The 132,257-nt window shown below is 43.6% G+C and overlaps 4 protein-coding genes across 4 annotated transcripts; 3 read left to right on the forward strand and 1 right to left on the reverse strand.

Moving 5' to 3' along the window:
• Positions 1–26,227: 26,227 nt before the first annotated feature.
• On the forward strand, positions 26,228–49,198 carry LOC117735231 (protein tweety homolog 2-like). The gene is made up of 15 exons (XM_034539739.1): positions 26,228–26,260; positions 26,350–26,531; positions 30,011–30,183; positions 33,141–33,252; positions 36,730–36,950; positions 39,633–39,728; positions 41,215–41,287; positions 43,485–43,554; positions 43,637–43,692; positions 46,074–46,166; positions 46,254–46,346; positions 47,225–47,367; positions 47,486–47,671; positions 47,777–47,855; positions 49,085–49,198. The coding sequence occupies exons 1-15, from the start codon at positions 26,251–26,253 to the stop codon at positions 49,163–49,165; spliced, it is 1,668 nt and encodes a 555-aa protein (XP_034395630.1). The 5' UTR covers positions 26,228–26,250; the 3' UTR covers positions 49,166–49,198.
• Positions 49,199–50,967: 1,769 nt separating this feature from the next.
• Positions 50,968–54,601, forward strand: LOC117735066 (charged multivesicular body protein 6-like). The gene is made up of 8 exons (XM_034539484.1): positions 50,968–51,180; positions 51,446–51,555; positions 51,790–51,877; positions 52,318–52,404; positions 52,774–52,839; positions 53,168–53,248; positions 54,112–54,187; positions 54,303–54,601. Exons 1-8 carry the CDS (start codon positions 51,115–51,117, stop codon positions 54,350–54,352), a joined length of 624 nt encoding a protein of 207 aa, XP_034395375.1. The 5' UTR covers positions 50,968–51,114; the 3' UTR covers positions 54,353–54,601.
• Positions 54,602–55,893: 1,292 nt separating this feature from the next.
• On the forward strand, positions 55,894–105,002 carry baiap2a (BAR/IMD domain containing adaptor protein 2a). The gene is made up of 15 exons (XM_034540131.1): positions 55,894–56,137; positions 68,398–68,473; positions 71,396–71,482; positions 84,390–84,451; positions 85,594–85,665; positions 88,063–88,200; positions 93,483–93,635; positions 96,504–96,746; positions 97,162–97,393; positions 97,687–97,888; positions 97,999–98,067; positions 98,189–98,342; positions 98,575–98,612; positions 102,884–102,926; positions 103,462–105,002. The coding sequence occupies exons 1-14, from the start codon at positions 56,066–56,068 to the stop codon at positions 102,909–102,911; spliced, it is 1,626 nt and encodes a 541-aa protein (XP_034396022.1). The 5' UTR covers positions 55,894–56,065; the 3' UTR covers positions 102,912–102,926; positions 103,462–105,002.
• Positions 105,003–106,465: 1,463 nt separating this feature from the next.
• Positions 106,466–123,638, reverse strand: aatka (apoptosis-associated tyrosine kinase a). Its single transcript, XM_034539080.1, has 14 exons — positions 123,575–123,638; positions 121,396–121,529; positions 117,022–117,163; positions 113,945–114,024; positions 113,446–113,564; positions 113,203–113,290; positions 112,956–113,089; positions 112,196–112,280; positions 111,987–112,108; positions 111,530–111,679; positions 107,535–110,874; positions 107,289–107,469; positions 107,001–107,204; positions 106,466–106,491 (listed from the first exon to the last, which is right to left on the reverse strand). The coding sequence occupies exons 1-14, from the start codon at positions 123,636–123,638 to the stop codon at positions 106,466–106,468; spliced, it is 4,869 nt and encodes a 1,622-aa protein (XP_034394971.1).
• Between the last annotated feature and the right edge of the window lie 8,619 nt (positions 123,639–132,257).

Raw genomic sequence — 132,257 nt, forward strand, 5'->3', positions numbered from 1 at the left:
CACATGAATAATGTAATAAAATATCTGGTGATGTATTCAGTAAACACAAGCTTTTGACAGAACGTCTTTAGATGGCGAGTGTTTGTAGGTGGTCGGGTGTCTTGACACCGTACGCTGCTCGCATGCTTGTGTCTGAGTACATTACATGCCCGATGTATGTTAAAGTGTGAACCCTGTGTGAGGAGCTGGCTGAGCTCATTACAGGTGAGGGCCGTGTGTGGGCTGCTGTCACCCCATCCTCCATCATTCCTCCTCCCCTTCTCGTCCAAGGGTCTCACGGCTGTTTCATGTCATTCATTAATAGATGCCCGAGGGCCACCACTATAGCTCACCACCACCTTTTATTACTGTCAATCCACTCTCAGAGTCTTCAAGGTCAAATCCGCTGCCCTGTCGTTCACCTGTCACAGTCAGCATGCTGACATTTGTGTTTATGGGGAGCAAAAAGAAGCGTGTGTGTGTCTAAAAAAGAGGGAGAGGAAGAGAGAGAAAGAGAGGAAGAGACAGAATGACAGAGGGGAGAAGGAATTGGTACATAATAAAAATGCAAACAGAGCTGCCGTGTGAACAGATGTCTGTTCCATGTCCTTGATTCATCGCAATGAGCATATCTCCTGTGAGAATACAGTATGTAAGAAAAAATATAAAGTCAAGAGATTTTTTTTTAATCACAGGGTCTTTGGTTTTTGGAAAGAAGTGATCCGTTTTCAGTTTAAGACTAGAATTAAATGTCACATCTGACAGAAAATGAAGGACTTCAATTCAATTTAGCGAATAATGTGAATAAATACAAATGCTTAATATGTGTAAAATAGTAAAATACGTATATATGTAACACATTTAATGCAAATATATATATATATCTACATCTCGTGAGCTTTGTGTTCTGACGCAAATGTGATTGCTTCAGACTGATTGTTGGAATGATGATCACAGCTTTGATCAATGTGGCACTGAGGCATCTGTTTTACATGCTCCGGGACATTCAGGATTTCTTACTAAACTTCAGTGTGCAAAGTAAGTGGGCTTTGTTTTCTCCTTAAAACATGTTTTTGAGTAAAAAGGAAAAGCTATTTACTGCTCAGAACATCTGGTGAACTCTTGGTATCTTTATTTTGTTCAGAAACCCGGGTAGGTAGTGCTGCCGTCATAATTAAATCAGTGTTTACTCATCCATGCTGCATTGCTCATTATCCTTGCTTACCACAATCTCTATCTTGAAGGCCCCATGACAAGTAGGCCTGAGAAAGAGTTTCTTTGTTGAATTTTATGCTCGCAACAAAAAAAAAGAAGCTCTTTTGGTGTTAACAGAGAAAAACTCTGTTGGCATTGACATTTGAGGTTGAGCTTTTTACTTGAATTGTTGTTAAGGCTGACTTCCTTGTTTGCCTCGTGAATGTGGGAGATGGGGAGGCAGGCTTGAAAGGGGCCTCAGGGGGCAAAGTATGACATCAAGCATTTGGTCAAACCGTTCGCAGAGATAATCAGTAAATACTGCAAGAACTTTGGACCTAACTCGAGCTAGGAGGAAGCTTGTGCAACGTCCAGGACAAGCTGACAGTCAATTACATCTCCACAGAGTTCCTTCTTGTATATACATCCACAATTCCAATTCTGGACTTGAAAAGGGGACCATTTTTCCAGACAGTGATTTCCTCGTATATCTCGTCTCCTGTATTTTTTTTATTTATTTTTTTTAACAGGCTGACTCATGGGTTTAACGTCTTGCAAGTTTTGCAACTCCTGCCCGCGAAGTAAGGAGGAATGCCGACCGGCTGGTGGCTGCTCGTGTGTGTGTGACGGCTGGCTATATGGATCTGAACGCTGCTGTGACATCTGCTGCCAGATGTGCATGGACGTTTGCTGTGGCTTGTGTTCGGGAGACTGCAGCTACACCTTCTGTAGCATTTGCCTCGGCCTGGCACAGAACTGTGTCGCATTTTTTACCACCCAACAAACCGAAACGCCAGAGGTACAACGTACGTCTTCTCCTCCTGATGCAGCTGTTATACTGATTACCAGTGCATTTACTTCAGCTAACCTAGATCTAACATGAATGATTTTTACCTGGTTTAGAAGCTATGATGCACCCAGTACAGCATGCCTAAGGAACATGTTACCGAAGCCACAAGATGCATTGATTCAAGAACACCAGGTAAACTACATTTAGCTACACAGTATTTTTATTTTGTTCTTGACATATGCTGTGGGATTTCAATGCAACTGGGTCCTTTGTGTCATCAAATACAATATTTCAACTAAAATGAGAAGCTTTTTCATTTGAGCTATTTAATCCGCATTGACCTCTACAATTCCTGCCAAGTTAACTATGGAATAGATCCAGCCATTTGTATTGTTTGCTTCCAAGTGTATTTCAGTGATAGTATAAGTGCATTTCAGTGGTAAATAGCTCTTTGATCCCAAGACATGTTGACAATAACCAAAGTCTCAATGCATTTGACACAAAAACAATAATCCCCCTCTATGTTACAAGGGTGAGCGTATGTGTGAGTGTAGCATTGTGGAAGAGAATATTATATATAATATAACTTTTATTTTAGGAAGAAGAGAGGCAGTCATGACATTGAGAAGCCGACTGAATGTCTCCAGATTTCTTATTTTGGGGTAAAGTTTACGTTAATTGATAACAATTTTCCAAGTGAAAAGGAATGTTGTGGTCTGAGATGCGGACCTCTCTTGTAACATAGAACATTAGACATCCATGTCATGTTAAGATTCGTAGGCCAGCTGTTTTAGAAGTGTGCCTCTGTTGGTGTATCTATTGGTGTATTACTAGGGGCGGTGCACATTGATATATGCTCTACAGACGGGACAACATTCAGTAGCATTAGCAACCATAAATTAAAGCAGACTATGTATGAATCAAGCAAGTCATACAATGAAAACCAAGACCTACATTTAACAGAATGAATGTGACAATAAAACAAAGTCTAGTGGGCGACACGTGCAAGTAATGTAGTAATTGAAAATAAAGTAAGCATCAACAGATCATTGAGAAATTATGAGCATAGTTTAGAAAGATGGCAGAGTAATTAAATTGAGATTGCAGAGTGGAGCCACAAGGCAATTTAACAAGATTTGTTAGAATAACTGAGGATGGTGTTGGTTGACAGGATGCTGATCAAAAAGATTGATGCAATGGACAGGAATCGAACGCATCCGCAAGAGTACAAATCATATTGCCCGAGTTATAACATAACGATGCAGCAGTTAAACGTAGGTTAACATCACCGTAGTAATGGAGTTAGCTTGAGATATGTTTACAGTAAATTCCGTTTAAATAAGAATACTGGAGGAAGTAGGGTACAAATATAATAAATACATGTTTTTCTCATTATAAGTCAAGTTAAGGATGCATTTAAGATTAAATAATACATAACGTTTTTTAAGTATTTAACTGTGGTAGTATTTAACTGTTTTTTAAGTATCAAACTGCAGTACATTAATTTGCAGGATGTAAACAAAAAAAGGTCTTTGAAGTCGGGAAACAACATTGAGCCTTTAAAGGCAAGCGGGAGTAAGCATTGACGTTACATTTCATTGAGCTGACGCTTTTATCCAAAGTGACTTACAGTCCTACACCGTAGACGACACAGCTACGGGGAGCAATTCAGGTTTAAGTATCTTGCTCAAGGACACATCGACTAGGGCTAGCACAGCTGGGGATTGAACAGGCGATCCTCTGATTGAAAGACGTAACCTGCTAACCACTGACCCACAGTCGCCCCATTGAGCCCATAAAAGCAAGCGGGAGCAAGCGTCAGGCCTGTAAAGGCAAGTGGGAGCAAACGTTGGGCCTGTAAAGGCAAGCAGGAGCAAGCGTTGGGCCTGTAAAGGGAAGCGGAGCAAACGTTGGTCCTGTAAAGGCAAGCAGGAGCAAACGTTTGGCCTGTAAAGGGAAGCGGAGCAAACGTTGGTCCTGTAAAGGCAAGCAGGAGCAAACGTTGGGCCTGTAAAGGCAAGTGGGAGCAAACGTTGGGCCTGTAAAGGTAAGCGGAGCAAACGTTGGTCCTGTAAAGGCAAGCAGGAGCAAGCGTTGGGCCTGTAAAGGCAAGTGGGAGCAAATGTTGGGCCTGTAAAGGGAAGCGGGAGCAAACAATGGGCCTGTAAAGGCAAGCGGGAGCAAGCGCTGGTCCTCTAAAGGGAAGCGGAGCAAACGTTGGTCCTGTAAAGGCAAGCGGGAGCAAACAATGGGCCTGTAAAGGCAAGCGGGAGCAAGCGTTGGTCCTGTAAAGGCAAGCGGGAGCAAACAATGGGCCTGTAAAGGCAAGCGGGAGCAAGCGTTGGTCCTGTAAAGGCAAGCGGAGCAAACGTTGGTCCTCTAAAGGGAAGCGGGAGCAAACGTTGGTCCTGTAAAGGCAAGCGGGAGCAAACAATGGGCCTGTAAAGGCAAGCGGGAGCAAGCGTTGGTCCTGTAAAGGCAAGCGGAGCAAACGTTGGTCCTGTAAAGGCAAGCGGGAGCAAACAATGGGCCTGTAAAGGCAAGCGGGAGCAAGCGCTGGTCCTCTAAAGGGAAGCGGAGCAAACGTTGGTCCTGTAAAGGCAAGCGGGAGCAAACAATGGTCCTGTAAAGGCAAGCGGGAGCAAGCGCTGGTCCTCTAAAGGGAAGCGGAGCAAGCGTTGGGCCTGTAAAGGCAAGCGGGAGCAAGCGTTGGGCCTGTAAAGGCAGCGGGAGTAAACGTCGGGCCTGTAAAGGCAAGCAACAAAATCATCCCAATACACAACCAGCTTGCTGCCCCCTCCACTGCCACCCCCCGGCCCTCAACATGATCCTCCCTTACTTCCAACCCACTCACTCTCATCCTCTCCTCCATAGTCTCCAGCATGAAGATCTCCACCTGTGCCCTTGATCCCCTCCCCTCTTCCTTAATAAAGGCCTGTCTCCCCTCACTCTCCCCTCTCATCACAAACATCATCAACTCCTCAATGTCCTCGGGTCTCATACCCCCCCACTCAAGCTTGCTGCTGTCACCCCGTGCTGAAAAAACCTGGTCTTGACCCTGACATCCCCAACAACTACCGGCCCATCTCCAACCTCCCCTTCCTGTCCAAAGTCCTTGAGAGAGCTGTTGCATCACAACTAAAGTCCCACCTCAATCTTCATAATTTCCATTCAAAATGCAGAAACCGCCCTACTGAAAATCACAAATGACATACTTCTCTCTGCTGACTATGGCTTCCTCACCATCCTCATCCTCCTTGACCTCAGCGCCGCCTTCGACACTATCAACCACTACATCCTCCTCTCACGTCTCCAGTACTCCCTTGGCATAACTGTCATTGCCCTTTCCTGGTTCACCTCATATCTCTCAGACCGAGATCAATTCATTGCTATAAACGACTGTAAATCCTCCACATTCCCCAGTCACCCACGTTGTCCCCTTGGACAAATCATCCGTTGGCATGGTCTCGACTTCCACTGCTACGCTGACGACAGACAACGCTACTTCTCCTCCAAGACCATCACCTCAGTCACCCACTCCACTCTCACCACCTGTCTTACTGATATAAAATCATGGATGCAACAGAACTTTCTCAAACTCAACTGCAATAAATCTGAAATACTCCACCCAGGTCCACAACCTCGGTATCTTCCTCGACCCCACCCTCTCTTTCCTACCCCACGCGAACCACATCACCAAAACTTCCTTTGTCTTCTTTACCCGGTCTAGAGTGATGCAGTGGTCCCCGACTATGCGACTCTACACAGGACCCCAACCTATTCTTGTCTGCGGTCTGACTTGACCCCAAACTATCCGTTCCTTGGGTACGACAAGATCCCCCGCTATCAATTCCAGGATCTTAAAATCCCCCTATACTTTACAGTGGTAGTTCTGATCCACGTTATCTTTTTCTGCGGTCTACACGGGACCCCAAGCTGTCCTTGTTAGCGGTCTACCCTGACCCCAAGCCTATCTTTCTGTTGTCAGTCCGTACCCCGTTATCATTTTCGGGATCCGTCCGAATCCTGCTATACTGACGATCTAGATATACAGCCCTATTAGCTTCTATGGTCGATAGAGACCCCCGTATCCTTGTCTGCAGTCAATCGAGACCTTCCTCTCTTTTCTCTTTTGCTTTGTTAACTAGAACCGCTTAACTCTGGGTTAATATTTACTTGCACATGCTCACCCTAACCCATTCTAAGATAGCAATTTCTCTTATGAAATGTTTCTATGGGTACCTAGGAAACCTCTGCGGCTATAGGTAAGGTATGAATTTATTTTATCCATATAAAATCATTCCTTTTAGGGGATTCTGCCTTTGTATCACTACCCCTTGCTTATCCTAATTCAAGATGGAGTCCAATCGCCAAAGACTTTACACTATTCAAATATATGCAACTGTAATAAATTATTAAACTCAAAAAACAAGTCTCTTCTGATTGAAATGTCCTGTGAGAAATCCCTAAATGTAATACAAACCATATTTATAGAAGCATTTACTTTTTTATATTCATTTGGCGATTCTTTGTGTGTGTGGTTGAGAAAGCTTTGGTTTTGAATGGGTGAACACTGGTTGTTTTGACCTAAATTAGTCTAATGTTAAGTGTATATTGTGACTGAAAAGACAGTTGGAGTGTATGCACCCCCTTGAGGCCTGTGGGAATAGTGGGACACTGCACATGTTTTCGCCATACAGCTTATAGTTTTCACTGACTTATACCCGGAACATCTATACAATATGCAGCAGTTCAGTGCAACAGCCACATCCACACCAACTTCAACCTTAACAAGGACCATAGAGTCATTCGTAATGTCTATTGACGAAGATAATTATTATTAATTATTGCAGGACTCTGTTGGAATTCATTCGACTGGGCAGGTGTACCAAATTGGTAACTCAATGTGTAAATTGGTGCTTTGAATCTAACAAAGTCAACTAAAGCAGATTATCAATTTACGGTGCTGTATGTGCCACACAAATGATATTCATTATCCAAGCACTATGCACTACTTTACCACATTCAGGCAAAATCACCGTAAGTGTAGTAAATCTCAACTTGCAAGCAATGACAGCGGCATCATGAAATTCCATAGCGCTTGTATGACCCATAATCTTGATATCCCTCTTTCGAAAGTGAGTATATGAGGAGAGTGTGCCTGCTTCCTTCCACAGTGGCTGTGGAGCTATCTGCTGCTGTATAACGAGGGTGGAGATGAGATGCACAATGAGGGGAAAGAGCTGTCTACAGAGTGGTGCGTGCACATGTAGATCTGTCAGTTTAAAGTTCATGAAATCTTTTATGTGTGAAGAGAAATCATGTATAATTGCCAATGGAAGTCTTAGATAATGTAAAACATATGCTACCGCCAGGGGTATTACAAATGTGCATGTTTTCTATTTTCAGAACAATAGCCATCGCAATAAGCTCAAGCTTATCGCCGCTGCCATGGCTGAACAAAAGCTCTGTGAACAAAACCAGCGTTCCAGGGTCCCACCCCGTGCGAAGGCAGAGACTACACCCTAACAATCGTGTGACCATCTTTCCAGCCCCTATGCTGCACCTCATTTCACGTGGATGGATTTATTTCTTGTATATCCTGATGTTTGGTTACAAAGGGTCAACTACTTTACTTTACCCGTGTTTTTCAGTACAGGAGACGAACAGGATTCCTTAACATCAACCGTGAGAGTGTTGCCTTTCTCCCATCTGGTAGATTCAACTGCAGTGTAGAAATGGCCTTATCCTGCCACACAAACAGTACTTCAAAGCACACATTAGATGTCTGCAAGATTGTTTTGCACTTTGAGGCAAACAAAAACATAATTTGGTTGCACACGGTGTGCAATCTCAAATCTCTTTTGTGAGATGATGGCGCCTGAGGACACAAGGTGCGATTTGCATCCACTGAATTAGACCTTTTTATTATCCTCTCTGAAATTGCAAGTTTAAGGAAATGTTAATGATTGAGCGAGTCATGCTGCTGCATCAAAAGAAGCTTAGAGTGAGGTCTTACGGGGAAAATCTAACAACGCGAGAGAGTATGATGGACTGCTTTTTGTCCCCGACTGTATACTGACTCTGGTCCTGTTTGCTCTCCTCCTCGTCCCTCTGGACTCTGCAGTGCATTCAGACTCAAATGTGTATCTCTCAAACTCACAGGATATGCTGGGTTGCCTAGTTTACTCCTTGAACTGACCTTATCCTCCTGAACTCTTGTCTATTTACAATATATACAGTATTATGTATAGATATATAGATATGTCTCCAACATCTCAGCATACTGGTCCAACAAACTGGTAGAACATCTCCAACATCTCAGAGCACTGGTCCAACAGACTGGTAGAACATCTCCAACATCTCAGAGCACTGGTCCAACAGACTGGTAGAACATCTCCAACATCTCAGAGCACTGGTCCAACAGACTGGTAGAACATCTCCAACATCTCAGAGCACTGGTCCAACAGACTGGTAGAACATCTCCAACATCTCAGAGCACTGGTCCAACAGACTGGTAGAACATCTCCAACATCTCAGAGCACTGGTCCAACAGACTGGTAGAACATCTCCAACATCTTGCTGCACACATCGAAGGATCGAAATTTCCTCAAGAAAAAGAGTCGACTCCTCCCCTTCTTGGACACAGCGTTGATGTTGGCCTTCGAGTTCAGTCTGCTGTCGATGGAGACACCCAGGAACTTGTACTCCTCCTCCATGTCCCAGAACCCTCAGCGGTCGTGGTGCCGTCGTCTTCCTCTTGAATTCCACCACCACAATGCGATCCAAAGGAACCACAAAGTCACATTCAACCAGATAGAAGATTCCCAGAGGAGAACGTTGAATCTCCCATCCGACCCATCAGAACTGTCGAGTGCATACGATACATGTTCAGATGTGAATGAGATCGATGTTACTAAACCTAAATAAATGTAATCTCAGTTAAAAACGTTCATACATGGCCATTGTATTCCTCATTTATTCATTTGTCTGTTTAGTAGTATCATGTGTAGTTAACAGATCAATAAATATGATTTTTTTTTTTTAAGAACTTGATCATTTGATATGTGTGAATATATGACGTGATAAATCACTGTCCACTGTATAGATCCGTAGCAACTGGAGATTGAGATTTAATTGATTAATATAAAATATTTAAGTTTTTTCCAAGAATTGGTTGGCGTCCTCAAATCAATTTTAAATTCTGTTGCTTAAACCAATGTGTCTTATAGCTGAAGCTGTGTGCCATCACTCCCATTCACTTTATGATACATCATTTAATTAATATCGTTGCATATCTTGATAATGATGTATTATTAAATATGAAATCTGCTGCAATAACTAAATATAAATAAATAATTAAATAACTGGGTAATTAATTGCCTCAGAGAAGAGTCTTTTATGAATGTGTGTGTACTGTATTCATCCTTTTTTGTCAACACTGGGCTGAGTTATTTTTCTTATATTGTGTGGACATTAAAAAGAATTATTGACACCATATCTTGAAATAATGTTGTCTCATGGGGCTTGTTTTGAAAGATGTGTTTATTTACAATGAGCAGAATATGGGCACACATTATAGTAACGCTAATAGAAAGTCAGGGCCCCAAATGACTTGCAGATCTACCTCGAAAAATGTGTAGTCGGAAGAACCAAATTGAAGATCTTGTGAGGATTATTTTCACAACTTGCTGTCTTTCATCTTTTTTTCTCTTTCTTATCTCTTTGTGGCTGAGTGCATTTCTCTCACCTCGCTCGATGCCTCTGTTCTCTTCTCATGAAATGCATTGCTTTTACCGAATGTCTTCTGGTAGGGTGTGGAGAAAGCCATTGTGTGCTGCTGTCAGTCAACTAGATTACAGCTCTGGGGGATCCTTATTGCTCAGCCTCCAAAAATAAGTAGATGCCTCCTAACTTTGCTGGCCAAAAATATCTGAAGATGTCTGGGTTTTTTTTACCCCGTTTTGGGAGGTTGTGGTACAAAAAAAAAAAAACTCAACGTGACAGACAGAATTGGAAGACTAAATCGGAATTTGATTTAACAAAGCTTCTATCAACAAATACTTGCACACTTTGTAACCCCGCCGATGCAACGATCTTAAAAAGCAAAAGATAACCAAACAGACACTCGTTCAAACCGTTGATCCCTTTTCAATTTTGATTTGTGTTTTTCAGGTACGTTTTCTTCACGTCAGTTCTCTGTTCACCTGTCAAGCTTCCCACTGAGCTGTCAGCTTACCTAGCCGTCTTTTGAGGTTTATAGGGTTTTGATAGCTAAAACAGGCCTAACTGCTTTGCTCCATCATTAGCACTGTGGACACAATGCCTACAGCATGGAGCGTGATCTCAACAGAGAAGAGCTTGTTCGCTCCTTATCTGGCCAAGTCAAAGCTGCTGGTCATCACAACGCTCAGTCTGAAAAAACAATATGCCTTTTTTTTCACTCTTAAAAAGTATGGTCTTGCAACCTTGAAAATTAGAACTTCTTTGGAGCCCAGCTTCACCTGGTACACTCGCAAGTAGTAGTTTTAAAAGGGCAAAGAAGAGCGATGGTGTGTGTCCAATCTCCGTTGTGAGTGTGGAGGTGGGTTGGTGCATGGTCTGTTTCTTTGCCCTCCTGCTGTGTGCCAGGTTGTGAGATTCTAGAGATGCGCAGGTGAGAACGGCTGAAGATTTGGGCATGTGAGGGGCAATTAGTTTTTTTTAGGGCTAAAATTGGATTTTATTTGTGTCCACTCTGAGACCTTCATCTTATCCTGCAACCCAGTCCTCCCACCCTATTTCCATCTCACCGTGCAGAAATTGGAGTGATATAAAGATGTGTGCTGTAGATGGAGAAGACAGTCAGAGATGGTAAAAAAAAAAAAGAAAAAAGGAGGGCAAGGGAATGGCAAAAAAAGATGCAGACAGTGAGATAGAGGGGAAAGAGTGAGATGGAAGGCGGACAAGGTGACAGCACACAGATTTCAGCGTATCCAGTGCAGACAAGCAAATGTCTTAACCAGATTTCTTATAATAGATTTTACTCATGTGGAGAAAAAAACTATGTAGCTACCACACTCCCGTAAGTTATTTACTTTAAACTGTTTCCTTCTAGTTTCAAAAATATAAAATACTGAAAAGAATCAACAGTTTGGCCACTAAGTATTCAAAATGTGGGTGAAATGAAACAAAGCCAGCTCTGCCCACTCTCGTCCCAGTGGAAAGACAGACACTCATACATCCATATAAATAGTGACAAGAGAAATTGCTCATCTTGGATAACAGGGCGGTCAAACAGAATCTCTTTGCTTCCGATGCATTGCAAATCCTCTTTTTTGTAGAGTCTCCAATGGAAATTATGACAGATGCACCAGCATGCGTGAATGGAGCGAGAGAAAATCATTAGCTAAATGTAAAGAGAGAAATCAATGAATAGAAAAAAAGGCCTTAATAGCGAAGGTGCGACGGGCTGTATTCAGTTGGTTTGCATTCATAATAAATTGGTCAACAGCCCATTAAACATCATTAAAAGGAAATCAGATTATGGCCCTCCTCCAAAGAACATTAGGTGTTGGGTTTAGATTGAAAATAAACTGGTAATCGACCAATAGATTCAGCGAAATTGCAGCTAGATTGTTAGGGAGGAAGAACAATTTTGTTCACAACATCTGTAACAGTTGGTGAGGGCAATTTGGATTGCAGGTGTATTAAAGCAATGGCAGTATGATGAGCCCAGCAATCCGCTCTGTAAAACACATGTCCTGCAGAATAATAGTGCATTCTGGGATGTTGCATTGGAAGAAATTGACAGCCTAGAAGAATGTAAATGAAAACTTAGATGTTAGTTTGCACATGATTTGGACGATAGGGAATGGCTGGTTATATGTTCTGCATGAATGAAGGGTCAGAGTGAGGTCAGCTACTGAAAAAACCTGCAGGAGCCACCTGTCAATCACATTAATGGACACTAACAATAGTTTGTTTCTTTCGATACGTTTTTCTTGTCTTTCATATCAATTGTGTCTGCTACCAGCCTGCTAGGAGTGAATTGCTAAACAAGCTGGGCCATGATGCGTCCAAGTTTCTGGCAATATATGTGTTGATCAAGTGTCAGTGATCATGTTCAATCTGTTAATGCAGGCACATGGTTGAGTAATATTCTTAACTACCATGTATGTTTAAACAAGTTGTCTCTGTGGGTGCAGTGATTCATTCAAGATAACATGCTTTACTTATTATTACTGGTCGTTATCTAGTTATTCCTGGATTTATGAAATGAAAAACTGTAGCTTTCTTTCAGCCTGTGAAGGTCAGTACGCTGCAAACAGCGACAGACGATGTAGTTCACTAAACGGTCCGGTCGCGTCGCAAAGACTGAGTGAATTCCAGACTCGGTGCCCGAGGACCGAGTAGTAACTTGATCTCACAGCAACACGCAGGTTTGAATTTGATCATGATGAAAGTGCCCAGGCTATTACCGTGGGGAAATCCGACTCGCGCCGTACGGGGCCTGACTCCACCTCCCTGACCCTTTGTCGACAGACTCTGCTGGACAAACATGGGAAAGCAGCCTGGTTGATGGGGAGGAGGAGTCGGAGGATGTGGATGTTGACCCAGCACGGCAGATGTGACTTTCGACAGTGGAAAAGACCCGCTGCTCAGTTACAGTGATGAACGACTTTGCCTACCCTCTGATAATTGCTCACTCAGGGGCAGAGAGAGGTCCATTAATCAAAATGAGCTGAGGGACTGCAGGACTCCTCCACCTATGGACTCCAGCATGCCCTCAACAACCCTGGGGCAGACCTGAAGGCATCGGCTTCACAAGAATCCGGCTCGTCAGGACACTGTCGTTCTGCGATGACAGTCAGTGCATGCGCCTGATTGTCTGCAAATCCAACTTGAGGCACGGGGTAGACACAGGTGGAAGAGGGGGAGGGGTCTCCGTTAAGTGGCTGACAAATGGAACAGCCTGTCAACCGAAACTTGGAGCAAACTGCACAACGCCTGGATTGTCACACGGACGTTGTTGACACGAGAGTGAGTGACGGGAATAGAGGGTGAAATAATAACATTGATGGGAAATAGCAGTCAAGGTCACAGTCCTCACTGCTTTGTAGTGTTTGCTCACACTTTAGTGCTGTGTTTTCTAAAAAGGTCATTCAAATTTCACGAATGACTTGTCAGCGCGTATGCACATACATTTAGGTTATCAGGAGCAACTCCCAAAAACACAAACTGTGACATAAGACAACCAAGTCACATTGGTGGTGGGTTGCCTCTAAAAAAAAAAACATGTGATTCCACAGGCCATTCAGATCCGGCACCCCTTTCTACGTCACATGGCTCAGACATGTTTTTTTCAGGAGGGAGCTATATTTCAGAATTCTCGCTACAAGGCAAACCGCAGGGATCAATCCTGGGTCCTGTCTTATTTATACTAATAACATTGTCTCACTTTCAAGTTGCTTTGTGAGAATGACACTATTCTCTATTGTATTGCTGACTCTTTGTAACTAGCCATAAAAAAACGTATTTTAATGCTTTGCAAGTTGCGCTCATAATCTTAAATTGGTACTAAAAAAAATAGATCAATATTCACGCTGTTCTCAAGAGCCAGATATTTTGCTTCCATTAATTTGCATGTATCCTTTGGTAATGGCTCTGACATTTAGAGAGATACACTATGCAAATATCTCGGCATCTGGCTTGAAGATAAATGTGCGTTTGAATTCCATTTAGACGATCTTGCCAGTAAACTTTGGAAAGAAAATTGGCTTCTTGTACAGGAACAGAATTTATCTACCAGTCTTGGATAATGGAGACATGGTCGAGACCCTTAAACCCTTAGATTCTGTATATCACTCCGCCCTCAGATTTATCACTCTTATAGTTCTCACACTGTACCCTGATCAACAAGGTTGGGTGGTCCTCTCTGGCAGAGAGGAGTGATATACACTGGCATGTCTTTCTTAATAAAACCATTGTTGGAGATCTGCCACCTTATATTCTCTCATTATTGGTCTGGACCTCTGAACTGCATCATACTCATACCAATGATTATACGCCAAAAATAAAATTAACACAGGGAGAAGCTCAATCGATTTTGCGACAGGTTTCTCAACATGGAAATACTTTTTTTTTACTCAAAAACTGCCCGAACAGAAACAAAAGCAGCTGTATATCTGATTCTCTTCTGTCAGATGCAACAGCATGTAAATAGAAGGAGGCTCTCCGCTGACGCTGGTAACAAAGACTCTCTCTCCCTCAGTGTGTGTGTGTGTGTGTGTGTGCATTATGCGTGAGAGGGATGAATATTGGCCCACAGTGAGCCGGCCTGCACCTCATTTCTGAATCATATTTCTATGCCTCACCAGCTTATAAATATTACATGACTTTTATTTGGTGCAACAATAGTCATTCAATTAACTGCAGACTGTTGATGCATTGATAAGATAAGATAGGATAGGATAAGAAAAGATGAGACGAGATGAGACAAGACAACTACTTGAATATTCCCAGAGAAAATTATTGTGTCAGAGATTGCAGGCACAAGAATACGATTAAATAAAATAGAAATATAATGTTGCAAATTATACTAAAAGGTGAAATTACACAATGTAATAAATTATAGATAATATAGTATACGAATTAAGTGTGGCTGATGTGCATGTAGGTTTGACCGGGTATTGAGTCATGCTGGTGCTGCAGGTGCTGCAGTGGTAGGGCTTCAAAAAGCCTTGAGAAGTCAGAGCCCAGAGGCCTGTGATTAATGTGTTAATAACCAACCAAGACGGGATAATAAATATACAGGTATGTCTTTTCACACTAATTAATGTCATTAAGCTCAAGATGATGAAAGTAAAAATGCATTTTTTTAATGTGAGGTTTAAAGTGAGCTTTGTTTTGACCCTGTTCCTGGAAGCTCTCAGATACAGTATGTGAGTGTGTACATAAAAAGCTTAAAAGAACTATTCTTAAGAAAATAAATTAGGTAAATTATTGGTGTGGCAGGAACACACCTGTGCACCAGCATGTGGCCACTAGCGTGAGATATCTAACTTTTGTAGTTTTTTATAGCAATGATGTATCAAATATAGTAAAAACAATGTGACAATAAAAAGAGTTGCTCATTTCAGCGCCTCAGCGCTGTACGGTTTTGGTTTACTTTCACCACACTCACAGCGTCGTCTTTGGTTGCCATGGCAGCTATTTCAGTGTATAAGCTTGAAAACAGTACCAGCTCAGCAGCAAACAGACACCGTTAGCAACCAGCTGGTGAACATCGTGGAGCTAAAGAGAGAGATATGCGCTTCTTGTGGAGACCATAAACTAGCTAAAATAAAAATGTATTAGCCTGGTGCCCAGAAACATGAATATTAATAAAGTGATAATAATAATAATAATAATAATAATAATTAAAAAAAAATGCAGGAATAAATGCAGGGTATGTGAGTACGCAAATTTACACGTAAAAGATCGGGGTGAGTGTATTTTTGTTGTTGTTGTTGTTGTTGCTTTGTTTTTTTGGGGTGTTTTGCTTCTGTTTGGTTTGTTTGTCTGCTGTTTTGTTTTTATGGATTTCTTTGTTGTTGTCGTTGTTGTGTTTTTGTTTTGTCTTTCTATACTTTATCATTGTCTGACAAGTCTAATTTTGGTATTTATGTTTAATGTTAATATATTTAAATGAACATAATAAAAAAACTTAAGTGATAATAATAATAATAATAATAATAATAATAATAATAATAATAATAATAATAATGGTAATAATAATATAATTATTTACAAAGCGCTTCTCTAGACCCAAAGCGCCAGAGATACAAAAAACATTAGATAAAGATGGTTTGTGTAATCCGTTGAAAAACAAAAAGACCAACACTGTTTACTGATATTGTTTAAAAGTATATGTTCTAGTCCTTTTAATTTGATTAGGACTCATCGATTGTGAATACATAGGGAGGTTGACGGGATCTGCCGATTGCAGGCCCCTCTCTCAGTGGAGTGGGATCACTCCTTCACCTTAAAGGCAGCAAATCATACCATTCATGTCTGCGAGAGCCAAAACTATTATTACCCCCCCCCCCCCCCCCCCCCCCTCCCCACCACCACCAGTGCGTGGATGACCATGTTGCTGGATGGGTCGGGAAGGAGTCCACATCGCACAGCTGGCCATTAAATGAAAATCAGTTCCTCCCATCTCATCCTCACACATTCACACACAATAAACCTCTGCCGTTCCTAGCCAATCTGCAGGCACCCCGTCTATTTCACGGTCCAGTTTATATGCTGTGTGTGTCACTCCTGTCGTGTCCTGTCCCTGTATACACCACACATCGGCTATAATTAGGGCCAGGGGTGGAGAGCCTTGGCTTCAGGGGCTCACACAGGGAGCCCACATTTCTGTCATTGCCTTATGGGCCTATAGTCTGTAGTGGTTTATCCCTGTATTAGCTCTGCCCATCAGATTAGACTGGCCATTAGGGTGACTGAGACCTACAGAGTAAATGAGCAGTAATGGTCACAACGAAGGTGAACACTGTGATGCATGTATAGTGCTGGTGTCACACTGCTATGGAGACGGATCACACACATTGTTGCCTACTTTCACGAGAAGCATTCATTCTCCAGCTGTACTTTCAGTCCCATCAATTTGAAACACAGCTGTAAAGATTGAAGAACTGTGCTCTCTCTTGCTCTCGCTCACATCACAAGCTCATTTTCCAGACAGTTGAATGAATTAATAGCAGGCCGGGTGCTCACAGCGCCACCTGCTCTTCACTCAGTCTGGAGATGTGCACCGTGGGGCTGCCAGCGCTCCAGTCATATAGCTGTCCGACTCCACCGGACGTCTTCCAGGAAACCTCCACCGAGCATGTCCCATCCAGCCTCTCCTGTGTTTGTAGTAATTACATGAAGCATACACTTATTCACTCAAAGAGGAATCATATCAGCGCCACGTCAGCTGTTCCGTAGAAGAGAAGATCTTCCTTTTAACTCTCCGTTTCAATTTCTTTTTTTTGGGGGGGGGGGGGGGGGGATATTTAGATTTTGCCATGGACACAAGGATAATTCCTCCCAAGGACGCGCAGCCCTGCTTGACGTACTGTTTGATTCTCTGTGTGATTGTAGAATCCAATTTAGTGATGGATCTTTTAGGTCGCCGTGCCCACGCACGCGCGCGCGTCCATATTCAGCGTGAACCTGCGAATTAGTCAAGATGAGTGATGGCGTGTTCAAGGTGAAAACTAACTGTTTAGCTCACGCTCATCTATCTTCCTTCTCTCATTCACAGGATCATGGCGCTCGGGTGAAAACATATTCCGCTCTAACAGTGCCCGCCAAATAAACCTGTGTTGTTTAAAACTAATGAAGAACCAGCTGGTGCAACTGTCCTCAAGCTGTAATGAAGTGCTCAGGGAAACTGGGTAACCTCCTCTGTGCTGGCCAAAGGGCAAACGTTCAGGCTAACAAACTGCCCAGACCTAGCATCACTCTCGGTGACTCGTGGAATCCATTCTGCAAACACCAATCAATGTGGCTTTTGTTCGCTTTTTCTGGGAAAAAAAAATACATAAAAGAAGAATTGCCTTCCAAGAAGAAGTGTGAAGAAAAGTAGAAAAATAATCTGGAGCATGTGATCAAAGTGAGGCCGTGTAATGAAGAGCGTGATGTCAGCAAGAGGAAATGTTTATCTTTACAGACTCCTCTCATTTTTTCCCACTGGTCATGGATCTGTTCTCTGCAGCTGCGTGCGCAAGCACAACACACACACACACACACACACACACACACACACACATTACATTGACTTATATTAATTTCCTGGAGTTTTATATTAACTCTAACCATAACATCGTTCAGCCTAATCCTAACCCTATAACCTCAACCCTAAACCTTACCTTCCTTCACCTTGACCCTAAAATGCATTGATTCACATTATGGGGGCGTGTCCTCACAACAATGGGAAAACACGCCCACACACATACACGACTTTGTCAGGAGGACGCTCATTGACATCATTAATTCCTTTTAGCTCCTTACCCTGACCGTAACCATGAGAACTGAAGCCAAACCTTAACCCTTACCCTAAACCTAAACCCAACATGAACCTAAAAAAACAAGTCTGAACAGTCAAACAGTCAAACACACACACACACACACACACAATCAAGAACAATTGATTACCACCTCCTCCTGATTGCCCCCCCTCTGTCTTCTACACCTACATTTACAACTCCAGATACAAAAGCATTCCCTGTAGCTGAAGCACACTAAATCAATCTCGCCCACTCCCCCGGCTACTTCATTGCAAAATAAAAAATACACGCTTTTGAGAGACAATTAAAAAGCCACAGAATGCAAAAAATATGCCATGTTGGACAACGCGGCCTGCCCTTCACGACCTCGCACTTCATTTCGAGGGCAATATCTTGAAAAGTCTTCAAGATGCACAACGAGATCGATATCAAAAGCATCCACCAAACGTTATTTTGTTTATTCTCCTGGAATGTGACTGGAATGTATGATCAAAACACAGTGTTTCATTTCCTCCACTGTGGCTTCATATATTCCCTCCGCATCCTTGAAACAATTGGGCGTTATTCCTCCGGGGAACCCTATCTGTCTAATTACCCGCTGACTTTACACTCCATTGATTTGAATTTTTAGCTATTCAAATTTTACAATACGTTGCATTTTAAACACTGACAAAACTACTTAAAATTCAGTGATTAAACTCATTGAAGTATATCAGCAGTTTTGAGAGTACATTATCTACTATGGAATACTTTACATGTATCTGTAATGATGTCATATTTTCTATCTCACACACCCACCTTCACTTCCCGACGGCATTCGTCACACTTGGTCCCCGGTATTGTTTATCTCATGTACCACAAGCCAGTCTTTAATGAGTCCCTATCCATCACTCGGACGAGGCGATTGAGAATGAATCTGAGACCTTGTCCTTAGCAGGGGCCATTATGTGTAATGGTTGTCAGCTGTTTGGAATCCATTACCCATGTGCTCATTTGTACCCTTGTCTACAGCGTTTCGAGTGCGCATGAGCATTTCGTATTCAACAGTGGATATTGGAAAAGTTGCCCACCTGAATGGATCTCTGTGAAATGAGTGAGGCTGAAAGGTGTGATTGACAGAGAGATGAATTAATTATCTGCGATACAACCCTCTCCGGTTAGCCTTGTGTGACGTTGGCTGACTTGCTTCTTGGATGAGGACTCATCCTCAGTGTCAACCATCACCGTGCTTCTTCCTGGAATCCAACAGTTCCTTTCCGCACTTCGACCGAGTGGCAATTTCGCTCTGTTTTTTTTCTATTAGCATACAACCTTCTGAAATACAGCTGAACAAGCTGCACTGAAAATGTGTTTCTTGGAAACCAGTTAAATTAACCACGTGCATAAGAGCCTTTCGTAAGTACGTATGCGAGAGTCCCGTATGCGAGTATCAATGTGGTGTGAGGTCCGTTTAGGTCATACTGTACAACCGGATACGCAGACTGAGTGTTTAACTAACGAGCAAAAAGCTACGTGTAACGAAATAAGATGCACGCATAAATCTAAACGCCGCTACCCACTTTGCTATGCAGCATCAAGCAGAGACACATCAGCTATGCAGCGGATAATTATGAACTTAAGCATATTAAACTCACACAAACGTGAAGCTTGAAAGAGAGAGTCTATTATGTGTAGCATTGATAAGCAGAAGATGAAGCACACACCATGCCAGTTTGTAATGTTTCCAGTCGGGATGCTTTCTATTGCTCCTCTGTAAAAGTCAAACAAGAACTTAGCACAATTCCTTGAGTAATTAGAGCCGGTTTGGAGCTTTCTTCCTCCAGTGTGGAGATGTGGATCTGCTAGCCCTGCCCCTGTGTGTGTTTTCTCCTCCCCTTTGCAGGTCGTCAGTGTGCTGGCCCACATGGGCTAATGAGTCTGCAAGTCTGGTGCTCGGTGGTAGTATCGGGTGGGTTCACAACGACTTTTTGGCCTTAAGTTTATCTTCTGGTTTGGAGTCTCTTCCCCAGGGTAAGTCTATTCCACAGGTTCTACTCGGGGAATTAAAGGTGTCTACTTTTTTCCGTGGAGCAACATGGCCGTGGGTTTTTGGTGGTATAGCTGCACAGCAGTTGCTTTTAAGTGCCACTGTTTTTTTTAAATAATTGAATACCTCTTGCTGTTAAGTGACTACGGTTGAGTTAAGGTAGGTAACGTTTGTTTCCTTAGAGTCAGTCTCCTTCTGAGGAGTTATTTGAAAGTATAACTATTAATCACGGCTGAGCACAATGCTATTGAAGCATGAAACGCGGTCACAAAACGGAAGTTGGAATACTGGTAACTGAGGATATAAATAAGCCACCCGTAGTATTCCAGCAGTCAACCTGGGCCCTCTAACATTTGAACAACAAAGGGAACTGCTAATTTTTACAGTTTGAACGTGAAACAATTAAGCAACGAAGTGAATTTCGACAGGAAGGTAAAAAACAAAACCCAGGGCAGGTTGAGCAGACACACAGGAGGGGGTCGTCACTCATGCCATGTAACCAATCGGCTGTCAAGGTGATTTTCATGCCTATTGTCTTTTGTGACACTTTAAAAATATTATCCAAAGATTTTTCTGTGCCCAGGGAGCATGCTGGAGGCCAGCTGAGGAAACAATATTTGGCGTATTGGGTGAAGGTTGGAGGGCCTGGGTTTGGGCTGTTCAATTACCTCAACTTTAGAGGGTAACCTCTCCTTTTCCACTCCATGGATCCACTGTCAATACAATTTTGTTGCAATTATTACCATCAGCAACCATTTGGAATGATTGGATTTGCTCCAAAGGCATAAAAAAATAGACTAAGGCTGTATCAGATGGTCGACTTCGCACGGCTGTGAATCCGTAATTGGATAAATTGCATGCTAAGAAAGCCATTTTCCTGCAAGGGAATACAACAACAACAAAAAAAGGACAAATGTGCCAATGTAGTTTAGTTTTTTCTCCCCACAAAAATAATTATAGCTCTCATAGCACTGGGCAGCTGTATAAAATAGTCTAAGCATGTCATAGAAACTGCCGTCTCACGGTAGCTCTGGTGGCTGAGATTTTCATTTTAAATGCCTAACCTCACACAGATTTTGAAAAGCAAAGCCCAGTAGAATAGTCAATATGTGTACGCCAGTGGAGGGATAGATCTCGGGGGGAAGGGGGGGGCAAAGGTTCAAGGCAATCTTCTAGTCAGTTAATAATAAAATGTATATGCCATAGACTGGCAAAGACCACCTTGTAGCACTTTGCAAAGAATTTACGTAATCTCTTTGCGCTCCGTTTCCTAACGTTCTGAGGGTAAAGATGGTTAAGATGTGCTTAAATTCAGCTTCAGTAGAGCACCTTCACACAAAGTGCTTACTCAGCCTCCGTCCTTCTGTCACTGTTTAGAGATAGTGCCTCATGTCGGCAATCAATCGCTGCGATTTTGCATGCTTTGTTTTCTAAAGAAAACCTATTAGGTTGAGACATACAATTCAATGAATGTACTTTCTTTTGCTATGAGGACACGCTTTAGGAAATATATTCCAGGGACTCAATTTAATTTACTGTACGAACCGAGACAGATTGTAATCTGGTTATTCCTCTTGCTTTTATTTGTTTATTTTCAGGTCGACCTGCACTGGTTTGACATTTCATTTCTCTCCATCCAATCATTGATAAAATAAATGAAACATGGTAGGCAACTTTTGATTAATTTATCAAAGAAATCTCCCCCATGAAACATTACCTAAATAGACAAATCCCCCTGATCATAGCATGCGGCTATAGCGGAGGGACACTGGGTGTGTTCAAAGTGGCAATATCCCGCGGATTGCTGCATTGATATTACACTTTAATGCAATCTCAGGAGCCACTGAGCAGCCCAGTTTGATTGGATAATACCGGCACATTGAGCTCTCAGGCATAAATCTTCAATCCTATGTATAAATCACTCAAAATAGAGCAAGGGGATTTGAGTCACAAATCCAAAAAAGCAATAACCATGAAGGAGGAAAAGTCCAATACAACACATTTCCACATTCCACTGAAGCAGTAACTGGTTATGGCTTGGAAGGAGCCCAGTGGTATAGGATGTAGACACGAGGCTCTTCAAAACACCTTTAAATTAACCAATCATCCCTGTAATTGTTATGGAGACAGTCAATCAGGAGGTAAAGCGCTTGTTGAGGACACTTGAGCACATGATGAGGAAGAAGCAACGACTACAGTCTTTAGCGAGGACTGTGAAGAGTGTTGTTTTTCACCTGTTCTCATGAAAAGAGCATCTGCAAACCACTGCACATAACCAAGATGTGTCTGTGTCAAGGCTGCGAATACATTTCTTATTCAACACATTGAGAAAAAATAGCCGGTGTATATATATATATATTGGAAAAGTCCACTTTTCAGTAATTCCAGTCAGGGATGTGACATTATTCTCAAGGCAGTTATACCGTCAGCGCTGGGCGAAATGTGGCTGCCCACAGAAATCAAGGTCAGAGTATCACTTGGTCCGAAAGGAATATTTTGGTCTACGATTTTATATTCCGCCGATTTTTTCTTACCTTCTGTAAAACATTACAATAGAGCTGTTGGAGCAGTACTGACCTTGAGACCTGTCACTCACGACTGTATTTCCTCACCGCCCGCTTTGAGGTTCACGGTGAGGTCTAAGTTACTGGACTTCAAAGTCCTCTTTGATATGTCTTTCCTGTAGCATCAATGCCCAAACTACTGACCCCTGGGATTATTTCAAGAGAGTAGTGGATCTGATTTATAAATCAGAGTTCATTAAGATTATATCTCACTTTATGGGCGGTATTATGCACAAAGCAGCTCTCTGCAATGATGGGTTGAAACCGTGTTCTTCACAGAGATGCCCAACCAGAGACAGTAAAGATCTCGCATTACAGAAAAGTGCTGGGCTGCCACCTAATGGTCCAGCTTCACTGTCTGTGTGGTTAAGTGGTGCATGATCATTTTAACCGTATACCCAATTCGCGATGGCTTTTTATCCAAAAGCTCTTTAAGCCACCACGACTATGCACATTTAGAGCGAATCCTCCACCAAACCCCAGCAGTGTTATATCATATTTTAAACATGGGATTTACAAGCTGAGTTTAATTAGAATCCGAACGTGAATTGGACTGGCAAACAAGTATTAAGAAATAAGGCTATAGTGGGGTTAATGGCTTAACAACATACATCGTTAGGGTACAAGCTCACACTGGCATCAACGTGATTTGTGGGTCTGACAATTTTTTTTTCTCGTCTGCACCGAGATAACAAGAATAAATGAACAGCGGGCAAGAGGGCTTGATACATGTGGCTTGAATTAAAGAGACACAGACAGAGGTGCTTGTATTCATGTCGTTCCCCCTTTTCACATTGGTCCCCGGAGTGATTGGCACTGCAATCACCGGAGAGTTTCCTGCCACCACATCCAACTGTTTGTGAAGCAGAGCATAGTCGAGAATTCATATTCATACAGTGTCTTTTCAAGTATCACCTTCTCAGAGTATTCAGACTCAGGGCACACTCTCTTGGTACTCTGGCCGTGTAGGTGCATCAAAGCATCCAAATAATTGCAGCGGTAGCCGATGCCCTATGATATGGAGACGGTTTAGCTTGCAGGGGAACCACTCTGTATACTCCGTGTGGATAAAACTACTCTTTCTTAGGGCAGAAATGTAATTATCTTTCCTTTTATCTGTCATTGGACGGAACCTTTTTCTGCAAATGGACTTTTATTTTTATTTTATTCGGTTGATCACCCGAGGGTTTATATCTACATTAGGCTTTCTGAGTAATGGTAACACAAAGGTCTGTTCAGTCTGTAACTATATATTGAATCTTCTGTATTTGTCGTGGGTTTCCATTGTAAATAAGATTTGAATTCTCAATGTGTGGCCCATTTAATTCAGATGTGCTGCGGGCACTCCACGAGCTATCAAACACTTTCTTCTAAATAAATGAGCAGAAGAATAAACAGAGATGCAGCGTGAGTCAGAGGCAGATGTCATCACACAGAGGCCGATACAGACAAATGTTTTATCAGTCGCCAGAGTCCTGATAACGAATATTACTATTCATTCCCGATCACTAGAAATGGGAACAATACTGTATTTATTAACACAAAACACCCACTCATACACGCATGCCACTTATTGCTCTTTCATGAAAAACCTTGGTATCCAGTGCCAGTTAAATGTCCATATGACCCTATATGGCATACGCCAATGCATTTTCCATATGTTCCATTCTTACCAGTGCCACTCTCTTACAGCACTGTTAGTCTCTACAGCTGTGACCATGGGTACGCCTTGCTGCATGAATTCACATAGTGACATAATCGTTTACTTTTGAGCACACACATCCCCCCCCCCCTTCATGCCTTTGCACCAATACAAACAACAAGTTTGGGGTGACAGAGCCTTCTCTGCCCCCTCCCTCTGGAACTCTCTCCCCAAACTCATGCGAGACTGCACTGATCTTTCCATATTCAAATCGCAAATCAAAACCCACCTGTTCAGAACTGCTTTTAATGTGTGATCGTTTGCTCCATGTTCTTATTATTTTTTATTTATTAGGGTCTGAGCAGGCCCGTAGAGATCACCCCCGCTGCCCCCGCACTGCAGGGGGGGGGGGCCTCGCATGGCAATTTTATTTTATTTTTTTAATCCAACACTAGCTGGTGAAGGACGTAGCTAACGTTATACTTTGACAGCTGTACTGCTCTGTCTATGTGTTGTGCTTGAAAATACATTAACCTTATTAAACCTATGCTCTCACTATACCCCCTGCGCCCATTATCGGACAATATATGTTTAACTTCATTTCACGTTGTACAACACTGCAACCCTTTTGAGAAGACAACGGCTTCTGTACAAAATAATAAAAGTAACCGTTAAGTAAGAAAGGTCATTTTCCAAGCTAAAACTGATCAAAACATATCTCAGAAGCTCCATGTTACAAGAGAGGCTGTCAGGTGTGGCCATCCTTAGCATAGAGAATAAACGTGCGCGCAGTTTAGATGTAAAGAGCGTGGTTAAACACTTTGCACACAGATTTGCTAAAAGACGCGCACATGTGCATTCAAATGTAAACCTGTAGAAAGTAGCCTACCGGTGTATCGACTATATGTAGGCATATTTGTTATGTTGTTGTAACATATGTTCTGTTTGAGCTGTTTGATAGGACCTAGCATATGTTTTTTTTCTGTTGGAATACATTTGTTCTCTGTTTGAGCTGTTTTTTTCGGATTGAATAAATTTCCCTCAAAAGAAAAGCTTGGGTCCTGTTCGTTTATCTTTGGATAACGACCGCCGGACAATACATTATATTTGTGGGGGGGGGGCTCTCAGGGTTATTCTGCAGGGGGGCCTCATGTGTTTCCGTTACGGCACTGGGTCTGAGCAACTGACAAAAGTCCCTATTTGTTTTACCTGCAATCTTAGTTATTCTTATTTTTTGGGGGGCTTTTAGGATGTTATAATGATGTTATGTACCACGAAAAGCGCTATGTAAATTAAAATGCATTATTAAGTTTGTTTTAAAAAAGTGCCACACGTGACCACGTGAGTTCCAACTGTGAGTTTAAATGCTTTTTTTTCTGCACACGACACCAACGTAAGATCCTGCACGTGTTTAACTAAGCTCGTGGTAATGATGTCAGTTATATACGTTCACCGGTGGAGAAGAAAAGCACCACGTGGTAGATAAAAGACCAGGAAGCCAACACACTGCGCCGATGTCTGCAGCGCGTCATCATCATTACGGTCGTTACCGTTCACCTCAGTGCGCCTTATTGTCCACAAGAGGTCAGACATTAACAGCAGAAGTCATAAATAGTGTATTTCAACGCCGCCGCACCTCGAGGCCAGAGTGCACAGCTTCTTTTGTCGTCACGTGACTCCGTTTTCATGCGTAATGATGCGTTTTGATTTCCAATGGAGAAGTTGACACATCCGAATGAAGCGTTTGATCCCATCACGTGATCAGCTGCAAGATGGGTCTCACGTGATTCTCATTTTGACTTCGCCTGGTTATAAAGTACGCCGTGGCCTGGCCCACTTGACTTGAGAAGTGTTTGTCACGCCTTCCCTGCAGGAGGCAGCTCCTCCGCGCACGTCACTCCGGTCCCGTTGTCACGGAAACGAACCGTTTGGCCCGTAGTGGCGCAACTTAACAGTTCACACGCAGGACTATGGGAACTGGAGTGGAGACTAGTGACAACCCGTCGGCTTCTGAAGGAGGAACTTATCCTGGAATGCTCTGTGGTGATTGCAACCTCTTCTGAAGTCGCGTTCATATTTTGTTTCTTCTTTGTTTCTTCTTTTTTTCACAAAAAACCTTTGGAATATTGAAGGTCTCGAAGGAAAGCGCGCTGTGGTTCGGTGTGGACTGACTTTTCAAGCAGGAATGGCCACTGCGAGACTTGATTACGTTGCTCCGTGGTGGACATACTGGCTGCACAATTTCCCCCACTTCAATTTATTTTTCCAGTCGGTCGACAACACTTTTGAGCCGGAGGAGGCGAGCTATCAGCAGGTTGGTGAATGTCCTCGCGCATCAAGGCGCACGTATAGTTCACCCCCCCCCAAACAAAATAATCTCATCCGAAAACTCCCGAGATCTTGTGGACCACTGATATTCAGATTTCAACATGAACAAAAAAGTTGTTTTAAACAAAAATGCTGTTTAAAAAAAAAGAAGTATTTCTTCTGTCTCTGATGCATCGGTGCAGCTCCCTCTAAATGCTGCACGTGTTGGTGTCTATGTGGAAGTACGAGCCCGGACTCACATGATGACACATGACCTGTATTAACGGGGCCGTAACACATTTCAAGCATAAACAACATGTATGTTTATGTCTGCAAGTTTGCACACACCGATTAGAGAGACGGCGACTAAATCCTCCTTCTAAACAAGCTTATTAGTCTTGAACTCTCAGCTTTTAACATGTATATAAAACTGTATTCTATGTCCTTTTTAAACATAAAGCTCATCACACTGGATGACTACTACACACACATCTACTCCATGTAAGAGATGGCATGTGTTCTGCTCTTTCCCCAATTTCAAGAGAAATTGGATGTTATTAGACATATTTTTTTGTGCAAATATGTCTCCCCCCCCCCCCCCCCAAATGTAAGTATTTAAATTTCCCCAGAGTACATTTATTGCCATTTTGAGACGGCCCTCAAACTGTCATATTTAGCTCTGTGGACCGACTGTGGGGCAGCAGGACCAGAGTCATTATAGATCAAATGGGCTGTGGGATGGGGAAACGCATCCGGGGCTTTTTTTTCATGCTCAGTTGTTGCCGTAGTTATCCATGTGCAGTCAATTATTTCATTATCGCTGTCGTTTATTGTGCCATCATGTTATGGACTTTTGATTTTCTTCACTTCTTGTTTGTACGACCAGCCACAACACACTTGGATTTGTTATTTGTCTACAAATAAGCTTGTATTTATTCTCCCAGTACAGTACACAAGAGTCACTTGACGGGCAATTAAAAATGTGAACATGAGCCAAATAAATATTTGTTGCTTGACCGATTTAATGCTGTTTCCAAATCTAATTTCGAAGATTTGTTGACATATTGGTCTGCTGAATGAGGATTACATTGCATACAGATATCATTTTAGTCTTGGGACAACTCATGACAGCCATTACTGTGTGTGTGTGTGTGTGTGTGTGTGTGTGTGTGTGTGTGTGTGTGTGTGTGTGTGTGTGTGTGTGTGTGTGTGTGTGTGTGTGTGTGTGTGTGTGTGTGTGTGTGTGTGTGTGTGTGTGTGTGTGTGTGTGTGTGTGTGTGTGTGTGTGTGTGTGTGTGTGTGTGTGTGTGTGTGTGTGTGTGTGTGTGTGTGTGTGTGTGTGTGTGTGTGTGTGTGTGTGTGTGTGTGTGTGTGTGTGTGTGTGTGTGTGTGTGTGTGTGTGTGTGTGTGTGTTGCTCCTTTTTGCCCCATTAATTTACAACCGTTAGCAAGGATCTCTGAACTCTGGCTTGTTTCCTTTTTTTTGAAATGTGACTCTCTTCATGTATCGAGGTCTACGTGGGTCATTGAATCCCAGCGTTCATGTTCTTCATTCATAAACCTACTTTTTTTATACAAACAGTATTTTTTTTTTTTTGGGAAGATAAATGATGAGCGACCTTCTGCTCAATTACCGCTCCGGTTTGTTTTCCCGTCTTTCTTTCGTCCACCCCTTCCCGTGCATCCTTTCTCTTGTCATGGCATCGTTGCAGCCTGTGGAAATTGAAGTGCCCGACTGTCTAATTACAAAAACAATGGAATGGAACATTAGAGAAGAGAGTGGAGTTAGCAGAACAAAGGGCCTAAAACCTGAGTTATCGTGACAGAAAATCTAACCGGGGTTAAAAACCACTGTAGATTCTACACACTGCTGCTCTTGGCTCATCAAAGGTGTCCTCAAAAACCGATGATTAGCAAATCATTGGATTAAGGTTTTTGTCCAGGATGCCAGTTAAGGGAGGAGCATCCCGGCTGCCTCTCTGTCGGCATTAACCTACTTTTGTTTAAGACTCAATCGACGTTGCGTCACTGTGTCTATTCGTGTGCAGTTACATTAAACATATTCGAGTGGGCGTGCTCGGTCTTTTCTTCCGGCCATCGTTTTTATCTTGGTTTGTAAAGTAACGTTCATGCACACCCCAGCAATACAGTATTTATTACTGTACGCTTGTTCACTCGTCCTGAGCACTGTTTTTTGTGAATCTAAGGGCAAAAGAAATAAGGCTCAGCGTGAATTTTAATAACGAAAGACTATGCAAAAGAATCTGCAAAAGAATATCATTTACATTCAGCCACAGTGTCAATGTCATCTAAATGGAATAATTAGTCACACGTTGTACTCAAGGAACAGCTCTGCTTAGTCAGCCAGACTCAGACTTTCTGAACTGGCGGGCACTAGAACCAGAGTGCAAAACTATTTCCAAGTAAAACCAATGTCATGCTTTTTCCTCTCGTCTTTTTAAAGGAACATCGAGCTCCATGTTTTGAATTTTAAGTCCACTAAATGTAATGCCCCCTAGTGATGATGAATGCTACGGGAGCCCCAGTTGGGACTTTTTGTTTCCAATATCACGGAGAACGTATCAGCCAAAAACAAATACCAATGTTTGTGCAGCACTGGAGACACTTTTTTTTATGAATTTATTTTTTTTGTAAGTGGTTGGCTGCTGGTAAAGACACAAATATCAATTGGTGTGTCTGCTGCCTTTTTTTTTTTTAGATGGCATATGCATTGAGAAATAAGCCACTGAGAGCTATAACTAAACGGTCACGTGATTTTGTCTGTAAGAAAACCAACAGGATTATAAACTGATTGGTGTAACGCAAGAAATATCCCCCACAAGTATAATCTGATGCAAATAAACAATGCCATATTTGTGTCTGCCTTGGAGCATACTGCCAATTCTGTATTTCTGTAATCTCTATGTACTGATAACAGCTTTGCATGGAATACAAACACCACCAAGGAGCAATGGGATTTAGAATGAAATAGTCTGTTTCATGTACATGCAGACTTTCAGTACAGCATCGCCTCTTTCTCCACAGAGCGTTTCTCTCCGTCCTTCAGGCGTTGAATATTTTTGTACACTCAGAAGTCACAAGACCGAATGCAGGCCACTGTGTCACATGATTCTCCCCTCTCCCCACAGCCTGGGATCATTCCTGTTCCCCTCTGAGCCAAAGTCAACATTCTCTGTTTCTGCCCCCCCCCCCCCCTTTTTTGCTGCAGTGATGATGATGATGAGGTAGCTACACGCTAACTTCAACAATATCTTTACACATGAGTGTTGTCTGATACTGGCGGCTTGTTTTTACTCGGGCTGTCAACCTCTTGGGTGGTGGGGTCACGTAGCTCGACATCTCAAGACCAGCTATCTGCCTCTTTAGACGTATTTGTGGATATAATCTACTGAACAGTGTTTAGTCTTGACTTCAACTGATGGAATTTGTTGTCCCTCTTTTTATCTCTCCCCTTTCCTGCTCCAGTCTCTGATATTTCTAGCATGTGTTGGCGCGGTGGGTCTGGGTCTGAGCCTGCTGGTTGTGGCGGTGTGCCTGCTCTGCGTATGTTGCTGCCGCAGAGACGTGGACGAAGACACCAAGAGGCCTGAATCCTGCTGTCTCACCTGGGCTGCTGTCATCACCGGTCTCATCATATGGTGAGTCTGAAAGGGGTGAACGGTCAAACAATGCCATTTGGTGTTTCACACATGGGACGAGTCCTACATATTACGAGCCCGTCATCCAAGAACGCTGCAACAATTTCATCCAGATATTCAGGTAATCGGGGCTAACTTTAACAAAGCACGGGGCTGTCAAAGGATGCGCTGCTCAAATTCTGTTCTATACAGCGCCACCACCTGTGTGTAACTGAAGGTTGAACCCTTTTTTTTTAAAGTACACAAATAAAGGTATTTGTGGCATCGTCAGCAGGGCCCCTGATTAGCCGAGTGAGCCGAGTGCTAAAGCCCTCAGCTGACCGCGCCCGCCACAACTCTGACCTCTGATTGCTTGGCTTCGTCCATTTAAATGCTCTAACAAACGATAATGCTGCGGCTTTTAGATTTGTCCTGGTCTTTTACAATATTGTTGTTTGCGCGTTTGTCTTTTTGTTAACTGTATATTTGATATACTGCACCGACGGCATCTGATATATAATTGTACTATTTAATATATTCTTATGCTTCGACGAGACCCATCCTGTCAGAAACCAGAGAATCCAGATGACGGTCTCCGTAATGAGTCACCGAAAAAAGGCTGGACTGAATTAGTGTACAGAGCCGCTCAAACTTGTGACATTTGTCTAAGTGTCGGGCTTTAACTTTGTTAACTTCCTGTGTAGACACCAAGCAGCCACAGCACACAAGGCCGTTTGTGTTGCTAAGTGAGCGTGATGCTGCTGGGCAAAGAGGCTCATCGCTCTCTGTAGCAACCGCTTCCAAAGGACATTAGTTTATTCCTCTCGACAAATTATGTATTTTCATAATTTATGGCTGCAGCAATCCAATTAGATAATCTAGCTATACATTAACAAACAGTCTTTGCATTACAGGTTTTTGCTTTTGTGCTGATGCCAGAGATTCTGAAGTCGTTCCCTTTTTTTTAACATGTTTTTAATGTTTAATACCTACTGACTGATGTTATTGCTGGGAGTGTTAAGCTGTTGCAGCACAATTGAAAATGGGCTTGTTACACATTTTTTATATATATATATATATATATTTTTTTTGTTGCTAGATTGGACCAAAGTAGGCGTGTAGAGAAACACAAAGAGATGCATATAACAATGGAAATTCTCCTGTATGATTTTATTGTTGGCATTTAGGAAATCTAATTGTTCACTTTTTATTCTTTTTTTTTTTTACCAGCTTTAAATTCAGCGTGATACTCAAAAAGAATTACATCCCAATCGCCCCGCAGAAAATAGAAGAGAAAGAAAAGGATTTAAGAGCCGCTGCACCTCTATTTCCTACCCATGAGAATGAATGGCGGCTAAATTAAGGTTTACAATAGCAAACAAATCTAATATTCTAAAAAGCCTTCCTGCCTGTGTCCGTTTCTGTTAACCCCTGATGCAATTTATTATTGCAGCAATACACTGCTCTCCACAGAATCAAGGCATTTATCTGTTATTACTTGTTCATCCAGCTGGCCGCTTGCTCGGCTCACAACATGCTTTGAATACTAAAATGCAATCGTCCAGTCATAACGTAATCTGTGAAGTGATTCATCCTTGCAAGAATAAAGGCACTACATATTCTGGAGTGCACATAGTGATATTGCGTATAGTGTTGATTTTTCTTTAGCTATACTGCAAACAGCCTTTTTCAATGCCACACAACATACTATTGCTTCCTTAAACGCATTTTTTTTGTTGCTCCGCCTTGGTTGTGCAGAGAAAGACGTCAATCATAACTTGAGAGAACCAGATTATTAGATGATACACAGGCAGTGGTTTTCATTATGCTTACACGGTGACAGGGACAGGATGCTCATGGTACAAACGTAAACACAAGCATTCATAGTGACATATCACACGCATCCTGACGGGAGGTGTTTTAAATGCTAGAATAAAACTTCACATCGTTTCTTTGCACTTTAACAACTCCCTTCGTTGTCTTTATCTCACTCAGGATGATGGCGTTAACACGGCCATGCGTCTACCTCACCGTTGTGTATTTGTGTGGTGTAAAAAAAAAAATCCTCATCACATGAGTAATTGTAAAAGGAAACTAGCACTTATTTTCCCTTCTTAGTGTGTGTGTGTGTGTGTGTGTGTGTGTGTGTGTGCGGTATCCCAGAAACAAAAATCCTGCTCTGACTTCCTGTTATCTGAAGTTTGATTGATGAGCTCCGACTTATGGCTGTGGAAAGTGTCCCTAAATGCAGTTGAAAGTGTTACTAACCTCTGACCTTTTGTGTGGAGTGACCTCGCCGCAAGTATGATGAAATTGTGTCATCGCTCATGTCACTGTGGACTGTGCTGGCGTAGGGGTGCACTGACTCGGGCGGGGGGGGGGGGGGGGGGGGGGGGGGGGGGGGGGGGGGTTGGGACATTGGGACATTAATCATCCCCATAACAGCTCTGAACATCTCGGGCTGCAGGAAGGAATCAAATGGGGATCCTGTGTGTTCCACATTTCACCACGAAAGAGATTACAAGTTACTGCTGAAAATAAACGGTTTGATTCCCGTATGTTTAGCTCAGAATGGATGTGTGAGAGAAAGGGGTCACACGGATGGAAGTAATAAGATATATATATATATATATATATATATATATATATATATATATATATATATATATATATATATGTGCCTTGCACGATAGCCCCCTGCTATCAGTGTGTGAATGACATGTCGAGCTAAAGCGCTTCGGGTGGTCTTGGGACTGTTTTCCATTTACCGTGACGCATATACAGTATCTCCCCTAAAGCACCAATGTTCCCCCTTTTTTCAGGAGTTGTGAATAACATTTATTTTGTCGTACTTGTCCTCTAATAACTTCATGCAGTCTGTTTATTAAGAAGTGGCGTGATAAAACAAACTAATTGATCAATAATGTGTATTTATTTACTCGTAAAAAAAACAATCTGAATCTCTCCTTATTTCCCAGTTCGGCTGTGGGAGTGGGTTTCTATGGTAACAGTGAGACCAACGATGGCGTGTACCAGCTGACCTACTCGCTCAACAACGCCAATCACACGTTGGGTTCCATCAACAATCTGGTGAGAGCAGCATGCCAAGCTCCCTTCAGTCGTATTAGCATCACGAATATTAGATGTTGTCACTGAAATTCAGTGTGTAAATAATACGGACTGTAATTTTACTGTGAATGAATTGTCCCATGCTTTTTGTATATTTTGGATTTCATTTTCAATTACTAATATTTTTGATTAGCTATGAAGCAAAATCTTACTTGGGGGTGTGCGAAAACAAGTGATTTACAGCTGTCGGACACCAGAACCCCTCCTCTACTAATGGGGTGCACATCTGTCTCAAAGCTCGTCCCTCACTGCGGGGGGGGGGCTGTATCCGCTTTTTGTCTCAGTGAAGAAATCGAGGTGACTGCTGCCTCAGGATTTGTAAATATGGGATTCTTGCTATATAACTGCTGACCTGCATTTGGGGGAGTTATTTGGGAGGCTTAGAGGGGAGGAGGGATATGGGGGGGGGGGGAGGGGGAGCAAGGGAGTCAGAGCAAGGCCCTGCGTGAAGCGATAATCTCAATGAGGAAGAAGAGGATTAACTGCATCTGCAGTGCATTAATGGATGTAAAGCCTCTCCTCTTTCCATCTCTCTGTCTTATCGTGTGTGTGTGTGTGTGTGTGTGTGTGACACACATTAACTTGAAGGCCCCTTGCGCACACACATTGTTGCCTTTGTCTACACTCTTTTCATTGTGTTTACTTGAGATTTAATCCATTTGTAGCTCACACGTGCCAAACGATAATTTGGGTCACGGTGGATAAAAGGGATACTTGTAAAATATGCTCTTTTAGTTTATCCTACACATGAAAAGTTATAACGTTCGTGTTGATTCGACTTTGTTGCATTTTGGAAGCTCCATCCACTCTCTCTCTCTCTCTCGCTCTCTCTCTCTCGTCGTTATAAATGTGTTGAAATAAGTGGATGTATTATTAGAAACATATTTCAGTATAATTCAATAACATTCAGCAGCATCCTCCAAAATGACCGTGAAGTTGAATCAACACCTCCCTCAAGCAGCTTCAGTTGTATTTGGCTGCGTTATGCTCAATACAAGAAATAATGTGAAAAAGGGGGTGGAGTTTGCAGTGCAACATCTTCTTTGCGCAGCTGGAGGAAGTAGATGGCGTTCAAAGCTCTCAGGAGTTCACTTCCTCGCTCCTGACTGATCGATTTGATCCTGTAGCGTGATGTATGACAGCACGAGAAGCATGTATGTTCCCAGGGGAAACAAAGGCTTTCTCCCATGCAGGATCACAGCTGGATGTAATGTACTCCACTTACAGAGCCGATGAGCTGGCCGCCTGTCAATAGAGCCAAAGCTGCTTTAGTCTGTGTTTAGCCTTGTGATTGAGGGAGTCATTTCTCTATTGATGTTTATTGGTTTACCAAATCCTTCCTTGGCCTTCGTGTGTATTTCTATTAAGTTGGTTCAACATTTCAGACGTCATATTTGTGAAGTGCATTGGCGCGAAAGCAAACAAATGTCTCTAATTCACGAGGCTCCTGGGAGGTTGGTGATTTACACTCGGAGCTGTGAGGCACTTTTGATGGCTTGTTAAGGCTCTTCTCATCATGCACTCTCACTCGCTGGGAGAGCCATAATATCACAGGGGGACATATTTGGAGGACCATTCTGTCTCTCACTATTGAAGGGGTCTTTTGATTGTTGAACGCCATCCTTTTTTAGAACTTATTGTGTTCCGCTTGCAAGATCAAGATCTCGTCAGCGCTACTATATATATATATATATATATATATATATATATATATATATATATATATATATATATGCATGTTTTTTTTAAAGTTAATACAGTAAATCTCAGATACATTAAATCCTTAAAGGCAAAGTGATTCAGTTGCATGAATTGGCAGTCTGAGTGCTGCCGCCGTGAGCCTCAAATCAGTGAGTTTCATTTAACCGGCGTGTCCAATATGGAGAAGCCTCCTTGTGACCTGCTTTCAGTAAAAGTGAGCTTTAATCCATTTTAAGAGAAGACGGGACGGTCCAGATTAGGGAAATGTGGATCACCCGGAGCAGCTCGCTGATGGATCCCATTTCTTACACTCAGGCATACAGGCTTGCAGATAAGATTCGGGGCATTGAGGCAGGGGCTGTGAGAGATGATGAATATAGAGGTGGGGAGTGAGAGCAGTTTACTGGCAATCACAACCCCCCCCCCCCCCCCCCCCCCCCCCTGGGAGTTCTCAAGTGGAGGATGGGCCTGCATCTTTGCCTCATCTCCATGTGGACACTCTTTCTTGCTAACAAATCATTATCCTTCTAGACTCCCTAGAATTTAATCAAGAGTGTTTGAACTGTTACGGTGTCAGGGAGACTGACTGAGATACGCTTCTATCTTCTTCCTGGTAAGTTGTTTCTTAGTGTGGGAATGAACCGCCTTACTCTGAGCACTTGAGTGTGTTAAAGAAGCCATTGGTGTAATGGAGAAAAGATGATGGATAAAGAAAGGACTGCTGCAAACCACCTTGGATTAGAATATAGAACGCAACATCCGCTTCCTACTCACTGTAATGTTAAATACACGGTTTCTCACTCTAATTGTGATGTGTGTGTGTCCTTTTTAAATTGTGGTCCTCTTACTAACTCTTGTGAGTTCAATAGGTCCCTTTTACTTTACTTCCTGTTCCCAGAAATACTCTTTGTTGGACAGTTTAGATGTTTTTTGGGGTATTGGGAGGAGTCAGCCATCTGTGGAAAAAATGCTTATTTATACTCTCTTGGTGGAATATCAACATTATTCTCATATATGTCTGTTAAATACAAGATTACTTGCCAACATCCAATTAGCGTAGCTTAGCACAAAGACTGAACACGGGGGGGGGGGGGGGGGGGGGGGGGGGGGGGGGAGGGGGGCAGTCAATTTAAGTGACGGACACATGTTTTCAAGATTGAAGAAGTTTCCTTTTTGTTCACATTTGCAGAGTCTATTGCGCCTTCAATGCACTTTCCTAAAAAAAAAAATCTTTTACACAGTAAGTGGGTCAAACTCTTGCGTCTGTGATGTTTAATGAAATGCAATTTCCTCCTGTCGGCGTCGGGCTCAAATTGACCCGTTTCTAACTCCCATTGATGCATTTACTGTTTTTGTTCAAACCGAAAAGTCAAATGTATTTACTCTGCTCCGCCGTGCCTCCTCCCACTCCATTCTGACTGTCAAAGACCCCCGTGATAAGAAGTCTCCCTGGTATTGTTATCAGTATTCCACTCTAACGCTGTTTACCTGAATAAAACACACGGTTGCGAAGAAAAGTTAATCTTTCCCGTCAAGGGAGTGCTCCTTTTTTTTGTGGTTCTTTCCCCTTTTCTGTATATTTTCTATTCTTTTTTTTTTTTTTTATAGGAATATCTGTTCATGAATTTATTTGTGTTCCTGTTTTCTCTTTTTGACTCCGCTTCATCTCCCCTTTCCTTTTTTCTTCCATTCTCCTATCTTTTTTTTTTTTTTAATAAAAAAAAAAATATTTCCTAGGTTGCAGGATCTGTGAGTAATGTTCAAACTGGACTCAAACAGCACCTGGAGCGCCTGGATGAAATCTTTGCCAAAAGGACGGACTACCTGCAAGCTCTTCGCTTCATGCAGCTGATGGTCAACAACGTCATTCGTGAGATGACGACTCTGCCGGATGTAAATAAAGCCAATGTTGACTTGGCAGCCATCGCTGACCAAACAGCCTTTATTGAGTATTACAGGTAGGTGAATTGACACTATTTAATCCGGTCTGTTATTGGTTGACGTAAACGTGCCCCTCCAGAATGGGACCTGTAAGTGATCCACACCAGACACCGAGCAGATGTTTTTTTTTATTGATCTTCCCTCTGGAACACAGACCGGAAAAGCTATTTTCTCTTGATTGCTGAATAAATGAAAGCTGAAATTGAGCTTATTGCCCAGTGTGCAGTTTGAGATCTAATGCGTATGCTCCAACAGAATGTTATACATGGCAGAGCGGCTATTGGACCATAAATGATCAGAACCACTGCTTACATTGATTGCAATTATTATTTTTTTCTCTGATAACTTTCTTCCCCCCCCCCCCCCACAAAAAAAAAAGGAACTGAGAGGCCGAGACTGAAAATTCAATAAACAGAGCGAGAGAAATAATAAACTAAATCAACAACAAAGTAGTCCAAATGAATAAAATATCCGGCATTAATTTAGCAGAGGGATGGTAATTTATGAGACTCCAAAGGCTGCCGCTGCACACTGTGAGTGTAATTTTATAGCTTCGGTGGCTTGTTTTATTCCTCGGCACATAAAAGTTAATAGTGCTGTTATGCCGTGAAGTTTCACATTTGCAACCTGTTCATTACACTACTGTAACTACCAATGTTGGACTAAATTGGAATGAGAGACTCACAGGGAGACAGATTTAGGGTGTGGTACCTTCCGCAAAGGCACTTGTTTGACGCGCATTATAGATGCAGAGTTAGTCGGGGAACTGGGCTTCTCTGGATGTGTGTGCGCATGTTCTGGAGCGACCTGAAGTTAATTTTGTCTAATCAAATGCATCCCATAACTCCTGTCCGTCCCAGGAGGTTGCAGGCTTAGTAGATAGTAAATTGCAGCGCAAAGCAGCCATTCTGAAACCAACTAAACACTCGATTGCTCCTTCAGCCTCATTTCACCTTAATTTGACTTGATGAAACGTATATATGTGAAATATGCATTCGACAGAACACACTGACGAATTTGAAACCAGACCCTCCAAAAGTGTAATAAAAAAAAAAAGCTCTCCGTTATGTAACTGCGTGCCTGCAAGATGATTAACAGCACTGTGCATTGTTTGTTTGTTTGTTTGTTTGTTTGTTACGAGGCTCACGTCCGCGTGTCTCTGGACGGTTGTGTTAGTCACCGAGCCCCTGGCTATATACCAGATAGGCAGCCTTGGATCACGTCTACTGCAGCTACAATTGCTTTACTTTATGCCTGTTTTTATTCATGCACATACACCCTAACATTTTTATGACCTTTTTTTTTTAATTCCATGTTTTCAATTACATATGTAAGGGAGTTTCTACACGTATTGTAGTTTTATAACTGCAAAGAGAGAAAGGACTTGCCTATCTATCACCATCCAAACGATCTAAGAAAGCAGAAGATTCATGATTTACGACCTCAATAGTCTTGCTGGTTGCCATGTAAACCTGTGTGTGTGTGTGTGTGTGTGTGTGTGTGTGTGTGTGTCTACACAACGATACAGCAAACACTTCTGCATCGCTCTGTCGTCGAGCTCTTAAACGGGCCTTCTGCTTGTCGCTAAAATAAACACTTGAATTAGAAAATACTACTTTTATTTGTTTTATTCTATTTGTTTAATCGTCAAGCTTTCGACACATGTAGGAAATGTTACGTTAGTAGCCATATTGTTGTATAGCATATAGTTGTATAGCAAACGTCTCCCACTTTTTTGGCACGACACCCACAGCTAGTGGTAGCGTTCCTCTCACTGACGTATTTCCATTATTAATTGACTGCATGCATATTTCCACACGGCGTGGTGCTCCACCCCCGTCATGACACCAGATCTTCTTCTTGGACTCCAGTCTCCTGGGCTTTGATTGAATTCCACGCAGCCGCTGAGCGATGAACGGCCTGCGGCTGGGCTTTTATTGATGAACGGCACATGTTATTGCCAAGCCAGTGTTACTGGAACAAGGAAAGAAATGACACCGTTCTGTTTTCCAATATCATATCCATTCCCCCATTCTGTTTCTGTATTCGTCCCCGTGCTCAGACAAACGATCTGCAGTTCTGTTTATGCAGATACAGTAATGTGCAGTCTCTTTTTAGTGTTTATCTCCAACCGTATTCCCCCCTCTATTACTGCACGTCCACACGTCTCCGCGTAGCGATATGAGGATCGTATTCTCTTGCGACCTTGGCGCACAGATTTACGACGATACTTCACAGCCAGAATCTTCAGAATTCAACATCGGTGTCTGTAATTCCCTTTATCATTGCTTAAAAGATTTATAACGCCACCGCGGCTCGTTTGAGTTAAGAATGAGTCATGGGCATTCCCCACGTGTTTGGTTGGTCAGAGCGCGCACACACACACACACACACACACACACACACACGCGCGCGCGCGCACACACACGTCAAGTCCAGGCTCTCTGTGAAGGACATTTTCAGAGCTTGAAAAATTAATGCCTATGGATTCGTGGCGTTGAATTATTAAGCCTAAACAGGCTGGAAATTACCTGAAACAGATGGACCTCTAAGTAGGAGGCAAGAATGCTGATGCACAGAACGAAGATCTCACACGATCTGTCCCAAAACAATATGTCGGGCCCCTGCACATCCTGAGGCGTGTCCATGAAGTATGACATCAGTCCGGGTTGTTGTACTGACGCCTCCTGTCCTCGTAGGTGGCTGACCTATCTGCTGCTGCTGATCCTGGATCTAGTCATTTGCTTGGCCGTGTGCTTGGGGATGGCCAAGCATTCTCGATGGCTGCTCATCACGTAGGTTCTCTCCCCCCCCCCCCCCCCCTCCCTCCCCCCCCTCCCATTGAGTGTGCATGTGGAGGTGTTTTCTTTCTTGTTTCTTGTTTCTCAGGACTTCTTTTTGCCTTTTTCTTGCAGCCCATTAATATTCTCTTTTGGCCTCTGCGTGGATTACAGACTGCAGACAGGCAGGGCACGAGGCAGCCTCCCTGCCTCCATATAGGTCACTCCATTAACAGCAGCAGCGATTGTATTACATCTTCAAATAGCTACTGATAATGGCGCTGCTCTTATATCCGTCTCCTCAGACTTGCATTTTATTTCCACGTACAATCGAAAACAACTTTTTTTTTACGCTCAATCGAAAACCGACTGATTTCACACATTTCATATGAAAAATATATCAAAAACCACAGTTGTTTCTCCTCCTAAACCAATATAAAATAAGAAATGGAAAGATTGGGAAAATGAACATTTTGTTGAGTAAATTGCATCCATTCATTTTAAACCAACATCGATGTCCGACAAGCATATCCACAGTCAGACTTCCAATCCCATTTACCCAATTTAGTGCAGCCAACGCGTCGGTGTTAGCAGATGTCGCCCAGGATCCCTCCTCACGTCTCTCTCTGATGGGTCTTACTAATGCCTATTGATCTCACAAGCAGGATGAGTCCGCTCCCTCAACTAATTATTAAGTGCTCTCAGGCTACTTTATGGGTGCTTTCAAGAAGGTCCGAGAAGTGAGTCGAGAACAGAAGCCCTCTGTAACCTCTTTACATCCACCAGGGGATCATGCCTTATCTTTTCAATGGTGTATCTCCCGATAATTTCCATCACCGTCTCTAGTTTCTGCTCACAAAGAAGAAATCGGGGGTCAAGAGCGGGGAGTTTATTTTTGTATTTCCTTTTTTTTTTTAAAAATGTTTCTTCTCATAAAAGCGCCTCCACAATGTGAGGACCCTGTTGCACTCTTCACATTTTCCAGACAAAAGAGAGAGAGGGGGGGGGGGGGGGGGGGGGGGGGGGGGGGGGGGGGGTCGACAAATCAAAGGTTGCTTTTGATTGACAGCAAAATTGCAGAGTGATTGACGGAAAGCGCAGCCAATTAAGATGCTGCTCGTGGAATCCAACAGAGCAGAAATGACAAAAGACCCCAGACTTCAAGCAGTGTTCTCTCTTTTAGTTGTGAGACTTCTATTAAACCAGTGTTGTAATCAAACATATCTGAATATAATAGATCTTTCTTTCTTTTATATCACCCCCATAATAAATCAAGTCCAGGCCGTATTATCTAATCTACGATGCAACAGTACAAAATGAGAGTTGGGACAACAATCATCCCCCCCCGAAAAAAGAATAAAGAATAAATGAAATTAACTAGGTGAAAAAGAGCTAAAGATCATTGTCGTCCCCCCCCCCCCCCCCCCCCCCCCCCATGTATCTTTGTCTGTATCTCCGTCATCCCATTTCACTTTCTCTCCCATTTGCTGTTTTCCTCCAGGATCATGGCTTTTGTAGTGCTGTCTATGATCCTCAGCTGGGCCTCACTGGGAGCGGGCACTGCTACAGCTGTGGTGAGAAGACAATGTCTTTTTTTTTTAAAACATCTTAACTCACTTGTCATTTCTTAATTCATGTAGCGCTACAAGTTTATATTCTGCTGGTTATTTTCCAGGTGGAAGATGGTGGTTTTACTGAGTGGTTTCAGCGTCAATAAGCATGTGTTCTTGGACATATTTCCTGGTTATAAAGTATCGGTTTCTTTAGTCTACAGCGGGCACTTTTTCTATGGTCAGTCATGCAAGTAAAGCTGATTACAAGTCCCTCGAGTTTTAGGTTTATCAACCCTTAGCCCTACTGTTGTAAACAAAGCCGTTTCTAGCATTAATTACTAGCCCTGCTTTCTTTAAAATCTCTATTTGTTGTGCTCGGTTTTATTTGTCTGTCAGTCCTCCTTATGGCTGACAGATTGCTCTCTCTTCCTGTCGGTACGCCATGTGTTCAGTACATCTGGGCTTAGTGTGTTTTAATGAGCTCATATTAGGGGCACTGTCTGGGGTACAAAGACCCCCTTACTTCAAGTATTCCTCCATTCTTCTCCCCTCCATCTCCTTGCCTGCTGTAGATTATTCTGTCTGTGGATTATATCCCCTAGGAATTAACATCTGTTTAAGTAAGGCAAGTGGAAGCGAGAATGAAGCAGAAGACAAGATGGCTGGTTTTAACCTGGAATTAACTACACGGGTGTGAAATATAGATGTATCTTATGGTTCTCTGTGAATGCAGAGCCTCCTCCGCAGGTGTAAAACCCGATAAAAGTCTTAGTTTGGCCCATTATGGTTGAGCATGAACCTGCATTGAAACCAAAATAGTGGAGCACACAATAGTGTCGTCCACGATCACATCAATACAATTGTGTCGACTAATCTATTAGTTTACGTAAAACCGAGGTTACTCCACAAATAATCAAGCAAAAGCACCAGTTTAATGATTGTGTCTACCAGAAAAGTGCTCATAGGTTTCTTGGAAATTAGTGACTGAGCTTGGAAAAATATTAAAAACCTTAGTTGACAAAATGACCAATTAGTCCACTAATTGGCTAAGAGGATCCTTACTCGCAGGCGAGCTGAGGTAAACTTACATAGAACTGCACGAGATTGAATTATGACTTATGAATTATGAAAGCAGTTTTCAGTCAAATCATTTGAGTATATGTCCCGTATGCGAAAAAGTAAACTTTTTGCACCTGCACAAACACACTGTGGGTCTTGAAAGGAAGGTAGATGATGGCGGCGTCCTAGAAAATGCTCATGAATTTATACATGTTTGGTGAGACGAAGCATAAATCAAAAATGTCCCCGCTTGTGTAACGAGATGGGCGATGAAGGGCGACGCCCCAACAGTGTCTTGACACGCGTCGCCGTAAACAAATGGCATGTGATGGCAGTCCAGTTTGGAGAGATGTTGGTAATCGGAACACGAGGTTGAATAAGCGTAGTTTGGTTTATTCCATGTGTTTTTGTCTTGCTTTACAGTTCTGTTTCAAAGTGTGTTATTTAGTCGCATTTGTCGTTCTTTATTTATACTCCATTGCTCTGTGAAGTCCTTTTTGAGCTGTGCTTTACAACAAGAGGCTGCGGAACGAATACTTTTGATTGGGGCTGACATGAAAAGCAGTGGACTCGAGATTATGTTATAAATATATGGCATGAAGCTTTGATGTTTCATTCTGCACCACGGAAAGATTTCTTGATCCCTTTGAACTTGGTCAATTTGAAAAGCAGCCTGTTATTTTCCCCAACTGTCAATTATGCATGTCTCTAAGAAATGCTGAAGTTATTTTTGTTTTGCCTGTTTTTTTGTTTTTTTTTATGTTCTAGGGAAGACTGTAGAGAGACTGCGAGACCCCTAATTGTTAATGTGTGCCCATTAGCGGGTCTCCGTGGATATCTTTAATAGCATGCACATATTTAGTAGATTTCATCCATGGTCATGAAGCAACTAATGCTCTACATGGTCAATACAGCATGAAGCCAGTCCCTACATGCCACACATTTTGTCTGTGTACCATCATTTCAGAGGCTAAATGGTGATAAACATGATGTAAAAAAATGAAATAGTTTGTCTTGGGTGAGAGATTCACTCTTAACGGACCAGCGTAAAGTCACCAAGTTGCAGCACAATAAAGTGCATCTAGTTTATATGTTGAATGAATATTGCACTTTCTTTTCGATACTTGCAAGATTACAGCATGTTGTTGCTTTCCAACAGGGCACGAGTGACTTTTGTGTGTCTCCAGACAAGTTTATAGTGAACCAAACCAAGGACTTCCTCAGTGCAGGTGATGCTTGCACACAAACCACCGTCATTGAATCTGAACACACGATGCTAATCCCTCTCCCTGTCTCCCCCATTTCTCTCAGATGTCGCACACTATTATTTGTTCTGCAGCCCGAATCTACCGAACCCTTTCCAACAGGTATTGACAAAATGTCCAAAGTCTCCGCTGTCTTGCTTACACATTCATTTTACACAGTCTGGAACATATATTTCTATTTTAAAATAGTTTTTTCCTTGTTAGATGCCAAGCTGCTAGAACAGGGGGCGGGCAAACTACGGCCCGTTGGGCTTTTTAATCCGGCCCTGCCGGATAATAATTTATAATTATTTTAAATTATAGTAATTTCTATATTAATCATTTGGTCTTTAAAATGATGGCTGCACAAATGAAGGAAACAATGTCAACGTGTCCTCAGTGCTGCCTCTGCTCCGGAAAATCTTCTTTTTAAAGGAATAAATTGAGGCACAAAAGGCACAAATTACAGAATGATAGTTACATTTTAAAGTGCAATTTTGTAGTAGATCTTTTAAATAACTCAAAATATCCCTGAGTTTTTTAATGATGTGCTTATCACACAAGTTGACATTTTGATGATGATAAAATACGATATATTGTGCAGCTCTATAGTTACAATTCAATGTAATGCAGTTTGTCAATGTGACCACCTGGAAACTTAATGGTTAAATTACAATTATTACACATTTACACACAGCGTACAGGCTCTGCTGGTACCATAAATAAGTCAAATGTGTTTCAAATTCATAACCAGGTAGGTCTATGTGTTCATTTTTCATAAAATCTATTAGTTTGATATTCATAATAATCAGGGAAGTCCAAATCTGTGAATATCTTTCCAACTTTACCGAACTTGCTTTAACCCCGACTCACCTCTTGCTCCCGGTCCTGGTTCCGGTCCTGGTTCCGGTCCTGGTACCACTCCTGAGTACCATTGAGACCAATGTTATCCGTCAAATGAAGGTTGTAGCTCAGGGGCGTCGTCAGGCCTATTTTAGGGGGGCTCTAGCCAGCTATTTCTAGTTTGAAGAGTTGTAAAATGAACTGCCGGCTGTATTATTCTCGGGCATAACGAACGCACATCAAACCCACGGGACCGCACCGCCCCGGACCAACAACACTGTTCCCACTGAAACGTTTTCTTTACTTTTTTAGTTATTGGCTTTTACTTGTCATTCTTCTTGGTTCACACACTCTCCATCCATCTGATACCGGCCCGGCCCGGCTGCCACATTTGAAAAGTCACTGTGGCCCCTGAGCCAAAAAGTTTGCCCACCCCTGTGCTAGATCATCATCAGGCCCTAATGGGATAAGCTCTGAAAAATGAGCCCCAACACTAATTTAATTACTTAAAGTGATAAACTTTGATCAAAGAATATTCCTTTTTCATATGCCGCTCTCCAGAAATTAGCCGTATCTTTTACCCTGTTGCTAATCTCTGCCTTGGGGTACTCTTAGAAGCAACACAACGGTTATTTATTTAATTGACTGTACATCATGCATAAAGGAAAAATTCTTAGCAAGGAAGAAGAGGAATTAAGAAGCCTTTGATTTCTATGTTTAAAGACATCAGCCCGTCACTTCTTGCATATATTACTTTGGAAAGAAAGATGAAGACAATTCACACATTCGTAGTAGGCTAATTATCGGTCCTTGAAATGCAAGTGCCTTAGAAATGTATGTATACAATACATATACTGTATTTCAAGGCCAGCCTACTTTAAACTTATAACCTTGTATATTTTTAATTGGAAATGATTTACAACTAGATGTATATTGCAGAAGTGGTGTTGGAGCTGTAATGGCTGTGAAATAAAATGTAGTAAAAGGCGTAGATAGGGCTGAAGGTTAAGGTCATTTTACTGGGAAGTCGGCCTCCGTGATTATGATAATCTATCACTGAACGCCGCGTAAAGTCGTGGAGCACATTTATTTTTCTTGAGTAATGCTCCGCCTTCCCACCACAAACGGTTCAAAACGTGCACGGCATCATGCAATTCGAGATGGATCATATTACTCCTTATTACTATTTTAGGATAGTTAGTTCGGATTTATGTTCATCGGCAGTTCTGTAACTGTAAGGCGTGTGTTGAGGGAATTTGTGAAGGCTGAATCCATGACCAATATGTTTTTAAAACCTGCATGCTTTGTTACCATCACAGTATCCATAGGGATTAAAAATGATGCCTGTTAAGTGGGGAAAGATAATCTTTTCCTCTGATGGCCTAGTTGATATAAATATTGCTCTTTTGTTTGTGCGTCAGATTGGGTTGGGGGGGGGGGGAGGGGGGGGCAGTGACTAGTGGGCAAGACGGTTGGTGGCTAATCTGGGCCTATCTGTCTGGAAAAGTAATGTGTCCTAAGCGCATTAGAAAGCCTCTTTTTACCACCAAATGACTGTGTTGATATGCTGCACCCCAAACAATGCGTTACTTAACACGATCCTCTCTTTGTTTGCTGTGCGGACGTCTGCGCGCGCGTGACGTCGGTGGCCGATTTGCTAGTCGTTGACGATCTGCCAGCGTTCCCTGACCACCATGCAAATCCAGATCCAGGGCTTGCTGCAGTTCTCCGTGCCCATCTTTCCCACTGCTGAGGTAAGTGGCTGGCTGACGGTCTATTACACCAGACCGCTGGAAAATGGGTATCATTCTCTCCTCTCTTAAACACCTTGTTTTATACAGAGAGACCTTTTGGGGATCCAGCGACTGCTGAACTCTACCGAGTTCAGTCTCCACCGGCTAACAGCCTTGCTTGATTGCCGCGGGCTCCATAAGGTAAGGTCACATTCCTACCGGGACACAGGGCTGCTTTGTAGCATAGCTCAAAGCCACTCCGAGGACCGACTTGACTGAATTGTATCCGCCCCTCCGTGTACTTCTCATAGGCCGACCTGTTTATAAACATCTATCTGCTCCAAGGCTCTATCCAACAACCCCAGTTCTTTTTTCTCACTTTAAAGTTTTCACGTTTGCAGGTTTAAGATTGTCAAGAGTTTTTTATCTGTAAAGGGAATAAGACATGTCAGTGCAGAAATGAGTCTTTCCCCGCTGCTGTGATCGTAACATCAGATGTCGGCTTAGCATATGACTATTGTGTTCTGCCTGTATTGTGGGCGTGTTTTAACAAAAGCATACAGATAAGGTATCGGCGGAGGGTGAGGATGGACGTGCTCTAGTGTCACTGCTGTGCTCACCTTGCGTTGGTAGTTTAGTGAACGGAGAGGTTGTGCATGCCAGTAAGGTATGCTATATATTTACATAAAAAGTAAGGATGCTCCAATATACTTAATAATGCTAAATAGCAGTGAAGACACACAAAAAGTTGAGACTGTTCTCAGAGCTTGTTGGTCTGAAATGTCATCAGAGTGTCTCGATATAAGATGGAGAGTTCACGCTTAGATTAGAAATATAATGTTGCCCTTATCACATGGATTACTAGAGTTGAAGTCAATTTAATGTAATGGATTAAACATGTTTTTTGCCCATGCTATGTTTGTTTATACAAAACTATAAGGTCATGGATTGATCTCTGTGGGTTAAGAATAGTTATAGTCACCTAATACACATAAGTTCTCTAGCATTCGGAAAAATGTAATATGTTTTACTGACACTGACAATAACCGACTGAGTACTGTATGTGTCCATTCTTCTAGGACTACCTGGATGCCCTAATGGGTGTGTGCTATGATGGGGTGGAAGGGCTCCTCTACCTCTCTCTGTTTTCTCTGCTGGCTGCCTGCGCACTCTCTGCCATGCTGTGTGCGATTTTCAGAGTGTGGACACTAATGGGTAGCAGGTCAGAACCAAGCGACCCCCTTATTCCATTACGTACTGCCGACAATGCACAAAATGTTAACGCCTGCACTCTCTCTTGTTTCTGTCTCTGTGTGTGTGTGTGTACCACTTCCATCCAGAGACAAAGAGTATGACGACATAGATGAGGAGGACCCATTCAACCCCCAAGCGCGGCGGATATCCTACAACCCCAGGCGGTCCAACATCCACAGTTTTTGCAGTTATACCAGCAGCCTCGGTAGCCAGGCCAGCCTTCATCCACCTCCGCAATCTGCCTCGAATGTCATGCCACCTCCTGAATACATGTAAGCGCAATAGAAGGTGATAGTATATTAGTATTTGTGTGTGTGTGTGTGTGTGTGTGCGTTTCATCTCTTAAAAACTCTTTTTCCTTTCCCCGTCCGTCACAGGAATCAGTCCATGTTGTTTGGAGGGAGTCCTCGATATGAGAATGTGCCGCTGATAGGGAGAGGATCCCCACCTCCCTCGGTGCGTTGGCCCTATGAGGCACTGGTGTCCCTAGTGTGATGACGATGATGGCACGACTGACCTCGGCACTGCTGCAACACTAACAGAGAGCATGCATAAAAAAAATTTAAAAAACCCCCGCCATGACCAATAACAATGCATGTACACTGTGTAGAACCTCACACTCAACAGTTACTGTGGAGAGTTGGCAAGTGATGGAGGAGTGCTCTCTGCTGGCCATTTACTGAAGTGCATACACTTCTTGCCCAGTGCCATTTCTGTATGCAGACACACACACTCTCACTACTAACCTCTGAGCATATGCTCATGTTTTTTTCACCACTGCCCCTTGGATTGTGTTTCTTATTTTCACAAAGTATTGGTTTACTAAGAAGAAGACTAACACATACATTATGTATGTGTTAAACAAAACTGAATAAAGACAGTGCAGGTCCCTCTAGCACTGGGAGAACTCATCGTCTATCAGCGTCTGCCTCCAGAGCTGAAGCTAGATGGTTTTTTTTTTTTTTTCTGTAAAATGTTCTGTTTGCTTTACTGTTTCAATAACCTGAACTGCATTTGCAGCATATCAAAGACTTGAAAACTAATTTTAGAAGGAAAGAAAGGGAGATGATGTGGAATGCGTCATTGATTAAAATATCTGTGTACCTTTTTTTTATTTAATCTGCTCCACAATCCATTTTTTGCTCATGCCTTTTTATTAAATTGTATTTAAGTTGTCTCTCAAAACGTTATCTAACTGCTGAATATTGATCAGTGTTTTGTAACTAACTCTTTTTATTTGTTTTCATTTTTTTACTCAGACGTTTAAAAACCGTAAGTTTTTATTGTTTAACTTCTTCCCTGATTTTGTTTGATTTCATTCCATTCCTTGAAACGCACTGTGGGCTTACCTCTGTGCAGAATGTTTAAACCTATAACCCCAACGCCGTCTTAACGCGCCATACAGTACCTCAGCTGTGTGACCTTTTGACCTTTCCGGTACTGTTTTATCCACAGAGTTTTATGTGAGTGTAATTTATTCTGACTCCTACCCTCTGTCTGCTCCTCACCTGCTCTTTAAGTCCCAATGCCACTTAAAAGTACCACCCTGATTCCACAACCTCATAATTACAGAGCGGCTCACGATTTAAAAGAAATACTTTTTAAACTTGTCCGAGTTGATTTTGAAACGCTGTTGTTTAAATGCAGATGTGCTAAATGTTGTTTTTCAATCCTTTCCCTTGCAGTACTCGCCCAGTATGAGGACCACCTATCTATCTATGACTGACGCCCAGATCAGACACTTTGGGACTGACTTCCAGGTGTAGCGCGCTACATCCTGAATCCTTTTTTTAGAGAGGCACTGTCTGAGACTCTGGGTTCTTACCGAGGAGGCTGTCTCCATAGCGTAATCCTGTTTACAGGAGCTGCAGCCTGCTGTCCCAATCTGAGACGCGAAGGCAGGCCACATGAGGCTATTACCTCAGAAACGCACCAACGCAGTGCTCTGAAAGCCCTGCATGCAGTTTTAAACTGAGATGGCCTGAACAGTTCATCTCCAGACTGTTGTTGATGTTATTATGATGTTTGGAAACACTGTTCCTCCCAATAAAGGCATTTATGTGAGCCAAATCAGAAGGCTCTGAGCTGACTGGATCAAAAAAGTGTTTTTTTTCCTGTACTCTGGTGACATTATCTTCATATGCAATAGGTAAGATGGCTTAATATGACAAATGGACCTTCCATCATCGCATTTAGACTTTTGCAAAATACCTACTCTTTGTCTGTAATTTAATTCCTTCATTTTTGTTGTATTATAATTTCTGCACAATTATATAAAATCCTTTTTTTCACAGATGTATTCATATTTTTATAAAATAATAATTAAAGGAATAGGAGAAACATCTCTAATAGATATTACTATAACATTTTCCCCAGTTGATTAGTTACATTAAGACAATTACTGTTGAATTGCCTTTTTTTAAATACATGTTATCCTGTCGCGTTCAGGTCAAATCTGACCGATTTACAACTTTAATCAATCAGAAATATTGTGTTTTACATCTGATTGCCTCAAGGCCCTATATGATATTCTCCAGATGAGACATTTGAACATATACAATTGCTAATCACCACTTTCCTTTTTTTTTTTTGTGGTTTTAGTAACTTTGTAACGCCCATGGTGTTCCCGGTCAAAGGTGACCGCCATAGGAAATGAATGGGAAACACTAGATTATGGCCATTCATCAGATGGAAAACAGACATTGTTTAGAGCTAAAAAGGTGTTGAATAACATTTGGTGATTAAAGGTTTTTTTGTTTTAATGTAAGATTATTAATCAGAACCTTTTATTGCCAAGTATGTTTTCACATGCAAGGAATTTGTCATGGCGAGTGTTGCAACATAAATAAACATCAACACAGTCATAAATAAACAATCAACATAAAACAGACTGGTCAAATTTGATCGTGAACAGTAAAGTTTAAGGGGGGAGAAACGAAGGAGAGTTTGATATGCAAATCATCCATTATCGCATCAAACGTGTCAATGTGCATACATTCCCAGAACAGAAATCTCTTCGTTGGATAAAGCTGCAGGTTAAAAAATATAGTTTTATTTTCTTGGCATTAGAGTCAAAGTTGTTTTTTAGAGAGATATCTCTTTCTGTCAAATGTCCACCATGTTTGTAGTACGATCAAAATCCTCTCTGTAAAAAAAAATTCAGAATATAGATGGAAATCATACTGGCAGGTTCGATGTATGTAATTGCTACTGAGGTGGAGATTGTTGGCTGCCTTTTGGTGAATTCAGGACACACAAAATTTAGTAAAATAAACAACTAAATGTGTATGTTCCAAGATGGTTTCTTTCCACATATTCAGCAAAAATAAATGTTTTATTGACCAGTGCATAAAAAAAAAAGGTTTTGCCTTCATTACTTTGATCAAAACAAAACTCTGGTACACTATAAACTGTACAATTAAAACTATAAACGTGTATTATATTCAGCTGTGGTCATTTTCACCAAATGTGTCAGTCTCGTGATTGCTGTCCGAGGTGCTGATCGTGGAGTCAACTACTACAGACTTCCACTCCAATGTCCTGCTTCGCTTGCCGTAGGAGTGACGGACACACTGTGTGAACATGGTTGGTCGTCGGTTAGCCTGCTAGCCGTATTATTTTTTGGGGGGCTGTTTATTATCATGGTAACATGTTCGATAATATGTAATAACGTGTCCGTTGATGAAGGAGGACGCGGAGGGGATGTGGCTAAATAATGGGAAACGTTTTCGGGAGAAAGAGTCGACCTACGCGTGTAACGGAACAAGACAAAGCCATTTTGGTGAGCTGAGAGCGGCTGCATCAACAGCTTAGTCCCGTTGACAGACTGTTAGCTAACGTTAGCTGTTAGCCTGTTCTCTGTCATTCAAATTCCTTTCCAAAGTCCTTTTGTTGAGAAGTCCACGTTAGCTACATGGTAGCTACATGGTAATCCCAACATATTATACATGCATGCCTTTTTAATGTAATTTAGGATGCAGGTTAATTACTTCATTACATAACAATACACCTGACTTTGGGTTTGCCCCCCCCCCCCCACCCCCCAGCAATTGAAGCAGCAGAGAGATAAACTGAAGCAGTACCAGAAGAGAATCACCCTCCAGCTGGAGAAAGAGCGACTTCTGGCAAAGCAGTTGCTAAATGATGGAAAGAAAGAGTAAGACAAAAAGACAAGATGCCCCTTTCAGTGCATGGAGGGGGGGCAGAACTTCACACACACACACACACACACACACACACACACATTTGACAATCTCCTGAGGTGCAGATCTCGCCATCAATTTGATTCTGCATGCAATGTTATGTACTGTATGGCTACCGTAGGAAGAAGAAAAAAAATGCTCCTTTTGCTGTGTTTTTTTTTTCTCATTCTTTTTATTCGTTATTGCAGAAAGGCGCTGCTGCTTCTTAAGAAAAAGCGATATCAAGATCAGCTTCTAGACAAGACTGAAACTCAGATATCAAACCTAGAGAGGATGGTAAGTGTTGCGCAATTATACGCTATTTGATGTCGTCGCGTTTTGAGTCTCCAAGCCCCGGCCCATCAGATTTATAGTTCATGCAATTGTTTTTAAAGAGCAAGGAAGCAGGTGAAATATTAAAATGAATGTCCAAATCTTCCAACGTTTTCTTTCTTGTGTTCTTCTTTCGTATTATCTGCAAAATACAAGCACCAACATGTGCAGAAAATGATAGGTGCTGCCATTAACTTAACTTATGTTACACAGCTGTCTGAAAGTGAATTTAGTCGATACGTATTGGTGTTATAATGCCGTATATGACATAATCAGCCACTAGTAGTTAATGTTGAATGAGAGAATTAAGGGAGCATACTACTTTTGATCACTTACAGTTTGTTTGTCTTGACTGTCTGCATTTGTGCAATTTTTATGTTTTACATTATAATAATTGTCAACAGGTTCAAGATATTGAGTTCATACAAATTGAGACGCGAGTCATCGAGGGACTTCAGGTTGGCAATGCTTGTCTGAAGAGTATGCACGAGGTAAATATGCCTTTTGTGTTTAGAAAGATGCCCTTCACACCCACGTGATGATAATAATACCCCCTCAAGCGTTAGATATGTGAAAGTATACTTCCATAATATCAAAGATAAACACACTTTATTCAATGCGATCCCTTTGGCGAGGATTGAGCAGCGGAGAAAGCTTGTGGTTTGTGTTTAGCATAGCTGGTGCACATTGTTTGAAGATTAAGGGATTAAAAAGCAAAGCCTTGACTACAGCGGTGTGACTGCAGCACATCCTCGGATACAGCGTACAGATCTTGCCCCTGGAAATTCACAGGCCCGCCAGAATGAGAGGAAAACACTTTACTTCTGTAACGGGAGCCTCCTTTCTCTCGTTTGTGACAGATCATGTCGATCGAAGATGTGGAGAGAATCCTGGATGAGACCCAGGAATCGATTGAATATCAAAGGGTAAACGTCTGCTTGATGTCACAAACGTCCACTTGCACTCGAGGTTGAACGGATTCGATGTTGGCGGCCAAAGGTCGCTGTGACCGCCACAAAACATCACTCAAGACTTCGTATGCAAATTATGAAAACGTCAAACCAATATCTAATAGAACAAAATGATGAAGTGAGGAACGTTTTGGACTCACAATATCACCTACTGTATGTTTAGATCCTGCAGACGGCTTTAATCTGGAACCTTTCTAGATAACTGTACATGTTTATAGTACAAAAAAAACTGAGCTGTCAGTCAAAGAGCTGTCAGCTTACACATTAATTTTTGCTCCTGCAGCAAATAGATGAAATGCTGGCTGGAGCCCTGACGCAGGAGGACGATGAGGCTGTTTTAGCAGAGCTGGAAGCTATCACTCAGGTGGGCGTTGCACTGCATGTTTAACCTTTATTACACAGAATGGTTGGTGACCAGCGTGTGATCTTTCCCTGGAACACCGCTCTTGACATTTATATTCACACACACACACACACACACACACACACACACACACACACACACACACACTGAGGCCTGGTGTAACCACAGGCTCCAACTGTTTGCCATTTACTGTCACGCTTTATCTGGAGCAGTAATGTTGTTAAATTTGTATTGCAGAGTTAAGTCAAGTGCAGATTTCATATCCACACTGCACGCTGTTATTTTGACCAGATTTGTACATTATCTGTAAAGACAGATAAGGAATAAGAGGAATAAGTGTAGCAAAGTCAGAGGCCACACAATCATAATTTGTATGCAATAACAGGCTGTATAATAGAAACAGTTGTGGGGATGAATTTGGTTGATTGGTAATAATTAAAACCTCAGCAGATGTTTCTTCTTTTGTGATCTAATTGCTATTCCAAATGACACACACTCTCGAGCCTATCAAACCACGGAAATTATTATGTTTCACACTTGAACACAGACACAGATTATATTTCTATGGTCTTCTCACTTTGACAAAAAGGCAGCAAGCAATGCAATAATCATTTTTAGCGGTTTAATCTATTTAAATGTTTTGGATGTACCATCCAACAAGTTTGGTAAAATAACACGGGACTTAAAATAGAACATTATAAAATGCAGTGCTTAGGGACATTGAGGGAGGGGGGTAAAAGAAGTAAAAGATTGCGTAAAAAAAGCATTTTCAGCTCGGCAAATAAATACATGTGTGCCTTTCTTAGTATGTCACTGTAACCTCTATTATTTCAACGTGTATTGTGTCCCCTCTCCTGTAACAGGGAGAAGATGTAGCACTTCCAGAAGTCCCCACTGAGCCCATACCAGATGTCCCAGAGGCAGCTAAAGCTGAACCAGGTACGGTTGTTTTTCTTATTTCACATCATGAAGCATTCTTAACACACGTTGTATATTTGTACAGGAATTGATGCCAGATGGATCTTAATTGCTTTACTTTGACTTTCTCTTCTAGAGCGGAGAGATGCAAAGGACACGCCAGACAGAGAAATGTTAACGGCCTAGAACAGAGTCAATTTGTGATTTAAGAGTAGGCTGTCTTTGTCCCGAAGGGCACTTTTGTGTATTTCACTAGGCGGGACCTGCACACATCAGTGCTCCCCTGAAGTATCTACACAAAGGACTTGTATACGCAACGCAATGTCACATTGTAACCTTTATGGTTATGGTGTAACAGAATGAACGGACACATTTTTAGATGTTTTACACATTCATTTTAGTTGTTTTCCACATTAAATTGAGCTGTGACCACAATATGTTTTCTTCTGACTTCTTGCGTATCATGCTTCTTCCAGAAGGGGGCGCTCTTTGCTAGTTTTTCTCTTTCCTCGCCAGTTTACAAAACAGGTGTGTTCCTTCACATCCCATCAGTAAAGTGTGTGTGGTTATTGGCAGAAAGTAGAAAAGGCCCCTTTTGCTGATGTGTGGGAGATATTTGACAAGAAAACCAGTATGGTATTTACAAACCTACACTAAGTGGGCACTTAGACTCTAATTGGCATGTACAATGAAGCTAACACAAAGTATGCCCTGTGAGACAAACATCGCCTATAGTTTTACTGAAAACAATCAGAGTATGACTCACTTACAGACCTCTGCAATGCAATTGTATACATAAAGTTGTCTTTTGTAAACATAGAGCAGAGGAACTTCAAGGGGACAACCATCATTGTGTAGGTTGCTGAATGATAACAGTGCACAAAGGCTTTAATGGGCAGAGGCGGAAAACAACGAAATGCACCATGCTGCTATGTGCATGGAACACTGGGGGTGGATACACACTCTAAATCTGTCTTTTATGTCTTGTTTGGTGGATTTATTTCATTAAGAATGATGTATGAAGGAAAATAAACGAGTTTTAATTTGCTCCTTTGCTCCGAGGACAACATTACAGGGTTATTTAATCACCCTGCACAGTGTTTGCCTATATAAACATGCAGAATCAATAGGCAATTACATAATAAATATATTTTTTTTTTCTGTTTTACTTATGCATATTATAGCAATGGTGGAGCTCAATTGGTACAGAAATATGGGTGGAGGGCGTGCACCAAATGTGCGCTTTTGATAAGATGGTGCTGCATTCTGATGCTGTTGGAAAAAATTGTTTTATAGTTTGAACGAAGTGTACACTGGATCCATGTCAACGTGGAATACACCGGCACATCATTCTACTAATCAAATGATATAACGCTAGCCTTTACACACGAACAAAAAAAAAGATAATTATAGGCCACAGTAACAATTTAGTTGTTGTCAAACGTAACAATGAATTAGACGACATAACTAAACATCTCTATCTCCCACTTGTGCAACGTCTAACTATTGTTACGTCCTCTACGACACGCGTAAAATGGATGGTGCCATGCCCCCTGTATTCTTTCCCCGCACGCTTCTTCTTCTTCTTCTTCTTCTTCTTCTTCTTCTTCTTCTTCTTCTGCGCGTGTAAACGGCGAAAAAAACTAAGCTGTCGCGGGGACCGTGAAGGCAGCAGCGGGCTGTCAGCTGAGGCGGAGGAAGGTGTGTTTAGTTGGAGTGGGGTTTTCGGGAGCGCAGTATCATCTCCCTCTCAACGGGCGCGTTGTCTCGCCTATTGTTTGAGCCGACTAGTGTGTTACCCCCCCCCCACACACACACACACACACCCCTCACCCCCCCATCTCCTCGGTCGACTCATTTTTTTTATTTCGGATACTCGTTTGAAGGAGAGAACCGTTTATGGTCCTGGCTGAAGACTTCACGATGTCTCGCACCGACGAGGTTCACCGCATGACGGAAAATGTCTATAAGGTAAGATTGCACTAATGAGTAAAGTTTTTGTGTCCGGCTGTCGGACACGGTGTAATTCCACCCGTGAATCGGATGTGTTTATTAACTGGACGAGACGCATTCAGAGCCTTGTCGTTTTTATTTGTTTTTTTTTTTTTGAACGATAATCTCTTTAGGGAGAGGCACCCGTAGCTCTGTTGGTTTGTCTTCCACCTCCACACATTTCTTTTCGAAACCAGGTTTTGGTAATTCAGGCAACACCTCTCAGGTAAAAAAAAAAAATGCCCCCACCCCCCCTCGTGCTCACTCAATCAAACTTCATTCATCCTTTTCCTACGTGTTCTTCTCCTATTGTATTCCTAAGAGCTCGGGAGGTTTTCTGGAGCCTGGCGTCTCTAGTTTTCATGCCCAAATGGGGACATGTTGCATTCCAGAAGTCAGTTTTAGACGGGCAGAGAAGGTTGGGCTGATTTGTTGCAACAAGTAAACATTTGCCCCACAGGAGTTTCAACATTCAAACCTGTTTCTGCCTAAAGACACCTGGCTGAAGTCTGCATGCATGTAAGCCTCAGCACTGGGAAAACATATTCTCAGAAGATATAGTATACAAAGGTAATACTAAATTGTACCTGAAAACAGTAAAAAGATGAATACAAATAAGGAAAATTATTTCATAGTTTCCTCCTGATCCCAAAATGTTTCAATTTGCAATGACGTGAGAACGCAGAGAACCAGCTAATGTGGGGTTAACGTGGGGATTCTGTCATTTATGAATGCTGGATAGGTGACTGAAACTATGAAAAGTGTTGCCGATTGACTGTTTGCTGAACATCTGATCCATTCATCGACAAATCCTTTCAGCCATAGTTGCTACACGTCCTTCAAAACTAGGTCCAGGCGGGTTCATGATGCCGTGTTTCAGAATCCAGCAAAGGTTCAGGTTATGAGGGCTCCACACCTCCAAGAAGTCTCTTTCAATATATTCTCACTGGCACACAGTAACCTTTCTGTGGTTCTTTAATTTGAACTGCCCCCTTGCCCCCAATCCAGCTGTAGTGCAGCTAAGAGAAGGCCAAGGATGGGTAGAGGGTGTTCGTTCTCCTACAGGGGATATACTTATATCGGTAAGGAGGCCGCATGAGCCAAGAGTGACTGACGACTGCTGCTTCTTTTAGAGCCAACCGGGGAAGCAAATGTTTCAGGTGGCTATTTCTGTCCTTAAATTGGTCACATAACCTACAGTGTATCCTTTTTTTTTTCCCATTGTGAATTGTGTGCCCTGCTCTGTTGGGTTTTGTCCAAGTATTTACACCTAATGTGGGCTCATCAACACAGACACACTGTAGGTGTCTGCATCCCAAACCCTTTGGAGGGTGGGTGGGTGGAGGGGGGGCACTGGTCCTTTCGGAGATGGTCTTGCTCCTTCAAGCACAAGCCCAGCAGTTGGGGCTCTTTCTCGAGGGTGAAAGCACCCTGTCAGAGTCCTGACAGCCAAGAACGCTGATGGGCGACAGAGTGGAGAGACGCAGACCTTCTTCCACACTGGGGATCTGACCTTGGGGCAAAAGCTAGGAAGTCTCAGAGTGTCATCTATAGTCACCGCTTATTTGGCATTCCTCGTGCCTTTCTTCACCAAACCTCGCGGGATAAAAGCAAGTTTCATTAATGTCCTTCCAACATTTAAAGAGTGGATTCAATTTTGACTCCCACCATATCTCAATGATGATGCACATCAGTCTTTCACTGCATGTGTGTAGGTGATGCTGTTGTTTTTATTGTAGATGCAGGCGGTAATCGGCAAGTTTTGTCACTGAAATTTGCTGCAATTGAAGTGCAGACTGTCAACTTTTAGTTTCATGTGTTTGTCAGCCAGCATTGAGGGGACGGTAGGGCTGCAGGTCTTCTGAAACCTGAAAGTTCACCCTGTCATTAGTGGCACAGACAGACGGAAGGAAGAGCACACTGATTGGATATTTCTTAACATAGTGCAGACCCCCCCCCCCCCACCCCCCTAAAGTTCTGTTCACAGTGTTGTACCCTTTGACTCTTTGTGGCTTTTTACTTTTTCATATAATTGTTTGCACCTCCAGCTGTTGGACCAACTCTTAACACTAACTTTGGGGGGGGTGGAGGGGGAGACAAATGGGTCTTCCATAACACTGGCGGCCCGCTATGACCCGGCCCCGTTTCGCTCGGCGTTACGAGTTTGAAAGCCTCAGTGGACAGTAATTGTTTTCCTCTGCGTCGTACGCCAACAGACCTCTCCTGAGGGAGAGGAGATCTAAAAAACACACAGGGGCTGCAAAGTCATTGCAGCCAGCAGCTGGGCAGATACTGAGTAATCGCAGAGGAGGAGAGGGGGGGTAACTGCACCGCTGTGAGTCATGTTAGCCCAGCGAGGTGTGTGTGTGTGTGTGTGTGTGTGTGTGTGTGTGTGTGTGTGTGTGTGTGTGTGTGTGTGTGTGTGTGTGTGTGTGTGTGTGTGTGTGTGTGTGTGTGTGTGTGTGTGTGTGTGTGTGTGTGTGTGTGTGTGTGTGTGTGTGTGTGTGTGTGTGTGTGTGTGTGTGTGTGTGTGTGTGTGTGTGTGTGTGTGTGTGTGTGTGTGTGTGTGTGTGTGTGTGTGTGTGTGTGTGTGTGTGTGTGTGTGTGTGTGTGTGTGTGTGTGTGTGTGTGTGTGTGTGTGTGTGTGTGTGTGTGTGTGTGTGTGTGTGTGTGTGTGTGTGTGTGTGTGTGTGTGTGTGTGTGTGTGTGTGTGTGTGTTTAACAGGGCTGGGACTTTACGCATGACGAGGGTGAGACTGGAGATCCAGCATCTCCCTGCAAACGTTGTTCCTTAAAGGCCAGAGGCACTCCTTTTAGTTTTCTTTTTTACTTGATGGTAATCAACAGGGGAGTCAACCCGGTGAAACCCGGCAATCCAGGAGTGATCCTCTGTGACTCACTTCTCTCTGTGTGTGTGTGTGTGTCATCTCCACCAGCTGGCCTCGTCACTGGTGTCTGAGTGAGGGTGACCGGGTCAAGCCCCTTAACATGCCGATGGATGAAGTCTGAGCACTGTGTGGGGGGAGGGGACACCCACCCACTGTGTAATACACAAACATATGCGTCTGCAGACTAGAGGCTGAAGAACTGCGTGTTGAATAAGTCCTATAATGACACCTTTTTTAATTCATAACTCTAACCCTCGGGGTTGTGGAAGGTAGCATGGAAGCGAGGCAGTTGAACACACCCTTTTTAGCACATTATAACTTGTGTTTATTCGGAGGGAGGTTTTGTGTGTTGCAGGTTTTGAACACACCCTGGCAGGTAAGGGAATGGAAGGGTGTGTCTCATCTCTGGCAGCCCTCAGGACAACACTCATTTTCCCATGCAACGCCACTCCCTAATTGTCAACACAGTCTGGAAAGCGGTGGAGGCCATTTTCTCAAATGGCTGTTATGAGGACGGAAAACTAGTTGTTTGCCGTCAAGCGTGATACTCAACACTTCTCCGGTTATAGGATCTTCGTTGTGTCATGAGTTTGATCCCGCTGCAGTAGGCTGTCTGATTTTGAAAAAAAAAAAAAAAAAACCTGATCTGAACTGCAGTTTTCCTTCCTAAAAGACATGCCGTTATATAATGGTTTCTCTCTCTCGGTTAAAATATTGCCGTGACGTTCGCTACCCTCGATATTCTGATAATGATAAGCAGACTCACGGTTCCACCGCAATCTCATGTGGGAGATCTGAACAGGTGGTCTCTTAGCAACAACGTGCCATTGTCCTTATGTGTTTCTGTCATATCAATGTGCTAAAAGACGTGCAGTAAGTGACGCGCTGGAGAAGGCGAGTGAGACGGAGGAAGAGCAAAGGATTTTGTTTCCGAGTTAAAAGAGAGATGTTGGACCTGTTGTAATCGATGAGAAATGCTACATTGAAGGCCCACGAGGGGGTTCAGTGTAAACCAGCCCCGTCTTCTGTGTAGTGCCATGTGCTCTTGCATTAAGAGTCACTTGAATGATGTTGCCATGCATCACATTGTTTACCTTTTTTTCTTTCTTTTTTCATAGAAGGATATCACATCAGGCACCACTTTCCTTTCTTAATATGCAATTTAATGGAGTTTCAAATGACTCCAGCTCCTGAACGTCTGCCTCCCAGAATATAGTGTTTCAACAAGTTTATGCCTGCTGGTGCCCAGGGCCTTGAAGAGATTGCATTATGTACTGCAGGAGATATCATAACATTCATTGCCTGTGGAACAGCAGATTTGTTCCCTGTGCCTTTTTGACTGCGATGCAGAGAAAGGACTATTGCTCCACACACCCACCTTCTCTGCACGTCCGGGGGTGGATGGTTTAGAGACATTCTCTCTTTTCTTTTGCTCCTCAAGGACTGGAGACTGGAGATGTTTCACTGCTAAATCCAAGGCTGCACTGTGCGTTGACTGCAAAAGAAGCAGAACGGGGTTTAATCAAAGTCGCCTTGTAAAGATGAGGTGAAACGTTCATCGGCCATGTCGGACGACATGAAGAACATCTGTGCGGTCACCTTCCGTCCAAAATGTTACTTATCTGTCACAAAAAAAAAAACTCAAAAAACCGCACACATGATAACTGTCTTTTGCTTTTATTGAGTGCATTCAAATGCTTATTGTGGAAGCACAAGAGGGAAGAAGATGAAGAGAAGGAAACCATAGATGGAGACATTCCACATCCTTGTTGAAATGGTCCCTAATTACTGTGCAGGGTGAAGCTGTAATTACGCAGACTGAACGAGACGCACAGAAGCAGAGACAGAACATTTCACTGAGTACCGTGGCAGTGGACAATGGCCTTGCATGTATATGTCACGGGCTACAGTTAGCATGCTTGTGGCTAGTGTGACTGTATATGTCTCTGTGGCAGATGCTGCTACTCTCAGTAGCATTGGCCATCCTCCACCCACGAGGCTCTCTTGAGCAGACCACTGCAGTGTTTCTGGTGACACCCAGGCCACTCGTGCTATTGTGCAGAAAGTAAAGTCAGCTTGGCGTGCGCATGGTTCCAATGTTCCTTTTTGGGGGAGTGCATTTACACCCAGTGAAACCGTGCCGCTGGGATGTAAAGTGACGAATGCAACACGCACTCTCGCCGTCATGGCGATCCCTGTGCTTCTAGTGTATTTGTACCAAATCATCAGCGTCTCTTATTTAGATCATGTGCTCGCTTGTCCCCGTGGGACACCTCACTAGGAGACATGCATGTACTTCGAGTTTACGTTTGTCAAGCGCTACATGCATGGTGTTCTGTCCCTATAGGGCTAGGAGGAGGTCAGCAGTGGCACCCTCACACAATACATCCATAAGTCATAAACAGCCTTAAGGTGTATTTGCAGATATCCTCTTCATCTAACAAGTGAAGCAACCCAGACTTAAAGTTCATTTGATGGTCATTTGGAGAAACGACAATCTCTGCTGCTGTCAGTTTATTGCCTTTTTTTTTGGAGTTTTTCCACAATTCATTAGAAGACATTTCCTTTCATGGATTTCAGGGTAATGCATTTCTTTCCTCCACCAAAATGAACGGGTGTCAAAGAACTGAAGCTCGCCAATACGTCTGGGTTTTGGTTGCTGTGGTAACCGGCGCCTGTGTTGGGTTAGTTGAGGGCCTGATGCCGGGCTGAGTAGAGGGGGGGGGGGGGGGAGGGAGGGGGTCACACTGGCTGCAGATGACAGCAAAGCAAACAAACACGGTCAATAGTTGGTCTCTGGCGAGCCAATGATTTGTTGTGCACCGGCAGGATGCACACCGCCGATCGAAAGGTGGGGGCAGGACAAAGAGCCTGTGAGAGTTTTTCCCTTCTGCACCTGAGACCCCTCGTAGATGACTTTGGGGGGGGGGGGGGGAACGAGCCTCGTGTCTGATTTTGAATCTGGCCCGTTTCCATCCGTAAAAAGCCTCTTAAAATGTTTGTTTTTTCGACAAACATTTACCAACGTGTAGGAACTACTTTTTATTTGCTATGTGGGTGGCACCTCCAACGTGACTAAGCATTTCACTCCCACGTGACGATGTTTTTTTTTCGATTGCAGCGCACGTCGGATGACTGGCTGCTATTTGTCTTCTGCATTGCAAGTAAACAAACGTATTTCCAAATGATAAGCCTGCACCGTTCTCCTCTCTCTTCTTTCTTTTTTTTGTTTGTTTAGCTTTCACATGCCACAGTGCCGATACGACAAAGAAAAGAGCATGGGGGTGTCGCGGTGGACAAATATTAGGAAGGGGTTGGTTCCAGATTTATGGTCATGGAGATGAACCCCTTTTGCATGCATCCAAAGGTTTGCATTTCCTCGATTTATAGCACAGCGCTTGTCTGACAACGTGAGTCACGCTGGACATAATCGCCTGTTATGTTTATGCTCACGTTTGCAAATACAATTACACCTTCCAAAGAGGCAGATCAGCACAATTTGCAAACTTAAACTGACAGCGGAGTCCTGTACTTCAGGATTCTGCTGCTTCATGACTTTTCATTATGACTTCTCCAGCTACAACCCGTGATTGGATGATTGGTCACTAATGAGCTGTAATAACCAGCGCTTATTGATGGTTACTCGAGTTCAACAAAAAGATCACAAGAGGCCACTTTTTTTTTTAAATTATATTATCTCTGAGTTATTCACCAAAGTCATAAGAGACACAACCTTCACACTCATCATTGTTTTTAACAGAAGAACAAGCGCTGGAGCTCGAGCGTTTGTTGTTGTTGTGCGGCATCAACAAACAAAGCGTCGCCTTTTGTGAAGTTAGAAGAACGTTTGACGTGACGGATGTGCAATAATGTACTCGGGACTCTTCCCTAACAAAAGAACACGAGAGCTGCTCTCAGCCCACGACGTTGAGAAGTTTGCTCTCCTCAACACAACTTGGAAAAGACGCACATATCGTATACACATCGTATTCTATTCTGTATATATATTTAGCACATTTTGCACACTGTTTACATTTAACTTAATTTAATTTCCTTAATACGCACTGCACAGTTATTTGTATTATATTGTGTGTGTGTATATATAATGTGTGTGTGTATGTATATATATCTATATATATATATATATATATATATATATATATATATATATATATATATATATAAAATATTATATTTTATTTTGTGTGTTTAGTTTATTTAGTCTATTCCCTTTGGTGTCTGTAAAGTGTTGGGCGCTACTATGACAACGCATTTCCCCTTGGGGATTAATAAAGTATATATATATATCTATATTCACGTGGTGATCACTATGGTGATCGCTATGGCTGCCAGAAAAAGCACATGCTGGGACTGCTGCGCCATTAGTAAGACTTTAGGTATGCAAGAAGGACAAACTTCTACTTGGCATCTTATGATTGTGTACCTGCAGTTTACTTTAGAAAGTTCTCCAACCTGTCTTTGAGAGGAAGTTGGCTGGGTTCACTTGTGCAGTCGCTCTGCAGGAATTTCCAGACTCCAAATCCCCTGCTGTGTTTTGTCCCCCCCGTAATCTCAAGTAAATGCCACTGTGTCGCACCGAATTGATTTAATAAAAGTGTGCCACTCTCCCTTATGAGGAAATGGGTGTCAAAACATTGACGTGAGTTTTATTTTTGAGCATGAACTTTTACATTAAATTGGCATTCTTCCGGCTAAATGTAATAGGATTTGTGCGGAATGCAACCTCTGACAAGTGTCTGTTGTCTTTCCGGCGTGCTCCTGAAGGCAGCACGATGTCTTTCATGACGCGGAGTACAATGAAGTAAAGCATTGTTCGTGGGAAACTGGTCTGTATGCAGTACGCTGGCCGGCTGCAGAGTACTTTAGAAATAAATTGCACTGAATATTTACAATGTATTTTTATTTTTTTTTTGTAACCAACTGACCTACACATTGCAAATCTACCGCACCAACATGCTTCCCTGAGGCAAAACTAGGTGGCATGGATTTTAACGTTATCTAATTTTAGTGAATTATTATTATTATTATTATTATTTATTTTTTTTCAAAACTGTTACCTCGACAAAAAGACAAAGACTTCGCTTTTTCTCTGGCCTGCTGTGTTTTTTATTTTCAGTAAACGATCCACAAGTAATGCCGCTAGCTTTATCCTTTTAGCTTCACTTAATTATATAAAAACACGATACGGTACAATTAGCAATTTTCTCTCCGTTCTCCTTCAGCGTGTGAACATGTGCATCCCAGGGTTTTCCCCAGGAAACGACACCCAGATCCCGTGGTGTCTCTTCCCGGTCTGTCCTTGTTCCTCCATCCAGTCAATCAGACGGGAGATTGCACAGAAACCTGACTTTTTCTCTTTCTCTTGGCACAGTAGTTAATTCATGCCAAAGGTCTCGGCTATCATCCATCTGATTGACACCCATCATAAACCCACGCTGCTCCTTTATGAGGAAAGAAAAGACTATCTGTGGGGTTGTCATAAGTACATCCGCACATTCTTTTCTTTTCTTTTTTTTTTGTACATTCCTCTGGATTATATCATTAGGCTCGGCTGCCTGTCACCACATGACGTGCCCCTGCACTCCTTACAAATTCAATAATTGGTGGCTGCAGTGCTCGGCTGATCCCGGGCATTTTCAGGTCTGCGTCTGGTTGCTATGTAGAAGAGTGGCTGAGGAGGCAGGAGCGAGGCGAAGGAACAGATGATGTTGATGATGATGATGGCATCCTGGCATCTGATTTTGTGTGTGTGTGTGATTCCCCCTGATTCTAATCAGCTTTGAAATTGCCTCCTGTGTGTGTGTGTGTGTGTGTGACTGAACAGAATGAGTGGAGATGGATTAATATCCCATAGTTTGAATTGACGATCTATGTCGCTCACACACACAATTCACATCAATCTTGTGTTTTCTTTTTTTTTTTTTTTTTTTTAATGCTCGTGCTCCTGAGTTCTCCATTTTCTACCCCGTCTCACCTCACAGAACAAATCGGTGTCAAACTCCATTTTTTATTAATTTTGTAAAAGATAATTCTCTGCCCTCATTTTAATTGTCTGCTTTATAATTTTTGGCCCGAGTGCCGATAATTAATTAATTAATTTCAATCCTCGTGTAGGCAGCCGCAGAATGGACAGCTTCTCTGTCCCTGCAAAGGAAAGAATAACACTTCAGCTGTGACATAGTTCTTATTTCATTACTTATTTAAGTGAAAGATGATACAGAGGAGTGTTTCGATGGGAAGGGATATACAGCACATGATTACATAGACACATTTTCACTTAATTCTCACACATTTTCTCTCTCTTCGTGTCACACAACGTAAAGTGCCTCGTGGCCCCATTTCCCAATTAACCACCACAATTTAGGGTAACGATGTAGTACAAGAGAACTGGGATGACCAATTTAGCAACAATGGGAAGAGATGGAGTAAGAATCTACCTCACTGTATCTTCTGCTCATCACTTCCCCTTAGCTGCATGTCGCTGCGAACTTACCTCTTATATAATAGTTATAGCCATGGCTAATAATCTAATGCGTTATGTTTAATAACTGCATGCATTTTCTGTCTGTTTATTCTGTAGTAGCGTGTGCACAGTTTGTAAGAAAGGTGGTCAGCCTTGTGTCCGCTACCTTTGTCCTCCGCAGTGCCGTAATGATGCTGCACAGGGCTTTGCTTTGTTATGCAATCCTCCCACAAGTTTGAAACACCACCACTCTTTAGTGTGTGTGTGTGTGTGTGTGTGTGTGTGTGTGTGTGTGTGTGTGTGTGTGTGTGTGTGTGTGTGTGTGTGTGTGTGTGTGTGTGTGTGTGTGTGTGTGTGTGTGTGTGTGTGTGTGTGTGTGTGTGTGTGTGTGTGTGTGTGTGTGTGTGTGTGTGTGTGTGTGTGTGTGTGTGTGTGTGTGTGTGTGTGTGTGTGTGTGTGTGTGTGTGTGTGTGTGTGTGTGTGTGTGTGTGTGTGTGTGTGTGTGTGTGTGTGTGTGTGTGTGTGTGTGTGTGTGTGTGTGTGTGTGTGTGAGAGACACATTCACGTGACCTTATCCTCATTTGTGAGATGCATCAGAAATGAGGCAGAGCGAAGAAATATTTAGGTGTTTACATTTCTTTAGCTAGGTCCTGAGGGACGTGCGGGTCTTTTATCTTCCCAGAGGCTGGGATACCTTCTTTGTGTGTGTGTGTGTGTGAAGATGGGATTCTCCTCCAATTATGCTCCTTTTCTTCCAGTATATTAGACTAGCAGAGCCAGACGGTAAATAAAGGGAGCTGATTTAAACAGGAGTTGCTATTCGAGTAGCTTATAAAGCTCATTCCACCGTCTCTTTGTGGTAGCTGGGGGCGGAGTTTATGTATAACAATAAGGTGACACGGTGCCCTCCTGTATAAAGAAGTCCGCTATGTATTCAAGACGTCTGCAGAGTCTTTTTCTTTTCTTTTTAGGACATTTCTTCCTTCAGGAAAACCTTTTTTTATATTCCAAGAAGTTTCTCTCGACTAATCTCACTGTTCCTGAGAGCTGCTGAGCACAGACTTGCTGTAGAGTCCATTTTGCTCGGGGGGCTAGACCCAGTTAACAGACAAGTTCAGCCAGCCAATATCCATGGGAACCTGAAGTGCACCTGTCTCTTTGCTCACCATTGTTACTCATTTACACTCTCTCTGCCTGGGTGTTGAAAATATTTTCAGACCCCATGTTTTACAGGTTAGGAAGCTCTGGAAACCATTAGAGCTGCAACAAATAATAGATAATAAACAAAAAATAATGGGCAACTATTTAAAAAAAAAAAATTGCTTAATCTGTTTTTTCAAGCAGAAAATGCCCCCCCCCCCCCCAAAAAAAAATTGCAGGTTCCAGGATTTTATGTTTTTGTTGTTCTGGTATATAAAGAGAAACTGAATATCTTAGTCAAAATAAAAACAAAATGCTACTTAATAGACACAACATTTGATCGGTTCAATCGTTAGTTGCAGCCTTAGAAAGAATCCGTTGTAATGCGTAGAACCAATTTTAATTCAAACTATTAGACAAAAGGTCAGGCCGCATCTTTGACGTGTTGTTATTGGTGGCGGCTGCATGACTTTTTCATTGTCCCGGTTTTTGTATTCTAGTCCAGTTTTTTTTCGGCTTTAGACGCAAGCCCAGTCATGGAGAGGCGTAGTACAAAGTTTCTGTCGGTAATGACGGTATCAGTGGCTTATGTGTGACTCACTGGTGTTCCTACTGCAGGTGGGTTGTGCTGCACTCGAGCCACTCGAACCTCAACTCCTGACGGGATGCGCAAACACACACACACACACACGTAACGTCCCATCCAAATGTTGGCTCTCATTATGAACAAAAGACAGACGGGCAAAATGAATGCAAAAGCAGAAATGAACTGAAGATGAGAGGCATATGATTTTTCCCCGAATGAGCTGCGGGGTTGTTTCACGTCGACGCTGGTGGCACCTTGCCACGGCGTGAATCCAGACGTATATTATTATCGTGTTCTCCTTGCGTATTGATGGCTTACGTCTCGCTGTCCCCTGGCTGTTCCTGACGAGCAAACTGGGGACCGGCTTTAATTGGAGGAAGCCCTGGAGGAAGCACAGGAGGAGGAAGGAGGACGAGAGGAAACGATGATGGTCGGAGATGGCAGGCTTCGTGCAGCTTTTTGCATTTACGCCGACTCAGACCTTCAGTTTAGTGTGATACTGTATCTCTGCAGTGATGGCGCATTATTACCGCTGCAATAACAAAAAAAGAAGAAAAAAAAAGGTCTCGGTTTCTAGTAAAAATGTGATTTTTGTTTCTTATGATGGGATGCATTATATAAGGAAATATAATGTGTATTCTAGAAGCTGATTCATTATGACCACGTCTGTAGAATCTACACTTCTCTGTCCTCGTGGGGGTCAGCCACGGTGACCCCTGGTGTCCGTCATATCAATGCTCAAAGGTAACAACATGCATCCCCGTCCAGTCATTATTTTAATTTTTTTTTTAGTCCCACGAGTATCTGTCCCACTCCTCCGCCACCATCATCAACCCCAGCCCCTCCTGCCTCATCCCACCCGGACTATTTCTCACTGTGAGAGGGCAGGGTGTGGGTGGAGGAAGCCATTCCTGCCCGTATATCAACATTCAAGCCAACCACTTAGTGTGTCCGACGATTCGGTCGGTGGCTATTTGCTCTGTGTGAGACAGATTCTGTGCAGCTGTAGGAGGTTTGTGCATGTCAGAGAGGGAGAGGGAATGAATAGAGCAAGGTGTAAGTCTTTCTTCTCTGCCCTTGACCCCGCTCTGTTGATAAGTGAAACCTCTACCTCCCATTTATCTCTTGTTTTCTCTTCCAGACCATCATGGAGCAGTTCAACCCCTGCTTACGGAACTTTGTTGCCATGGGGAAGAACTACGAGAAGGCCCTTGCCAGTAAGTCCTTTTTTTTTTCTTCTTCTTCTTTTTTCTCTCTCTCTCTCTTATTTTCTCCATGCTCCCTGTTTCGCTGCAGGTTTTGGGCAGACGGCCAAGCCAGCACTCTCTGTCTCGTATATCTGTCCACCTTTTCTGTTTTTGTGAATTCTGACGAATACGAGAGGCCACTAATCTGACGCAGACGTGAGGAGAGCTGTCTGTCGGCAGTCGAATTCACAAAGGCATGAACGTCCGTCGCTCCCTAAACGCTCACGGTGATGCATCGTGCTTTTTGAGATTTTTTTTTTTTTCTCCCATTTCTCCTGACTTTGCAACAAGGTACCAACACTTTTCCACAAAATTGTCCCTCAACCTTAACGCCAGGCTAAACCCCCTCAGTCCAACTAATCCAGCAATTAGTGAATGCCCCCCTTTCCAAGCCTGTGGTTCTTTCTCCTTCGATTCCCTGCCACCCACAATAACTAATCCTGGCCTTGGTATGGGTAGGAGACAGACTGGCTGAGCCATTAAAGACACACTTTGCAGAATTGGCTCGACCCAAGGGACTAAGAGGCTCTGATTTGCGGGGGCAGGGGGATGGGAGGACACACTTCAACCCATATGGTGCAATCACTGAAATTATTCGGCACCAAAAATGCCAAAAGGGCTCAATGGGTAGGCTTGCTAGATCTGTTAATGGACACATTCCAGGTTTTCTAACACAGCAGCGAGTCGCCAGTTCTAACAGCGTTTGGTAAGTGTAAAAGCAACAGATGCGTAAAACTGAGTGACTCTGACCGCCTATGGAACAACTTATTATTCAAGTCCCCCGATGAGGACGATGCAAGTGCAGGGAACGATGGTGGACCTGATTTTTAAGGATGTGGTGCTTCCACCTCTTCTCGAGAGGGAAGGAACAGTAGCTCCGAGATGAGCCCCTCCCCTCCCAATTGTCTGTCTACCTAGAGATCTGGTAATCCTCTCCGTCTGTCTACGAGAGCCCCTGGCCACACATTTCATTTGACCGAAGTAAAGTATCTGTACATATCCAGCTTATCTACTCAGCCACCCTTCAGCTGCACACACACACACACACACACACACACACACACACACTTGCTCACTCGCTGCTGCAGCATTGGGCAAGAAGAAAGTATCTGCTGCTTGGAGATCACTTTGAAAATCTGCTGTAACTCCCACAATCCTGCTCTCGCAACCGCCCACACCGCAGATGTGCAAACTTGCGTGTGCAGACACACACACACACACACACACACACACACACACACGCACGCATAGTCACGCGCATAGTCACGCACACCTCCCACATCAAGGCAAGCAGCGGTGTCTGTTTGGCATAATGACGCGAAATCAGCCGTGATGCTCCAGAGGCTCCGATTCTTTCAGTTCTCAGGTGTTTCCCCCCAGCTAGAGAGGAAGGAGGAAGCGCGCGCCGTCTCCTGCCGTTGACTCAGCTGTAATTGGGATTAGCATAAGCATATGTGCCTCAGCCTCGGAGCCGAGCTGCGAGGCTTCCAGCCAGGGAGACTTCCTCTATCGCGGGGCTGCATCTGTCTGCTGGAATCGGCCTGCCCCTGCCTGGCTATTGTTGTAAATGCGTCTCTCACCTGGCAGCTGTCTGCAGGCACAGGGCCCATCTGTCACCTGGACCACTGTTGAATTCACCTCCCTAAAAGCAGTGTCCATTATTCACTGGAGATGGGGCCCATTGGCAGGCTGTATGGCAGAAATCACGGGGAGCTGCCTCCTGCCCTGTGTGACCTCTCATTGGCCAGCGCAGCAGCAGTTGGAATCGTAGGGACTGAAGTGGATATTGATCTGGACAACGAGGAGTACCTCTATCTTTATTTAGTCAGCGGGGGACGAGAGGAGATATGGCTGCTGATTAGGTTAACCGTAAGCTCACAGATTATTATTTGTTGTGTGTGTGTGTGTGTGTGTGTGTGTGTGTGTGTGTATACTGAAGATGTAGAGTAGAGGTCAAGCGCTTTGTGTGCACACGAGTAGGTTTGTGTGCACCCGTCTGGACATCGGTGCATACATGTGACATATCTTACCTCTACTTGACCCTTGGGACTCTCTTAATGTAAAAAAGGGATCATTTGAGCAAATGGACAACCCCATTAGATTGTAAAGGCGATTGGTGTTACTTTTATCACACCTTCCATCAACGCTTGTGGGAAAGACTCTTTTCCCGTCCACCGTGTCAACCTGCTGTCCAATGTTCAGACAAATTGACAAAACAATCTGCAATGGAATGGACGAAGGCAAATGCCAGAGGTGGTTATCACTGTGACTTTACTCGTCACTTGGAGACACGACAATGTTTTACCATGAATATCGCAAATGGTCTTTTTGGTCATAGATCAAGAAGAGACCCAGGTATAAAAAAATGCCCCAAAATGTACTGTGGGGGTGAGGGGTGGGGGGGGGGCTTCCAGTCCAGTCCAGTCCAGTCCTCTGGAAACTGTAAAACTGGTGAGTTTGGTGCAACATTCAAATTTGACGGCCTGTGACGTGTAAGGGGAATATACTCGATGCCAAAAAAAAAAACCTTCTTAATATTACAATTGCTCACGAACCAACTTTCCTTCTCATTACACCAACAGAAATGCAACAGTGTGGCTCCCCCGTCAAAGCACAGATTATCTGTCAAAGTAATTTCCTCTCTGCAATCAAGCATGCAGATTGTCAACAGGATGATGTCGTGTAATTGCGTAGCAACATCGTCGCCGCTTCTTTTCTGAGAAGATGCGATTCGCTATCCATAAAAACTATCTGAGGAAAACCAGAAACTTTGTTTACTCGAAGCCAAGCTGCGCTTACAGTTTGTCTTTTTTTATTTTAAGGGACACAATGCACGGTTACTTTGAACTTAATCCTGCTTTCTTTTGCTTCTTGCTTCTCTTTTGTCTCTAGATGTGACGTTTGCTGCCAAAGGGTACTTTGATGCTCTGGTCAGGATGGGGGAGCTGGCTAGTGAAAGTCAAGGATCCAAAGATTTAGGTAAGTGACTGACATTCAAACCTCATGACCTGGTTTTTTTTTTTTTAATCAACGTTTTCCTCTTTTCTTTCTTTTTGTTGGAGCAACATCAGTACATACACACACACACATGCACGCGCACACACACACAGCTTACTGGCAGGGGAAGCTAATTTGCATTCAGAGAGACGTGTGTGTGTGTGTGGGTCGATACAGGAGTAATTTTTTATTTATCTTTTTGTTATGTTGTCTCAATTTCTTTAGTTCTAAAGCTGTTTGTTGTTTTCTGGAGGAAACAACATGTTACCGTGAGTGAGCTGTGTAGCTGAACATCATTTATTTACAACCGTGTATATAGACGGTAGTTGAGATTATTTTTGGAAAAGCCTTTTTCTATTTTTCTGGTTCACAGTTTGTATTGATCCTGTGGGGGGGGGAATGGTATGCGGAAATCAGATGTTGGACATCTTGCACTTCATGTGATGTGTGTACGTCATGTCAATTAGGTGTGCCTTCCTGTCTCTGTGTGTGTGTATGTGTGTGTGTATGTGTGTGTGTGTGTGTGTGTGTGTTCTAGTTAAAAACATAGAGGTCAATTGCCAACCAACACCTGGTCCTCTCATAGTGAATTGTTTCCTTGGTGATCGGTGTCTCTGAGTCGGTGTATCCGCTGTCACCGGCCCGTGGGAAATCACCTCCCGTTTGAAGAGGATCCCTTTGCACTGATTGGGCTTTCTGACAGCTTGATCTGCGTGTGCGTAGCTGTTGATTTGACGGGGCCTTTGTTGCAGTGGAGCTGAGATCTAGTTTTGGTTTCCCTCAGCCCAGCCGACGGGGACTGACATGAAAGTGCTCACGGGATGTTTTATTCAGCGAGCGGCTCTCTCTCTCTCTCTCTCTCTCTCTCTCTCTCTCTCTCTCTCTCTCTCACACCCTCTATCCCTCTATCTCCGCGAGGTTTTCCATTGATACAGCAGCGGTATCCTTGTGTTGAACCGAGCCTCACTTACAGCAGCGGGCTTTTCCAAGCCCGACATCCTCAGCTGAACTTGTCGAAATGGAGAACAAGCGTGTACGTGATCTGACTGACGGACGATCTAACCTCTTCTCACTGTGGCTCTAACGGCAAGGGGTTAGGGAGTAGGTCAGAAACTATGACGCGTGTGTTGGAACTCCTGTGCGCGCTGGTCGACTCGCCCTCGTTGCTGCACATATTGCCGTGGCAATTTCGGAAATTGTGCGGGTGGAAATGTATCAAAATATATCTTTTGTCACAAGTTTTGTCCGAGGGAACTATAAATGGATCCGAGGATCGGCAAGGGACTGGATATTTGAAATGACTCGTCCTCTCTGTCCTTACTGTTTTCCTGTTTTTTGTTTTCCTTCTCTGTGTTTGACTGAACTGTGCAGTTGTCAGGTTGCGGTGTAGCAAATATATATATATATATATATATATATATATATATATATATATATATATATATATATATATATATATATATATATATATATATATATATATACATATACGAGCCCCTGTTGTTCGTTGTCGGTCTCCAGTACGCTGCAACAGCTACACCCGGCGCTCTGCTGCACGCCACTGTGGTTGCTCGAGGGGGAGGACATTTTTATTTTTCCAGCCATCTACTCTCGAGTCCCCGCCCTAAGGTCGCCGCCGGTGCCGTGACCTCTTGCAGGGATGAGTCCCAAAGCTCCGAGTTTCCTGTTCGACCGGCGCTCGAGCACAGAAATAGCCACAGATTTGAAGGAAAAGATTGCGCTGGAGGTTTTTAAGTTTGACAGCGCAAAAAATAATAATACAGAAGTGAAATATTGGTTGAAGATGGCGATCTTAATTCAAGTCAAGAATGATATTCTTAAATGTGTCTAATTGAATTTCATATTTGCCTAATCTTGTATGCGAGGTGTTAAAATGCAACGGGCTTTAATCGTTTCTCTTCCCTATTGTAACGTTGTCTTTATAGATAATTGAACCTGCTTCTAATGTGTGTATTCATGCAGGCTTAAAAAAACAACAACACTGAGGGGATATTAAGGCTCGGAGAGAAGTGTATTTGTGGTCTTAGGTGTGATTGGTTAATTTTAACTCTACTCGGGCTCTGTCGTCCAGATTTGAAACTGTTGCCCACGGTAACTGATTAGAGACGGCCGTGAGTGTGAACTCGGGCTTTAAAGCGCCGTGCTTGATATCCGTGTGACCTCATGAACACGACATCAATGATTGTCCACGTTCAGATCAGTCACGTGATCAGCTGGCGTCATGTTAACGTTGTTGAGTTATTGAATAAAAAAAAAAAAAATATTAAGTAGCTGCTTTATGTCTTTCTGTGCATGTTCACACCTTCACAGGCATGCATGAGTTTGAGCTTTTGTTGCACCTGTTTAAAGCCCATTAATTCGATAGAGGCTCTGTAAGAGACGGCCTGCAAATGGTCCCACCTACACACCTAAGAGTCGGCAGCTGCTCTCCATCTCTTCCGCCCGCCCTCCCTTTTCTTCCTCCATTCTTTTCACACACATACACACGCGTGTAAAAGTATGCTTTAAGCCGGGACTTCATTTACTTTGTGAAATAATGCCCGCTGCTGCTGTTTTTATTTTATTATCAACGAATTAACATGCGCTCTACTCTGGCTTGAAAGTCTTACTTCATTCCTCTTAGAAGTCATTATGTTCGCACATTAATCCGCCCTTGTGTGTAAGTACTGTATGTACATGCATATTATACTTGCATGGTTGTGTGCATATATACGTCTTGTCATTTCTATGTGTTTATACAGTAAGAGTGCTCTTTTAATCCACTTGTGTATATCTCTGCCTAAAGAGACAGTGTCTCTCTCTCTCTCTCTCTCTCTCTCACCAGCCCCACTCCTCCCACACACTCCCTCCCACATATCCTCCTCTGGTTGGGCTAATCATCGCCTGTCACTTTCCCACCCACACACACACACACACACACACACATGCATGCACGTGCACACGCACACATTTGCCCTCCCTCCCTCTCTCTCTCTCTTTTCCGTCTCTCCCTCTGTTTCTGCCATCCTTCTCCTCCCTTTATTCCCCTTCATGAGAAAGTAGAAAGCTCTTACTTCAGTGACATCTGTGGCTCCGCAACCCTTTTTGGGAAACGCAGGAAATGTAGCGTTTGGGTCGCTGACAATATTCACGACAATCTTCTCCGACCAGCTCTGCTCTCCACTGTTTATATTCCTGAACTTTCCACACCACCCACAGCTAAATAGTCCCGACATTCCTAGTATCCTTTTATCTTTGTTGACTGCCAGCCACCTTTGACCCGTTTACAAAAAGCTATCAAATGGCTGTCCGTTGAATGCATTGTAGAGATTACTTCTTCTGCCTTTGCAAAACTCCGAAATGTTCCTACTTTTTTTTTTTTTTTTTTTTTTTCAAAATACAAAGTTCTTCTTCAGACGACTTCTCAAATCATTTGGTTGCCTGTTTATGAATTAGAAGAACAAGAGTCCTGACCGCGTGTTTTCAGTAACACCACCCAGAGTACAATGGCCTCCTTTTTTTTTTTAAAGGGGTCATATCTTGGAAAAACTCTTTAATTGCTCGTGCACATACATTTGGGTATCTGGAGTTGCCTATACCGACCCCAAAAACTGTAAAGAAAAGAAAGCCAGTAAAGAAAAGTTTTATTCTGGGGTTTTATTCTGTTTTTGTACATCAAAACTGTTAGTTTATGAAACCCATTTGTATGTGTGTTTTACATTCTGTTTCACAGACGTGTATTTCATTGTTGCTATGGCTTTCCTTCATCCTATCCTCTGGTTAACGTTTAAAAATAAACCGGCTCTTGGGCCATTTGGCTGATTAGTCGGTTCTCAAGAACCTGAAAGGAATGTGAAGTGCTTACAGTTCAGCCTCCCAGCCCGAGGAAATCAAATATCTTTCTCCCCGCTTATCAAAAGCTATAACCTTGCTAATTGCCATGTTTAAATAACACACATGATTCAGCACAAAGACGTGTCTTTGGGGAAATTACATGCATTAGAGAAATAAATGGGGTCACTTTGTAGTCAACCAATGGATTGCTTTGGTAGGTTGATGATGGGGAGAGGGCCCCACAAAAAAAAAAAAAAAAGAAGCACCTCATAGCCCTCCCAGTAATAATTACTTGCTGGATGAAGAAGGTTCACAGAGGGACAAACTGATGCAGCAGAGTTGTCTTTTTTTAGGTTTATGGATCTGGTAAACACACATTTCTGCTGCAAAATGGGAGATCTATAAAAGGCGAAGTGATCCGTCGATGTTAAGAGAAGAGGTTAGCGGCCGGCGGGCGAAGAGTTAACTCTGACATGCTGAATTTGAATAAGCACCCACAAGTACACATACTGTATACACACGGCTCAATTTCACTCTCTCGCTCTCTCTGTTTCTCTCTGTCTTCATTATGGCCTACCTCTCTCTCTCTCTCTCTCTCTCTCTCTCTCTCTCTCTCTCTCTCTCTCTGTGTTTCCCTATGTCTCTCTGTCTTCATTATGGCCTACCTCTCTCTCTCTCTGTGTTTCCCTATGTCTCTCTGTCTTCATTATGGCCTACCTCTCTCTCTCTCTCTGTGTGTTTCCCTATGTCTCTCTGTCTTCATTATGGCCTACCTCTCTCTCTCTCTCTGTGTGTTTCCCTATGTCTCTCTGTCTTCATTATGGCCTACCTCTCTCTCTCTCTGTGTTTCCCTATGTCTCTCTGTCTTCATTATGGCCTACCTCTCTCTCTCTCTCTCTCTCTCTCTCTCTCTCTCTCTCTCTCTGTGTGTGTTTCCCTATGTCTCTCTGTCTTCATTATGGCCTACCTCTCTCTCTCTCTGTGTTTCCCTATGTCTCTCTGTCTTCATTATGGCCTACCTCTCTCTCTCTCTCTGTGTGTTTCCCTATGTCTCTCTGTCTTCATTATGGCCTACCTCTCTCTCTCTCTCTGTGTGTTTCCCTATGTCTCTCTGTCTTCATTATGGCCTACCTCTCTCTCTCTCTGTGTTTCCCTATGTCTCTCTGTCTTCATTATGGCCTACCTCTCTCTCTCTCTCTCTCTCTCTCTGTGTGTGTTTCCCTATGTCTCTCTGTCTTCATTATGGCCTACCTCTCTCTCTCTCTGTGTTTCCCTATGTCTCTCTGTCTTCATTATGGCCTACCTCTCTCTCTCTCTCTCTCTCTCTCTCTCTCTCTCTCTCTCTCTCTCTCTCTGTGTGTTTCCCTATGTCTCTCTGTCTTCATTATGGCCTACCTCTCTCTCTCTCTGTGTTTCCCTATGTCTCTCTGTCTTCATTATGGCCTACCTCTCTCTCTCTCTCTGTGTGTTTCCCTATGTCTCTCTGTCTTCATTATGGCCTACCTCTCTCTCTCTCTCTGTGTGTTTCCCTATGTCTCTCTGTCTTCATTATGGCCTACCTCTCTCTCTCTCTGTGTTTCCCTATGTCTCTCTGTCTTCATTATGGCCTACCTCTCTCTCTCTCTCTCTCTCTCTCTCTCTCTCTCTCTCTGTGTGTGTTTCCCTATGTCTCTCTGTCTTCATTATGGCCTACCTCTCTCTCTCTCTGTGTTTCCCTATGTCTCTCTGTCTTCATTATGGCCTACCTCTCTCTCTCTCTCTGTGTGTTTCCCTATGTCTCTCTGTCTTCATTATGGCCTACCTCTCTCTCTCTCTCTGTGTGTTTCCCTATGTCTCTCTGTCTTCATTATGGCCTACCTCTCTCTCTCTCTGTGTTTCCCTATGTCTCTCTGTCTTCATTATGGCCTACCTCTCTCTCTCTCTCTGTGTTTCCCTATGTCTCTCTGTCTTCATTATGGCCTACCTCTCTCTCTCTCTCTGTGTGTTTCCCTATGTCTCTCTGTCTTCATTATGGCCTACCTCTCTCTCTCTCTGTGTTTCCCTATGTCTCTCTGTCTTCATTATGGCCTACCTCTCTCTCTCTCTCTGTGTGTTTCCCTATGTCTCTCTGTCTTCATTATGGCCTACCTCTCTCTCTCTCTCTGTGTGTTTCCCTATGTCTCTCTGTCTTCATTATGGCCTACCTCTCTCTCTCTCTGTGTTTCCCTATGTCTCTCTGTCTTCATTATGGCCTACCTCTCTCTCTCTCTCTTTGTGTTTCCCTATGTCTCTCTGTCTTCATTATGGCCTACCATTCTCTCTCTCTCTGTGTGTTTCCCTATGTCTCTCTGTCTTCATTATGGCCTACCTCTCTCTCTCTCTGTGTTTCCCTATGTCTCTCTGTCTTCATTATGGCCTACCTCTCTCTCTCTCTCTCTCTCTCTCTCTCTCTCTCTCTCTCTCTCTCTCTCTCTCTGTGTGTTTCCCTATGTCTCTCTGTCTTCATTATGGCCTACCTCTCTCTCTCTCTGTGTTTCCCTATGTCTCTCTGTCTTCATTATGGCCTACCTCTCTCTCTCTCTCTGTGTGTTTCCCTATGTCTCTCTGTCTTCATTATGGCCTACCTCTCTCTCTCTCTCTGTGTGTTTCCCTATGTCTCTCTGTCTTCATTATGGCCTACCTCTCTCTCTCTCTGTGTTTCCCTATGTCTCTCTGTCTTCATTATGGCCTACCTCTCTCTCTCTCTCTCTCTCTCTCTCTCTCTCTCTCTCTCTGTGTGTGTTTCCCTATGTCTCTCTGTCTTCATTATGGCCTACCTCTCTCTCTCTCTGTGTTTCCCTATGTCTCTCTGTCTTCATTATGGCCTACCTCTCTCTCTCTCTCTGTGTGTTTCCCTATGTCTCTCTGTCTTCATTATGGCCTACCTCTCTCTCTCTCTCTGTGTGTTTCCCTATGTCTCTCTGTCTTCATTATGGCCTACCTCTCTCTCTCTCTGTGTTTCCCTATGTCTCTCTGTCTTCATTATGGCCTACCTCTCTCTCTCTCTGTGTTTCCCTATGTCTCTCTGTCTTCATTATGGCCTACCTCTCTCTCTCTCTCTTTGTGTTTCCCTATGTCTCTCTGTCTTCATTATGGCCTACCTCTCTCTCTCTCTGTGTTTCCCTATGTCTCTCTGTCTTCATTATGGCCTACCTCTCTCTCTCTCTCTGTGTGTTTCCCTATGTCTCTCTGTCTTCATTATGGCCTACCTCTCTCTCTCTCTGTGTTTCCCTATGTCTCTCTGTCTTCATTATGGCCTACCTCTCTCTCTCTCTGTGTGTTTCCCTATGTCTCTCTGTCTTCATTATGGCCTACCGCTCCCCCCCCCCACCAGCACCTGTCCCTGTTTAAATGAGAGCAGAGGAGCTCTTTTCTTAGCCCTGTCCCAACATCCCAGGGGTGCCTGCCTTCTCCTGCTCTATTTCTGAGATATACGCACTGCATGATGGGAAGCCAGTGGCCCCCACGCTCTCCATCTACACTCATTCACGTTGCCCTTCATTTGTTCGTGGAAGCGCCATGTACTGAGGTAGATGCAGCTGGAATGGACGTGGACCAACTTGCACAGACATCTCTCTCTCTCTCTCTCTCTCTCTCTCTCTCTCTCTCTCTCTCTCTCTCTCTCCCTGTTTCCTGTTCACATCTTCTCGCACTCCAGTAGACACTTGTGAGAATGATGGATCATTTACATATTGTGCTAATTACACTGGCAATAAATGCATGTGCGCATGGACCCAAACTCAACTTGAACTCTTGTAATTAGTAGGTAGGAGCGGCAAGTCTTATTTATTCTTTTTTTTTTTTTTTTTTGAATACTCCAATGTTGGCGTCCGTTTTAGTCATTTAAAAAAAAAAAAAAATAAAAAAAAAAAAATGTGTTGCAATAATAATGACTGCCATTGTTTCCTCTCACCGGTGCGGCAGTCGGGCTTGAATACACTCTGTGTTTGGAAAAGCCTTTTCGACCCGTGTTGTTTTCTTTTAGGGCGTTTAACATGCTAGATCAAATAACATCCACTCGGAGTCACTGGCGTTGCCACTCCTTGAATCTCCATACCTCAACAGGTAGACGCACGATTGCTGTTTCTCAAGCGTGAACGGCTCTGCTTGCACGGCTTTTAGAGGAAAAGCGCGGCATCATGTAAGCTTTAAAAACGAGTTCACGTCGGTTCCTCTTCTGTTACATTGAGGCTATCGCTGCTTTCTCAAAGGAATTCTCCCCATCACTACACTTTTGCCCTCAAACAAAATGTCTTTTCTCTTTTTATGTCGAGCTTTCTCTTCGCTTTGAACTTCGCATTTATATTCTCGGATGACTTTGTCAAAGAAAAAACGAAACCGATCTTTTAATGGATTCCACACCCACCCACAAACGCACACAGCATAATCTGTATGTCAGAGCAACTCTTCCAGATTTTGATCTGCCATCTTTTTTTTGTGTCTCCTATTATTTTAGCCAACTTATTTCTACCTCCTTTGTCGCCATACGTTTGTCCTGAGTTTGTCAAATCAATCCAAGTCCTTTTTTTTTTTATTCCTCTCTTATGATTTCAGCAACACGTAGAAGCAGATATGATGTTTATTGTGCTGCAGTGATCAAATTTTTTTAAACACATATAGGTTTATATTTAATATCGCACAAGTCAGGTTTTGTCATGGAGATATTTGCATGGAGTGGTTACCCCTGAGCCCAATGACCCAGCATTATGGTTCAGGAACCAGCCTGCCAGAGATGCTGTGGACCAATCATCAACTCTGTAGAAGCTAAAAGGCAGCAGGTTAAGATATATCAGCTATGCAGCTATTGCGTAATAAGGGAGCAGGAAATCAAGAATTATAGAGTTGACACGTTGTAAGATGTTGTTTTTATGTTTGCTTCAGTCCTGCTCCACTTCTGTATCAGCTATTGAGAATGTCACCTTATTTGTTTTCTGTCCCTACTCACAGTAGTTGGGTATTGTAACTTATTGTGAAATACTAAGGTAAAACACCTAATTTCTGTTAAAACAACTTCAAATTCATAAACTACATTTCCCATATCAGGCTTTGCCTACTCAAGGTATGTAGTTGTTTGAATTGTTTGAAAACTATGATGCTATACTCCTTCGTCTGAGCGTACAGGCATAAATCTGCCCCTTCATGTTTCAGATTTTTGCGGTTATAAGATGCGTTGCGTGGTCTCGGCTGGTAGAACATGCGGCTTAAAAAGAGGCCAGGATTTTGGCTCACTGACACCAGATGGTTTGGATTTGCTACATACAGTCTTGCAATGCACGGCAATCTACCTGAGACCTTCTTAAAATACATGCAAAGACTACTGGCACTAGCACTCTGGCCCACTTCTCTTTGACCGGTCTTGCATGTCTGCTGTTAAGCCTTCATTATGGCCTAAATGCATGACACCATTGCTGGACAAAGTTATATTGGGTTAGTAGGTTGAACAGATGTGATGGCGGAGCTTCTAATTTTAGTAACGCGGCATATATGCTGTGTATCAATAGTTTTCTCTTGTGAGAGGATATGTGCATGAGCAAAGTGGGGAAGAAGTTCATTATTTACGTCTGGCACGCTATCCGCTTCCACACAATACTTGCCACTTCTTTGTTTCCCTTATGACTTGGCATGCTAGGTAAGCAGATATTAGCATCACTGTATTGTTTAGACACACACACACACACATACTGTACACAGACTATGCAGGTGGGATCACTCCACTTTCCTCCCCAGGGAAGTGGAGATGCTGATGGGATGATAGCTGATAGTACGGGTGGAGATCTTTTGAACAGTGTTTTGTAACACTTTGCAGCCGCTGCACCTCATCTTGCAACTTCTCCCATGGCAACGACCCCAGCATTATCCTGCTTCCATGACAACCCGTAGTGAATCCGACTTGACCTTCACCAGTGATTCAGTTTATCTCTGTCCACCTCCATTCTCCTTCCTCCCTCCATCTCTGTCTCTCTTGTTCTCTCTGTTCAACATTGCTAACTTCCACTTTTTTTTTTCCTGTTCTTCATAATTGTTCTGCTCCATAGCCCACATTCTGTTTTTTTTTTTCTCCTTGTTTTTCTCTACCCGCGTGGGTGTATCATCGCTTCTGTTACACAAGCAGTCGATGCATCTACACACGCTCTGATGTCATACTTCAGGGGACAGGCGGTTCATATGCATGAGTCGATGCTTCCTTCTGTAACTCGGTAGTTTAGGCTAGCGGGCATGTTGCCGCCTGTCGCTGAGCTGCAGCTGAATGTGCCGATCAACCTGAGCTCACCTCCCCACAGAGGAACCATTGTTTCCTCTCCACCGGGGACACGGGCAGGGTCGACGCCAGCTGGGAAGAATTGATACAGTAGTGGGGAGTCTCTGAGCGTTTACTTGCTGGCGTTTTTTTGCGGTTGTTTTTATCTGTGTGTCGGAATGTTTATACTGTGCGCGTTCATGAGCGTGTCACTGTGGCTATCGACCTGTCGGTCATGTCGCTCCTGGCTGGTATGCGGATATCCTCACACTATCCTTTACACTTGGTCTCGTAGGTCGTGTCACGCCTGCCAGATAATGTCTGCACGAAAAAAAAACCAATAATGTCGCAGAGCACATTCAGATTTTTCCACATTGTGCCTCCTTTATTGGGTCTTCATTGAATTATCCGCCGTTAACGTCCCCTGAAGGTTGCAGTCCAATCATCTTGTGTTGTCGTGTGATATGATATCAAAGTTGCCATGGTAACTGTTTGCATCTCCAACGTGAGAGTACTTTTTTTTTTTTCTTTCTTCTTCTTGCTTTTCTATGCTGTGGCATCGTACCCAGTAATGAAACTGCAGATGACAAGAGGAGATCTCTCGCAGATTCATTCATTCTTTACCTTTCTGGCATCTTGCAGACACCCTGTGTCCTGCAGTTTACATTGTGTGTGTGTGTGTGTCTGTGTCTGTGTGTGCAGAGCGAGACGGACCGAATGCGACACAGGGTTGGCTGCTCATTTGTTAATTGATCCAGCTAGTTGAAGCCACCAACAGAATGCCAGGGTTTCTAAGCCTGAAGATCAGGGATGAGTATCTGTAAGCTGCTTAGCAGGCCTGCTGGGAACCGACTGGATGCTTTCCTTCTCTGCTCCTGTGGGGCGTAGATATCAGTAGGTTGCACAGTGGGAAGAAGGCCTGGCTCACTTGGGGTACATACGGGAGCTGTGGGACCAGAAGCTTCTGTGCACAGAAGCGAGCACGTATTTAAAATAGAAAACTCTTTTTTTTTCTTTTTTTTTTAAACACTATTGATTTTCGGGACACACACATTACATGTTTCTGCATGATGAACAGGTCAACAAGATGGTTGAAATGGAATTTGCTTATTAGTAGGTCATTAGTTATATCATAGTTAAAAAAAGGCCCATGATTGTGCAGAATGTTCAAAAGAATATGTTAATATCGTCTTCCAAATATATGTATATGTATATATGTATATATGTATATGTATGTATCTCATGTTATAAACCATTTATGTAAATCTAGATTGTTTTCCAGCTCTAAATATATTTCTTTGCAGAACATTGATTATGTATTGTATGTGTTGGGCCCTGCACATAGTCTAACGCTCCAACCTGCATCACTGTGTGTCTGTAGCTATCTGCATTGTGCTGTCTGTTGAGATGGAGACCACTCCAAAGCCCTTTGGTGAAGACCTTCAGCACAAGTTCTGTTTCACTTATGAAGCATTTTGTTACGGGTTGAGATGCGCTCTTACAGGTCCGCTTTCATAAGAGGACACAGCAGGGGAGTGTGAGATTGGAAAAAAAAAATAATAATAATCTGATGCGCTCTCTAAGTGTTGCACTTCAGTATGCAGCTCCTACTCAGCCACACATGTCCAGTGCTTACTTTTCAGTACACCGCATCCCTTCCTGCAGGAAGACGGCGATGCCGTAGTGTTCGACCACAGTTCAGCCGGGTCTCTGATGGCGCTCCACCTTTGCCAAAATACGATGGATATTTATAAACTGCAATTTGAAATGCTATTTCTTTGCGGATAAATGCAATTTTTTTTTATTATAAAGTATACCATAATATGACCTGTCGCAGCATTATTGATATGTTCATCGCAGACCTCTTATTGAGCTCTACTTACTTCTCATTAAATTTACACAAAATGATATAATGTTTCTTGAATAATCAATTCCCACTATTATTAATACTAGCTGATACCACAGATATTTTCCCCAGGCAATAACCCATATGTAATATGTCAGACAGAGCTAAAGCTGAGGGGCTTTGGACCTTTTGGTCATGGAAATGTATGTGTGTCTCATTTTTCTGTACATGCAGATCTCACTCTGTCTTTCCACCAGGTCTCTCTATGTATATGTGTCTTTTCGCTCAATTTAGCTCTTTTGTTTTCCTTTTCCTGACAATGCACTGCATATTCAGAAGAGGCAGCCTGTAGGTATATGAAAATGAAAAACTCTCACTAGCTGCATGACCCTCTTTATCTCGTCCCTTTTGGTCATTTCCTTTTTTGTGTGGAGACTTTAACCTTTCTTTGAGGTGTTTTTTTTATAAGTATAAAATCACAATGCCTGATGTTAAGATTAATCAAAGAAAGAAAGGCAAAATGTTTGAGCTCCACAAGACATCAGCACCTACACGCTTGAAGAACCAGAATTTTAATTTTAAGCATTTTGTCCCCCCATCCCCCCCACCCAGCCCCCCATTTTTTCGTACTTGTCATCACTTGTTATCGTTTCATTTTTCTGTTACCTCGTACCGAACAAAACCAACTTCCATCATGTTCTCCGTTGTCCCAGTAACGAGTCACGTGTCCTGTATGTTTGAGTCTCTCGTATTGCTGCATGAGCTTTGCACGTTGGGGTCTCTCTGTCTCTCTCTCTCTCTCTCTCTCTGTCTCTCTCTCTTGCGTTTCTTGTTTCCTCCTTTTTCCCCCTCTAGCTTCCTACTTTTCTCCTCTCTGTTTCTCTGCTCGAGGAATGCTTGTGCTGTTGAGTGTTGTTCACGTGTTCCCTGTCTCCCTCTCTCTCTCTGTGCAGGGGATGTGCTGTTCCAGATGGCGGAGGTCCACAGACAGATCCAAGTGCAGCTAGAGGAGATGGTTGGTATTCTAAGCTCAAAGGGTTTGTGGATTTGTGGGTCGGCACCACGCAGGCTTTGTCAGTGCAAAAGGTCTCACGGTGTAGTATTTTCCCAATCGTTGCTGTCCCCCCCCCCCCCCCCCCCCGTGGGCACTACATGGATACAGGATAATGAAATGAACATGAACCGCTACTGAATGAACGGACATGCTGAGTTCGTATAATAAATCCAGTTCTGCTAATACTGGAGGTGGCTGGAGTGCGTTAATTGAGCAAGTATGGCATTCTGGGTAATGTGCTTGAGTGATGAGTTGTCAACAGCTCGTCAATATTGAGTCCATTAGTTTGTGTTCGGCGTAGAGGAAGCCCTCGGTGATCAGCTTGTGGATGCCCTGGAGCTTGAGCCAGATGCTCTTTTATGTCTATATCTGCCGCTGTGCCGGTGCTAACTGTCCATGTGCACGTAATCCTTCCTCTTCCACATCTTGCATTAGCTCCTCAGCGTGACTCCGATCTAAGAAATCACAATCGAACACAATTCACAGTGCTCACTCTGCGAAAATGGTTTCAGCCATTAAAAGATTATACTCCCCAAGTCGGATCTTTTTTTATTTTTTATTCTAAGACGTCCAGTTTTGTCCATTTTAAACTGTATGATTTCAATGTAGCACGGCTCGTAACACGTTGCACATATTTTAAACCTATATGCACATTCGTATATTGCGGTTGTACATACTTTCAATGTAGTATTTTCATTCAGTTCATCCAAAGAGTTTTAATTGTAAACTGTTATTTACGATAAGGGTAAATGCAACTGAATGTCAGCAGAGCAAAGATTCCACATTTCTTTCCGATACGGTAGGCAGGTCAGTTTACAATCTAGTGACTAAGTATTGTGACAGATATCACTGAATCCGTGGCAGTGACAGTGATGTGCAAGCTGAGAGAGGCTTCGCAGGCCAGGACTTTGTTGATAAAACATGTATTCAGTGACTGAGTAAATGGGGATAACACATTTATTTTTAATAACTTATTTGTCTATTGCATACAAACTAATGTGGACAACGTTGTCGGTGACCTCGGTGTCCACATGCAGTCTCCATGATTTAACTTTGCCATTTAATTTGAATTAACTGTTTTTTTTTGTGCCCCCACCACCCAGTTGAAATCCTTCCACAATGAGCTGCTCTCTGAACTGGAGAAGAAGGTGGACCTGGATTCTCGTTATCTGACTGTGAGTATCTGATTGGCTCGTTCTCCCCGAAGCCCGAGGACAGCCTCCATCCAATAAGTGCCCTCCCCATATTTTATATAATTTTTTTCAGGTCCTTACGTTACGTCAAATCTGTTGAGGCCTGATTTGACCAAAGTGATAACAGTTGTGTTTTATAGCATCGGGATCAAAGTCGGTCTCTGAGCCCATTAGAGAATATGTGTGTGTGTGTTTTTAAAGAGATGATTTGAAATAACATTTCACGTCTGCTCACCCGTCAAGGGTAGACTGATTATAATAAACCCCTCCTGGAGTGAGTGTGAGTGTGTAAGCACTGTGGAGCTGGTCTCCATGAGGTATCTTTAGACTGAGTGGGTTGCAGCCTGAGTGTATAGCAGCGCTGCTTCGTTGTTGTTTTGGGGGATGGGATAATGTTGCCATTATTGTATTGTACTGTTGGAAGAACCACGTTTACGAGCTTACAGGCACTGACTCACTTACACACACTTAATATGATATTGCTCTTAAAATTAAATGGGGGTGGGGGGGGGAGGCTTGTTTGCAGGCTTCTGGCCTAACAAAGAGGGCTTATCAGTAAAATCGGACGTCGTCGTTTTGAGATCAAAGTGTTGTTGATTTATCATTTATAGTTATTTTCGATCTGTCTTCAAGTAATCTTGGACTCCATACACATCTGCCAAATTATTGTTGGCTGTCCACATTTATATGGGAAAAAGATATGGAAATGTTTCATGCTTCTTTCATTTAGTATCTACTATTTCTGTCGCGACGTATCCCTGAGGTTTTAACGTCTATTACTTTTAATGAATTTCCTCCCAGCTCTGCTGCAGTGATAATAGCAGTCATTTTGCTTCAGACGTTGTGAATTAATCATCTGAAATTTTGACTTCAAAAAGACTCGAAGGAAAGCTCGCTGTTTTCCAAGGCTTGAAGTGTGTGTGTGTGTGTGTGTGTTTGCGTGTTCCCAGTGGTACATTTTGCTTTGTTCTCCGTCTTTCTCTTTCATGCATAATGACATTCGCAGGGTTTTACAACACTGAGGTCAGAATTTGGGCATTCGGTAGACCTGACATGCAGAAAGAAATGCAAATACTGCAGATTACCAATGAAGATGCACTGCAAGAGACGAGGGTCAGATTACCAACGTTCATCCACTGTCCGCTCTGCTTCTGACCAGATAGAATCGCAGTAATAATCTGTCTGCAGTAAGTAGCCAGTGATTTGAGAGTTGTGGGTATTGGTGCTTTTCATTTGTTAATTTAAAAAGAACATTTCAGCTCAAATGAGGCAGATGCTAAAGGGACATTATCTTGTTTACCCAATTTCACCCCGCAAACTTTTCACAATGCCCAATTGTGTCTTCCCTAACCATCAATACACCGTGCGAGAGAGGAGGAGGGGGGGGGGGGGTTAAAGGTATGAATAGCAGAGCAACCCATTTTGAACAGGAGAGACTGAAATTATACATTGTTTATTGTTATTGAGCTTCAAAGACACACCGGTGCGAAAGCATCTTTTTGTCCCATTTTTTTGAAATGCTCCTGACCTGGAAAATGAATCGACGGCAGAGAAAGTCAACATGTAATTGTTGTTGAGGCTTCCAGCTCGGCTCAGACCCACAGAGCTAATACCACCCACTGCCTGTGTCACACTGCTCGTCCTCCAGTGACGACAGCGGCTCCTTTTCAGCTTCCCTTTAAGCCAAAAGGTACCTAGAGGATACCTACGTCCTCCTGTGTCTTGCAGTACTCAAATGTAGGCGTTGAACCCTCGTGCACGAGCTCTCCTCAGCCAATGTTGTCTCGCACAGAAACCGCATAAGCTTTGTCACACCAGACACGGTTACTATAGCAACAGAGCTGGTTCAGCTTGGAAACAAAGTTGTTGTTCTCAATAAATAAATAATTAAACGAGCAAATGAAATAAATCAACTCTGGTTGTAAAAGGACTAGGCCAATCGTTTTGCTACAAATCACTCATTAGGTTTGGCTTCGCCGGCTGACTCTGATTTCTTTTCTTTTTCGCCACCCTAGATAAATAGACTTTAAATGTGCCGGAGATGGGTAATCACTTACGGTGGACGTTTAGAGAGACACAATCAAGAGCGTTGTTGTTGTACAATGACAATAAACAAGGCTATGATAAAGACTCTTGTGAGTGTGCTTGTTTCTTTAGATTTAAAAAAAAAAAAAATTTAAAAAAAGCTTAAAAAACACAATCGCACACAGAAGATTGTCACACTGTAGTGAAATGAGTTTTTTTTTTTTAAGGTAAGTTAATTAGTCTAAAAAACCTTTTGTAGAAATCGGTTCACGCCGTCGTTTTTTTTTGGATTCGGGGTCCTGATGTTGTGCTCCTCTGTCTCCCCCCCCCCCCCCCCCCTTCCCCCCCACGTAGGCTGCCCTGAAGAAATACCAGATCGAACACAAGAGCAAAGGGGAAAGTCTGGAGAAGTGCCAGGCCGAGCTGAAGAAGCTGCGCAGAAAGAGCCAGGGCAGCAAGAACCCCTCCAAGTACGGGGAGAAGGAGATGCAGGTGAGCCTCAGACCGGGACGGAGACGTCTCATGACCATGGCAATGGACTGCTCAATTCTGAATGGCATTTCTTGCACTGTGGAGGGCTACTGTAAAGCACCAAAAAACAAATCTATATTAACACTCAAGCCAGTTTGTAGCCCTGCTGTACTTTTAGAAAGAGTGTGTGTCCATGTGGGTGACTGTTGGATTGGATTTGTATGAGTCTTAGTGCAAAAATAATGACTTTATTCCTCCATAAAGTGAAGAGAAATCACTAAACGGCAGGGAGGAGGCGGTGGCGACGAGGTGCCCTGAGTGGGAAGGCAAATAGTGGAGGTTTGATTATGAATTGTGTGCCCTCGCCAACATTTCAACAACATCCATACGCATGCAAGCAGGCACATAGACACGCATGTTAAAAAGATAATAAGATAAGCTAATTAATGTACTGAAGGACGCATTTACCTAAGCCACTGTGTTCCTGCACACGACTTTACAGAATTAATAAAAGCACAGCTGGTTTAAGCACCACAAAATAGCCCACTCGGTTCTCCTCTGGGTAGGATTTACCTGAAGATGAAAACTTAAAGCAGAGCTCTATTATTTACTAATATTATGACATTTTGCAATTCATAGTTGTTGTTTTTCTTGCACTGTATATAAGAAGGAGCATGTTTTGATGTTAATTTTTAATTTACAGCAGAATGCTATTTTAATAAATAAGTCAGAATGTGGACACTAAACGAAAAGTCATTATGCTGCTGATCTATGAATATGTTTTATTTTTTTTGTTGGTTAAGGCGGCGAGGTGACGTGGCACATAGTGGGCAAGCTCGTGTAACTGTTATGGTGCATATGTGAACATGCAACATGTGTATCAAAGACAATATTTTTTTGGGGGGGGGAACGGCCGACCATCCCATTTTGTCAAAATGGATATTTATCAAACTGAAGCCGTCGCATGATTCACTGGCGGAACAAAGCACTGTTTGTTTTCGGGCGTCATCATTCGTGTGATTTATTTAAAGCAACATCCGACACAGCAGCTCAAGTGAAATTAACTTTGAGTTGGAATGAACCCTCGTTGTTGGACATAACTTAATTAGCTATCCGTCATATTTTTAGTTTTCCATCGACTGACAGGGTGTTCTTCTTCCACACACACACACACACACCGTCTCTGTCTTAAACCGTAAGCCTTCACTGTGGTCATTTGTTGGTTTAGGTCCTCTTCCTGTCAAACTGAGAGAAAAACAAAAAGCCGCAGCAGGAGTTCCGACGGTTCCTTCGTAAGGATGTCACTACGAGCTGGAAGTCTGACTGCCTGGAGGGGCGCGAACAGGTCGAGGCTTGCAGGGTAATGGCTGAGCCCTTGTTTTCTCGTTGTGTGGCCGCCCGTGACCGATTATGATCAATAGCTGGACTTGAAACACGATTCTTCAAACGATTATGGCTACAGTGTTTCATAGAGTCCATTGGGTATGAAAACGTAGCTCTTTGCTACCCGTGTTGTATAATAAAGCACCTCCTCTGCCCAGAGTTTTTACAGTCTCTCACACACACACACACACACACACACACACACACACCTGCCCTTTCTTTGTCGGGCGGTGTGACCGTGCTGGTTGATCTGACTGCTCTTGTCACATTGAGCTGGTTCCACTGTGTCAGGAGTGCCATGAGGAGATGAAGTGTCAAAGCGTGGAGCAGGGCTGAGGATGGGAGCGCACTCAGTCACGAATGGCAAGTTGTTACATGTTTTTTCCGTACTGCCTCGTGGGTTGGGATACGTAAGGTCTCTGTCGGGTTAGGAGGAGCACAGTTTGACGAACAGGAACGGAGGAATATTTTAGTTTTATCCAAAATGAAAAATCTAAAGATACTAATCTCAATTTAGAGGCCGTAATATTGATCAAACCCCAGAATACAAATGTGTTTGCATTTCTTTTAGAGCCTTAAGTGCAGTGATGGTAATTTAGAGTTCATAGGGGGGGTCTGGAAGGGGCATTAGAAATAAAACGAGGAGTTTGAAGGTGCTTTGCCATGACAAAATATATCTATCAATATATACAATGTATCCTAACTGTGGTTAAACAAAAGGACTGTTCTGGCAATTTGCCCAATAGACTTTGATATGTTCCTTGTTCTAATTGGCAGTTTAGCCGGATGGTGACAACAGACAGACAAAAAGGTCAGGGGTCAGGTGAAGTGCCACAATGCCACACTCTGACCGTGTCTCCCTATGACTGCACAATTGGCCCCATCATCAGGCTCGAGACGCATAACTTCAGTTAGCGCCGAGAAAAAGGAAAATCAATCTCCTTTTTTAATCCATTTTCAGCCTGCTCCCTTCCACTGATCATATCACGTCTGTGGGCGTGTGACGGACTCGTTTGTGCCAGAGGAGGGAGGGGGGAGGGGGGGGGGGGAGAGAGCCCTGCGCTCTTTCAAGACGCGTCACAATTGCATCCGGCTTGAAAGGCTTAGACGGTGACCGACGTCGAAGATTGTTTAGTTTTAAATTGCGACGGAGATGTTTACTTTCAGGCAATATGAGGCCCTCGAGAAAAGTTGCTAAGGAAAGATCAACATTTCCTCCTCCTCCTCCTCCTCCTCCTCCTCCTCCTCCTCCTCCTCCTCCTCCTCCTCCACCACCACCGCCGCTTCTTTGTTATTTTCGCAGATGAGAGGCACAAAAGTCCTCTTTGATATCTCCTCTCTTTTCATTAAAAAGTAAAGTGTGTCTGAGCAGCAGTCTGGCAGCGGCCACAGATGGCGGCCGGATTTCATTGATTGCTCTGTCTCTCTCTCTCTCTCGCTCACGCTTTCCCATTTCTCTGTCCGTCTCTCTGTCCGTCTCTCTGTCCGTCTCTCTGTCCGTCTCTCTGTCCGTCTCTTTGTCCGTCTCTTTGTCCGTCTTTCCTCACTTCCCTGTTCTCTCCTGTCTTCAGACACGTCCACTGTGCCATCTCATCAATGGATAAAGCCCCTTGCCAAAATGCTAATCAGCTCATTATGTAGATCAGTGGAGTGGACCAAGGTAGCAGTAGAAAGGGGATTCATCGAGATAAACTCCAGTTAATAAGAGCTCAGACAGAGATATGGGGGGGGGAGTTCAGGATTAAGAATGAATGTCTCGAGATGCTTGATGAGCTCTGGGTTACTTCAGCTTGGTGTCATAAAAATTGAAAAGGGATTCTGACCTGTAATCGTGGATTCATATGGATGAGGTGGAGGAAAGGACTGCGGTGGACGTGCATGCGCAGTGGATGAACACTGGCAAACACACCCAGCTGATTCGATGCGGGTACTGCAGGTGCAGGTGCTTTACTGTTGCGCGCCCTGCGGTGTTTTACGAAACAATTCTTTTTGATTCCAAAGAGTTGCTGACGATGAAGGAACTGAAGAGCAGACCCAAGCAGCTTTTTAACTGTGCTTTTCGAACCCCCGCGGGAAAGAAAAATGAGTATCAAAGGTGTTGACTTTGTGAGTCGCTTGTGGAAGGGTGTGAAACCCTCCCCTGTTAGTGATTGTAATTACTAGAAGCTGCGTTAGTGTTCAGCGCGGCAGGCTGCATATTGTGTCAGGGTTTTCGTCCTGAATATGTCAGCGTAAGCAATGCTGATCCGCCTGCATGTAAGAATTGCCTTGACGTGTTGAGGGATTCATTTATATTCATAACCTTTTGCAAAACAAGTCATTCCAGCTATGATGTAAACTGAGGTCGCTCGGCTATAACGGTGGCCCACTGCAGGCATTGTCTTGGGTTACTTTGGTAATGGTTTGAGAATTGAGGGCCTAGTGGATTTAACGAGCCCTTTAGCTTGTTGAGGTGTTGCTCAGCCCCCTTTTGAACTGAACGCTGTGCCTGTAAAGCAACTAACTGAACCAGTTTCAAAGGACTTTAATTTGAGTTTAATGTGTACGGCAAGAACAGAATAAGGTCAGGCTGTTCTCAGGAGGAAAATGTCCCTCTCTTTGCTTGATTTGGCAACTCTGCTCTGTGGATTCGTGGAAGAGTTTAGGATTGCAAAGTGCAAAAGTAAAAATGTAAGCGCCCGTCGACGCACCTAAAGATATTCCTCCACACAAGGAATCCCAATGAACTAACTTGTTGCTTTTGGCAGTGGGGAAGTAGTGTGCTCTGGTGGTTACTAAAGGAGATACATCTGCACTGTGTGGGATCTTGCATTTAGCTGCAGGAAACAACTTTTTTTTTTGTTATCGTTCATCTTTATGAAATAAAATGTATTCCAGTGCTTTGGGAATACTTGTGTTGAGAAAGTATGACGATTCTTCTCTCTTAAGGCTAAAATACTATCCAGATACTCGAGACAGACTACCATGAAAAGCGTATTGGACTCGTGTGTCAGCAAACAAGGGAGCCATTTTTTTTTTTTTTATCATTGTAAGCATTCAATACTGACACGCCAGTATATGTGTTGGTTTACAGTTGCGTCAGAAAACCTCACCCCGTAGCATTGCTTCAGTCAATATCCCAAAGAACGGTTCAGTGTGTGTGTGTGTGTGTGTGTGTGTGTGTGTGTGTGTGTGTGTGTGTGCGTGCCCGTGTGTGTGTGTGTGTGTGCGTGCCCGTGTGTGTGCGTGCCCGTGTGTGCCCGTGTGTGTGTGTGCCCGTGTGTGTGTGTGTGTGTGTGTGTGTGTGTCCCTCTCTCCCTTTCCGGCCCTGTTACTCACTTTTGAACAATTATTAAAACGCCTGCTATTTGTTATCGTCTCGACACGTAAAATCCAGAAGTGGATTCTGTGAGCAATTCCACCTCCACGCCGTGGGATCTTCAGTCATAATTGCCTCGCCTCGGTAGCACTCAGGAGGGGAAATCTGGCCCGAGAAAGTTACTGAGTAAGGCTCTTTCCTTGCACAACTATTACCGCCACGGTGCACTTAAACCCTAATTGCTCCAGTGGAGCTCAGCGGTGATTGGCAGTAGAAGACTGTGCTGGACTGAGCAGCTCGAAGTGTGAATGGGTGTAATTGTGTGAATGTGAAGTAGGGTGTTATTTAAAAATAAATATATGAGTGCTTAGATGGCTGCTTTGACCCTTTCCCTGTCAGACCTTCTGTCCATTCGGCATAATGCTGAAGGACCTGCAGCGCACCAGTAACTAAAACTTCTTTGTCCCCGTCTCAGGTGTAAAACCTATAATGATGAGGATCAGGCGTGTGAAACGAAAAAGAAAATGTGGACATCTTTCTCATGCAAACAGCGGCATGCTGTGTTTCTTTTGTACATATTAAGCCCCCGTGTTCACGTGTGTCGTTGTGTGTTCACCACCAGTTTGTGGAGACCATCAGCAGTAAGCAGACTGAGCTGGACACCTTCATCGCCGAGGGATACAAGACGGCCTTGTCTGAGGAGCGTCGCCGGTACTGTTTCCTGGTGGACCGCCAGTGTGCCGTGGCCAAGAACAGCAGCGCCTACCACGGCAAGGTGAGTGTCACACCACGAACAATAAGAGGTTATTTTACCACCGAGGCAAGATGAGGAGAGAGGAGCTTAGAATACACGAGGATGTATTTCAGTCACGGCTAATGTTTTCAAGAAGACATCCGTTTGGTTTCACAAGTATTTCTATACGTCCATGTCTAGATGAGCAAAACATATGTAAGTTCAGTGTATTTTTTTTTTTTTAATTGAGAGTTTTCCACTCCAAACCCGCCGCCTGTCTGCTTCCAGCAGGACTGCGTGGGTGGGTTTTGATCACATTTGATTGATTGTGATGACAACACAAGCAAACAACCCCTCAACCCCTCAATCAGAACGGAAATGTTGCCGAACTCCTGATTGGTGCATAGAAATTACGTCACATTTTTCCACCCGCGCCTCGCCAGGTTAGAGTTATTGGTCTCGAAATCAAATCAAATCTTCAGTTTGAGTAGTTGAGTAATTTTTATTGACATCGCAATGGCAGGATTCAGATATTATTGCAGATATCTGCTGTTGGCCAAGCCTCAGCCTTTTGCTTATTATTATTATTATTATTATTATTATTATATCTGTATCATGCAATCACTACGTTAAATAATAAAATACATAGTATATAGACTAATTTTTCCTTGGAGCTTCCGTCGTGTTGTGTGCTTCTCTCAGCGTTTTTTCACCATTTGCAACTTTTTTTTTTTTTTATGATGTTCCTTCATTTGCTTACGTCGTGTCTATTTGCATGTGATTATTATTATTTATTTATTTTACTTTGCAGTGCGTTGTGCTCTCACTGTCACCGTAGTGTTCAGTACTTTTTGATCTCTCAACTAATGAGGAACACATTTTCTCTCGGTTTTGCGGCGCTTGTTAGGTCAATTTATAAAATATCTTCCTTTCCTGCTATTGTGTTGATTCCAGCCAGCTACTCCCCATCTGTCTTCTGGGTTTTTATTTGAAACTCGCCCGCTGTAAACCATTGTTTACAGCGGGCGAGTTATATAATTCAAAGTCGCATTAGCTTTGACCGCTCATAGGGGCCTCTTCATTTTAAATATTCATTAAGACCGTGGACAACGCCCAGCTGACAGGCATATCTGAAGCTGTGATCCATCATTGCTCCTGTTCGGTTCACGAGAGATTTTTAAATAGGAAACGGCATCAAAAAAAAAAACCAGATTGGAATCACAGCTAAGTGCAACAAACGGGACACGAGCAGCAAACTGCTTCTCACCATTTTGTTTACAGCAGTCCGTAGAGGATTGTAAAAAATACCTGCTTGTTATTTTCACTTTGCTGCTGGCATTTAAAGCAAAGAACCCTCTAGATCTGAACAGACCTATCGCAAACCATCAAAGGTAATGGAGCGCAGGATTTAGTTTATTTATGCTTTCTGTGCATTCTGTATGTGTGTGTGTGACAGATGTATGCCTATTCATTATCCAAGAATTTGATATACTTGGATAATGGTGTGTATGTGTGTGTGTGTGTGTGAGAGAGACATGGAGTCTAGTCATTAATCAGAATGGGGGGGTGTGTGTGGGAAGGGTTCACCTTCAGCAAACTGAAGAACCCTCTCCCAGAGGGTTCACAGTGTGTGTGTGTTTGGATGATTGTGTGTGTGTGTGTGTGTGTGTGTGTATATGTATATATATATATATATATATATATATATATATATATATATATATATATATATATATATATATATATATATATATATATATATATATATGAGAGAGGGAAAAAGAGACGGTGAGAGCTACAAATTAGCACATACAAAGGGACCAAACTGTCTGTTTTGTATGCGTGCATACTGTAAATGTGTGGATTTCTGTCCTTCAATTAAACTCTGTTTGGAGGGTTGTGGAAAGAACAGCCGAGTCCACAGGCTGCGAGACGCTGCGGCGGGCAGCGCTGCTGTGTGTGCGTCTGTCCCACAGCGTCACCCACGCAGCACATTATCATAGCTGTGCAAAGGGCAGAGGTCAAGGATACAGAGTGAGGATGAACCTTTTTGAGATCTGAATGTTTTTCTTTTTCTTTTTCTTTTTCATTACGATCCTATTTTATTTAATAATAGAGAACCGTGGAGCTTTTCTCCCGTCGCATTGCAACTACATCAATACCGTTTCATGCCTCCTCATTGGTTGAACCCAATGTCTCTCACTTGGAGGAAATGTCTCCACGTCGAGGATGAATTGGTTATAATGTAATAACGTTATAACTCAAGAATGAATATGCTAAATATGACAATTTTACACACATTTCTGTTAGGATAACATTATGATATTTTGATCAGACGTAGAGGTAAACTGTAACTTTATTCAATTGCATCTGTATGGCATACATCTATGACATTTTGATTGCATTTTTATTACATATGATGTTTATGGCATACTATACTATGAAATGTGTGTGAACAATTTAACAATATACTATTTTTAAGGTTTTTTTTATGACACATCTTTGACATATTGTCTGACAGGCTACACACAATAACCTTTTGACATTTTATAATGACATGCTAAATCATCATTTGTATGGCCATACAATGTATTTAATTAAGCAATTAGCCGCAATAGGCTGTAATTGAACCACAAAGGTGTTGGACAGGACGCGAAAGAGCACTCGTGTTGCTTTCGGGTTTATAAAACAGTTACTACATACAAGGTATATCGACCAAGGTTTAGAAAATTAAACACAGTTTCACAAGATGCAATAATATATTGACAAACAAATACATACATGAGTTATTCAGCAATATTTAGACTGGTTACAGAGGTTTTAAACTGCAACCTGACTGGTTGGCCAAGGCATAAAACTCCAAGGCGGTAATTCTAAATTTCTTCTCCAATCTTTCTCCTCTACTTCCAGGGTAAAGACCTTCTGACTCAGAAGATCCCAGTTTGGCAACAGGCTTGCTCAGACCCCAACAAGCTGCCAGAGAGGGCCATGCTCCTGGCCCAGCAGATGGGCTCAACGGCCCTCGGGGGCACAAGCCCCCTGCATACCTCCAAATCTAACTTGGTCATCTCAGACCCGATCCCCGGGGCTCAGCCTCTCCCTGTGCCCCCAGAGCTGGCTGTTTTCATGGGGAGTGGCCTGGGACACCCAGCGGTGAGTTATGGGACTAATTTGCTGATGGAAGCTATAAAAAAAAAAAACTAACTTTAAGCCAAGAGCAAATACATTTTCATTTTGCTGCAGTCTTGGACAGGACATTACAGACTGAAAATGTATCGCGATTTATCCAGAATTGTTCCTTGTTTTTGTTAAGAGAAGGGAATTACATAACTACAATCACTTCAACTTCTTTGGCCCTCCATGAATGTGCAAATCAGACAAATATTCCCCTTGTATCATTTTAAAGATGGCACTGAGGTTTATGGGCTATGAGACTACATTTAATTTCACGACTTTTGTACAAAGTCATTCTTTAGTTTGTATTTGGATTTAGATTGTTAGTTTATCACAGGCTAAGATATTTCCACAATTGTACTTATTGATCCACATGTCGTCTTGTTTATTCCAGAGGCTGATTGGCCCCGATGGCGTGTCTATGGTAAACGGGACAACAGGTGTCCACGGAGAGGAATATTGGACGGACGGCGGTACTATATCTGTGCCCCAAGTCAGGCCTTCATCCCCTCAGACCCAGGCGCAAGGCCAGTCCCAGCCTCAGCCTCAGAGGCAGGTCAGCGATGTCTACTCCAACACCCTCCCTGTCCGCAGGCCTGCCCCCGCCAAGAATAAGAACCCCGTGGGTAAGATATGCCAACACTGCTAGAATATAACGAGCATCAGCGGCACTGCGGCAAGAAAATCTCAAGCAGAATATGTGATTTGAGCATCCAGCCCGCTCCTATCAATTTGACTTGAAGGTATACTGAGGAGTATTTAAGCATCTCGTGAATATGTTGATTTTCTAATAACATTATCACTGTGTTAAATTACAATGGTGGCCACTGGGATGAGACCTGCCGCTGTTCAGTGTCTCAAAGGAGGGTCGGGGAAGTTCATGTCACTGACCGCGCTCTCTGTCTGCAAACATGACCAGGAGAGACACGAACCCTGCCCAGGTCCAGTTCCATGGCAGCGGGCCTGGAAAAGAACGGGCGTGCTCGTGTGCAGGCCATCTTCTCCCACGCTGCAGGCGACAACGGCACCCTGCTCAGTTTCTCTGAGGGAGACGTCATCACCCTGCTTGTGCCTGAGGCCCGCGATGGCTGGCACTATGGGGAAAATGAGAAGAACAAGATGTAAGTCCTGCGCTCATCCATTCCCCCCATCTGTCTGAATCCGTACTGTGAGATTGGATAGATAATGCCGGTCTGAGTACGAGTTAACCAAGCGCTCACTTTTTTCTCAGGCGCGGCTGGTTCCCATTCTCCTACACGCGTGTGCTGCCCGAGAGCGACAGCGAGAAGCTCAAAGTGAAGTACGGAGCATTTTTTTCTGTCATAAACCGTGTCGAGTTTAATGAGCCCGGGTGACCCCCCACCCCACCCCCCCACCCCGAGTCTGAAGCCGTTTTTTTTAATGTTTTCTCGCCTTCCCAGCCTGCACCATGGGAAAAGTAGCAGTACGGGGAATTTGTTGGAGAATGATGCATCACTGCCCACACCTGACTATGGCCTGACTGCCCGACTGCTGGCACAGAGCCTAGCGCAGACCCGCCCACGGCCCTACAGCATGGCCGGCTTTGCCCCACAGGTGGGTACAATTCAGCACGCGTGGTCTCCGTTAACAACACGCAAACACGTCTTCCTCTCGCTCACTTAATTCGTAGCCCTCATCTGGTTTGGTCTTGTGTTCTGCACAATTGGATACGAGTAATCCCGCAGTAGCACAGACTTTTGCTCAGTTTTTTGCTGCCGCCTAGTGTTCGTATGCAGGTGCAGCAGGTGATTCGGTCCTAAAAAGTGTTCCTTTTTTATCTTTTCAGCCTGCTATTGAGGATTATGACGCCCGCTTTGCCACAAGGTAAGTCCCTTTTCTGCCCTGACTTCTAAGTATTGACTGATGATCTGAATTGTTTAACTTAGAGGAAGACACAAGAGCCAAACGCCTCATCTGAATGGCATTTCACCTGAGTTACGACATGCTGGAATATTCAAGAGACAGCATGGCCAACTGATTATTATATGCAGTGTCCAAATTCAATGCTACTGTATATACACACGTTCTAAGCAGGTTCAGAGTATGTGGTGTAGTGGACAAGATGTGGTATATGCATGCAGTGTTCTCCAAAGAGTCAGTATGGATCCTCAAAAGTACCTGATTTGCAGTGCTGTAAACTATTGTCACATAATACAATGACACGTATTTAAAGTATTCAATGTTGAGCAGAATGATATGCTTTCACTCTGGCAATTACAATGTCACATATTGTATCACCCTGAAGCACATTTGTTTTTAACAACGTTCCTTTTCCCGTCTTGTCTGACCAACAGTCCAGAACTCAAACAATTTAGAATAATGTAAAAAGGTTACTCAACGAATAACAATCAACCAATTGGCTATACATGATTTTGTTGATCCGCTAATTGATTAATGTGACAAATATAATGAGGCCCACATGATTCAGATTTTGCCGTATCAGTAAAATACCCACCTCATGAGACACAGTGTTACCTTTGAATATTTTTGACTGTCTTTTTTTTTATCCTTTCCTCTTGCTTACTTTAACTTTTTGTTTTTACATAGCTCTTTAAAGTAATGAATGCAGTCTAGCGGGGGGGGGGGGGGGGGGGGTCAGTTTATAATCCGAGTGCTCTTCAAGCACAGTGTATTATCACCGTGTTCCTATCAAATCCTTGCTGACTCAGGAGATTGTGTGAGGTTAGGATTCGGGATGATGCCGTGCCTGTTTCTGTCCAGTCAGGGAGTACATTGTTGTGTACATGTATATAAGTGTGTGTGTGTGTGTGTATGTGTGTGTGTGTGTAAGCCAGAGAGTGAGCCTTACGTGCACTCGTATTAGTGTTCGGTGGAGTACATGTTGTGGCGGTAGACTTCACGCTGACCTCATCTCAGTCATCACTGCTTGTCAGCCTGGGGCTTTGGGCACCGGTGTCGAGCTGTTTTACATACTTGTGTCTGCTCTGAATGTGTTTTTTTTCCTTCTTTTTTCTTCTGTATCAGTATTTTTAAGACAACACTGTCCTGCAGGGTGTATTCACCCCCCAACAGACTAATCTAAAACTACATCCCTCCAGCTAAGGAGATGACTTGATTTTCTCATCAACTTCTGGGGTTTGTCTACTTTTCAGTGACGGAACAGAAGTAAATATTTACTAAAAAACGCTTTTTAAAAAAAATATATCAAACCGGCAAATTGATCTGGATTCCCAAAAAAAAAAAAAAAAAAAAAAAAAAGTGTTGATGGGGGAATTTGAAGTCCAATCTTCCTGATCACGGCAGTCGTGTTTGGAGCCGGAGCTGTAGGTGGGGCCGACATGTGTTTCATGACCCCACCTCCACCTCTCCAAAACTCTACTATGCCTCCTTGTGCCTGTCTTGTCTTTCTCCATTTCTCTCTGAGTGTGTCCGACCTGGCAAGCTTCCTTCTCTCTTTGTTCCACAGTGACAGTCCTGATGGCAAATTGATTTCGACTGTGTGAGAACAGACATAAAGACAGACACAGACAGCTGCGGATAGCACAGGGGCCTCTTCCTCCCCAATCTTTCCCTCCTCTTTAGCCTCCCTCCTGTCCACTTATCTCCACCTCTCCTCCTCTGCCTCCACACACACCCCTTCTCCAAGTGGAAGAGGCCAGTTTCATCCCTCCTTTCTGTCCTCTCTTCCTCCTCGGGTCCCTCCTTTCTTCCTTCCGTCCATCCTGGGTGCTGCTGCTGGTGGTGTCGATGTGGACAGTAGCGGTTGGTGGGTGGAGGATTGCGTTGAGCGAGAGAGCCAGAGCGGGGCCTACCTGCTCGGCATGCAGCGCTATGGACTCTGAATACTCTCTGATCACAGTCCACCATCACGGACTGATCTCTCAAGAGACTGCCTTGGCTACTGCTTGTCTTTCATGCATGTACATGGTTGTGTCATTTTGTCAAACTAAAGGACATGTTCATGTACTGTACAAGTGCCAAAAGACTTCAACGTCGTTGTACTAAAAGCCACCGGCTGAATGGCCTTTTTAAGCACACGTGGACCCAGTATTATCGAGTTCCCACCTGCGAAAGAAAAAAAAAAAAAAGAAAAAAGAATCTTTGTTTCAAGTAAGGCTGTGCAGCAGATTACTATGTTTCTGTTCTGAGAGATCCCCGTAGGTCGCGCTGTGCTTCCTTGTGTCAGTGCTAGACTTGATTTTCCTGTCCAGAGGGTGTGTGTCATATTTGCCTTACTTTGCTTCTTCTTCTTTTTTCTTCTTCTATACTTTATGTGCAATGGAGCACAGTTTCAAATTGAGCCTTGAGAATATGCAGAATATATTTATATATATATATATATATATATATATATATATATATATATATATATATATATATATATATATATATATATATATATATATATATATATCTACATTATATAAATTGTTTTCGTCGGTGAACGCAAAATTGCACTGTATTATGATCGGTGCAAAACGAGTATTCGTATAGATTTACAATTAAACTTTCCACTCTCGGCCCCATTTAAAAAAAAAAATTTATATACAATAAATAACCGTTGGTCTTTTTTTCTGAAGCGATTGAGTTCCGAGGGATCTTCTGTTGAGTCATCTCAATAACAGCTGTTATTTAGTTTTTAGGTTGAATGACAACCACGGCTTCTGCAGCTCTCAGTGTTATTTATGATTGTATTCCCTGAGTGGCTATGTCGTTTTTGGTCTTTTTTTTATTTTTTATTTTTTATTCTCCTTGTTAAAAAAAATGACCGCTATTTCCAAACACAATGAGAAACTACTGATTAGTTGAATTGTTTATCTTATGCATGCTGTGGGGGGGAAACCAGAAAATGTGATACTAAAAATTGACCTTGAATGTATGGTGACTTTTTACAAAAGTATTCTAAATAAAACATATCTCTATATATTAATAAACAGTCTGGTCTGACGAGAAATCTGTTCTGTCAGTGGCTCTGACATTTTTTTTTTTTTTTTAGTTTTGTTTAACTTTTTTTCTCTCGTTTCAAAGTTATGGCTCTTAAATTATTTCCTTTTTGTTACCCACATTAAATGTTGATGATGTGAAAAAGAAAAAGCAGCAAAATCTTCATGTGGGAAGCGAGCGCCAGAGAATTGTGGCTTTTATGCTTTCACAATTTTACTCAACAAATAACAATTGTCAACCAATTGGCCATAAATTATTTTTTTGTTGCGATAATTGATTAATAGACTGACTATATAATGAGGCCCAAGCGATTTTGATTTTGCTGTATCTGTAAAATACCCACCTCTTGAGATATGTATGCACAGTGTTTTCATTGAATATTGTCTATTTTGATCTTTCCTCTTTGTTCTTGCTTACTTAATTTTTTATTTTATTTTATTTTTAATAGCTCATTAAAGCAATGAATGCAGTCTAGCGGTATGGTGAACTTTTTTTTTTCTTTTCTTCTTGTTTCAAAGTTTATGGCTCGAAACTGGTTTTCCTTTTTTCTTTTTAAAAAAAAATGTTTTAAATGAATTGTTTTTTTTAAAACTTCCACCCTTGCGTGAATCATTTCAGACCACAGCTGTGTCTCAGGCATGCAGTGTCATCCCTCCCCCCCCCCCTCACCCCCTCCCGTAACACTCATAGCATCTGTGGTGCCCTCTGTCGCTGTAAAAAAAACAATATTGGTACCGATAGATTTGGGTTTGTGTGCTGGTGTTGTCTACAGTTTGTGGTGTGTGTGTGTGAGTATCTGAACTCTGCCTGCTTATCTTATTCCTGTTGTATTTTACCTCCATGTTTGAACTATGTTTGGTTGAAATAACAATGTACACATTTTTAGCAGACGCACCTGCCTGTTGATTGCATCGCATTTGCAGTAAAATGTATGTCCACTGAGGCGAGCTAGGATTTGAAAAAGGAGCATACAGTATATATATATATATATATTTATATATACGTATATGGCATGTTGAGCATGAAGTGTGTACTTCAGTTTCCATCCTTCATTTCAGTTACAGTTCTTATCGTCGTGTGGTATGTTCATCTTGCACCAGACTAACCAGCAGTGTCGTTTACAAAATGTGAGCCATGCATGATCAGAGCAAAGAGCCAATTCAAACCCAAAGGTTCTCTTTACCTTCCAGTTTGGGTCCAGAATTGTCCCGGTTCTGAGGGAACAGGACCTCCGTAAGTCACCAGCCTCCATCGCCTCTCAGCCAATCCCTTTACTCCTTCTGTCTGTCACTGCCTGGTTCTCTCTCTCTCTCGCTCTCTCTCTGCTGTCATTGGCTGTCTGGCTGCAGTAGGATGCTGGGAATTACTGGTCTTTTCTGTCCTTTGGCCTCCGTGGATGTGGCAGCATTGGGTTCTGTCAGTCCAGCAGGCTTTGGGTTGTAAAAGAACTACGTGTGTGAGTGTGTGTGTGTGTGTGTGTGTGTGTGTGTGTGTGTGTGTGTGTGTGTGTATATCAGAACACTAACTCTGCATGCATGCCTATAGCAAGCTGTTTTTTGTTCTTTTTCACCCTCATATCTTACCTGAGCTTTCTCATTACATGCTTGCTGAAACTCACAGTAGATACTGTAACTATTTGCTCAACGTACTGTAAGAAACAAAGCTATGGGAAGGCAGATTTCTTTGGGTGTGACCACGTATCTCTCTCTCTAAATTCTGTCTGTGTTCAACCTAACTGTCCTTGTCTCACCCCCTCCTCTTCCCACAGTGACCGTTCCCTGGAGTTCTACCTCCGGCCCACCTTCACTGATGACCGATCTGCTCCCATCTTCTACTAGCGGCCCGCTGCCCCCTTTTGTCCACTAATGGGCCCTTTTTTTGAAGGAGAGAGAGAGAACATGGCCAACATTGACACATTTCAGTTGTATGATGTCATCGCGAGAGGGCCCAGTAGCGTGTCACATTACTAAAGAAGTTTCTTTGCTGTGGAAATTTCCAGGTTAATTCTCGTGCAAATATTTTTGAAATTTCTCAGCCTGAACATTCAATTGCATTCAATCGTGATAGTAGATGTTATGAGTTATTTAGACCGTACCAGTTGTTACGGTATGGCTAATAGGTTTTTACTAGTAATGCAGTCACATTATTATTTATCTGCATTCATGCGATGGGATTTATTTTGTTCTTCAACACTATACACTGTAAATTTAATTTGAGGATTATTTGCATTAATGAGCAGTGAAGGGACACATAGTTTGTTTTTTAATGCGGCTTGAGGGAGGGGGGGGGGACCGATTGTGGACAACAGTTCAGTGCATCACTGTAATATGCACAGTGTTGATTGGATGCTGCAACAAATAGCTAGAATGGGTCAGTTGGTAAGTAAACTATGCTTTTGTTAAATGATATAATATAGTGATATATTTACTAGGTGTGATACAGTTACCCATATTTTCAATGTGGGAACTGTGCCTTCTATTTCTTTTCTTTTTTTTAATATATATAAATATATATAAAAATAATGCTTCATGCAGCATTGACCCAATCATTATGTAAACTGGTTTGAGGGCTTATGCATCATAGCTCAATTTTTTTTTTTCTATTCCTGAAAATATAAGTGGGATTATTTCCCTTTATTGTTTTGCTTGTAATATCAGGACTTTTGTTGCTTAGCAAGCTCCTCCAGCACAGTGCGATATCACTGAAATGCAATACTATTTTTGCTATTCTTTCCTCGTCTTTAAATTTCAGTAATGTCGGAGCTGCCAGATATCCAAGAGATGAAATACAGTGCATACATAATGGGTCTTTTAAAAAAAAATATATATATATATTTAGCTTTGAGGGAGTGGTAGCTTATCAGATAAGGTACAGTATTATCGTAGCTTTTGATTGTTCATTCTCAGTATTATACACTCATCTGGGAGAAAAGCTTAGATCCGAGGCATTTGTTTAGAGTAATGTGTGGGGGATAGAAGTGGAACTGTATGCAATAAAAATTAAATTCAAAAAATATATATATACTGTTTGTTTGTGTGAACATGTTTTAAAAAAAAATGCCTCTTAGACTGCATGAAATCAAGTTCCGTCATGAAAAGTCAATTTTCCACGGATGAGTCCTTTACACTGAGTGAATATGATCAGGCTTTTATTACAAAGCTCATTTGGGCAGCGAGTTTCAAATCATATTTTTTTTTTTAACTTTTATATAGCTTTCATTGTGTCCATTTCTCACTTTTGTCCCGTTTGTATTATATCCGTACTGTACAGAAAGCGCATATAAATTATCTTGTCCAAAATAAAAACCAAATGGGCAGAAACTTCACACTTTCTTTTTTTTCTTTTTTTCTTTTTTTATGTGTGTTGTGTTTTTCATGTGGTGTTATTGGAAATTGCACTTCTTCAACGTCGATGCAGATACATGTATCACAGACACACAAAGGGGAAGAAGTATTTGGATTTATTTGTTTGGGATAGTACAATAGCAATGAGTGAGGGGGGGGGGTGGGGGGATGGAAACAGCAATGATGTTACTACCGGTGCACAGCAAGCCCACCTCACCTTCTCCAAAGGTGTCTGCCACTTTAGCCAATAGGCCTTGTAATATCTCTGGCAAATTTTAGAGACCATCATCCTGGATTGCATCTTTTTTTTCAAATCGTACAAAAATACAAGCAACGTTTTCTCTTCTTGCAGAAATTAAAAGGCAAGGTGAGAGGAAAACTGAATTGGCACTTTGAGCTACAGAAGGAGAGAGAGAGAGAGAGAGAAGGGGAGGGAGCCTTAAATACAGCAGTAGTAATTCAAGTCAAGCTACCGGCTACGTGTTGATAAAACATTCATACAATATGGGAGATGTCATCTTTTTCTTTTTTTTTTACACCTCAGACCCAGGCATTCAACACAAATCTAATAGAATACATGTATGTATGACAATAGATAGATTTAGAAAAAGAAAAAAAAATGCACAAAGTTAACATTCAAAAAATAAATGGCATATTGACGTGACACCTTCTCGGTCGTGTTGAAACACCCCTCCCTCTATTATGTCTTGTCGTGTCACTTTTGCTTGATGAAATGTCACACAAACAAAGCTAATATGCCACAAATAAAGTGAAACTGTAGCTGGCACTGTGAATACATAAGGAACCTCACATGTTTAGATATTTTCATTCCAGGATAGGAGGGGAGGGGGGGATGAATAGCAACAGAGCCACAACTTCTACAATAAAGGACCCAGTTTGGCTATACAAAGTGCTTCAGACAGATATGGTAACTATAGACATATACTGTAGGTCATCGTTAACCAGAGTGATTGTTGGTGATGATTAGAGAGTGACAACAACTTGATTTCCTGCATCATATTCCCATTAAGAAAGCATAGCGAATCCACCATCAATATGATTTGGATATGATTTGGATGAAAGGGACAAAATAAGTTCCAGCACCTCCATCTTCAAACACCATCCCCACCACCACCCACGGCTGTTATAAAGTCTGGTTTTAATGCAACAATTATCGAGCGTTGTTCTCTGGCGCCAACAATAAGAGCTCAAACAGTCTTTAAAAATGCCAGAGAAACGTTGAGCAAGGCAGTGAATGAGAGGAGCTCTTGTCATTTCCTTTTATTCACCTTTTATTTTCATTTGTGTTCTTTGAAATTAACTAAATTAGCTGTAAGGTCACCAACAGAAATCCAAATATACTGTATATTGAACTAATAAACTTATATATAATATGATCTGAACTTCATCCACTCGCTTGGTTGTCTCTCAGGTTACCGCACCAGCAGCTATCCCTGTTGTCACAAAATTAAAAAAAGGTGCAAATAATCAAGAGGTTTTCACCAAAATATGAGGCACTGTCTCATAAAAAGGTCACCAGGCTCAGATGCCCAAACATGTTAAAAAATAAATAAAACTCTGTAAAACATTTAAATATAATACTGCTGCTTTTCTGTGTTGAGAAGGACCTCATCCAGTCAGGACCACGGGGGGGATCAATCTTTAGGTCCATCTTCTCCGTTACCTGTTGGAAATCAATGATTGGAAATATGTATGGCAGCTTTCATTGCAATATCCAATTTTTTTTTTTTAAATGCTGCATTTCTAGACTAAAAAAAATTAACTATGCACACAATTCTTAAAACTTGTATCAACAAAAATAATAACACTGCTAAACTCAAAGAAATATGTCATTGCTTTCACTCAAAAATAAATTCTAAATCAACCGAGACTGGTTTAGGATTATTATTATGCATTTGTGCATAATAATAATGCATGCAAAATATGACAAGTAAATACAGACCTGTAGCTGAGCCCATGTGGGGGTCGGAGACATGTGTGATAGAGAACCGTGAGACCATAAAACGGTTAAGTGCTACAGCTGCAGGTTTTGGAGCCTCGGGACGGTTGGAGGGGTGGGTGGGTGAGGAGGGGGCCTCGAGGATGGTGTCGGGGGGGGACGGATGAGGCTCTAACAAGAGTTCATCTTCCCATTCGTAAGCCCCACCTGAATGCACACAGACACGTTGTCACAATTGCAGTTCTTGTGAGTATTCTGAGCTCCATCTACAAGTGTCCTTCACAAACTCACCCGTCTCTGAGTTGTCGCCGTCTGTTTCTTCAGAAGCACAGAATGGTTCACAGGACCGAGCTTCAAGTTCAGGGTCGGGTTGCGGCTGGTGGTCGGTGTTTCTTTCTCCCGAAGATCCCTCTCCGTTGGACTCTGTTCCAGTGGAGAAGGCGTAATCAGCCAACTCTCCCGTAGGGCTCTCCTAGAAGACATGAACGTAAATACCCTCGTTCTCTCAAACAACTTTGACTTAATAAGTTGTCATACCTGGTCAAAAAGGAACACCGTAACGTCATCAAAAAAGGACACCGCTTTTTTCTTCCTCTCCAACTCGTCACAGAAGGTCTGGGTGAGCAACGTGGGCATCTTCAGGAGGCCGCGGAGGTGTCTAGCCCTGCTGCAGTCGCTTACCACCACTGGCACTGGGGTCAAATCCTCCTCGCTCTCGTCGCTGTCTTCGTCTTGGATGTTGTAAGTCCTCAACTCTTCATCGGACTCGCTGTCGTCTGAATCCTCTTCATCCTCTGCCTCTTCCAGCGGCGCTCTCACGTCTTCTCCACACAGCTCCAGCAATGAAGAGGACAGGTCGACGGGACCGTTAGATTCCTCACATATGCTTTCCTGTGAGTCACATTCCCCCGCGTCTATGTCCTCAAAATCCTCCTCATTTATTCTCACGCCCTCCCTTCCGTCCTCCGTCTCCTCCGTGACGTGATTCAGCTCATCCTCTGTGGATCCATCACCACTTTCCTTTTTGTTGGGGGCCTCGTCTCCGTAGTCAGATATGGTGGAGTCAGAATGCAAAGACTGGACAGGAGAATAACCGTCGACTCTCCTGTTCCCCTCATCGTGGTTCCCTGAGGCCTCCCGGGCGGTGGAAGAGGCCTCGGACCCAATGGAGGAGCTAAGCTCTGAGGAAGGCTCCGTCTCCAACCCGAGATCATCATCTGCAGGGGCGGACTCTTTAGTCAGGCAGCCGCCCATCTGTGGAGGAAACGGTGATAGCATGGACAGCCCAGGGGTGGGGAGGGGATGGGTCACCACAGCGTACCTTTTGAAGTGCGTCAGATTTGAAAAATGCTTCTCGTTTAATTGTCTTTTCACAATATCGTCATCTTGGATGGAGATACATTTCTCAGCAGGACAGTTACTTGGACCTAAAAAGAAGGTACTGCCTTCCTCTTGAGGGCTCCTCTCATTTTCAGCATCGTAGTCTGAGAAATAGGCTGAATCCCTGTATGAGTTCTTATCAGTCAGGCTCTTTAACTTTTGCACTGAGGCGCTTGTGGAAGTGCAGACCCCTTGTCCCAAACCCACCTGCAGAACTAGTTCTGGTTCTCCCCCCATCCTAGGGCTCCTCTCGCCACCCCGGGGATCTCCAAGCTCTTTGAAGAGAAACTCTGGAGATTCATTGTTCTCTGTGTCATAGCCACTGTCCAGGGATTTAGGTAGGACAGGGATATTGAAGGGATCGGGGCTGAAGGCCTGATTACGGGGGCTTGCCATTGATGAGGACAGGTTTAGGGTGTCCACGGAGTCAGGAGTTCCCTTTGGGTGCTTTAATGGGCTGAGCTCTTCCTCTTCCATCTCAGCATAGTCCAGGTTGAAGTCGGCAAAGATCCCTGACGTAATATCAGTGATGTCGTCATCATCATCATCCTCACTAAAGTCACCAAGCTCAACCAGGTTAATGCTGGAGTCTCTGACCCCCACTCCACTGTCCAATGCTCTGCTACTTTCTGATGTATCTGGATAGTTTAGCCTCTTGTCTCCTTGTCTTTCTGTTGAAACTCCCTCCCACATGTTACCTCGCTGCTTGTCTGACAAGGCTGCTGTCTGACCAGTCTGAGCCTCCTTGAAAGAGGATGGAGACTTTATATAACTGGCCTCGGGTATCATCTTAGGCTTCGAGTACAGTCTTTCTCCCTTAAGCATAAACTGCTTTTCATATTGTCCCTCCATTTTTCGACCCTCTGTACTTCTGTCGTTAATACTTGAGCTGGTAAGGGAATATAAACTTCTTAGATGTTCTGCAGTTAAGTTATTTTCTGCTAGAGTGGCAGCTTCCTCTTTTTCTTTGTGACATAAGTGAATGTATGAATCTAATTCACTGGGCTTGCTAGCAGCGCAACAACCAGAGTCTCCTCCTTCTGCCTCCAATGTTCCACAAAACCTGGAGCTGTGGAAGGTTCTGGTGGTGGCCTTGGTCAAAGACCATAATTCTGCTGTGTTGGAGTGAGCAGTATATTGAAGGTCCAGATAGCTGTCATGCCCATTGCCTGTCTGCCTGCCGTCAAAGCTCAGGCTATTGTTGTTTGCTGAATGGTTTGAGGTCCAGTTCGTGGCCTCTCCTTCAGAGAAAAGGTCATCCTCAATGTCGTCACCTCTCTGCTGGCCCACCAGCAGACCGTCGTCGGTCCCGACATCAATGCTAATGTGGTTAACAACGGGTAGTGTCTTTCTGGGGGGACCCATCATATTAAGGCAGCTTTCATTCACCGTGCTCCGCACTGTGCCCGCTTCAAGGTAAGGATCACAGAACCCCAAGCTTGGGCTGCTGACTGCTTGTGATAAACTGCGTGGGTTTTCTAAACGCCCGACTGGATGGACCAGGTTTGACCTGGACTCTGTCGATGTATCCAGTTCAGACCGACAGGATTGGTGGGACTTGTACGCTGATGATTGTTCACAGTAGATGTTGTCGTCTTGACTGGATGAGAAGCAGTTGTGCGAGTGGCCTAGCTTGACGGGGCTCGTGCTGGATGACTGTCTCAGCAGTGGCTCCATGTTTAGTTGGACAGTGGGGCTTGAATCAGAGTCATAGGCTGATGATTTGTTGTGGTCAGTTGACCAGTAAGCACTGGGCTGTGCCATGGATTGACCAGTCCGACTCTCAGAGGACAACCTGCTGCTGCTGGCCTCCCGTCCTGGACTGTAGTCCACCATGCTGTCATCCAAGTTAATGTTACACTCCATTGGTTCCTCTATGCGAATGTAATACTCGCTGCTGACCGAGGGGCTGTGGGCACTCAACACTGGGACCACACCAGGGTGTTCGGGTTCATAGTAGGATGGGGATGTGCCTGATGTCAGGCTGTCAGTCTTGCAGCCCCCTGAGGTGCTTCCTTTACTCGAATAGTAGATATCCTGGTAATATGGGTTCCCCTGGCCCAGTGCCCCACTGGTGGAGGAGGAGCAGTAAGGCTGCTCAGCTCGGGCCTGCTCCCATTTGTACTCAAAGTTGAGACCGTGGCTGGTCTCTGTGACGGTCAGCAGGTCATCCCCCGTGTCAGAGTGGAAGCTGTCGGAGAAGTGCTCCAGGAGGGGGAAGGAGGATGAGGCAGAGGAGGCCAGCTCCACTGCCTGAGGTTGGTCTGGACTGGGGACATCAGCTGAGGCAGGTGTGGGGGTCAGGACTAGGGCTGTGGATGCAGCTGTGTGGGAGGTGCTGCCGAACAGGTTGGGTCTCAAGGCATTCCATCGTTGTTCAAAGTCTTCCTCAGCCTCACTCGAGCCTTTGGCACACAGGTATGTGACCAGAAGATGGACTTCCTCACTGCTGGGTCTCAGCTCTGGCTGCAGCCAGCAGAACTGCATCACCTCGTGCCTGGACAGAAAAAGAAGAACACAATCAGGGGGCAAAAGAGATTAAATGTCGTAATTGTGTTACTGTTCCTTACGTCTGCACATCAGTTAGCTAACAAGATGTTGTTAATATCTCTAGTTCTCTAGGAGAGAAATAGCCAAAAGTAAAACAATCGATCCTATACTCACATCAAGGCGATATATAAAATACACTTTTAAAGTCAACACTTTCTAGTAACACATAATACTTGTTCAAGACATATAGATGCTGACATAGTTAAAAGATGTTTACTTTCCTCCTTGGAGCCTCCTCAGTGGAGCGCGTTTAATTTAGTCAAAGAATTTTGAAAATAAATAAATAAGAACAATATTTGGCTGGCTTCCCAGGTAAAGATGAATGAGGTGATTTTACTCTGGTCGATTCCAAGGGGAATCATAAAGAATAGGGGAAAGTATTGATCTTCTGTCCTTGCTAGCGAAGAGAAATATTGCTAAGGTGGACTGGTGCCCCACTTAAAGCATTTAAAAAAACAAGACGCATTGACTTGTTTAAAATTAATTGGTCAGCAAGACCTGAAGGTCTAAAATGTGTGCGGTATCGAGACGTATAAGAGTCCACCCCTGTACATGTGTGTGTAGAGTCTCCCCGAGTGTGTGGCCATGCAACTGAGTCTCACCAGCGCTCGGCCAGGGGGAATGGGAGCAGGGGTTTGGGTAGTTTGAGCTGCTGTTCCTTCACAGCATATGTCAGCACCTGTCTGTCAGAGTAGTGTCTGTACGGCTGGTTTCCCAGCTCAAACAGCTCCCACACAGTGACCCCCAATGACCTGGGACGAGCAAAGAAATCATCAAGCGCACTCCCTCGTATATATATCTCAGATATGGCCATGTTATGTTATGTCACAAGTATATATTTTCCAGAAGTTTCGCAATAAAAGCAGAGGACATTACAGGAAACCGTCGTAAAGCAAAGTAACATTCTAACAATATAATATGCATCGATTTAAAGTAACAGCAATTTTTTTATATACAGAAGAAAAAAATGAAAATCTTTAAACCATTTCTATATTATGATAAAAGGCGACGATGGTACTGTTATCTTGTTAAATAATGTTTCCCGTTGGTCACTCTCACCATATGTTGCTGGATTTAGTTTGGTCAACTACCAGCAGGTTTCCGTGGACTTCGTCTATGAGTTCGGGTGCAATCCAGCGCAGGGGCACCCACATCTGGTCTTGTGTTACATAATAGTCATCCTATAAAACAACAACAACAAAAACACACTGATAGGGTGAAAAGGTAAAAAGCAGTCAATCAAAAAATGAGATTATCAAAAGACTGACCTTGTATCGGCTGTGAGAAAGGCCGTAGTCTCCGATCTTAACTGACATTTCTGAAGTTAGCAGGCAGTTTCTCAGGGCCAAGTCACTGTCGGAACAAAAGAAACTATCACCTAATGCGGTACAGCAGAGCTACATGAACATACACGTGTGTATCGATCTTCTTTAAAGACCCTGAAAAACAGTTTAAGATCATTTTAATTTGTAGTCTTCTTTAGTTTTGTCTCTGAACATCACACTGTTTTTTAAGTGGTCGGGGCTCCGTTGGAAAACATGTTGTTAATAAATATTTCCAATGAATATCTCACAGCATCGTGATTATTACATTATTATGTAGCCACGGTATTATGGACTCATGGTTTAATGCACTTATTGTAAATCGCTTTGGATAAAATGACATGTAATGTATTATTCCTCATGAAATGTGTATGATAAACCGTGTATGGTTTCTTCTCACCTGAAGAACCGGACTAAACAAAGTCACCTCGTTTAATCTCGCCTCCTCCACAAACAGTGAGCTCTTGCGTCTGGGAGCCACTGATTGGTTGCTATGGCAGCCACCACCAGGTTGAGTGAGAGAGATAAGGGGCACGCCCCCGGCAACAAAATCACTGATGCTGGAGTTTGTGACAACTACTCAGGCAGCACCAGGATGTTGTTGCAGGGAGAGACCAGCAGGGGGTGCACAGAGCATTTGGGTTCCTTTCCAGGGCATTCACATTCAAGTTGTAGACAGAGCTAGAGACTGACTGACATACTGCACCTGTGTATGAAGTTGTATTTGTGGAGTTGCAGAAGCCCTGAGGCAATGTCGCACGCCATTCGCTGGAGGATCAAAGGGTCGGGGGTCTCAGAGTCAGCCACCCGACAGCTGCGCAGATAGCTCTTCAGATCACCCTGAGGGACGAGAGGAAATGAGGTTTGAAGCTGCTCTGACCATTTATGAATAATCCAAACAAAAATGTACCAGTAAATCAAATAATGAATTTGATCGTTAAAATGTGCCTCACCAGAGGGCAATACTCCATAACCAGCAGATAAGGAGTGACCTCTGAGCACTGTGCCAGGTACGGCAGGAGGGCAGGATGCTGGAGGGTTCTGGTGGAGGAAACAGGATTTGAGTAGAACGCACAAAGACTGTACAAACGATAAATAAATAAATACATAATCCAAGTTGTTTTATTACTACGTCGTTCTACTCGTGCGCTAAAGGGCCGTGCCCCGAGGGGTTGCTGGTGTTTCGGTGAACTGACCGGTATGGCTGTGCCTCCTCCAGGAACTGCATCTGATCCTGGACACTGGCACTGGCTTTCAGCTCCTTTACAACCACCTGGGTGGTGCTGAGGCCCACATTGACCTCACCCAGCAGAACCTGGGAAGTACACAGAAGTACTCTGTTACCAAACTCTAGGCTGCATCACTATGGCGTTACATAGTGAGAAAATTAAAAATTAAAATAAGATATGGGTCATGAGCAAATCTATGAAGTGTAACAGCAGCATGTACTGTGGAGTAAATTGTGAGGAATGTACTGTGACTGTGAATTTCAACTCCTCTCCTTCGCACAAGTGCCAAAGATTAGCTTTGCTATGGTGAGATCATCATCATCATCACATTACCGTTGCATTCCACACAGAGTACAACACATTGGAGTACAGTTAAGACAGTACGAGTACAGTAAAAAAGGCAGTTGAAAGCAAGTAATAATTAATACAAAGTTGGTGTCTACGGACAAAAAAAATCCTGCTTCACCTTGCCAAACCAGCCATGTCCAATCTCCTTGAGATAGAGTAGACTGTGGCGGCCAAGGTCTGATGATTTCAGCAGCTGGACTGGAAAGGAACAGTGAGAAAGACACAGGATTACTTTTAGACAGGAAACAAGGAGACTGTTTTAATTGGAAAGAAGAGAAGAAAAGTTTTTAAATGAGTAAAGTCAATGAAACTAAAACAGAAGGTCACAGAGACAAAAAAATACAAATTCCTCTCGGCCCAAAAATAAATGTACACTTTCCTTAATGAAACGTTGCATCAACTGAAGGAGACAGATTTGCCTGATTGCAAATGAACCCAACTTCACAGCTACGTTAAATAAGTATCGACAAGAACAAGGAAAACGATCTGCGTGCAAAGTAAAATACCTCCATGGATCCTCGTGTTTCAAGAGCGGAAGATGATGACGGCGAGTCAAAAGATGGTGGCGGCCAGCCACTCTGAGCACCGAGGCCAGGGACTGAGTCGGAGTCCCGGGGCAGGGATGAAGTGCTGGTTCAGAGTGTGAGAACCAAGAGCCTGTGGCCCCAGCTCCGACCCCAGGCATCTTAGCCTCATTGTGTGTATTTAAAGAAAAAGCCCACGGTCGCAGTGTGTGTGAGAGAGCCTCGGCAGGATTTAACCCTCCGAGCCCTCGCACAGCTGAACAAGCTCGCCACGCTGCCTCTCCCAGTCTGCACCGAAGTCATCCTCCAACTGGGACGTACAAAAACACACATACTGTACTGTCCTCGTCTAGAGCTCTCCAGCTGTCGCGCAAACAAGGAAATCCTGGATTCCCCTACAGACCACGTTTAAAAGTCGAGTAAGCTGGGCCGGGTAGAAACGAAGCGCGGCTTGGAGCCAGTGGCCCAATCTGCAGACGGTGGAGGACTTCTGCTCTGGCCGCTGAGATTTTCTGGTCATGTATCACGCCTGATGTGACCGTCACGCATGTTGGTGGTGTGCCGACTGACGCGCAAGCTCTCTGTGCAGCTTCAAGACACCCAGTGGTGACATAAGGCCCACATAATGGACCCCTGTCACCCTGGACAGCAGCATTCCTCAGCCAAACAGGAAACAAGCACTGCTCTGTCAGATGCAGAAAAGACCTCTGTCATACACACTCACCGCCCCTATCTCAAGCCTCCCCTCCCCGCTCTCTTAGGTCCCGGTGCATGCCACCACCCTTCCCCTGTCTCTCCTCAGTGTGTCACAGACCCCTCACTGTATTCTACCCATAATGCCAGTCCTCCACTGGTGCGTTCCATGGACGTTTTAGCCCGGCCTTATGCTCACCCACTGTCCAGCCGGCCTAAATCAGGGCCATTGTTTGGCTCGCTCGCTCGCTCACACACTCATGCTGCGTCTCCTGGTACCCAGTGGACCGAACACAGACACACACAGACACGCAAACACTCGTGTGCAGACGACACACAAGACCCTTTCTCCGCTGGAACGCCGGGCAGAGGTTGTCACGGTGATAACAGACCCACACTTCTACACCCCAAATCCCCCCCGCCCCCCACGCCGAGCCTCCACCACCCCTCCCTGACAGAGAGAAATTAAAAAGTGCAATTATTCCGAATGTGGAATGTGTGAGCGTGAGTGTGCATTCCCGTCCTACTCGTGGCATTTCCGAAGAAGATGGTGGGGTGCAGTGAGACTGTGGGATCGGTGGGCCCATGGAATGACACACGCACACACACGCACACACACACTTCACACACTCACTTTGATGCATCGAGTCTCTGTCGTGGGTTTGAATGAAAAGCCGGACTGTCAGATCAATGGCAAACGTTGTACTGTGTGTTCACACAGATGCATAAATGATGTAGAGCACGCCATTCATGCTCAGAGTATAAACTATACGTCTAGTGTTTGTGCTCCACATGTAATCGCTAGGCATCTCCTTCTCTCTGTGTATGTCGGTGTGGGGGACGATAACATTTGTGCATAATGTTAATATGTATGGAGGAGCCTGCTTAATCTTCGACTGGCAGCTTTTTTTTTTAATACCTCTGAGATATGATAATCCTGCCATTTCCTATTCTCTCTATCTTTTCACATTTTTGCACGCTTAGTCATTTGTCAGATATGAGCATGCTGTTCTATTATTTCCAATGCACAATTTGGACATGTAGCAATGGTATATAATAGGAACAACATGTCTTTATATACGACACTCGTCTCGTTTCGCCATCGATCCATTCCTCGCCCTGCAACACCTGGTCCAATCATACGGCGGTAGCTACGGAGGACAGCGGGAAGGCCCGTGATTGGCTGTGAGCCTGAGGCCGCTTTGCCCAATCATTGCTGGGGCTCACATCCTGGGATGCTAAGCCCCGACTCGCCTCCCTTCTGGCTGAGCACAGTGCAGCGCAGACAGCAGCGCGTGAGTCATGCAGGGAGAGGCACTCAGGATCTGGCTTACGTAGAGCTTCACACACACTGCACACACATGCGCATGCACATTGGAACAGCCTGGGCTGGAGGCAGAGCGACCTGAAGGAAAACTAACTGAGGTGTGAGGCGCATCCTGGATGTAGAAATGTAACGCACAGACATGATACGGATGGGTAAGATTCAAATATGACAGTAGATTAATGTGAACTAGTATGCATTTACGATTTGCATCACACCCAATACACAATACACACTAGGATTAGGTCAGATTCCTCCCTCTTCAGTGAGATGCAGTTTTCACATACAGCGTGCAGGCCAATGCATTACGCAATGTGCAGATGTATCTCACTGGTTGAGAGGGAGGGCAAGAAAGAAGAGACATCAAATAAAAGATAACAAATGAATGAGGCCAATCCAACTCTAGCGAGCCAGTTACATAACTCATTTGCGCTGTGCTCCAGAGAGGTAACTGCCTTCTTTTAATAGTCTATTAGGGTGGCAGACATTCACTCTTTTCTAAAGAGCAGGGAATTAAAGAATGACTATGGAGATATGCAATACAGAAAAAAAAAGAGAAGATGAGAGAAGAGAATGAATGAGAGAACTTAAAAGACAGGGTCATTGAAAGTCCAAGATATAACTTAGAGGTGTTGGTTTTGTGTCATTTCTTACTGGATCTGCCAGGCTGTTTGGAGACAGGCAGGGAGACCTCGGTGAGGGGAAGGATGTAGACCTCGGGGCCATTCTGGGAGGAAGGCGAGGCCAGAGCGGAGAGATCTGCCTGGTACTCCTCTCCCTCAGTGTTTTCAAACTCCTGGTGCAAAGAGACATGCTGGAATTAGTCATCCACTCACACAGCCGTCCTACCACTGAGATAGTGGGAGACAATGGTTCAACTGTGAGGGCATTCAAATGCATTGAGGCACGCCCACCGAGTTATATACATAAGTCATGTACGTTGTGGGGTGTACTGTGTGGGCGAGGACAAAGCCGCCGCGGGGGGAACACGCTAATGTGCGAGTTCAAACTGCACACAAAGACTATCTTTCTTTCACTCTGGCTTTTCTTTCTTCCTCTCGTACACTCGTAAAAAACATGGTCCCTCCCCATCGTGAAAAATTACTAAACGGTATGTCAAAGAAATTCACTGTTAAAAGTACAAAAATTAAAGTTTGGGCAATTGTTTGTATGGAGTCAAAGGTACATGTTGGCTTTTATTTTAATCCATGACGACTTCTTCTTCTCAAAGGATGTTTTTCACTTACTCCAGTCACTCTGGGCTAAGTAGGGTTGAATTGTGTTAATTGGGAGCCCAGTATTTTCCAGGAAGCCTCATCAAAATGTACTTTTCCCCCCTCTGTTCCTCAAACCGCTCAACGTTAACGTGACAGATGTTTCTTGGCTGCCACTGCACGCGATGACAACCTCCGGTCAGCACTAAAGACGGCCATACACACTACAAAGAGTGATTGAGGCAAACCTGCGCTGCGGTTATGACGCTTTCTTCCTCCAAATAATTTTTTGAGGTCACAGCGGACATGCAAAGTCTCTTGAATGCGGCCCTCCCTTCTTTCCATGTAATATATCAGGTCCTTCAGCCAAAGCCCCCCTTGATGAAGTCCTGAACATGTCCTTCCTCACAAAGCAACATCCCACAACAATTCCAGTCAACCTCGTTAGCGGTTTCTGAGACTGTGGCGATATTGGGGAAAACGGGCCAGCAACAGTGCTTTGTTGACGAGCACTGAGCGACTCACCCATCCACCCATCCATCCATCCGTCCATCCATCCATCCACCCACCCATCCATCCATCCATCCGTCCATCCGTTCATCCGTCCATCCGTCCATCCGTCCATCCGTCCATCCGTCCATCCGTCCACCCGTCCACCCGTCCATCCGTCCGTCCATCCGTCCATCCGTCCATCCATCCACCCATCTATCCACCCATCTATCCACCCATCTATCCACCCATCCACCCGTCCATCCATCCGTCCATCCATCCGTCCATCCATCCGTCCATCCATCCGTCCATCCATCCACCCATCTATCCACCCATCCACCCATCAATCCATCCATCCACCCATCCATCCATCAATCCATCCATCAATCCATCCATCCATCCATCCATCCACCCATCTATCCACCCATCCACCCATCCACCCATCCACCCATCCACCCATCCATCCATCCATCCATCCATCCATCCATCCATCCATCCATCCATCCATCCACCCATCAATCCATCCATCCATCCATCCATCCATCCATCCATCCATTCATCTGCTGGTTAATGAAGCGTGAATCTCCCACTTGCAGCAACCACACAGCCAGAAAAGGAGAACATCGTGAAAGAGAAAACTGGAAGGAAATGAGAAAGAAGAAGAGCCGGAGATTCGGTTGCAAGATGGACTAATATGACATATTTGAATGGCTCATTGTGTGTGTGTGTTTACAGATATCCCAAAACATCAGTGTGTGTGTGTGTGTGTGTGTGTGTACAGGAATGCACCATCTGCCACTCTCCTCAGAGCAAAGTGTGAAAGTGAGCACCTGGCAGTGAGTCAGCGCTGCATAGCTCCCGGGAGGGCCTTCAGTTTAGAAAGCACTTAATACTCAGCCTCACACCACCGGGATGGAGAGGAATAAGGGCGCTTTTTGGACGGCGCAGCGGTGCGAACTCGCAGTCCCACGCGAGCGCACACCGTACGAGTAATCTGTGGAGGGGCGAACCTGGTGCCAACGAGAAGGGGAGAACGGTGGGAGACCATTATGGGATGTTTGCTGCCAAACTAAGTGATAGTTTGTCTTAACTGGAATTAAAATGCACTAAGATCAATTTATATTCACTAAAGTCACAATCTCTCGTGTACTATATTAGCATACATTTGAGCACATTTTAAATTCAAATTGCCCTGAGAACAGAGAAAGTTGTGCTCTACTGACAGAAGACGCTTTGTTAGTAACCACAAAGTGTTTTATTGTTTTCATAATCCTTTCATTGCCTTTTTCTCAAATGTCTACCACACTTATTATGATGTTATCAACGGCCTGTGAGCCACATCTCATTAAAGCTGCATGGAGCACAATGGATGCTGTTACTCTCCACCTACTCTTTTGTACAACGTATATGCACAACATTAAGAGGATAGGAGGACAGTGAGCTCATGCAGTGGTTCTCCAAACAGGGGTACGTGAAGGCACTCCAGGGGGTACGAAGATCTATTTGTGATTTCAAATGAGCATCCATAAAAAAAAAAAAAATCCTGTGTCAGTTCATAAACTGAATTGTATATATATGCTATATTAAATCAGACACTGATGGCACAGCGTGGTGTATTAGATCTTTTTTTCAACCAAAAATGCTAAAAAAAAATCTCTATATATAATATGATTATTGTGTGTATGTATACTATGTATATTCTAAAACAACACAGCCCTGCCTATGTATTAAATCAAGCAGGCTCAAGGTGGGGCCGTGGCTTACAGCATCGTGAGATAATGAGTCAACTATCGCCGGTTGACCAGCTACAGCCGCCCTTCCGTCATTAGTCGTTTCCACAGTGAAACGCACGCCAGTGGAAAGCAGACACAGACCTAGGCTTCAACTCTTCCTGCAGGTTATTAAGATGCATGTAATGAGGCAGAAGCGATCTGGCGTGGAAGAGACAGATGTGGGCACACGCAAAAAAAATTTGAAAAAAAGTCCATAAAGTTAATGACGGTGCATGCTGTGCTCATTAGTGACACTATGTCTTCCCGGCAGCATCTTTGGTGTGAATGCTAAAGCACAGACCCGACTCACCACACACATAAACAATACATCTCACCCTCCCCTCCTCTGTCCTCTCCATTCCAAAAGGTAAATATGGTTTTCATTTCCTCTATTCCTAGCCCCCCAACAGTCATGCAACACATTAGGTGACAATATTGTGAATTCAAACAAGTGATCTTAACAAAGCGCTGTACTTCTCTCTCCACCTAAAATAGTTAACAAACGTTAACGTGCAAAATATGTGTTGATGCCATGGCTATAATAGGAGAAGCGAGTTAATGAGGAAAACGTGCAGCGACATGGTAGCAACTCCAGGGTTTCTCCTCCCTCTCTCGCTCCATATGCCCCCTGCCTGTGTGAGTCTCCGTCAGCCCTCAGCGCTGATGGTGGACACAGCGTGGCTGTGAAGGCAGCACAGAGATTGGGGAAAGGTACTTTCCTGGTTGCGTCGCTTGCATACAATGAGGCATTAATCCTCAGGAAAAAGACTTCAGCATTAACAGTAAGTGTATCAATCGTGACCCATCGACGTCTCAACAGGATCTAACTTAATATATTAAGTTAGATTCTGTTGTTGTTGTTTTTAATGGGCACTTAACTTGCCACATTCAAATTAGAGCGGAGACCAGTTGGGCCTTTTTCACAGCAGATATTTGGACTCATCGCAGGGGAAAGGTGTCACAAATAACACTCATGGTGGCTCTGATCTGTTCCAGGGCTCCAGTGACGCCACAACACCAGGAAGATGAACTCAAAGCGGCTAAATGGAATGCAGCCATCATTCATTTCGCTGTGCCTGTGCACAAGTCAAACATGTCTCTGTGTAAAAGGCCCACTGATTAGTCGATTGACAGGAAAACAATAATTCAAACAAAAAACAACAAAAAATGTAATATTTGCTCGCTCCAGGATTTTGGAGGTTTTTTCCTTGTAAATGTAATATTTTCTTCTGAAGGCATAAGCTCGGGCTTTCACAACTTGTGATTGTTTTACATTTCATGGACTAAACAATTAATCCCAGAAATATAATAATTTAAAAATAATATTTGCGATGCTGCCCTACATTTCAACCTCAATTCAACCATTACTTAAAGGCACATTAAAGAGGTTGAATGGCAGTGTATTACAAATACATAGAAGGTTTTTAAATGCTTTGTGCAGCACATTTCTTTCCTGTATGTAAATGTAAAATCACAGATCAGGATTCCCCTCCATTGAGCACACGGTTGGTGCTTTCCTCATTTCCTCCAGCAGGGGGCGGCAGTGAGCTCACCTTGAAGCCACTGTCGCCCTTCTTGCAGCAGAGGCAGGCCAGCATGAGGAAGACGAAGGTGAAGAGGCCAGAGAATGAAACAGCCACCACCGCCAGGGACGAAGGCCACGACAGCTCGCTCAGCGGAGCACCGTCTGCAACACAGGAGGACAATGCCGGTGTTAACAGGGTGGAGCTGCACAGAGATCAGATGGCGAGCTGCAGTCACAGAGGAAATTAAAAACTAAATAGAGATGAAGGCGATTGTTGTACACAGAGATGATTTGTGACCGTTTAATTTGCAGCGCAGAGAAAAACAAAACGTGTGACTCATAATTAGCATTGGCTTCTGCTGCCTGAAAAAGAAATCAGGTTCCTGTGGCCTTAATTATAGTAGTTGCTATCCACTCTGAGTCATTGAGGCAAAGAGCTTCAGTTCAGCCACAAACACAATGACTCCCTCTGGAAGATAATGTAATAAAGCAGCGACAGAGAAGGTGTAGTGGCTCATTCTGTCTCAGTGTAAACTAATGAATGAAAATGCTTACTGTGAATCTAATAATCTGCTTTTTATTTATTGAAATGCCCTCACGGCAACGATTCAAAATACAACATATGATGTACACTCCATTTCTACATTACTTTGGAGCAACTGAGCGATGCACACAATGCTATTAAATCCCAGGACACAAGGAGAATTATAGTTATGTTTGTGTGCACAGTAAGTAAGTGTATTGTCGGTGTGTGTGTGTGTCTGTGCGTACTTATTTATCCTTGTGTGGATGCATTATTCACCGTGAGCTGAAGATTAAAAAATGTAAGTCCGATTTTGCGAATGTCCTCAGCTTCTACAGGCTAAAAGAAAAACGGTGTGTGCTGCACATATGCACACAGAAGACAATGAGAGATTATCCCCTTTAAATTTTTTTATTTTACAATGTCATAATCTGATCTATTTTATTTATATATATATATATATATATATATATATATATATATATATATATATATATATATATATATATATATATACATATAAGCATGGCACTCCTATGCCCATTGTGTCCACTAGGGGTTGTGTTGTGTGATAAGTAATAAGTGATGCATGTGTGTGTGCTTCATTTTTTCCAGCTCACTGACGGAGACTCAGTGGTCCTGGCCCATTTGGCTGTCACAGACCTGACAACTCAAACAGTGCTGCTCCAACCAAAACGTGACCCTGAGGTCACGGCCACAAAGCCACACGCACACGCACGCACACACGCACACACACACACACACACACATACACACACACACACACACACACAAAGAAAAACAGAAAGGCTCAATGCATGCCGGTTCTTACTTGAAGCCTGGTTTTAAAACTGCACCATGTGTGTGTTTTGGGCTCTGACCCACTAACCCATCACCATGGTAACAACCTTGCAGGCCAACACATTTTAGTTGATTGCCATTTGCGATGCAGCAAAGCTCTTGCCCCCTCTTTGTTTCCCCACTTTTGGAAGATAGATTCCTGTAATATGCTGTGACAGCTTGTGTGTGAGTGTCTGTGTGTGTGTGTGTGTGTGTGTGTGTGTGTGTGTGTGTGTGTGTGTGTGTGTGTGTGTGTGTGTGTGTGTTAGCGTCTGAGGAGGAAAAGAAGGAAAAGCTAACCCAAGCAGTGCCCTTTCTGGATCCACCACATACCACAACACAAAGACACATTGTGTAGAGAATGATAGCGGAAACAGGGATTAATATTCACATCAATGAATCAAAACCAAATATAAACCGTAAAATGCATTCTTCTGTGCCACTAGACAGCTAAATGACCAACCTAATTTACAAAGGATATTGTGCACGTTGAGTATAACCTTGGGGGGTATCGATGCACTTTTGGATGGATGGATGTGAGGAAGGAGGATCGAGTAGGGACGAAGCGCACAGATGGTGCCAGAGGCAGTCAGGACACATGGTGAATAAGAGGGAGTGGGGACTCAAGGCTCGCTGGAGGACGACGACATAAAACACACGTCCACGTGTGAGGTCGTCTGTCAGGGTGTGATCAATTTCTCTGTTTCGGTCTGTCTTTGACAGTGTTATGTCATTATTAAAACACACACACACACACACTCTACTTGTCAGCAACGACCATCTCAATTAAAAAAAACACACGTTGCTTTATATCCAGTTTTAATAGCGACAACATGCAGCATACACTTCTCCCCTTGAGGTAGGAGGCGTACGGTCTTGTCCACGTTCTCCTTGGTTGGTCCATTCATCTCGATAAGCTGTCTACCTTAAAAAGCCATCTAACCTGAGGTGGTGAACACGGGCTCTGAACGGTGGACCGATCTTTCACTCTTTCACAGGTAATAGAGGATTCAAGGGGGGGGGGTGATCCACCTCTACTGTTGGATGTAAAGTAGTAACAGGGGGGCCGTTTGTCCTTCTACATTTGGAACAAAAGCTGTGTTTAAATTAATAAGATCCGTATGTACGTACATAGGGCCCTGACAATAATGTGAGAACAATGTGAGATTCTACTAGACGGGGTATCAAACTTAAGTATCTCTAAGTGGTTTGAAAGCCTCAACGCGAGGAGCTGCATTGGTGGAGTGTGTTGTTTCAAGTACCAGTGAGACTATTGCTCAACCTTCTTTTCAACCCTCATCAACAGCCATATGCTTTGGGTAGTAAATACCAATACAAGCAGCTGAGACCAGATGCTTCCCAGTATTCGTACCTCAGGCAACTGCTACTTTGAATCGAAGGTGTACAAGTACCTTGTGAGTATCTTACAAGTATGTATAAGTGCATAAATGGCTGAGTGAAGTCTTCGGGGCAGACAGAGGTTGGGGAATCCCTCATAAGATTTGGAGAGTTGCAAGTCACGATGTTGCTTCCCTGCTCATCATTTCCCCCCACCACGATCAGAACAAGCAGTTTTTTAAAATTGGACAAATAGATGGAAAGCCACAAAAAATTCCTAATGTTTCCGCAAATTGTTTCCATATTTATGATTTGGCAGCTGGACTCGTAAAATCTATATTTTGCGTGTATTTTAACTACAGCAGACCAGAATGTCGTTTTCTACCACCCCGAAAGTCCTCACGAGTAAATCAGTGGCACTATTTTCACAAGTGCAACATTTTTAAGAATTCATCTCTCACTCTCTTTGAAGAACTGTGCGAAAGCGACGACCCAGGCTCCTCCATAAATATTTGAGAAGCACACATTACTTCACCAGCTGCACGGAGAAATGAAAATAAAGCACTTAAAGCTGGGCTCAAAGTGGCTTTATTAAAAAGCTTGTGTTCGGGACTGGAGGAAGACGAGCCACCTCCACAACTCGACAACGAGGACGCCGCAGAGGGATGGAGGGAGGAAGAGAGCTGTGGAAGGAGGACGAATGAATGAAAGAGTTCCCATGGATGCTTTATTTCCCAATAGTGAGACTTATCAGTTATAGTCTTGCTTCATTAAGCGCGACTCCGGATCTATAGTTCTGGGCTATATATCCATATCCTGTCGATATCGTGGTATGAGATTAGATATCGTCTTACATTTTTGGATATCACAATATGGGCTACGTATTATTTTCTGGTTTTAAAGGCTGACATTACCAGGCTGTTCTATTATTTGCCTTTCCCCACTTAGTTACCCTTGCTTGTGCTGCCTGTGCTGTCGGATCACGACCACACAATGGACCACCCTGCCGAGTAGACGGATGCACATTTCACGCCACCAGTTTCAGGAAGGATTAGCGTGTCCTTCATAGTCACAGAGCAAGAGCTGATAAAGCATGTTTTTAAACATTGGACTAAATAATCGCCATTAAAAAATGATGAAATACCACACACGCAGACACACACACACACACACACACACACTGACAGAAAGGGATAAACAGTAAGAGAGAGAAATATAGACGTGCAGACATGCCCAAGGAGGACCAGGAAATCTGTGCTCGTGCACTCGTAAAACCACTCTGATGCAAACACGCCGTGACGTCAACCTCTCGTCAGTTGAGCCCAATAAGCCGCCCAGCTGCAACGATAACCCCCCATGAACGGCCGGTTGAACCTATCAAAGCAGGCAAGTCTCCAGGAGAGTTAGCAGCCACAGCGGTCGCGTGCGTCGTCGTGGACACACGCGCGACCACTTTAGTCTCCGGGCGCGTCAATTCGTGTTGCTGGGAGGGTGTCAGCCGGGTGTCATGGCTGGCATACTCGTTGCAAACCCGGCACAATGTTAGCGAGTGTCAGGTCTTAGAGAGAGCGCGTGTGGCGATGAGGATAAAGTTAGCAGTCATGTTATAGTGCAGTGTTTTTTGACATTGTAGTTGTCAGTGAACAAATGCCACAACTCCTCAAGACCTGTGAGGAGACCCGAGTTATCAGTGTCTGATGATTAAAGTCAAGTAAAGTATAAAGAGGGTAACAACTTCAGTCTCCGACTGACCTTTAAGGTGAACACAGGTATTCTCCTTTTGAGTCATTTATTAACGTCCCTACTCCGTTTGTTTCAGGACAATGCAATGTTGCATATTTAATTTGTAACAGTCAGAAAGTGAGTAACATCTGATGAAACTAAAACATGATTTCAAGGTCATTGTTAGAACTGTAATGGTATTATTAAGTACTCACATCGGTCCTGTGTATCGGTAAGTACTCACATGTGAGAACTTATACTTGCTCTAATAAAAGTGGTATCAATGCATCCCTAGTTCATGCATGTATGTAGGAGATGGCAATGTAGTGTGTTAAGCACAGTCACTGAGCTTTACATGGTAGATCATAAATAAAGCATGCAGCGGCGAGGTCGGGCTTTCTGTTGCTGTGCAGCTGAAGCAACTGAACTTACGGTCTAAAGCTGCTGGGATATCTACAGCCTGGTGTACACGATAGTGTTCATCGTGCATTCAACTAATATGTTTCAAAGGGAGACATGGGGGGAGAGGTAGAGAGGATAACCCTGAGCAAGGAAGGCTGTAGAGAGAAAAGGGAAAGGAGTCATACTGAAACGCCTCCCACGATGGCTTCAAGGCCAGGGTCGAGCCTTGTGTTTGTGTTCCCATACAAGCAGAAGAACATGAACCCGCACGGAAAACCCAGTCTAGGTGTCGAGCTGGGCTGCATAGCATACCTTTGGAGTTTCCGTGGTAACTGGGAGCAATGGGCTGCCGTTCCCGATAGCAGAAACCCAGAAGAACCCCACGAAGAGGAGCTCAAACACACCACAGATTTCTCATCTCCCATCAGCAATCTGTCCCTTTTCAGTTGTTGTATGGTTGCTATGCATGCATGGGATGTACACACACTGCTTCTTGTTTTTTGACCACGAGACCAAGTGCTGACAGTGGTGCAGGCTGGGCAGTGAGCCAAACTACACGCCACTGCAATCAAACCGTCTTGGAAAGGAGTGAAGGGGAGAAAAAAAGAGGGTGAGATACAGTTTCAACTGAAGTTAGGATTCAATAGACTGGATACAAATAGATACATATATTATGCAGCTATTGCGTTACGTAAAAGTCTCAATGCGATGTGTGGCGAGTGGCCGCAGACGAGCTTTGTTTCCTTTATGAAGGCTACGTTGACTTAGAAACATGAGCACGCTGCAAGAAGACTGCGGGAAGTTGTAGTCTGTGGCTACCGTATGCAACAGGAGGCAAGCCGTGGCCCTTATTTACCACACTTATTAGCCCTTCCACCCTCCCCTGAATGCATCATAGTAGGTAAATATAAGAGAGATCGAGAGCAGACACGGCCCGACATCTCTCGGAGCATCCGTTTAAATACAGGCCAGTGCTGCAGGGGTAAACAAGCTCCTCCATCTGCCCTGCACCAAGTGGCTTCCAACAAAAAAACACAAGCAGAACTGATGTAGGACGAGTGGGGTGGAAGTGCATGGTTACAGCAGACAGGATAGATAGAGACAGGAGAGAAGAGTGACCTTTTGGTTTAGATTTACAGGTCGTCAGAGGGCAGCAGGAGCGGAGCCAAACAATTTACATGCAGTATGTAGAATCAAGGTACACACACACACACACACACACACGTGCAGAACACTTTAGTAATGACATTTGACTGGAAGCTGCTGGATGAGAGGTTTCCTACAGCAGAAAAAAACAATTGGCTTACAGCTGAATAGGAATTCCAGTTGCAGGTAATTGACAGAGAGCTGCCGTCCGGTACATAAGCCAAGCTAAATATTGATTCACCACTGCTCTTGTGCATGTGTAAATAAAATGCATGAGGACAATCGTCACGGATCAATTGTTGGCTCAAGTGGTGAGCTCATCTTTGGTGTCAAGATGTAACTTGAGCACCTGTTTTTAAAAGACTCGTTCTTTATGCATCAGCATCTAGGGATGCAAAGTGGCTAGAGTTAGTCTGTGTCCAGTCAGAGAGGGGGAGAGGAAATGCTCTCGAGGAAGGAGATGAAGGAGAGATGGAGCAGAGGTTGCAAAGTTTGTTTGCTGGAGAAAAAAGTGCAGAGCAAGAAGCATCAGACTGTGATGAGGCAGGGCTGAACATACGAGGCGGAGAGGAGGAAGCACGCGTGCGGACACGTATGTCAGTCGCCAGTTGGCAGCAAAAAGAGCAGCATGACACCGACTAATGGCAGGGTCCTGTATCCTCCATCCGTTTGCTTCCAATCTGCCGTTCTCCAGTCGTGCTCCATGTGAATGACTGCAGATGGCAGAGAGACGCGCCGGCCCTGCAGAGAGCCATGATGACTGTCATTAACTGGGAGTGAGAGCCCAGGAGGACCACCATGGATCAGCATTACAGGCCTGTCATGTCCGCGTCCCCTGACAGCCCGGGCAAGGGCCCACTTCTGGAAAGAAAGGGTCTGAATATCCTCTCCGTCTCTGATGGACACACTTTTAGTTAATTTAACAGATCGACATACTACACGATCTGGGCACTGTGATATTTAACATCACTAATTCATTTATTTGAGACACAGTTAATTAATGTCATAGATCAATGCAGAGGAGACTGGCCTCTACAGAGGGTCAGATTTTGAGGGACATCTGGTTGCTCATTGATCAAAACTAAAAAGGAGTCCGATGCACTGTTCCTGCTGGACAGAGAGGACAAAAGCTCCTCACAGTTCACCACGCTGGAAAACACACAGCTGAATGAAAATGTTTGTTATCCTCTTGGGTCAAGTGGAGGAGGGAAACTTGACTGAGAATTCAAGAATCCTTTGTTGCGACAGGAAGCAACACAGCTTACAGGAAATAGAAGACGAGGACCAGCTCTGACGAGGAAGGTGCATTCATGCGCAGCTCGTTAAAGAAGAAGACCAACATGACTGATGCAGTCAGTTCATTCAGTGGCGCAATGGTAAAAAGATCAAACTTGTGATACCTCAATCAGCCGTGTGCTTTTCTGGTTACTTGGTAGACCTTGAAATGTGTTATCACTCATTTGGACACGAGTACCCGATTGGGGAATTTCCTCACCAATTGGTTAAATGACCAGACGATAAATTATGATCTTCTTAAAATGCTCAGGTATTGTTTTGATATTGACTTGTACAAAAAGGCATTCCAGGCAGAAACAATTACATTACATGTCATTTAGCTGACGCTTTTATCCAAAGTGACTTACAATAAGTGCATTAAACCATGAGTCCAAACTCAGAACAACAAGAATCAAGCAAGTACAATTTCTTCAATAAAATTAAACTACAAAGTGCTATCAGTAAGAGACATTTAAGTGCTACCAAAGTGCTACTACGGCGCTACCTTCCCTATTCAAGGTATAGTCGAGTTTTTAGTTTGCGACGGAAGGTGTAGAGACTTTCTGCTGTCCTGATGTCGATGGGGAGCTCTTTCCACCAATGAGGAGCCAGCACAGCAAACAGTCGTCACCTGTAAAAAGTGTCATCTGCACACAGACCTGACAGAACACAGCTCTGCATTGCAAACACACTCCAGGAAGTAGTGGTTGTGCCCGCCGTGTGTTTGGCCGCAGGCTAATGAACACAAATCGGGTGCATGTGCAAACCGTATGAGGAATGACATTTCAACCCCGAGTCTCACCATGCAGACAAAGGCAGTGTGTGTGTGTGTGTGTGTGTGTGTGTGTGTGTGTGTGTGTGTGTGTGTGTGTGTGTGTGTGTGTGTGTGTGTGGAGATGTGTGCGCCCCGTGTGAAGAAAACAATACTTGAGACAGGTTTTGTGTGAGATATGCTGGCCGACGTGCACTCCTTTTTTCCTCCCGTAATCTTCCGTCTCACTGTTGCCATTGTTAAACACACACTCCCACTCTGACACACGTGCAGTGAATTCACACAGTCACACATTTCAACCAAATGTCTCCCACCTGTCCAACCGATTTGAAGCCGTCCGCATCGGCTTTCCCCTCCTGTTATCGTAAAACATCCATCAAATCAGTCCACCGCGACTGTTTCTTAATAGCAACCCTGCAAGAGTGCTCTAGCATTTAAAACTCAACAAGACATTAAACTTAGTGACAAATTAAATACTGCATGAAAGCCATCAAGCACAGACACACACACACACACACACACACACACACAGTATGACACCAGAAAACCAACAACCCCCTCATCATTACACAGAGAGCACATATGAGGAAACATACTGTAGGTGGTGCTCCTTAACTGCTTATATCCACTTCATTCTTATTTTAGAGAGGCTGACTTATGTAACTAAAGTGCTTGGATACATATGGAGAGAAGAATAATCAAATAGTCAGCCGTAGCTGGCTCGTACTGACCGAGTCAGTGGGAGGAGCTCGGAGAACAAGTCAATACGCCATTTTTTAACATCTTTCCTCTCCGATATCAGTGCCACCTTGGTTATAGCCTGCAGTGGTGTGGGTGGGCGCGTGTCAAGGTGTCCCGCATGTGGAATGTGCATTAGGCATTGTGCACAAGGCATTTAGCTGTGAGTGTGTACGAGTGAAAGAAAACATGTGTGTTGCGTCTACGCCAAGGCACCGTCCGTGACGTGCACACACGAGCTGCCAATGCCACCTCCAGGCACCAGAGGAGACCGTTGAGACAGCCTTGTCTCCCACAGTCGCTGCATTGTCAGCGTGTCGGCGTATCGGTGCTGCCCTTCAGGTCAGACCGTCTTCTGTTTGCCCTGACGCTAAAGCGATGCATATCAATTTCTGCTATTACAAAAATAGCTAGCACACACACACACACACACACACGCACACACTCGCACATCTGCTCCACTTCCTGGTGGGAGAGCTCTCCGAGGTGCTGAAGCAGTAAGTAGTAAGCCAGGTGCACGTTGCAGTTGTCACATGGTGCAGAATGCCACAAGCACACCCAACTTTCCCCCTGGCCGCACACAAACCATGCAGGCCTTAGCATGTGAGGGCCGATAGGGTCAGGTGTGGCTGTTTGTGTGAGTATGTGCAGACGTAGAGCACACTATGTTCTTACATAGCCCTGGGCGTAGCAAGGAAGTGCAGCTGTGGAGGGCGGCTTGAGCTGTGTTTGTAACTAGACATGCGCTTTATGTATCTACTCCTCAGTCGACATATTCAGGCAAGTATAGTTGATTGCATGTTTAGTGTCCCTCCCCTTTAAGGGACTCTAGCGTTCCTCTGTCCTTCGCACTGCCTCCCCCCTCAATCGCCTAGGCAACATTGATTCCCACTGCAATTACGAGGAAGGAACAGGACCGTTACTGAGGTGCCGCTCTAATGAGAAATGTAGATCATTATGACAGGGGAGGGACGAGTCAGACCCCACCCTCTGCTCCAGCTACATATAAGCTACATGGACATGCCCACTCATGCCCCACCCTCCTCCTACAACTAAACAATCTCAACCGCATGTGCTGATTCCACCCTGACCTGTCACTGTGGCGATTTATTCAGCTGCTGTCATCTGGAGAGAGAAAATATGAGTGGTTCACTGCACATCTCCTCCAGGGAGAAAATACAGAGGCCAATAAACTCAAAGGTGCCCCTGAAGAGCCACAGCTAGCATGCATTTTACCCGTAATTCAGCTGGGAACCATTTATCCTGTTTCAAATTAAAAGATTGCACTCCCCTGGTAGGTTTGTATCATATTTCACTGCACAGAACCAGGGAGAGCCAGCTCAATACCCACTACACATTCCACACCAAGAAGTGCTTCTGTCATGGTTTTCCAAATACCTAAACCATTCTGTGTTTCTCCTTGCAGTGCCTTTTAAAGCAGAGTATTATCAAGAACAGGTCAGTCATTATTTAAGAACAAATCCTTCAAATCCTGTCATATCAATCAGGGATGTAGGGATGTACATATTAATCTGTTTTCTTGTAGTCTTTTATCCCAAAACGCTCAGTGTGGTGGTATAAAACATATAAACATATCCTCTTGTTACTTGTCTTGCTATGGCGCTTTACAAAAGAAAACTGTAGAACTGTCAAAAGTGTCTCTTATTTCTCTCCATAATGTCTTACAACATAAGCACAGACACTTCCTGAATGCACAGGGAAAACTTAAACCTCTAAATTACCTCCTTCAATGCAAATGGAAGCCCCTTTTTAGTGTCACGTTCTGGGGGGAAACAGAGAAGAGCACAAGTGCAAAGAAGGAGAACTGGGGAGTCATGAGAAGATAGATGTGGTTGGAATAATTGGACTGAGAGGGATCACTGAGAGTGTGCGCTTCATGGGGAGGACAGACAAGAGCCTAAAACTTGAGCGCCCTGGACTCACCGTCATTTGTATGCCCGGCACACTGGGCTCAGTTCAGGGACACTCTCAGTCCTGTTCACACTTACACACACAGTTATTTAATCTGCTCTAATTCAAGCCCTCGCGCAGGACAGCCATGCCTCCCTGCTCTGTGGTCCCAAAGCACTGCAGCAGCACCATGGGTTCTCCTTCAAACATCACCCAGACACCC

Source organism: Cyclopterus lumpus, chromosome 8 (assembly GCF_009769545.1).
Source record: "Cyclopterus lumpus isolate fCycLum1 chromosome 8, fCycLum1.pri, whole genome shotgun sequence".
In the NCBI taxonomy this organism is placed as follows: domain Eukaryota; kingdom Metazoa; phylum Chordata; class Actinopteri; order Perciformes; family Cyclopteridae; genus Cyclopterus; species Cyclopterus lumpus.

Excerpts from the sequence above, each read along its gene's own strand:
- LOC117735231 (XM_034539739.1), top strand. Across the intron at positions 36,951-39,632 it reads GCCTTTATTGAGTATTACAG|GTGGCTGACCTATCTGCTGC; the intron begins GTAGGTGAATTG and ends CTGTCCTCGTAG. Across the intron at positions 46,347-47,224 it reads ATTGCCGCGGGCTCCATAAG|GACTACCTGGATGCCCTAAT; the intron begins GTAAGGTCACAT and ends CCATTCTTCTAG.
- LOC117735066 (XM_034539484.1), top strand. The coding sequence starts at position 51,115 with ATGGGAAACGTTTTCGGGAGAAAGAGTCGACCTACGCGTGTAACGGAA. Across the intron at positions 52,405-52,773 it reads GTCTGAAGAGTATGCACGAG|ATCATGTCGATCGAAGATGT; the intron begins GTAAATATGCCT and ends CGTTTGTGACAG. Across the intron at positions 52,840-53,167 it reads AATCGATTGAATATCAAAGG|CAAATAGATGAAATGCTGGC; the intron begins GTAAACGTCTGC and ends TTGCTCCTGCAG.
- baiap2a (XM_034540131.1), top strand. The coding sequence starts at position 56,066 with ATGGTCCTGGCTGAAGACTTCACGATGTCTCGCACCGACGAGGTTCAC. Across the intron at positions 84,452-85,593 it reads AAGTGCAGCTAGAGGAGATG|TTGAAATCCTTCCACAATGA; the intron begins GTTGGTATTCTA and ends CCCACCACCCAG. Across the intron at positions 98,343-98,574 it reads TGGCCGGCTTTGCCCCACAG|CCTGCTATTGAGGATTATGA; the intron begins GTGGGTACAATT and ends TTATCTTTTCAG.
- aatka (XM_034539080.1), bottom strand. The coding sequence starts at position 123,638 with ATGAATGGACCAACCAAGGAGAACGTGGACAAGACCGTACGCCTCCTA. Across the intron at positions 113,090-113,202 it reads TTATGGAGTATTGCCCTCTG|GGTGATCTGAAGAGCTATCT; the intron begins GTGAGGCACATT and ends CTCGTCCCTCAG. Across the intron at positions 112,109-112,195 it reads TTTCTCACAGCCGATACAAG|GATGACTATTATGTAACACA; the intron begins GTCAGTCTTTTG and ends GTTGTTTTATAG.